Here is a 136,380-nt window from a genome sequence, read left to right as displayed (position 1 = left end):
AAATAAATGGTCTTAAAACATCTTGAAGATCAAAAACTTAGACGGTTCCCTAACGCCAACTGAATAAAATGAAAGTTCTGCTTGTTTAAAATAAAGTCCAAGAATGAACGTTTTCTCAACCCCCAAATCTCCTGAAAACTGTCATGAACTTCAGTCCCGAGTAAATCTTAAGAGGTCCATTCTTAGGCCCAAATCATCAAGTGCGTGACTTTTCTCTTAGAGCGTGAGATAAAGGACAGAGCTTTGTAAACAGCAAGTCTGCTTGGTTGTTTTCGTATGTTTTGTTCATGAGAGAAAAACAAGGAAGGGTCTTCATTTCCTAAGCAGGGCTCTGCTCAATCCCAGGCAGGCCAGACAAGTCGAAACCTAGGCCATTCCTGCTGAACGTCTTTCGATCACCTTTGTCAATCCAGAGTGCCAAAAGGGCACAGCTTCCGGATTGAACTTTTCTTTTCATTTCATCTTTCAGTGTTTTTATTGTTGGTGTTTCAAAAGTCACTGCCAAGGTCCCCGGATTGTTGGCACCTGGGCTCAGGGTCCAGGCGGCCCCGGCCCTGGGTTGTTTCAGTAGCTTCTGTTTGTTTGCAGGCTTCTCTCTTCCAGTGGGTGGCGCTCTTTCCCTTTTGAATCCTCCTTTCTCTGAGGGAATGAACTCGCAGGAGGACAGCACAGTTGTGCTTTTCAAAAGAGTCAGCAGAATTCCCTTCAGCAGGTTCACACGGGACCCGCTTAAAGCACACACAAAGCCTCTGACAGATGAGGACCGAACAGGATGGACTTCACCACGGAAGGAGGGAAAATCACTGATGAGGTGGTAAGTGAACACGATTTGAATAATAAGTATTATGAGATACTTTGGGAGAAAACTGTTAAAGCTCGTTGTTAAGTCCTGTAGGGCGGCCGTAGCAAAGTACCACAGACTGGGTGTCCTAAACAACAATTATTTTCTTACAGTTCTGGCGTCTGGAAGCCCATGGTGGAGGCGGCAGCAAATCTGGTTTCCTGTGAGAGCTCTCCTCCTGGTTTGTCACGGCCACCTTCTCACTGTGTCATCAGAATGGCCTTTCCTTTCATGGAGAGGGAGTGAGAAAAAAAAAAAAAAAGGAGGGAAAGTGAAAGAGAAAGAGAGAGGAGGGCAGAAAGGGAGAAACATCCCTAATTTTTCTTTCTCTTTTCATAAGGCCATCAGTCCTATTGAATTATGGTCCCTTATGACCTCATTTAACATTAATTACCTCCCTAAAGGTCTTATGTTAAAATACGCATTATTTTACACACATTAGGAGTCACAACATATGAATTTTGAGTGGGTGCAATTCAGTCCATTACACTGTTTTTTTTTACTTTTTTTTTTTTTTTTTTTTGGCGAGTGGAAGTAATTAGGTTTATTTATTTACTTTTAAGGGAGGTACTGGGGATCGAACCCAGGACCTTGTGCATGCTGAGCATGTGCTCTAACCACTGAGCTAGACCCTCCCCGCCAACTCTGTTTTTTCTCATGGTCTTTTTAAAAAAATTTTTTTATTGAAGTATAGCTGATTTACAATGTGTTAATTTCTGGTGTACAGCATAGTGATTTATACATAGATATGCATTTATCCCTTTATATACATATATGTGTGTAATGAAAAAGAACACATACATACATATACTTCTTTTCATATTCTTTTTCATTGTAGGCCATTACGAGATATTGAATATAGTCCCATTACACGCTTTAACAAATATTTCTGCAAAATTGAAAATGTGCCCACAATACCACAGCTCAGAGATGATCGCTACATATTAAAGGGGATGAGGCTGAAGTCTCCACATCTTCTGCTCTTGGCAGTAGATCCTGGGATGGCCTCTGATGCCCAGTCCAGCTTCAGATTCTTGGCACGGACAGTGCTGCTCCGAGGCCAGCACTGCAGATCCTCCGTTAATCATCTGGACGCACGGAACGTTAGAAGATGAGCAACAGCAACAACATGGAAGACAGATGCTCTGAGAGCTGAGCCTAAGGCAGCGTACGCATGCAGTCTTAATAATGGCCTCTTCTTTACTTGCATCTTTACTCAAAGCCAGAGCAGATGAGAAGGGCATCTAGGTCCAGCCTCCCGGCACTCGAAGGCATCAAACAACCCCCAGCGATTGTGTTCTTGTCCTGTTCAATTTCTCAGGGGTTCTTAATTAAATGGTAGTTTGTTCACTTGATAATGTAGCATCCATAATCTACTTGTTTATATGAAGAAGGCTTAAAAAAGAAAAAATGAGGTCATTGTGGATATGTAAATCAGAATGTTCTGAAACCCAAAATTACATCTATTCTCTTGTGTGAATTAACAACATCAATCAAACAACCAATCAGTCAGGTTGCCAATCAATCATTTAGTTTCTCTTGAGCATTTTGTATCATGAATTTATTTACAAAACAAAAGCAGACTCACAGACATAAAAAACAAATTCATGGTTACCAAAGGGAAAAAGGCAGGGGCAGGGATAAATTAGGAGTTTGGGATTAGCAGATACAAACTACTATATATAAACTAGATAAACAAGGTCCCACTGTATAGCACAGGGAACTATATTCAATAGCTTGTAATAACCTATAATGAAGAAGACATGAAAAAAGTATATATATATATAAAAAATGCATAACTGAATCACTATGCTGTATACTGGAAACTAACACATTGTAAATCAACTGTACTTCCAGATTGGTGCACATGTGGGGGTCTGGGGAGAGTGGTGCGCTTGGAGTGGGTTTGGAAGTTTTGCCCTTCCCTTTACCTTGCCTTATGCATCTCTTCCATCTGGATGTTCATCAGTATCTTTTATAACATCCTTTTATAGTAAACAGATAAAACAGTGAGCAAACTGTTTTTCTGAGTCCTACGAGCAACTGTAGCAAATTAATGAAACCTGTGGACCTAAAACAAATAGACTGTCGGTTATTCCTCCAGCAAAAATGGCTTTATTTGGAATCAACAAAGAATTGCAATTTGGGGTGGCAACCATGGTGAGTCACATGTGTGCCCCCATACAAGGAGAGGAGGACTCTTATACAGAGGGGAAAAGGAAGTTGGGAGGGCTGTAGTAAACTGGGAGTCCACTGGGGGAATTAAGAGTTCAAGGTATAGTGATTTTTTCATTGTCTGAGTTGTGACATTCTCTCATTGCCTGAAGTCTTGCCAGGCAAGAGGAAGTCTTTTTTTTTTCCCATTGGGCTTTGCTATTGTTAAAGGATATGAGAGCTCCCCTGACTGACCCCACAAATTTATTTTAATTGAGGGTTTCTGTTTATTGGTTTTTACAAACCCAAGGAGGGGGTCATGGGAACTTCTGATTTATAGCCAGTTGGTCAGATGCACAGGTGACAGCCTGGACTTGCAGTTGGTGTCTCAAGAAGTGGGGCAGTGAGGTGTAGCGGTCCTGTGGACTGAGCCCTTCACCCGTGGGATCTGGTGCTCTCTCCAGGCTGATAATAGCAGAATTGAGCTGAACCGAAGGACACCCAACTGTTGTCAGAGAATTGCTTGGTGGTGTAGAAAACGCACACACATTGGAACTGGTGTCACAATTGTGGCCATCCACACAGTTCATCTAGACTATTCAACTCCGCCATTGAGAACAAGACGCACTTGTTTTTGCCAGAACAAAATGAATCTGTTTTGCCTGATCAACTGTCAGATGATTGAAAAATGCATGTTAAGTTAAAGGGAGAAGTTATGAGATGTCAACATCCAAAAATATGGGAGGTAAACTCATAAAAATGTAATTTGCATGAAATAAGAGGATAGATGATTCCAGTGGGCACATCATATGTGTTAGAAACACGCACTATGTGAGGAAACTGAAGTTGGTGAATAGACCATGGTGCAGGGCAATTGTAATTCTCACCCGAGTGAGGGTGGAGCTGGAGGGGTTTCTTGCTCTTTTGTCTTGTGAGGCTCTTGCAAAATACTCTGCAGTTGGGAGTGGTATTGGCTCAGGGCCAAAGCAAATTTATTGCTCTTGATTGTCCTTAGGGAATGATTTATTTAAGAGCTTAAACTTTTAAATCAATAGAACTTTGGAAAGTACTTCGTCTCCTCACTAGATAGTCCTTTGGTGAGAAGAAGTTGTATCAGCATTGATAAGCCCGCAAGTCTCGATGTGGTTGGGGAAAATATTAGAGAGCTGAATTCTACTGGCAAGTTTAACTACTGATTGAATTAAATTAAAGGAAATTTAAGTCAGTAGATAGAGTTTGAACATTTACAAAGTGTAAGATATGGTATCTTTACAGTGTGGGGACAAAAAGATAAACAAACATCAGTCCTTGCCCTCAGATGGCTTATAATCTGGTTAAGCCTTTTAAGTCCTATAGGTAGAGGCATCAAATAACATGTTTAAAGGAGGACAGAGGAGGAAGAGATCAATTCCAATTCTGAGAACCAACATTAACTTTACAAAGGAGGGATTATTTGAGAGATAACTGTGATTTCAGTAGAAGTGTAGGGGCAAGTACCTTTCTGGTGGTGACAACATAAAGCCAAGTTTGCAAACTCAGATGTCTAAGGGAGCAAGCACATCACAATCATGAGCGAAGTCAGCTGAATGTAAGACGCATTCAGGGAATAGTGGAGATTGTGGCCAAATGGAGATGGAGTGCCCCATTTTTAAAGGGATCAGCCATTTCTCAGGCTCAGTGGACTGTTACCTTGATCTGTTACTTTTTAAAATAAAAGCTGGAAATCTTTTATATATGTATATATATATATGTGTATGTATGTATTTTAATTGAAGTATAATCAGTTTACAATGTGTCAATTTCTGGTGTGCAGCATAATGCTTCAGTCATGCATGGAAATACATTTTCATATTCTTTTTCACCATAAGTTACTACAAGATATTGAATATAGTTCTCTGTGCTATACAGTATGAACTTGTTTATCTGTTATATATATATATTAGTACCTGCAAACTGTTGGACTCCCAATTTATCCCTTCCCATCCCCTTCCCCAGCCTGGTAACCATAAGTTTGTTTTCTATTTCTGTGAGTCTGTTTCTGTTTTGTAAATAAGTTCAATTGTCTATTTATTTTATATATAGATTGATGCAGGGAATCTTAAATGTTGCCAGTGAATTAGATAAAACCACAATCACCGTCATGTGACCCCAATCCATCTGTATCTAGTCCGCAGTGATTTACGTAAAGATGTAGAGGGAGAGAGACCATGCTTGGGGAACAAGCACAGCTGGAAGGTATGTGGATGTGAGTGGCTGCAAGGGGGGGGGCAATAAGACAAAGAGCTGGGTGGAGCTGCGTCTCCCAAGACCTGAATGTACTTTGCAGGAGTTGGAATCTTTTTCTGTGGGCAGTGAGGAGCCTGTGATTATGGAGATGATTTGTTGAAAACTGTTTTATAAAGACTTATCTGGCTGCTTATAGAGAAAAGAATGAAAAAGGCAGTTGAGACGGGAGGGTAATTGGGATGGTTACGGTAATGATGATGATGGTGGTGATACCCGAGTCCATGAGACGATTTATGTAAAATGCCTCATAAATTAAACTAATCAATATTGTTTGTTATTATTAAGGAGTTAAAGGGTCAGACATTAAAGTGTCTAAGGTGAAAAAGTTAAAAAGTAATAGGAAATATACATGGGAAGAGGAAATTGACTGGTTTAAGACAAATCATTAGTGAAAAGATCTATTCCTATTGACAATTACTCAGTAAATGTTTTGGGGCCTTAACTTTTTAAAAGAAAAGTGATGCTATTAGTAATGATGATGACAATGATGATGATGCTAATAATAGTCACAGCATCCACCCTCTTCAGTGGCCCCGGCACAGTGAGGTACTTGATATTCACTCTGTCAAATTTTCCACCAGTCATGCTTATTCTCCCCATTTTAACACATGAGAAAACCAAGGCCCAGAGAGATTAAGAAGCTTGATCGAAGTCCAACAGCTAGGAATTCAAACCCTGGTCGTCCTGGCTCTGCATTCTGGGCTTATCTTCCTGTTGGCCTCATTAGCTTATCCCAGGATGCGGAAACAGGGGGACTGCAATGATCCCTGGAGATTGCCTACTCTAGGCCCTTCTTTTGAGAGAAAAGGAATCTGAGACCCAGAGCAGTGAAGTGGACTGCACACAGCTAGTTAATGATGAGATCAAATTCTCAAACTCAAGACTTTTACTCTCAAAGCAGTAGCCTGCCATCTACACCAGGCTGCATCTCTGGTGTGCAGCTCTTTTGAATTTCCATGCACTCCTACAAACACGCTGTTGGTTTTGTGTCAGAGAATTACAGGGCAAATTTACCACTCCCGAGGATCCAGCTGGCATGCGTGCTGTGGTGTGTGTAACTGCTGCACACCCTGGGTTTATGGGTGTGCTTGCCTCTGGCTTCTCTTGGTGGTGGGAAGCTGTGACATAGAGTAAACAAATAAAGGAGTTCCCTGAAAATCAACCCCTGTGTTGATTCGCCGTCATAGTTGATTCTTGTGTGTTCACCACTTCCAGCATGAACGTCACGTGGTGCCTCTCCTGGGTGGGAGCAGGGATGACACATTAATATGCTCACAACAGGCAGCTTTTATGGAGAGCTAATCATGTATCAAGGTCCTTTAATTCTCACAATGAAGCTACAAGTAAATGAATTAAACCCATTTAACAGATGAGGACATTGAGACCCAGGAACATCAAGAAACTTGTCAATGTTTAAAAAAAAAAAGCATGATGAGGACTCACCCCCTGGTATGTTTGATGCCAAGGCTGACATTTGTAACCACCACACACACCTGCCCTGCACCTGGAGAGCTTTGCCACACTTCAAATGCCCGACAGTCTCGTGAGTTAGTGGCTACCATATTGGTCAGAGCAGAAAATAGAACATTTCACCATGGCAGAATCAGCCCTTTCCGAGGAGAACTGAATGATCTTAATAGTGTGTTTTCCTTGAGATGAGATGGACTTATCACATAATTCTCAGACGAATATGACTTTGAGGCTTGAAAACATTTAGCCTTTGGTTCTGTCATTGAAGTGAGTAAAGACACATGCCAGTGGGTGGGAGTGGTTAAGAAGCCTGACGGATGGGTCCATTCTTTGTGGGATGGTTTGCTTTTGCACCTTTGAGTGCACTGGGTCACGTGACTCTCAAGAACAGCCATGCACACCAGTGAGTGTTGATTCAGCCACACCCCCAAGTAGCCTCACCCACCAGATTATTCTGAAACCCAGAAGCCTGTGCCCAGGACGTGGATAAAGCCAGATACCAGGATTTTGTTGGTTCCTAGCCCAGAGGAGCCACCAAGAAGAGGAAGAATGGAGAAGCCACCTAAATCCAAGTAACATATTTCCTTTTCCTAATAGGAAGGCTTCTGGGTGTGGCCAGAACCAACAGGCTGGGAGCTGGGGGCGAGGGTCTGCCTTCAAAAAATCCTGAAGGGTTAACTAAGACGTTAGGCTTAGTAGGCAAAGTCATGGGCCAGGAGGGACAGTTGGGCCTGATTGTGCACTTAGAAGACTGACTTTTCCCATTCTGATGGGAAAATATATACTATTCATTGTAGAAAATTTGGAAAATATAGAAGCTAGGAGGACTTTAAAAATCACTCACAATATCACTGGAGATAACCACTGTTAACATATTGAACATTTAAAAAAATTTCCTTTAATTCCTTGGGCTGGACGACAAAGGGTTAATATTAAATGCTTTTATTTTCTGAAACCAGGGCCTTTCCTTATTTAATCACACTGTAACGCCATCTTAAGCCTGTGGTTTCTTTTCTTTCTCTGGCCATCTCCTCCTGTCTCAAAGTCTCTTCTCTCAGTTTGTAAATAAGAGGTGAGGTCTTTTTAGTCCTAAGTCCTCACTCGCAGACTTGCTGAGGGAGCTCTGCTGGGGCTCAGACTTCACCTTTGTGGCCACAGTGGCCTTGGAGGAGTTAGTTGTGTGTTGTTCAGGTTGGTCTTGACTTTTCCTTTGTGTGGTGTTGGTTAAAAGGGGTCTGAGCACACTGGTATCTTTTCATCTGTCAAGCGACTTGGTAGAGTTACATGGGTACACCATCAGCTCAGCTTGGGGGCAGGACGGGGACAATGGTACAGGATTGGGCTGCATTAAAAAATTAATCACTTATTAAATATTCCTATTATGGATACAGGTTTTTAACGAGGCCCTGGGTCCACAAAAATGAATCACCCCAGATTCTGCCCTCAGAGCACTTACAGATAGGTGGTACTGATGAATAACAAAATGGGAGGCTGATTTGGGTGATGTGAATATTGTGATAAGGGTAGGAGCCCAGATGGGGAGAGACACTTCATCCATTTTGGAGTATCAAGAAAGGCTTCCTAGAGAAAGTGCATCTAAGCTGAGAAGTGGAGAATGAATGGGAAATAACATTCTTGAATGTGGAAGAGGAGGTGAAGGTGAGAGAATGTTTCAGGCAGAAGGCATAGCATGAGTCAAGGCTGGGGGCTGAGAAAGCATGATGTCTTTGAGAGTGACAAGTTCAGCTGAGTATAGACGATATCCATTCTGCATATTTCGCTGGTCAATGCCCTCACTAATAATGTTTGCTGCCAGACTGGCCTGTGCTGATCTCTGATGGCTTGTTTCCCTTCCTCCTTAAGTGTAAATGCCATTGTTTCTAAAGAAGACCCGGTCAAGGCCACCTTCCTCAGGCAGCCTTCCTAGATTTCCTCTGGTGGAAATATACTCTCTCTTCTCTGAATTTCCAAAGTGCTCTTGTCCTCTCTCAACTTTCCTTTTATACAACAGCTACTTCCAATGCCTCTCTGCTTTCCCGGACTATGAGCAGATGGAGGTCAGGGTTAGTCTGTCTTCCAGAATCTTACCAGGTGCCTAGAACAAAGCTGCATTTACACAGCTTGTGTGTGTCCAGGGAATGCTGGGTTCGTGATAACTGGTCTTCTGTGCTGCTGTCTCATATTTTTTTAGATTTTAGCACATTTTCTCCCTCGTTGCAATTATTCTTTCCCTCCATGTGCCTGTCCTGATCCTCTGCCACAGTCAGTCTCAGGATAATCTTCAGAAGAGGATAATGGCATTTGATTTCTTTTATGCATGCAGATTGGATTCGGTAGGATGAAGGTTTTAAGTGGCATTATAAATAGTGCCTGGAGTGAGGACTGTGCTGTGAGTGGAGAGAGAGCTGAACTCATGCAGGGAACACGTGTTTTAGTGTTGTGGAGGATTTCTAGCAGAGCTTATAGCCAACCATTATGCACTCATATGGCTGCATTTGTTGTTAAAATGATGAGTGGGCTCCTGGCTTGAGCCCACTAAGTGTCCTTCTGACACCTGAGACCCACTTACATCCAGCAATTAATGAGTTAATGCCTGGCATGGCAAGAGGTCTCCAGGATTCTGCACCAGTGCCATTTTGAAAGGTCAATACCCATGCCATTGATATTTTGGCTATCACCCCTGATTATCCAGTATGTGTCTGTCAGTGATACTGAAGTTTTCCCCTGCAGAAAAAAAAAGTTTTGGGGTGGGTTTTGTTAAAAGAGAGCTGATTAGGAAACCATATATAGAATGATTCCAACCACTGAGTTTATCATTTATTAGCTGTATCACCTTAGGCATGTGGCTTCACCTCTGCTTTTCTGTTTTCTTCACTGTAAAAAAGGGAAAATAATTCATTCCTTTATCCATCCATCCATCCATCTATCCATTCACCTATCCATTCATTCTTCATCCATTCTTCATCCATCCATCCATCCATCCACCCACCCACCCATTTGTCCATCCAACAAACAACTGTGCCAGCGCCAACCTGGACATGTTGCCTAATGATGACCAGAAGGACATTTATGGAATTTAGTTTGGGGGACTAGTTTTGAAGGTCAGATGAGACACTGAAAGACTTTCAAAACTATAAAGGACTTTGCCAATATTGGGGGTCCTCACCAAATCAGTAGCAGCAGCAGTTCCTTGGTGTTTACTCAGGGAACAGACTAGGGCATTTTGGTGCATTTTAACATTCAGGAAGGCCCTACAGCTCTTCATTTATTCGGGCCATTTGTACAAATCCTGCAAGTGCCAAAAGGACTATGAGTCAGTTTCCATTTAACTAGTATTTGATAAGAGCCTCCTTGTTCCAGATACTGTTTTTTTCCCAAAACAAAAAGAGCTTTACAGTTTTTTTTTCTTGATTGTAAATGTAATACACAGACTTTATAAAAATGTAAAACAATATAGAATAAGGTATAAAGATGAAAGTAAAATTAATCCAAAAATCCTACCTCCCAGAGATTAATACTCATCTTTTTGATGAAAATCCCTTCAGGAATCTTTCTATGCATACATATATATATATATTTTTTTTTTTTAAACATAGACAGTATTGCATTATACATGCTATTCTGTAACCTCCTTTTCCTCTGAACATTATCAACATGCACTGAAAATTCTATTATCGGGTGGGTGGTTGAGAAGACGTGTTTAATATTAAAAAGGACTGTGATTTCTGTTTTGTTCATCACATCATTCCAGGATTCTGTGTGTTGAATCATTTTCTTGCATTTTCTTCTTGAACTAATCAAGTTTGTGCTTAGGTTTTATATGGTGGCTCTTTTTCAATTCAATAGATAACATAGTGCACTGCCCTTTAATGACTACATGGTACTCCACTGTATATATAAAATACATTTATTTAATTAGTCCCCAGTTGATAGGCATTTGAGTTAGTTCTCATTTTTGGCTAATGTAACCATTCCATAATAAACATCCTGTGTTCAACTTTGACCATTTGCAAAGTGGAACAATCACATCTCAGGATAAATTTCTAGAAATAAGAATCTGGCTGAGGTCAAGGGTTTTTAAAATTTAATTTGTATTTGTATGAGGGGTTATTTAGGGACAAGAGAAACTGTGGAGGTTTGAGGCTTAGGTGGGGTGATGGGACTTAAAACTCATGGCACGATCATAAAACAGGGCAGACAGTGTTTAGTAGAAAACTGGAAGAGTCAGTGTTTTTAGGTGAAAGGGTCACTGGGTGTTGGAAGCAGTTTCAGAGAAAGTGGGTGAAGTGACCTGGGTTGGAGTCCTTAAAAACAGCTCGACCCTCATCACTGAGGGTCTCTCTTAGGGAGCCCTGCTTAAAGGCAGAAGGTAGAATAGTTTCTTTCCAGTTTAACGAATAATTTGTAGCAGGAAATGTACTCCTAACATTTAAAAAAATTTTTTAAACATTTTTTATTGATTTATAATCATTTTACAATGTTGTGTCAAATTCCAGTGTAGAGCACAATTTTTCAGTTACACATGAACATATATATATATTCATTGTCACATTTTTTTCTCTGTGAGCTACCGTAAGATCTTGTATATATTTCCCTGTGCTCTACAGTATAATCTTGTTTATCTATTCTACAATTTTGAAATCCCAGTCTATCTCTTCCCACCCTAAAAAAAATTTTAATTGCAGTAGAAAACACATAATATAAAATTTATTTTCTTAACCATTTTTTAAGAGTATTCAGTAATGTTAAGTATTTACGCATTGTTTTGCAACAGATCACCAGAACATTTTTATCTTATGAAATGGAAACTCCTTACTCATTAAACACCAGCTCCCCATTTCCTCCTCCCCTCCAAGACCCTGATAACCACTGTCCTGCTTTCTGTTTCTCTGAGTTTGACTACTTTAGATCCCTCAGAGGAGGGAAATCAGGTAGAACTTGTCTTTTCGTGACTGGTTTATTTCACTTAGCATCAGATCCTCAAGGTTCATCCACGCTGTAGCATGTAACAAGATTTCCTTCTTCTTAAAGGCTGAGTAATACTCCATTTGGGGAGCACATGCCACATTTTGTCTATCCATTCTTCCATTGATGGACATCTGGGATGTTTCCATCTCTTAGCTATTGTGAATAGTGCTGCTATGGACACGGGTGTGCCAGTACCTCTTTGAGACCCTGCTTTCAATGCTTTTGGACACGTGCTGAGAAGTGGACGTACTGGATCATATGCTAACTCTAGCTTTAATTTTCAGAAGAAGCTGTGTGACTGTTTCCTTGCAGCAGTTGCACTATTGTATAGTCCCACCAACAACACACAAGTGTTCCAATCTCTTTATACCCTCGGCAACCCTTGCTGTTTTCTGTGTTTTTGTTATTGATAGTAGCCCTTCTAAGGGTATGAGGATTATACTCTTGTGGAGTATAATCAGGCATGTCAACAAACAGAACAGTGAGCTGGATCTGGAGCTGGGAGAGGGCAGGGGTCAGAGCTAACTGGTGGTGATGCTATCAGCATAGGCTTCAGTGAGGAGGTGACCCTTGGGCTGAGACTTGACAGATAAGTGCAAGTCACACCACTTAATATGCCACTGATTTGCTGAGAGACCTTGGGCAAGTCAATTCCTCTGTTTGAGGCTCCATTTTCCATTCCTGATAAGATGGACTGGGCCGGGTAGCAGAACAAGGAAGGCATAGAATCGTGCAAAGCAGCCTGGCCAGTCTATTTGCCTCCCGGGGACTCAGATACTTTGACTCCTGGGTAAGGTCAGGGGTGCTTCTGGCCTAAATCGCTCAGAACTATTACCCCTAGGGTCCCTTGCAGAGAGGATTTTTCATGGCCGACCTGAACGCAGCCGGCTCCAGTGCACCGCTGGCCTCCAGTGCACTCGTTGGCCTTTGCTCCTGGTGGTTGCCACCTGTGTACAGTGGCTGGTGGCTCATGTTACCTCATCTGCAGGCGTGGGAAGCTATGAGACCTTGGCTCTTGGCGCTGGCTGCCAGCTGGGGGTAGGGGACATTTGTTCTGCACGACAGAAAGAAACTTCTGTGGCTGGAGAGTTAAGCGGGGTTTCTGTCTGAGTCACTCGAGGGCAAGTGGGCTTGAAGGAAACAGGAAAAAAAAAAAAAGGGAAAACCGCTGGCTGAGGAGAGAATCTCCAGGTGGCAGGCAGCAGGTGCAGCTGGGGCTCTGCGCTCCCGGCCTGCGCCTGGCGGAAACCCACTTGGGTTCTCTGAACCCCGACTGGACCCAGCTTTTGTGCTGGGGCTCCGGGCGCCCACGGGACCCAGAGGGGACAACTAGTCGGGGAAGGTAGTGCCCTCTACTGGCACGAGATGAACTCCAGCAGAGCCAAGGGCTCATATAAGCACAACCGGTCTGGACTCCTTCCCCTCACGCCCTTCTCCCCTCCTGCTCCCCATGGCCAGGAGAAACTGCCACGCTTCTAGATTCCAAGGTTTTGATCCACACGGTGAACTTGGGTTGTGTCTTACAATTGATGTGTGTAATTCATGTGCTAGTGTCCCCCTAAGTTCCCCACCCAAAAATCTGTTTATAAATTGATGGTGACCTTACTATTTTCTACTTGACCCCATTGGCTCTCATGGCAGCCCAGGGAGGTAGATATTAAAGAACGTTGGTAAAGATTCTGTAGCTAATGAGTGGTGGAACCTAGATCTGAACCCAGACCGACTCAACCAAAGCTCATCCTTTCCTCTAAATCATCTTGCCTGGTTCCGGTTTTTAGAAACCCAGTAGCTGAGATTCCTTGCCCCCTCATTCTGTCCTGCCCTCTCTGTTCCCAGTCTGGCCGCATCTTTTCCTGTCCCGCAGAGGGGACACTGCTTAGTGCGTTTCTGCCCTATGAGCCGATGATGTGCAGAATGGTGATGGAGGAAAAGTTACCTGAATCAGAGGCTTGAGCAGGTGCCTTTGGCCTCCAAAGTGTGGTCCAAAGCTGGAGAGAAAATGTCTAGTAAGAGCCGGAGCCCAGATAAATTTTACCATTTGCTTAGGGTCATAGGTAATCAGTAAACAGCAGGCAGAGAGAAAGGCAAGCATCTTGAGAGCCTAGTTTTATATCATGGAAGTGAGCTGGATAACAAGAGACATCAACAACCTGTCTTATTTGGAGGCAAAAAAAAAAAAAAAAAGATTCAAACTCATGGCTTAGCTGAAATGATTGGGCAATTCAGTCATTATAGTAAATCTGGTTGTTGGGTGAGATAGGAGGATTGACAGAAACACTTTTCCAGGTCTCAGTGGAACTGTTCAGCAACATGGCGTCTGTACTGATCCTTTGGGATAACCAGGTGTACTTTGAGTGGTCAGGATTCGTGGATAGAAGTCACACTTCTTTATGCAAATATCCAAAAGGCAACCTGATTTTTATTTGTTACATTAAAACTTTTGGCTTTGAAAATCTTCACACTGGCTTTTGTGGAAGCACCATTTGTCTTAGTAGAAGATCTTATTGCAATGCTTGAGTGAAAGTAGTACTTGTGGTTAATAACTGGGTGGGCTGGCTGACATCATCTTGCTTTATTGATGCCTGCATTATTCAAGGCAGAATCCCAATTCCTGGCAAAATAAAAAGAGATCACACTTAAGGCTTCTTCTCCATGTTCTGCTCTTGTCTTGGTTGGAGAGCTGAATTTGATTAGTTTGACAGAATTTGTTCTTTGTGAAGCTTTACTGATTGCGATCTAACATCTCTCTCTCTATATATATATATACATATATAGATATAGATATAGCTTATATATATATATATATATCAGCTTTTCTAGAGCTGTAGTCTGATGATTTCTTTGCCCTTTTTTTTTTCCTTTCTGGAAATGCATGCAATGTGCATGTTATGAATAATGAAGGGCTTTATTTAGGTAAAAACAAATGATGATAAGGGTTAGACAGGAGTACTGATTTTTCTATTAATACTGGACTATGAATCAAGGAATCATTGATTTGTAAGTTACCTTTTAACAGAATTTGGAAAAAAAAGTTTCTCATCATATTTTTTCTATGGATTCATATTAAATGCTTACCTTTGCATACAAAGGATATAAAATAACACATATGAATATTCCAGTAGGTTCAATTTTTTGGAACAAAAATGATATTTTAGATTAACTAACATCACAGCAGCCTGGTGGTGATTTATTGAAGTAGTTTATTATTGGTGGAATGGAACTTTGTTTTCTTTTTGACTGCTCTAAGCCTTTAAGCTTCTTTTCCCATTCGTAAATTCTTCCAAAAGTGAAAGGCATAAACTTGCTTCCCTCGTAGCTAGGATGCAGGCAGTTGACCTGGGCTGCACCAATCAGATGCTTGCATTTGAGATTTTGAATTGAGAGCCAGCAACATAAATAAGCAGATGCAGCATAGACCATTCTGGTGAGGGGAAGAGCAAATGGCCTTTTTTCTCAGAGAACAGAGCCATATGCCCTCTGGTTTCCAGTGTGGTGGATAAGCTGAAGTATCTGTACCCAGAGGTGGGGTCGACCCAGGGGCCATCTATGGTGTGAGATGGGCATTGCTCCTGGATTTGGAGTCTTCAAGCTTGGTTTTCCAGATCTCCTTAAAAATCTGAATCTCTCTCCTATCCTTCACACATTCCTTTTCTCTTCAATCCAGCCAGGGAGAGTTTCTGTCTGAAGTATGCAACTAAGAAATATGATTGAAACAACTGGAATATGAGGATAATGACAAGGAAATAGGATTCTTTCCTCTGTATCTCCTTTTCAGCTTTTGGAAGGTACAGTAGAACAAGACTCATTGCCAGGTCGTTCTTACAGCAGTGATCATTTACTTATACTGACTCACTTTTCAGAACAGCGATCTAGAGAGAGTGATGCACACCCAGGCAGGGCATTTCTAAGGGAAATGGGGGTGGCTCAGTACAATGAATGGCCTCTTTTCATGACTGTACTTCTCAAGGACGGAGAAGAAGGAAAACCTGTGGAATCCAAGAAGACTAAATCCCAGGTAGATTCATGTTAGGTCTCCTGTCCCTTCGGTGACCCTCGTTTGCCCTTTCAGGTGACTCTCAACTGTTTACGTAGGAAACACCTCCTTGGTACACAGAAATGCCTTTCCCCACTAAGCTTCAAACATGCTGAGCTTCTTCATTTCCAGGAAATTTACAGAAAAGCTGTAGCACAATTTGTATCACTAGATTTATTTCCTTCTCATTCAAGTGTTGAATCTCAAAGAGGAGTTGAGTTCCCATCACTGACTTTCGGCATTGAATGGAAACATTTGAACGTCAGTTCACTGAGTAATGGGGCAGACAATTGTAATACTTGTGCTAAACACTGGAATACAAATGCATGAGTCATATCTATACAGACGGCATATGCAAATATACTGTTCTTGGTTTTATAGTTCCATTTAAATATTTCTACTGTAAAAAAAAGACAGTGGTTTTGAAATTGTTAAAATAAATGCATTTTTGTACATCAAAGCTGAAAAACAAAACAAAAAATACAGTCAGTATTAAAACCTGTAGACAGTTTAGAATCCATCGCTTATGTTTAGTATCCTATTCAGTTTACCTGTCTCTTAAAGATGACTCCTATTTTAAATAATCAAAATCAAACAACTTCCTAAAAATAGGGACACAGCTTTCCATTAATTTCTTATTCTTCCAGGAAAGATGACATTATTTGAAGGCTGCCTGTGTCCATTGCTTTTTTCAGCCTGCTTTTTGGTAATATTATTGCACCTCCATTCGGGCGTCGCAAGAGAAGGGAAAATCAAAACACCATTTTGAGGCTTTTTAGCAATGCCAAGGAAAGGACAGGAGTCTGGTTAGCTGGATTTCTCAGATTGTGGTCTGTGTAAAACTCATGTTCCAATGTTCCAGTCTCCAGTTCAGGGAAACTGAATTACAAGTTTTGCTGTCAAATCAGGTTGGGAACCACTAGATTCTGTGGTACTTTTGTGCTTTTGATGAGTCCTATTTCACATAAGTATATGGTGGAATCTAAGAAGCCCTGTGAAACTAGGTTTACTCCAGCATTTTCCAAATGTATTTCAAAATGGAATCTCTGTATTTGTGCAGGTCCATTTGTGAATGGTTAAGATCTGGATAAGCGTTCCGTTCGGGTGCGTCCTCCAAAAAGCAGATTCCAAGATGGGACTGGCTTGCTCAGGATTTCTTTGGGGAAACACACGGGAAGGATAAAGAGGAAGGAGTAGGGGAAGGTAAAGAGAATCTTCAGACCACGAGGCAGCTCTGACACCTGTGATGGAGCCCAGTAGCCCCAGGGGGCCCAAAGTGTTCTCTCACTAGAGCTCAAATCCCGTCTCCTAGAGTTTAAGTTTATTTCTCCTTGTTTGCAGAAGGACACCCTTACCATGTGGCTAAGTCTAATTCAGATACAAGTAGTACACATCATAGCAACAGAAATCATTGTGCTGCACTTTCGATCATAAATGTTTGTTGATTGCACATCATAGGGAAAAACCAAATGGACAAGCCCGTAGCCTCATCTCTGCTTCATCATGCTGCTTACTCTCTCACGGTCTCAAGTTCAGCAACTTGACTGGAATGCTTTGGGCCCCCTGGGGCTACTGGGCTCAGATAACTTTTGCCGCAGGCTCTTCTTTTGTGAAGAACGGATCAGACAGGGGAGGTTTGGTTCCCTTGAAAGGATCAGGGATCAGGAGACGAGGCTCCAGCTCTGACGATCCCATGATTGGCTGTGGGACCTCAGACTACTTCACCTTTTTAGTCATCACTTTCCCCATCTGTAACATGTGAGGCTGGGATTCAGTGATCTCTGATGATCTTTGCTTCTGTTTGGGGTTAAATCTACAATGATCAAAAACGGGAGGAGGGGTGCATCAGGAAGCCTGTGTTCCACCTGTGAACCCCTGAGCCCAAGCCCATCTCTTTGGGGAAAATGACGGCTCAGTTGGGGATCTTGAATGAGGAGGGCTTGTGAACTACTATGTACCAAGTCTTCACTTACAAAGCCTCCTCCCAACCACCCCCGTCCCACCCCAGGAGATGGCCTTCCTCCCTCGGTGTCCTGCACCTTGGGGGCTCTTACACAGCTGCCTGGCCCATCAGTGTCAGCCTCCCAGCCTCCCCATGAGGTGCTCAGCGGAGTGAACCCAACATTCTTTCCTTTCCTGTGGTGCCACAAGACGTGCAAGATGGAGTAACAGAGGGCTGTGGATTAGTGTCTTGGGGCTGCCATACAAATGCCCACGAACAACAGCAGTGTATCTTCTCCCAGTTCTGGGGGCCGGAAGTCTGAAATTAAGGTGCTGACAGGACCACGCTCCCTCCGAAGGCTCTAGGGGAGAATCCTTCCCCGCCTCCTCCAGTTTCTGATGGCTGCAGGAGCTCCTTGGCTTGTGGCTGCATCACTCCCATCTCTGCCTCTGTCTTCACATGGCCTTCTCTGTGTCTTCTCCTTTTCTGTTTTTTGTGAGGACACTTGTCTTTGGGTTTAGCACCCACTCAGGTAATCCAGATCGATCTCATTTTGAGATCTTTAACTTAATTACTTCTGTAAAGGCTCTTTAAAATTTTTTTTTCTTTTTTTGCAAAAAAGGACACATTCACAGTTTCCAGAATGTGGATATAACTTTTTTTGGGGGGTGGCACCATTCAACCCACTACAGGCAGTGATTTCTGAGGCACTGGGTCCACCAAAATGCCTAATTTTTATTTATTTTTCTCCTTTATAAACTTGACATTTTGGGGGTGTGGGTATAACTCGGTGGTAGAGCGCATGCTTAGCATGCACAAGGTCCTGGGTTCAATCCCAGGACCTCCATTAAAAAATAAAAATAAAAACATAAACATTTGACATTTTTGAAATAACATCAGAACACAAGTCCCAATGAAATACCCCAGAGAGGAGGCAGTAGGCTGGAGGACCTTAGAGCATAGACTCCAAGGTCAGGTGACGTTGGTTCAAATCCCAGCACTTACCAGCTCCTCCGTCGCTCAGTTTTGCCATCCATACATTGGGCACAATAGTACTACCCACCTCTGAGGGCTGTTGTGGGGCTTAAATAGGATAGTACTTGTAAAAGCATCTAGAACCAGCCCCCAGTAAAGTGACAACGTATCACAAACAAGGAGAGGATGGTGAAAATGATTAAAATTGCAAGTCAGATGGCTGGATGGTGACTAGAAACTATCCAAGGCTGTGGCAATGCTTGGACCTGGGGTTTCTTTTAGTTTTGATCTCCCTGGGTCTCCTTGGCTGGGAATGAAACACGCTGGCAGCCTCTCCTCTCGGAATCTGCTCTGAGTGGCTGTGTTTGCAGATCAGAGTCTTGGGCTCTGGTGGCCAAGCTGAGCAGTGGGCATTGAATTTCAAACAGCGATAGGGAGCTGCCAGGTGGACCCAGCCGAAAGGGCATTTCCTGGGAGATGCCTGCCCCTCTGGCTGAGGCAGCCTAGTGCCCGATACCCACTCCATGCTACAGGGGAGCCTTTGTCCTCCCAAAACTAGTGCTGGATGCCGCACCTCCTGCCCTGCTGACCTGCCTCGGGTCCAAGAAGTTAGCGAGTGTGAGTACTTCCAGGCACGGTCAGGAGCTTTCACTGGCCAAGGTGAGACCCGTTGCTCTGTTTCTTATTATTGACCTGGACTCTGTTGCCGCATGGGCTGCTGGGAGCCATCAGGGATGCTGTTCTTCCGTTTGTTCTTAGAGCCCTGGGTCATGATGATTGAGGTCCCAAACCAAGTGCAAAGAGGCTGGGTTTTAGCAACGGATGCTGTGTGGCTGTGGGCAAGTTTCCAAACCTCTCTGAGCTGTGGTGTTCAGCATCTGGGAAGTGAGGATTGCCTAGGACCCGGCTCTTGTAAGGTGATTGAAAAAAGTTGGCTCTGATTGAAATTTGGAGGTAGTATAGAGCGGAGGTTGGCTGGGCCAGTTTGATTGCGGTTTACAGCTGTGGGTCTTAGGCAATAACATCTTAGACTCTAATTTTCCATCTGTAGAAGAGATCAAATACTTCCATCAGATGATTATTGGGATATTAAATGAAAAAAAATGTATGTGGAACCTTAATCCAATGCCTGGCTTATTCTACTGCTTAATGAACAGTAGCCATTATGACTATCCCAGAACACTCTGAATAATGATACTAAACGATAAATGGATGAATATATTGAATTACACATTGTACAATGGATAACTCTTCAGTCTCAGTGTGGTCTAGATGGAAAAGTATTCAGCTGGAGGAGACCCGGTTCCATCCCCAGCTTGGCAAATTTATAGCTTGCTGGCTTTGAGCAAGTTTCCTAACCCACTCCATTTTCTCGTCTTGAAATAAAAATAATAGTAGCTGATTTCTTTCATTTGCCAGGAGCTGTCCTAAGGGGTTTGCATATATAAACTCACTCAATCCTTGACACTCTGTGAGGTAGATAGTATTTGATACCCATTTTACAGACTGCATCATTGGCTCCGGGTCACACAGATTATAAAGTAGGGGCCCAAGTCAGCCGTGAGCCTGGTTTTTACCCAGATAATGTGGAAATACTGCCAGTCTTTGTTCCCTCACAGAGCTTCTTTAGGGTCCCACGTGTGACGAAGTGCTTGGGGAAGGGTGGAGCATCATCCAGGTAGGACCCGTGGCCCCCATTTGCCTCTTTTGGTCTTGGCCCCATCTCTCTCTCTCTCTCTGCCCCCCGCCCTTTGTTTTATATGTGTGACATTCATCACTGTGTAAATGGAGATTTTAAGCAGGTCTAGGTAGAGATATATTGTGATTATATGTAAATTCAGTATAATCTCCCCCACTTCTGATTTTACTCCTACAGTAGATTGGAGATCAGTGAGTTTTCCCTCATAGTTTAAATGAAATAATCTTTACTGAGAATCTCCTGAGTTTGAGGTCTGGGACTAGGCATAACTTTAGACCTCTTTTATTCGGTATTTCCAAGTTCACTCCGGGAGGGACAGGACTGGGACATCGCTGCATGTTTGGGACTTAACACATTTGGACCCTGAGCTGAGGCTGAAACTCCAAGAGTTGTCGGCAGTACCAAGAGAAGTCGGCAGTGCCAAGAGAACCTCTTCCTCCCATCCAACAGGCTCAAACTCCAGCTTTTGCAAAAGTAATTTCAAAGGAAACTGAGCAGAGCCTTCGAGAACATCTTGGCTGAGTGAGGGAGAAACAGTTTGATGGGATTCTGTTGTTTCTGAGACCCTGTAAATCTCACACAAATGACTCCCTTGAGACAAGCTGTTCTACAAGCCCCTCCAAAATTGCCTTCAGAGTTATGTTTGATTGCATGAGCTGGTAGATGAGCCTTCGGGTTTCTTTCTTTCTACGCAGGACATCAGTGAAAACAGAAGCAATGAATTTCTGGTGGGGATTTTTTTTTTTCCTCTGTGAGATTTGTTTGGGGTCTGGATGACTGCAAAGGCCTCATCCTTCTCTCTTAAACTGAAGGACTCAGTTGCATGACATTGGGCCGCCCCCACGCATAATTAGAGAAGGCGACCAGCTGCTGGGCTAATTGCTGGGATGAGGGTTGAGTGAAAGAGGACTTGGGGTTGGACAATAAAATTCATCCAGCCAACCCAAAAATATCCACTAAGCATTCTGTACTTCCTAAATTTTATTGTTCCTTCTGGTTAAAAAATTATCTCTGAACTTCCTTTAAAAAAATATAAATGTCTTTGAGAGGACAGCTCCTTGGCACTGATTACTTAGCCACAGGGGTTTGCAATCCTACTGTAATTTAGAATCACCTGGGAAACTTTATAAATGACTGCGCCTTGGCCCTACTGCTGACCAGTGAAATCAGACTGCCTGGGGAGGGATGTGGCCGTGGTGTGGGAGACAGTTTCAGAACCTTCCCCCTGTGAATCCGATGTACAGCCAAAGTTGAGCATCATTGCCCCAAACAAATAGGATTTTGAACAGGTGGGTAGTAATAAGATTATGGGAGGAGAGGAAGAAAATTTCCGAGTCTTGACAAGGCAGGATGTCATGTGGATTTATATTGTAACAATCTTCTGTCAAAACTCACATTATAGCTATTTCCATATTTGGTGGTTTGCCTTTAATATAAGTATTCCAGTCTTAGAAGTAAGATGAGTACACAGCATATACCCAGGGATGTATTTCCTAGCATACAACTTAGAAATTTACCCAAGGCTCTCTGGATAACCTCAAAATGGGGGTAAATCCTGGTTTGGTTTTGTTTTTAAGATAGACCCTGATCTCATGCAAATCCATTCTTTTGATAAAGGAGTTTTATTAACTATAATGTATTTGTTAATTCTTTTTTTTTTTACTCTTTTTAATTGAAGTATAGTCAGTTTACAGTGTTGTCAGTATTTTTTTAAAGTTTATAAGAATTATTGTTAGTGAACACAAATTTATGTGCCCAACACCCAGTAAGGCCAAACATACTGGAATGTCAGACTTTGGAGCAGAGAAAGGTTCATTGCAGGGCTGACAAGGAGAACCAGGGTACCTTGTGCCCAACAAAACTCTTCGATGGGTTTCAGCAAAGCATTGTTAAAGGCCAGGTGAAGGAGGGGCGTCTCAGGGTATGTGATCAGCTGTGCACAATTCTCTGCTTGATGTTGAGGTAACAAGGTGGCTAACGTCATCAATTCTTAGGTGCCAGAAGGTCTGGGAGCTAGTGCTCATCAAGTAGTTAATTTCTCCCATTTGGTGGTGGCTTTTAGCATCTGAAAATCTCAGAAGGTATGCATGAAACACTATTATCTGGGTACTTTGGGGAGGAGCTACAGCAGAGGAGAGGGGTGTGGGGTCTCTCCCAGTTACATTATCATATAAAGAAATTGACAAATCGAAGTGTTTTTTTTTTCCCCACACTGGATGTTACAGACTGGGTTTGGAGGGTGCAGTGCCAAGGCCACCTGTGTCCTGTGTTTTCTCAGATGGGAAGGAGAGCAGCGGGGGTCGGTACTGGTCACACCCACTGATACAATTAACTTAGCGTTTGACCTCTTGGCCTGAGCTGCTTTTATTCTGCGCTGAAGGAAGAAAAGTTTATTTCAGAAGGGGAATCTGGTGACGCGAGTGGAAAACCACATGGAGACCCCAGTTGTGAGCCATTTCCTAATCCCAGCTTCCCGAGCTGTGGCCATGACGTTAAATTAGCTGTCTGTAGGGCTTTTAGCAGTTCAGCGTGAGGGTTCCATGAGGTCATATATTACATACCATCCCAGTGAGAAAAGCAGAGTTAACTACATCGCTGCTTCCTGCAGAAGAGGAGCCCGGAGCTCAGAGAAGTCCCGTGGCCAGCCCCCGTGGCATAGTTAGAACGTGGCATAGATGAGACCCACACTCCCGCTGTGGGGCTCCTCTTTCTGTGTCCCCGGCCGGCTGCCTCCCTGGCAGTGCCAGCCCGGGGGTCAACGTGGAGCGACGCCGCCTTGAACAGACGCGCTGAAGCCAGTTAAACACGTGCACTCTTTAATGCTCTTGCTGTTTGGATGCAGATATCGGAGTCATGGTAGCTTTCACCCTGAGGAGGCCAGGTTCGTATGGGGGTTTCTGTGTGTCTCGTGACTTGGGGTGGCCCTGGGAGGAGGTTCAGTAGATTCTAAACCAGAGAGTCCCATCCCTTCTATGAAGTGGGAGGGTTCCCGTGCTGGGATCCTCGGCAAACTGGAGAAGGGGTATCATGGCAACTGCCCTGGGGGCTTACCAGGTAAGTCTTCCTGATTTACTGGCTGATTCCAATCTATTGACTGGAAACCCCTGACAGCCTGTCATTTGTAAAGATGGGTGGTAGTAGCATCTGCCTCGTGGTGTGGAGTAGGGAAGCTAGGAGATAGTACGGGTAAAATGGTGTTCCCAGTACGTGGTGAGTGTCAAAGTGTCGTCGCAAAGCCCGCCTCTGCACCCTGAAAGACAGATGGAGACTTGGAGGCAGAGTTTGGCGAGAAAAAGGAACAGCTTTATTGCTTTGCCAGGCAAAGGGGAGTCACAGCAGATTAGTGCCTTAGAGACTGTGAATCCATCTTGGAGGTGGGGTCTTCAAGTTTTATAGGAAAAAAGTGGATGGGACAGAAAAGGTGATAACAATCAGGGCGCTTTACAGGGTGCTGCTACGTTCCCCTTAACCTCCATGGATCTTTCTGGCATCATGGGGGAACTGCAGAGGGAGGGTCTGCCCATTCTTCCGAGATTATCAGCCCATTATCTTCTTCCTGGAGTGTAGCCTCTTGGTTAAAACTGTTGTAAAGGATGTAAGGGAGAAGTTTGGGGGATACTTAGCACAAAAGCAGTAAGGGAGAGAAAGCAAATTGCAGGATTTCTTAGAAAGAATCAACAGTTTTAGCATCAGGGAAGTTAGTTTCCTACTCTTTCAAATGATGTTTAAAAAATTTTAAACTCACTTGGGAATATTGTAGCACGTTTTCTTATCACAGCTGTAATAATTTATAGCATGTTTTACATTGTATGAGCATTGTTTCCTTTTTTTGACTGTCACCCTGGAAACTGGATAAGAAATAGCATGTGTTAAGTGTGACTGAAACATGCTCATCTGAGTTAAGCATCCAGCCCCCAATTCTGGAGCTAATGGGTGGATTCAATCAAGCACGGTCGTGAGCTGAGTCTTGTGTCTCTAACTTACCCTCTGCAGCCCGATCTGCCGATGGCATGATCTTTCTGGGCTGGCAAGCCGTGCCTTCTCTCTACTGTGGATGCCACGGGGCTGAGGAAGAGAAATCAATTTTCATCAAGAATACTTTTCCTGCTGGGAGTCATGCTGGGAGTGCCCTTGATGACTGACTCAGGGTTTCCGGCAAACAACCTTGTGTGTTTGTGAAACAAACAGCAGTCCACCCAAGAGAGTGGAGCTGGTTGTAAACCCTTTGGGCGTTACTGGAAGGTTTCTGGTTTCCTCTGTAAGGGGTCTGAGCTGTGTCTAGAGCCTGCCTTCTCAGTGCTGGTTCTTCCCCAAATCAATTAAAGGTCTCTGAAGGTGGTTCTGGACATTAGTAGCTTTTAAGCCTCCTCAGGTGTGGCCAATGGATGACAGAGTCAAGAGTTCTTAGTTTTGCATGGATGCTTGTCTCTAACGGGTGGGACATCTCTCCCTCCTCCCATGCCCATGACAGCACTCCAGGGCATGCCCTAATGTCTCAGTCACTGGCTGTCCCACGAGAGAGTTCAGAATGCTGAAGCCATCCAGGATGAAGATGCCAGCTTCCTAAAGGAATGTCAAGTCTTCCTCGGGTAAAGACTGTCAGTTATTGGTAGCAACTTCCTGTTTTCGGATGGAAGTAACTCAGCCTTCTCAAGTAGTCTGCAGACCCCACTGGCCAAGTTCCCGGGAACACCAGATTCTGCCTCCGTGCAGCAGTGAGCCCTTGGGGACCACAATGGCAGTTCAGGCTTTGGAAGATACTGGCCTTGGGGCCACTGCTTAGTTGCTCTCCTTTGAAAAACAGGAAAGCAAACAATAATATTGAAAAATTCCTCCCTGACCTTCCACTCTTCCCTGCAGCTCCAGAAAAGGGATTCTCTCAGGAGGCTGGCAGAGGTCAGGGATGCTCCTGGTGTCAGTTAGAGACAGTGGACTGGGGCCTTTTCCTGGGATGAGAAGTAGGCCCTCCAATAGCCTCCTGCTCATGGCTAATATTATAGTAGTATTAGTGGCTGATGCTCTGGGCATATACCTTGTGTTAGCTGAGCTGTGCACTTGTAGTGTGACCTCAGTAATCCCAGGGCCTCTTGACCATGGCAGTGGTCTGGGAGCCCAGCTGTGGAGAGAGTGTTTATTTTGCTCAGGGGAACGGGCAGGTGGCCCAGTGGTTAGAGGCTGGGCTCTAAAATCAGACAGATCTGGTTCTAGTTGTAGCTCTGACACTTAGGAGCTGTGTGACCTTGGAAACATTACCTACCCTCTCTGGGCCTTGGCTCCTCATCTGTGAGGTAGGAGAGGGCTGCTGTGATGATTAAATGATGTCTTTCCTTTTCAGTATTTGGTACAGGTGAGTAAAGAGAAATTGAGAAAAAGCCACTAGTGCTGTTATTATTTGTATTAGGCCTCCTTTGAGTGTGGTTCTGGGTGGACCTCATGAAGTCTGTTCAGGTGGGGTTTTTGTGGTTTCTGCAGAAGTAGCGCTGTCTGGAGAGCACATTGGGTCCTCCTCAGCTTTTGATGCCCGTCCAAGGTGGATGAGGAGGACGGTCAGCTTCCAGGAGAACTGTGTGTGTGTGAGTGTGTGTGTATTTTCTCTTAACTTGTCTGAATGAGTCAAAGTTACTATTACTGTATTTTTTAGTTTTTCTTCCTTTTTTTTTTAGGAAAGGGATGTTTGGGCTGAAGCTGAAGAAGAAGAAGAAGAAAGCAGAAAAGGGGTTAATCCTGGCCAACAGTGGTGCCCAAGGTGAGGCTTTTGAGGGGTGGGGAGGGACCACAAGCGTGGGGCCTGCAGGTCGCACAGAATTGACCCCTCCTTGGCTGAGAATGGGGTCCACTCTCCTTGGTGGTGAGATGGGACATGTGCTGCTTACTGGGTCTTCAGATCCTGCCGATCCCAGGTGCTGGCCCAAGGCTTTCTCCCCGGCGCTGCTGGTCATCTGGTTGTTGGGTCAAACAGGGGTGAGTGTACATCTCCTGGGCCACGGAAGGGGACCCCACAAGGAAGCAATGACAGGGTTCAAGCTCATGTTTCTGTTCTGATTTGCTCTGTGGCCCAGGATGAGTCACGCAGTGGCCCTGAGTCCCAGTTTCTGCCTTTGTTGCTGCAGCTGCTGGGCTGACCACACGCGGTCAGATTTTGAACATCAGAGAGAGAGGGGAGCAGCTGCTGGCGGGAGGCTTTACATATATTGTCTCATTTAACCCTTCCATCATCCGACCAGAAGGTGTTGTCCCCGTTTCACAAATGAGGTTACAGGGATGCAGAGACTGTTAAGTGCGGGAAAGACTAGCCGCAGAATTGCAGGAAGAAATGAAATGCAAAGCCATTGTTAAGAACGTATTAAGACTATCTGGGTGGCAACTGCAGAGCATTAAGCCAAAGGCAATGAGGTCTTTCTGATCACAGGACCCTGTGGAGCCACGCAGGGCCACACAGACCCATGAGGCCAGCCCTAAGCGTGGGAGGCACAGAGCCAGGAAGCCCTGGCGCTGGGGTGTGAAGCAGGCTCTCTGACTTTCTGTGTTTCCGATGCACCACTTCCTTCTCCAACAGAGCAAAGCTCCTAGTTAGTGTGCCCCATGCCCCGCCTCAGGTAGACGCTCATGTTTATTGAATCAGATAGGATCAACAGCTTCCGATGGACAGGTCTGGAGACGTCTGCTGAGTGGTCCTGACGACAAGCAGGTCAACGCTAGCTTTCTGGACCAGTTCTAAACCAAAATGGTGCAGGGGGTCTATTTTATCTTCACCCCTCTTGTCTCCTGGTGGGGGGCAGTGGGGTGTGCTTCATCCTTCACTGCTGTCCCCTACAGGTGCAGTGGCCCCCAACTCCACTCCTCACCCTCAGGTAAAACCTAATCTTACAATAGAAACATGTGGAAATTCATTCACGTTGAAGTGTCGGTAATGATGATTAATCATCCATGGATGAGAACTTACATTTTAAGTGGAGACAAGGCTTAAAGCTGAACAGACGTACTTATCTATTCAGTCAAACTGAAGGAATCAGGGAGTGGGTGGAAAAGACTTTGGGGTCTTTCCTGGTGTCCTTGAAATTATGATCCTGCTGTAGGTCCTACAGACACAAGGTTGAATAAGAAACAGTCCCTTCCTTCCAGGACCTTATGAAAATATTTATGACACACTTAATAAGACCCTGCTGCTTTTTACTTGACATACATCATTCATGACTCTGAAATGTAGATTCCTTTGCCCCTGTTTTACAAGAGGTTCAGAGACGGTAAGTACTTGCTCAAAGTCACACAGCACATAAACGGAGATGCTGGCTCCTGAGCCAAGGTCAGTCTTACACCAGAGCCTGGGCTTTCTTAGCCCACAAGCCAGCCTCCAGTTAGGAGCCTGTACTGACTGCACCGGGAGGGAAAGGTCAAGCTGGCGGAGATTCAGGGCAGTCAGCCACAGATGTCTCAGAGGAGCTGGCTCCTGTGTTCATTCTAATTCGGGTCTTCAGCCCACAAAGCAAACAGGGCGGAGAGGAATCAGGCCCCTCCTAGAAAGTAAACGGCATCCAACCTGCTGGTCAGGGGCTGACCTGTAGGAGACTGACGAAACAAAGGCTATGGAGCAGAGTGCAGACTGGCCTTTCCCTCCTGAACTGACTGGGGAAGTTAGGACTCTTCTGGGTGAAATGTCGAGAGTATATAAACTAGCACATCGGAGGATAGCCCTGTGGAGGGCTCTTTTTTTTTTTTTTTTGCCCCTTCAGATTTATTCTCCAGGCTTGTGCACCTGTTCTGTGTCCCAGGAGGCTGACCTCTGTGGATGCCTGGCCCAGCTCCCTTCCCCCACGGGCGCCCCAGCAGGAGGTCTGAGGGGGAGGAGAGTGAGGTCAGCACCCAGTGGCTGGATGTGTCCTTCAGCTGAAGGGTGGTTGCCCCTTTACATGGGGAAGCCGACTGGATCTGACTTCCTCTCCTTCCAGGTTCTGGTTAACTGTTCTCTCTCCTCACTTTGGGGGGCCCTCCAAGTGGTAACAGCGTGGCTGCCCTGAGCCGCAGGTAGCTCTACGACCCTTTGCGGTTTTCCTACACCCATGCCTTTGTAAAGAGCCCTCAGATCATCCGGTTCTGGATGGGCCATCTGTTATCCACTGGGGCCCTGATGAGGTAGCCGCGTTACAAGTGGAGAAATTGCTATAGAGAAAGCAGACGACGTGCAGAAATGGAGCCTGTTGGGGAATCTCTTTCAGTGTGGGCCGGGAGGGGTTCTCAGGGGAGGTGACGTTCAAGCTGGAACGTCGAGGATGAGTGGGTGGGCAGCTCGGGCGGAGGGCTGCCTGTGAAGGAAAACTCCCAGCAGGAGAGAGCTTGTTAGAGGAACTGAAGGAGGCCCGTGGGACCAGAAAGCAGTCAGGCCGGGGCCAGAGGGACAGGTGGGCCAGGAGGAGGAGATGGGAGCCAGGAAGGACAGGGAATCAGAGTCCTGTGTGGACTTTAGATTTATTCTAAGTGCCATGGAAAGCCATTGAGGGGTTTTGAAAAGAAAAACATGATCTCTTCTTTTAAAGAAAGTCACCATGGGTGCTCCTTGAAGAGTGTGTTGGAGAAAACGTAGTATCTCAATGAATGAATGAATGAGTGAATGTCAGGTGTGGAAGAAGCCTTAGCTGCCTTTCTACCTCCAGGTCTGTCTCACCCTTTAGAATGTAAACCCCTAGAGGGAGGGGTCCGTGTTTTATTTACTCCTCCATCCTGCACAGCTGACCTAGCCCAGTTTCTGGCATTTATAAGGTACCCGAGGGCATTCACTGGAAACCTGACTCCATAAACAGTTGTTCTTTCTTGAGGCCCTTGTGGTCAAGTAGGGGAGAAGGCTTAATTTCATCATCCTGCTTCAAGGAGTCCAGTCAGGCGCTGGCATTCCTTCTGGGTCCTCTGCAGGCTGGTGTGGTCTTTTGTCTCCCGAGTGAGAGGGGTCAGAGCAGACGGTACTCGTTGAGTCATCCTTTCTGTAACTCCTGCACACCTATGAGGCCCTTGTCCATCAGCTCCCGAAGGCATCATTGGCTGTGTTATTCCATCTGTCTTCCAACTCGGTACTGTTTTGCTTGGTTTGCTGATTAAAATCAGAGGACCAAAATACGTCAAAGCTGGAAGGCATTTAAGAGCTTATTAAGTTGCCAAGTTTCCCAGCTGAATCCCATGAGCCCGAGGTTCTAAGAAATGGCTTCAGGGATTCCCGAAGAGGGTGGTGAGGCTGGCAGGAGGGTCCCCGCCCTGCATTCCACCCATGGCACATGGAACACTTGTTTCCTATATTGAGGTTTACTATAAAGTTACATTTATGGAAAGGGACCAGGATCTGATCTCTTTGGGGAATATTATTCAACCTGTGACACCTTGCTACTCAAAATGAGCCCTCAGACAGCAGGAATGGCCTCACCTGGGACATTGCTTATGGAAGTGCAGGATCTTGGGCCCAACCCCCCACCTACTGTATCAGAATCTGTGTTTTAACAGCTTTCCAGGATATTCTTAAGCAGATAAAACTTTGCTAATGAGGTTCTGAGGGAATAAATTAGTGCTCAAAGTCCAGTGTGGCAAGGTCATGACTTGAAAGCACATCTGTAAATTCATAATCCATAATCCCACAATCCCAGGCATGTCAACCTACTCTTTTTTTAGGAAACAGATAGAAGATGCATATTTTTTAGTGTGTGTCTGGACTTCCTGTCAATGAGATGTTAAGGTTCACGTGCTCAACGACTGTCTTCTGGTCTCCTTGTCCTCCTGTGGTGACTGGCATAGTGCTGGACACAGAGTCCAGGCTCAGATGGCCACCATGTGTCATAGTTAATAGACTTTTCCCTTTGTTTGCTTCTCTAGATGGTCAAGGTGAACCACAAGCACTACAGGAGGGGCCTTCTCACCAGGAAGGTTTGGGAGGGGATTTGATTCATGACAATGCTTCCAGCACCCCTGTCCCCTCAGCTCGTCCGGAAAGAAGGTACAGTGTCGCCCCAGGTGTCTGGCTTACTCACACTTGTTTTTCCTCTGAGATGAGCACAGAGCTTTCACGTAATAAGTGATCAGTACAGATTTGCCATTTTATTAATGAACAGGTACCTTTGAAATCTACCCTTTCCTACCTGCAGTATTTCTTTTAATCCTCAGAGCAGCCCTATATGGTAGAAATTATTATTTCTATTTTTAGATGAGGGAATTAAGGCTAAAGTCACAAAATTGGGGAAAACAAATATTCTGATTCAGGTTGGCCTGACGGCAAAGCCTTGGGCTTTTTACTAGTTTACCCTGTTCTCTACTGGACTCAGAATCAGCAGAAATGGAACAAAGTCAAATGCATATTGTTAGAAGGCAAGAAAACAAACTCCAGTAGGAACTCAAGCTCAGTTTATTCCCCACCCATTGCTGCTTCCGAGACAACAGGGGTTCTTCATCTCTTTCTATCATTACCCACCTGCAAATGCCCAGGTGTGGCACATCTGTTTTCAATTACTTATGATAGCCCAGATAAATGGAATCTCCTGGAATGTGAAATCTCACTGAGATGGCATTTTGGTTGTTTCTCTCAATTTTCTTTTTTTCAGAAGTAATCGTGAAACTCAGAGTTGCTATAGATACCCGAATTGGCAAAGTGGTCCTCTGGATAGGATCAGACAGCAAATAAGGGAGATCTTTACTTAGACCCGACTCTGCCACTGACTGAGGCATCTCAGTTCTCATTCTGTAACATGAGAAGTAAATGATACTCATAATTATACAATAAGAGTTGACATTTATTCTTGCCAGCACTGGGCTAAAAACCTTTCCCTGCGTTACATCTTTTAATTGTAGCAATCACTTCATGTGGTAAGTACTCTTACTAGCTCCATTTTTAGGATGAGAAAACTGTGTCATGGAGAGGTTGTCCCTTGTCAGTTTATACTCATCTCCTTCAGAGATGGGGAGAGAATATGTGATATACTGTAAATCAAAGCACTTAGGAACACCTGGCAAAATAAAAGCATGGCTTATGGATCTAAGGTAGATTTTTACCTAATGAAGCACATGTGTTAAACTTTCTTTTAATAGATCAAAACTGTTGACTAAGATCCACGATGGGGAGGTCAGATCCCAAAATTATCAAGTAAGTGATGACCTCTTCCTATCCAGCCTCCCGCAGCTCTTTGGGTGTGAATGAACGGCCAGGTCCGGAGTGCACAGACGCTGCTTTTGTGTTGCAGATTGCCATCACCATCACGGAGGCCCGCCAGCTGGTGGGTGAGAACATCGACCCGGTGGTGATCATCGAGATCGGGGACGAGAAGAAGCAAAGCACAGTGAAAGAAGGAACCAACAGCCCCTTTTACAATGAGGTAAGTCATGGAGCTCACCATTTCCCACAAGGCAGTGCATCTTGGAGATGAATCTATACAAGACATACAATTCAATCTCCTTTCCCTCCCATTGCTGTAGAGTTTTCCAATGCATTGATAGATTGTAATTTACTAAACCAATCAATCTTTCATTGATGGATATTAAATTTTTTTTCAGCCTTTTGATATGACTTAACAATATTTATATGACATAACTGGGGCAAGGGGTATAGGCATTTAAAATGTGATATAATCAAAATGCTCTCTAAAGAGGTAACAATATATACTGTAAGTAACAGTGTGAAAGAGTTCTTGTTCCCCTTGAAGGCACTTCCAACACTATGAATTGTCAAAAAAAAATGCAGTAAACTCTTAACTAATTTTTTTTATGAGAGTGGTAATTGACAAGGAAGGCAAGGAGAAGATGTATAATAAAATCAACAGAAAATTCCCAAATCCCTTTTGAGCTGTTAAGTCCTTTCCTCTTTATCACTCTTGCCTCTGAGCCTTTTAGCGTGAGTTAAAGTGGCAGGTTTCTCCTTCCTGTTCAGCTCCCTACCTCCGTAACATCTTTTGGCGCAGTTGTGATATGAAATAATGTGCATGAAAATGCTTTAAAACTGCAAAATTCTACAGATTTGTTAATGATTATAATTAGTATTCACCTTATGCTTTACAAGTCCTGGATCTAAATGATATTCAATTGGGCCAAGAGTAATCACTGGGAAATCAAGTAAAAATGTAGAAGTTGAATTATAAATCTTTGTTACAGATTTGGACTCTCATTTTTAAGTCCAAAGGCCATCAGAGGTTGAAGGAATAAATTAGTAGAGGCTGGGGAGTATTTCCTAGCTAGAAAAACGTATGTGGGCTCAGAGGTCTAGGGAACCTATGTGAGGCATTTGAGTCTGAAACACGCAAAACTCAGCAGAAGGCAATACACATCAAAACTAATTTATTGGTCCAGAGGAACCCATAGCATCTCATATACTAGAGAATAAAGAACTTCAGGTAAGTGAGTTTTGCACATAAAAGAAATTCCGAACACCAAAACTCTTAAAAAGTTTTAACATATGTATAAAAACTTCCTGAAATGTTTTACATAGATTCCTGTTCTCTTAAACAGGAGACACTGAACATATCGTAACTTTTCATTGATGTTAAACAGCTGCCATTTTGAAGGTCTCCTTGGAATATAGTCTATGATGACCTCTTCCAGTTTCCACATTTTGGTTTTTCCATGTTGCCCTTTAAAAGCAGGCTGTCAGTGGCCACTTCTCCCTCTCTTCTTGCTGTCATGTTCATTTCTAACATCCTGATGTCATTCCTCCATCCTGCGGCTCAAAACCAAAACAATCCATGAAACAGCTTCCTGGTCTAGCCTCTCCCACCCCCATCAGACTTCAAAACACACAGCAGAGCACTACTCCAGTCTTCTACGTCTTGGGATCATTACTACCTTTGGGAGGGACTCAATAAAGTTCCAATGGTGGAACATCTACCACTTGAACTCCTTTCGTGATACCTTCAGGAGAACTCAACTTTGGTCCCAGACCCAGCAATAACTCGTTAAATGACTCTAAGCATGTTTAAGACATTTTTTCATCTTCAGTTTTCTTTATCTATAGAACATGGAGACTGGTCTAAATATTTTCTTCTGCTCTGAAATTCAATCACTTTCTTCAGATGAGAAATCTCCCTTGTTTATAATTTTTTTCCCATTCATTCCATTCTTTCCCTAGCCAATCTTGGACACTTCACAGGTTAAGCTAAAAAATTCTGAGAAAGTCAAATTTTAATCAAGTTCACTCCAAAGTAAAACTGCACTGAGATACATTTTCCCTCATCATTATTTATAGGCAAATAAATAAATAAATAAATAAATTTTAAATGGACAGTTCAAGGGTTGGCAAGGGTAGGGAGAAATGGCTATCTTCATATGCTGTCAGGGGGAATGTAAAATGATTTATTTCCTTTGGAAAAAAATTTCGTGCTATCAAGAATTTACATGCCCATAAACCATGACCCAGCAATTCCAATTCTCATGTCCATTGTAGAGGAAAACTTTCATATATGTTATGCAAAGATATGATTGGTGACATTCTATTTTTTCTATTTGGAAAAAAGTTGAAAACAAATTAAATGACTTTCAATAGGGGGTGGGCCAGTCAATTGATGATACATTTATTTCTATTGAGGACGTTGTAGCGATTGGTTAGAACAATGCAGATCTAAGTCTATTCTAAGAACAGAGTACATGTCAGCCTGGAATTGATGGTTAGAATGAACTTTATGTTTTCTAGTACTTTGTCTTCGACTTCATTGGGCCCCAAGTGCATATTTTTGACAAGATCATCAAAATCTCAGTAAGTATATCATTGGTGGTGGGAGTGAGGGGAGGTGGAAGAGATTCTAGGCTTTGGGAACTTTCTAGGGCAGCTTTGTCTGCTCAGGGATGAATAGATTCAGGAGTGTGAGAGTGGATTGATGAGTCTGAAACCAGCAGGAGAGAACTTGAAATAAGTGCGGAGTAGTTTGGGAAAGAAAACCTTCCCGAGAAAAACAATGCTTGTTGGGAGGAAGTTGTAAGCTACCAGCAAGCCGTCATGAATTGAATTCTGTAGCTCACTAATGTGGGAATGTGAAATACACATGGGAAATGTAAATGGCATCTTAATGGATTGCCATTTTGAGTTGATTTCTTTCTTTATATAAAAAAAATGCTAGTGTTTCTCTCTTGGGGTGGCATCCACACTAATAATAATAATCAGTCAGACCCTCTTTCCCCTCCTGGTTGATCACTAGTAGAGAAATAGGAACAAGAATCAGGAACAGATTATCAGTCATGCTGGATCAGAAAATGTGTCTTGGAGCAAGTGGTTGCCATTTGGCCTCTGAGTGTAACATCAGGACCTGCCCATGGTGAGCTGGGTCTGCTGTAGACCCATCCTCAGCCCTGCTGGGCAATTTCCTGCCTCCATAGATCAAGTCTGGAGAGCTGGGACAAAGAGAGCTTCTTGGTCTAGCCAGGTGCCTTATCCACTTTGGCCCGCCATGCAGAGGACAGGAATGAGAAGGAAAAGTGCCCATGCTGATGTCCAAGTGAGGGTGGGACAGGCCAACTGGGACCCTTACCAATGTCACACCACTCAGTAAAGGAGCAGAGAGCGGCAGATGGCTGACTGCATCTGCCTCAGCAGTCTGAGAAATCGCTGCTTCTCCCGTGAAGAGGGCAGCGAGGGTGTGTGTGCCCGAAAGTGGCGGGGATGGGTGGGGGGTGAAGGGTAAGTGCTCTCTTCTCAATAAATTCTGAGAGGACAGAATTCCTACTTTATGTGCCAACATAAGACGTGTGGAGAATGAGGAAGTATTTTCAACAGGGACACCAACCCTAATCAGAATTACAACAATGGTAAAACTTGTCTTGAGACTTCCTTGCCTGTCTTTACCACCCACTCAATCTCTACTCTATATATTCCGTGTACACGTATTATCTATAAGTGCTGCAGTAAGGCTTTGGTAATAGTGGAACCGTGATGTTAGCTTTCCTGGGGTACTTGCAGCGTGTGACTCTTGAAGAATGAAAAGTCATCAAGAGCCAAACATTCTTCACATGTGAATTTCAGGCATGGCGACAGGTGGTGCAGGAGGTATTTCAGGACCTGGGACACAGCCCTGGGCGTTGTCCCATTGCATTGCTCAGGCCACCACCTGTTTGTGGGATCGGCTTTGTAACAGGCTCCTAGGAGACTGAATTGCAGATGAACAGTTACTAGTTAGAGTTTATATGGTATCAGAGACAAGGAGACAAGGGTCATGACTCTGTGGGGCAAATGGATTTTTAGACAGAGGGTCAAAGCTGGTATTGCCTATCTCTGTTCTTCTAACTTGGAAGAAGAGAATACTTTGGTCTCCCTAAATGACCCTTAGAGATAGAGACCAAAGATTTCAAAGCAAAAGCTCCCTTTGAGCGGGGAGGGTTTAATACCAGGTTTCTGCTAGTCCATGAACCAAAAGTCAGCATGTCCAGAAAACATTCAGCTGGGAGAAGGGGAAAGTGCTGTAAGCGGCTGCGATTGGGACAGCCAGGCTGTAGCAAACCCTGGTGGCACCATAGACCATCTTCCCTTGCAGCAGGGCCCTCAGCATTCTGTGTGTGAGATGCCCCAGTGTCCCCATAATCCCATGCTTGACCAGACCAGGGTTGCCTGGCACTCACACTAGGCAGATGATTTGAAGATGCCTCTCATGTTATTCAAAGATTTGTTTGGGGCTCTTGCATCCCATTGTGCCCACGGGGACCGAGACGTCTTTGACCTGAGACAAGAGCTTGAATCAGGCTCGTGTTCTTGCTCAGGGCTTTGGGAAGCGGCATTCGCAATGCAAACATGCAGGGTTTGGGGTGAGTTCTGTGTGCATGGACTTAAATAACTCAAGCCAAGCTGTCCTGACTTCCCCTCAGTTCTCTCACACCCTTGCAAAGTTGGGGCAAGGGAGAGAGAGTGGAAAGGGAGCTGGAAAGGGTTGTCATTTCTTCATTTTTTTTTGAAATCAACTGAATTGATTGAATTTATTGTTTCTTATTGCCTCTGCCAAAAGGAGCAGTTTAGAAGCTACAAAAGTCTTCTATCCATCCATCACACAGTCAGTCAGTCAGTCATTCATTGAAAGTTTATTGAATGCTCATTCTGAACAAGACCATGTGGGTAGGAGGATGTAGGAAACTATCCTTGAATCAAGGACCTCATAGAGTTTTATGATTAGAAGGAAGCTCGGAGGCCAGCTAGGCCAACTTGCAGCGGTGTGCAAATCCTTCTCCACCACGTCCACATGGGGTTCTCGGGCACTACTTGATTACATCTAGTGATAGGGAGGTCACTACTTCTAGAAAGCCCATTCTATTGCTGAGAAGTTCTGTTATAAAGTTTCCCCTTAGAGTGAGCTGAAATCTCTCTTCCTGTAACTTGGGGGCCATGCCTGGCTCCCACCCCCTCTTCTAGACAGCAGTATTTCTAAGAGTTCCAGACGCCTGAGTTACCATTGCCCTTCTTCCACACCCCCAGCTTTCTCTTTTCTGGATTAAAGGTCAAACTACTCCTGGTTCTTCAGCAATTTCTCACATAATGTGGTTTTTGGACTCAGGCCTAGCGCTGCCACTTTCCTTTAGAGCTTCCTCATCTTAATAACATTAGCATTAAAATGTGCTGCTGAAACCAACCAGGCACTCTGCTGACTTCTAATCAGACAAAGTATTGGGGATGACAGCCGCCTCTGTCCTGACTACCGTACATGGCCAGAACCTTTCAAGGCAGTAGATGATGAGTTCTCTGAGAAAGCTGTGAGCCAAGTTGTGGGAGAAAGGGAGCACTTTCAGCTATGGACGATCAGGGAGGGCTGCTTGGAGGAGGAGGTATTTGCTCTAGGCATTGAAGGATGGGGAATTTCAACAGGCAGAGATGTGTGTTGAAGGATGGTCTGCACTAGAGTTCATTTTGGCTAAAAACAAAACAAAACAAAAGCCAACATTTTAAACAGTGAGATTTGTTGGGCATCATTCAATAGAGAGTTAGCTGACATCCTGCTAGGAGGGTGAGAAGCAGGTGAGATACATTTGGACACCCGTTACAGCCAGCCCTGAGGTTTGATGTGCAAATGTCATTGTGCAAACATCATAGATAAGAGTGAAGGCCAGGCAAGGCTCAAAGCCTAGTATCCTCTTTGATGGGTCATGAACCCATTTCACAGATTCATCCTCAAAGAGAAATCTAGTGCCTTCAGACTCATACTCCATCTCTCCTCAGGTCTTTCACCACAAGCTGATAGGAAGCATACTGATCGGCTCCTTCAAAGTAGACCTGGGGACCGTGTACAACCAACCTGGTGAGAAAGCCTTGCCTCCCAATCTCTCTCTCTCTCTCACTCTTCTCAGGTTTACCACCCCTGGAGTTCAACTCATTTATTCATTCACCCATTTAACCATTCACTCGGTAACACTGAGCACCAGTATTACAGAGTTGAGCATGACATGGCTCTTTTCTTCGAAGCCTACAATCTAATGATAAAACTATCTCATGTGCCCATACTTCTGAGCAGTTGTTAAAAGTTTTTACAAATTCTGACTAACTGGCTGCTGGGAGATACAAAGAGGAAAGGGGGAAGGGTGTAGAAGTGAAGGATATGGACTCTGGAGCCAGAGTTCCTGGTTTCACATTCTACTCCACTCTTTCCTAGCTGTGCAACCTGGGGTTAATGACATGAGTTCTCTGTGCTTCAGCTTCTTCGTCTGTAAACATGGAGACGGAAGAGTATTTCCATTTTACAGTTGTTGGACGATTGAGTGAATAAATGTACATAAAGAGCCTGGTATAGAACCTAGCACAGAATGATGACTATGGCATGCCATATATGGGTTTTCTATAATAATTATTATTATTCTAGATTTATCAGAGAAGCTGGATAGTTGGTCCAAAGTCAAGAGCTAATAAGTAATGGAGCCCACAATAAACATAGCTCTTCTCGTGAAAGGCCATTCCAACATGACCCCAGGGGGGCCAGGCAGCGGACATAACTGTGTGCAGTGGGCTGGGTTCATTACTGTCAGGGCTGCTGGGGGCTGTGGGAAATGGGGCGTCACAACCCACATGGAAGGACTAGTGTCTACTTAGCTCCTTTACCACCTGCTGTCATCTGAAAATGTGCGTTCTGTATTGCCAGATCTCACATGTTTGTTTTAAAGATAAGCCTGAAGTCTAGATTTTGTAAGAGATTCTGATGTTTGGACTCATCATGCAGGACAAACAAAAAGATCCTTGAGTGGTATTTATGGGCTTGTGACGTCACACATGACTTCTACACTCCGACGATGTCCTCCTGTCCAGTCAGAGCTGGACTCTTGTCTAGGCAATTTCCACTGGGATGAAGGCAACCCAAATCCCTGTGGCAGGTTGGAGAAAAAGATGAAGTGGGATGGAAGCCGAGGAGCGGAAGGAAGAGAGGGAGGCAGCCTGAGACTTGGAAATAACCGCCATGACTAGTCCCTCAGGAAGGATAAAGTGAGGGAAGCTTTGGACTGGGAGAGAAGTGGGTGGAGCGTCTGGGTCCATGTGCAGGACATCTGAGCTGTCAGGATGTCTTACAGGTCACCAGTTCTGTGACAAGTGGGCCTTGCTCACGGACCCTGGCGACATCAGGACTGGCACGAAGGGGTACCTGAAGTGCGACATCAGTATGACTGGGAAAGGCGACGTCTTAAAGACCAGCTCCAAGACCTTCGATGCCGAGGAGCAAGTAGAAAAGTGAGACAGGTCCATCTAGGACCATGGGAGAGAGATGGCGGGTCCCGATTTCCACGTCTGTTTCCTCCTCTTTTCCTTACGGGTCCGTGAGAACTGCCAAGTTCAAGTTCTGTCCACCTGGGACTCCGCTCTATCAGAGGCGCCATGATATGTCTTATCGAAGGTGTCACTATGCTTGGGGCCATCAGCTCCTAGGACAAGAACAGCCTGTCTTCCTATAGTAACTCATAATGGATAAGCTTTTCCTGAGCTTATTCTATTGATCTGAATTTAGCTGATTTTCCTTGGAAGGAAGAATAATTTCAACCACTGGCTTGTGACCTGGGAAGACTTAATGCACCTCTTTTAAGTGTTTATTGTATAATTCCGGGACCTGAATGAGTTTGCCTTCCCTCTGTTCATACCCTGAGCTGTCATTTACACCAGGAAGAAAACTCATTTTCGAGATGAATCTTAATCTTTTTAGATTTTTCTCCTGTATCAGGATCCTTCCTTCTGCCTCCAAATGGCTTCTACCTTTTCTCTCTATTCTTTCAAGTGGGAGAGCTTTTTAAACTTTTTAATTTTGTCTCCCTAAAGGAACCTTTTGATTCCCCAAGGGTTTCCGTCAGAGAGACCCTGGGCCAGATTCTATGTGAGACTGTTCAAAGCAGAAGGGTTGCCCAAAATGAACTCCAGCATCATGGCGAACGTCACCAAAGCATTTGTGGGTGACAGTAAGGACCTCGTGGATCCCTTTGTGGAGGTCTCTTTTGCTGGGCAGACGGTGAGAAACCATTTTCTCTAATCCTAGAAGGCTTGGACCAGAACCCTGCTCCTGGACCAGGACACGGCTGGTCAAGTGACATGAAGTTAAAAATCAAAATTAGGAAGCACCTTGAGAGAGAAAGCATGTCACTAAAAAGGCCTTGCATCGTGTGGCAGGAAAGTAGGGGAAGGTCACCTACTCCCTCGCCATTGGAGCTCACAGAGAGAAGCTGGGGGAGGTCATGGTTCAGGACCCAGGCAGACAGGCCTCCTTCCTCACCTCTGGCTACTTCTCTGAACTGTTGCCCAGTTCTCAGTCCCCAAAGAATTGCCACCTCCCTTCTAATCTGCTCCACAATCTACCCAGGTAGTCCTTGTCCTACATAAGCCTGGGCATTCCTGTCCCCAGCTGTTCCCTGCTCAAGAGCCATTGGAAGTGCCAGCGCCTGGGCATGTGGTCAGAGCTTAATCCTGGTTGGCCTGACTTGGAAGCTTCAGCTGACACACATCGTTTCTGCCCTTAAAATACATTTTTACTCTGACCCCTTCCCGTGGCACGGTGAACATTGGACTATTTCAGACTTGGACCCCTCTGGCCGTCATATAGGACATCACCTCCATTTTACAATGTGGAAATTGAGGTCCGGATTGGGGAAGGGATTTGCACCAGGTCCTACTTTTATAAAGCGTGGACTCAGGGTCCAGCTGTATCTGTTCCATTCCTGGAGATGCAAGGAGCAAGCCCTTCATAATACGGGTGTGAATTTCACCCCGACCCCAGTATGATGATAACTTCCTGAGAGCAGGACCTGTGACTATTCACCTTTCCCCTGATGCCCCACACAGTGTCTGGAGCAGAGTAGGACAGTTCATGGGGTGTAACTGAGTTTCATGGGTGTCAGGTGGAAGCAGGCTCATTATTTTTGGCCACTCACTGCATATTTCCATGAAGAGTCTTCCTGAGTCACTCGAGGGCCTCTTCTGTTTCTTTCGATGGCTCACATCTCCTGGCTTTGTTTGTAGGGGCGAACCACCGTGCAGAAGAGTTGTGCCAATCCCGTGTGGCATGAACAGGTGGTCTTCAAGGAAATGTTCCCTCCCTTGTGTCGGAGGGTAAAAATCCAAGTGTGGGATGAAGGCAGCATGAATGACATTGTGCTGGCAACTCATTTCATTGAGCTTAAGAAAATCTCCAATGAACAGGATGGAGATAGAGGTAAGGCCTTACATGTCTGATTTGGAGATAGGGTCTCAAAATGATTGACTCAGGGTCCTCATCTTTAAAACAAGAGAATTGGAGCAGGCAGTGTGTTAGGCACCTTCCACCTTCTGTGTGCTCTGTGGCTTGGGTTGGTTCAGGGCAGCAGACAGAGCTGAGCTCTGGGAACCAGGAGGCTTGGTCCCCATCCCAGGTCTTCCAGGAATATTGCTGTGTGTCCTCAAGGAAGTCACTCTTGGGCCTTAGATTTCTTAACTGAAAAATGAAGAATTTAGATTAGATAAGAGGTTGGCAAAATGGTCCATGGGTCACATCTGGACTACCACGTATTTTTGTATGAGCCATAAGCTAAGAACAGTTTTTACATGTTTAACTGGTCCAAAAAATTTTGTGCCCCCAACTCCCTGATGCAGGGAGATGCTGCTGACAGTGTTCTCAGAGAGCCAGGGAGGAACAAAAGGGTCCCAGCTAATCTTCTGAGTCGATCAAAAGAGCTTCAACCCAGGATAAAACTCTTTATTTGCAAAATCTAAATGAATAAGTGATAATTCTCTAAATATCCCAACATACTTTCCTTCCTATAAATCCCAAGGCAATCTTTCTCTGCACTAAAAATTGGCATTAAAGAGTTTTGCAAATATACATTCATTAGTGTATATATTTGGAATTTTTGTGTGTGAGTTTGTGTGTGTGTGTGTATACACACATACACATTATACTGCAGGCTTGGCTTAAGCAGAGAACAAAATTTACACATTTTTTTTTGTGCCCTGCACAGAGTTACACCATAGAAAGACCTCAATAATTATCTACTGTTAAACTCTTCATGTTTGTAGAAAGGTTTGTCATAGGATTGCTTTATGCAGAAAGCACACTCTGCCCACCTACTGGATTTCTCAGCTAGACACAGACAGGTTTTATTCTCAATTTTTCAGAAACATCTTGATGGTGTTCAGGGAGGTGAAAGGAAGAAACGTTTTGGCATAAAACTATTGATAACAGTAAGACATATGGAAGCTTTTCCTTGTCCCCAGTGGGGGAATTGTTAAGCAAATTATGATACATATACTTCTCAAGAGTAATGGCTGATATTCTTGAGCACTTCCTAAAGGCTTGTGTGAAGCACTTAATAGATATTATGTCTTTTAATCCTGATAGGTGAGATAGGTACTCATAGTGTCTCCATTTTACAGATGAGGAGACTGAGGCAGAGGGAAGTTTAAAAACCTGCCCAAGGTTACACGGCTCAAAAATGGCAGAGCTGAGAGTTGAGATTTGAACCCAGACAGTTAAGCTTTGGGACTGCCAGGCCGTACTGCCTGTCAAAATGGAACATTCTGTTGCCAAAGAGATGTTTGCATGGACACTGTATGTTTTCCCAGATGTTGTATATTAAGAAAGGAAAACACTTAAGCTAATAGTAAGTTAAGATCACCAGGTCTTTTTAGTTCTAGGTTTAGAACATATCTCAGAATGTTTACTTCTCAATCTCTGCTGCCATCACCCTGGTCCAAGCCACCCATGTCTTCAGTTTTGAAGGTGAAGTGGTCCTTGACCCAGTTTGCTCACAGGCATTCTTAAAACCCATCACATAGCAGCCAGAATGATCTTAAAAACAAGCATCTGATTAGGTCACATCTTTGCTTAAACCTAGGATAAAGACCAAACTCCTTATCAAGGCTCCCAAGACCCACTCACCTTCCCAAACTCTTCTCACCCAGCTTACTCTGTGGACTCCAGCCTCACTGCCTTTCTCTTCCAATTCCTTCTGTCCCTAAGCTCCTTTCCGACTGCCACATGCTGTTCCCTCTGCCAAGAACTCCGTCTCCTCTCTCTCTGCCTAACTCTGTCCACACCCCCATCAGCCTGTTTTCAGTCCTTGCAGGACAAGATATAGCTCCTTCCTAGCATGTGTAATGTAAATACTTATTTGTCTAATGTTTGTACCTGCTTTATTCTCCACTGGGCTCTATTTAGGGTCCAGCATGACACCTGGCATTGGTGAGGATTCAATAAACATTTGATGAATGAATGAAGAGACAAGGATACATGTCAGCATTCATAGTATTAAAACAATTGTGGACAAGTGTAAACATACACGTGGAAGAAGGACTAGAAAGGAATATAGCAAAATGGCAGTTAGGGTTATCTTTTGGTGATGGGATATCCTGTAAATATTTTCTCTTGTCTTTTCTATATATTTCATTCTTCTAAATGAGTGTGCACAGCTTTTTCACAAAGCAGAAAATAACCAACTTGAAAGCATAACCAGATAACTAAAATTTGGGCTCTTTCCAGGCTTTCTACCCACATTTGGACCTGCCTGGATTAACCTGTATGGGTCTCCCAGAAACCAAAGTCTGATGGATGACTACCAGGAATTGAACGAAGGCTTCGGAGAAGGCGTGTCATTCAGGGGCAGAATCTTGGTAGAAATTGCTGTGGAAATCCTCTCTGGAGGGGCGCAAGAGTCTAAATTCTCCAAGACATTCAAGGAGCTCAAGTTGTCTTCAAAGGACAAGGACTCCAAACCTTCCAAAGGCGCAAGTAAAGACAAGGGTGACAAAACTGATGATGGGAAACACCAGCAGGCTTCGGACAAAACCAACTCAACAGAGGTCGAGGTGGAGTCTTTCGATGCGCCCCCAGAGGTAGGTCTGAGCACTGCTCCACCGCACCTGTGAGCTGAGCCCGGAGCCCAGACAGCACCTGCCACGGGCCCCCAAAGACCCGCACTGGTCTCACTCGCCCTGCAAAATGTGTGTTGCTTCAGCCCTGATTTCCGGGGCTGGTCCTCTGTCTCTCCCTGTGCACATCATAGCCATCTGCTCATGATAAATTCCTTCCACGTCCCCTCAGACACGGATTCCCATGGAAACCAAAGTTAAAGAGAAATAAAACTGTTCCAGGGGAGCTGGTGGGAGTGGGTGGTGGGGTGATGGACTGAACTATATCTGTGGCCTAATTGTGTTTAGCTTTGTCAGCTTAGCTTATGCTCTGAATGCGAGCTAATGTGGGATGAGGGATGAAGAGGAGGAAGAGAGGGTGACAAGCTGGGATCCAAGAAATGGACACACCTACTCCCCTCCCCACGCCTGCGGGGAAACCAGCTGGAGGGAGCGCTTATCTTTGTTTGTGACTCAATGTAAATCCCAGCAGCATTTTTGCAGCCCGGGTCTGTGTTATGGGAGGGAGGTCTGGGGCTCCGAGAAGGATACAAATCATGAATATCCTCTCCTGCTTTGTTCAGCGATAGTACTTTGTAGCTGCAAATGAAGGAACTTTATGTCTTGTTGGTAGCACAGGTGGGTGGATTTTAGCCTGGATGAATCTGCCTCTGGGAGTGTGTTTCTCAGGTCAACCAGATAATCATTTCAGACGGTTAAGGGAGGTAATGACCCATCTCCCAGAGCTGTCCGTTCCTAGTACAGACTAGACAGACCGAAGGATTTTGTGTGCAGGTCACCTTGGAGAGCCACTTATTTTTACTGCTGAGATCTAATAAATCCTAAGAAACAGTGTCAGGGAGAGCTTATGGCACAAGTTTGGAAATCTTGGGGATTGGTCCTATTCATGGCGCTGGTACTGACACCTCTGGTGTTTCAGTTTACTTGTCCACAAAGTGGGGTGGAAATAGTCCCTTTGTCATCGGCACCTCCTGGGGGTGAATGTGGGAGTGGCGGTCACACGGTCAGTGGAATTCTGAGCACGTCCGTGGGAAGCAGGCAATGTATTTGTTGTTGCCATTGTTACTGGCATTTCTGTGGTTTGCTCCTCCCACCACCAGTGGGCAGCTGCTCAGAGCTCTCCACCCTACTTGACTTCTTTTGGACTCTGCTGGAAATTGTGGGTAGCTTAGTAGCCACCTAGCCTGATAGCGCCCCCTATCTGTCCCTGCGGAGACCAGCCATCCTTTTCTAAACAGAGATTGCCCGGTGGAATGGGGCTAGAAGATTGCCTTAACCCAAGTCAATATCCTCAAGATATTTTGCTGAGGCCATCTGCAAAAGTGAACTCTAGCAGAAAGCAAGGGTGACTGGGAACTTACGTGGGGCAGAGTATATGTTTTCTATAAGGCCTGGGGACCATCTTGGCTATTGTGTAGGAGGTGGTGGAAGGGGGGAAAATTCAGGTATCAGTCAAACCCTTATTTTTTCTCCATCTTCTCTTAATCTTGGCTTTTCGCTTACGGTAGTTTCTTGCTGGATTATTAGTTATCTATTGCTGTATAACAGACTACCTCAAAATTTAGCAGCTTTAAACAATAAACATTTGTTTTCTCTGTGGCTGAGGAATTTAGGACTATCTCAGCTTGGTGGTTCTGGCTCAGAATCTCTCATGAGGTTCTAATTAACATGTTGGTAACGGCTGGAGTCATCTGAAGGCTTGACTGGAGCTGTAGGATCGACTTCCAAGATGGTGCACTCACATGGTTGTTGGCAGGAGGCCTCAGTTCTTCACTCCATGGGCCCTTCCATGGGCTGCTTGAGTGTCCTCATGGAAGCTGGCTGGCTTCCCCCAGAGTGGGTGATCCAGGAGAGAGCAGGGTAGAAACTGCAATGTCTTTTATGACCAAATCCATGGAAGTCACACACTGACTTTTATGCCATATTCGAATTACTGGAAATGAGCCACAAGTCCAGCCCACAATGAAAAGGAGGGGAATTAGGCATCACCTTTTGATGGGGGGCTTTTCCAAGAATTTGTGGATGTATTTTGAAACTACCTCACTGGGTTTCTACCTTCCCCAGAGCCTCAACAGCTCAGAGCTCACCCTTACCAACTTGGAGATATCCTTTCTTGCAGCATTTTCTTCTCCCTCTCCCCCTCCCCTCCTCCCCCTCCTCCCCCCACCTCCTTCTTTTTTAAAGCTCTCCAGGGTCCTCCAGCTCTAACCTCCCTTACTGCAGCCAGGCTCTCATTACATATCTGAACACAGGAGATCCCGTGATGTCAGCTTTTAAAACTCAGCCTCGTCGCCACCATCAAAGCTTATCTGCCTAATGTCAAACTCTGTGTTCATTTTTAAATCCTCAACATTGGTGAGAATAAAAATAGAATCTTAACTCCATGAAGTTTATGGAATAGAAGGGGAGATAAGACATACAAAGTTAAGTGTACAGCAAGTTGAAAGTGATAAATACAAAAAGTAGGTACAGATAAAGTGCTGTGATTTCCTGGAGCGAGTGCAGTGGAATGATTAAGATGTTGGCCTCCCAAGTAAGACAGCTGGGTTGAAGATGTGACAGTGTGGTGCAGTGGTTACTGCCCAGCCTCTGGACAAATATTCCCTCTCTTTGAATCTTTGGGCAAGTGACTTAAGCTCCGCATGTCTATTTCCAAACATAACCTTTACTTCCCAGGCTCATAGTAAGGATTTAATGAATTAACACAGCAAAGTGCTTATTAGAACAGAGTCCAGCACATAGTAAGCACTCAATAAATATTAGTCGTGTCCAGTAACTTTGGACAGGTACCAATCTTTCATGGAACTGCAGTGTCTTTGTCTTTAAATGGGTGTAGTAAAAAGATCTTTCTCCAAGGGTAGCTAGGAGAATTGCATGAGATAACGTAGGTTAAATTCTTAATGCCACATCCAACACATAATAAGAGTTCTGTAAACATTACTGTCATCATTTTCCTAGCTCAGGGAGTCAAGGGATGCTTCCAGAAGAAGAGCCATTTGGGCTGGACCTTGAAGGATGGGTGGGAATAAGACACGAATTATAATCTGTTGAAATACTTACCATGACTACCACTTGTGGCATTGATATGAGTAGGCTTGACACTAGGTGTTCCGCATGGATGACCTCATTTCCACCCCCCTCCATGTAGGTGCTATTACAGACAAGGAGAATGACGCCCAGCTAGTGGACGTGGCTTGTCCAAAGCCAGCAGCTAGGAGTTAGCAGTGTTGGGATTTGAAGAACGTGGTGTCCTCCTTCCAGGCTGAGTGGCCTCCATTGCCTCCAGGTCTCTGAGTAGTTTTTCACCTCCTCCCAGAGGGTAAACTTGGCCCCAGGAAGGCGTGATAAGAGGCTGGCTTGGAGCCAGGGGACATACTGGCAGCAAGTGGGAGCAGTGTGTGCTCTGTGACTAAGCCAGCACTGTGCCCCCACCCTGTCCCACGTTGTCTGGTCAATAGAAACTTCCTGCTGATGCCGACAGCACAGGAGGCTCCTGAGTGAAGGACGGGTCACTTTTTGGAGACCCGCTGGCTTCCGAGGGACAGAGTTCAGGGCTCTTGATTGAAGGGGGGACTATTAACTTCAGAAGCCACAATGGCTCCGTTTCCTTAGATGAACCTAACTGCTTTTTCTGCTCAGTTGAATAAATCCAAGGGTAAGACTAGAAAGCAGACACTGTGTGACTCTGGCTCATTTCGCCTCTTTGCTCACAAATGTGGTGCCATGTCACATCATGTCCTGGCTGTACAGGCTCCTTGAACCATCAGCCTCTTAGAAAGATACATGCACCAGGCTTACCTTTAAAATAAAAGGAGATTTGATTGTAAGGTAGAAGCTCAGAAGGTTGAGACCACATCATTTTAGATCAATGGCTGAATTCCCATTTGCAATTTGTAGGTTCTAGTTCCTGCCGGTCTGTTTAGAGGAGAAACGATGTGTCATTTCAGGCTGACATTGAGACTCAGGTTTCCATAAATTACCCTGGACCAGGTTGGCATCACTAGTTCAGCTTCCTACTGATAAAAAATGGAAGCTAGGCAGATCAAATATATATTTTTCTTTCTATAGATTGTACCAGAAAAATATGAGGAATTTTTACTTTTTGGAGCATTTTTTGAAGCTACCATGATTGACCGGAGAATTGGAGATAAACCCATTAGCTTTGAAGTTTCTATTGGTAAGTACAGACAAGCGCAGTGCCTGGCTCATGGCATGGACTTTGTATCTATTTCTTAAATAAATGAATTAGTCTTACATGCAGATGGTAACACTCTGCTGGAGGGTTGCATCTCCAGAAGAAATGATATTCATTCATTCCTTGTCCACTCTAGTGTCAGTATGTAAGGGATAGATTTATTTTCATACTTAACAAAAGAATTAAGAAGTATAGTTAGGATTCACACAGACTTGGATTACTAATCCTGGTTCCATTATCCTAGGCTGACTTAATTGCTCTGGGTCTCAGTTTCTTCATATGTAAAATGGAAATAATGATAACCCCTCACAGAGCTGTTGCAAGTGTTTGACGAGTTAATGCACGCAACGTGCCGTGCATATGGTAGGTGCTGTTATGATAACTCCTAGCAATTTTCCTAGACTGGTATACATCTGGGAAAACCATTCCAAAAAGCAGTGTTCCTCCAGAGAAGGTCTTGACTTACATGTGGAAAGCTCTCCATCAGTGGAGCAGAAGGAAATGGAGATGGAATCCGGTTAATTTGTAACTTAAGTAGTTTTTACAAAAAGAACCTAAGATGGATGTAGATGATGGCTTAGTATCATTGTTAATCTTATTTCTTTGGTCTGACCATCACTCTACCTTTGTACTCAGAGCTTATTTCCCTGCCCTGGGAAGATGTGCTCTTGGGTCCCTCCTCAAGCAGCACGATTCTGCCTGTTGACTCCTGGCCCTTTTCATCTTGCTCCTGCCTCTACAGGTAATTTTGGGAACTTGATTGATGGAGGGTCGCATCATGGGAGTAGGAAGAAGTCAGCTGACCTAGCTGAAGAAGATGTCCTTCCGCTGCTGCATGAAGAAGGGGGTGCAGCCCACGAGGTGGCCATACCCATGGTCTCCACCACCCACCCAGAGAAGCCACTCGTGACGGAAGGGAACAGGTAGGCGACACAGCCGGCCAGAGTAGCCAAGGTTTCTGCAGTGGAAGCTTGACCAGTTTCTGGGACTGTTTGATTCAGTTCTACCCAAAAACTAGAAACATTTTTTAACCTAGCTGTGGGAGCAAGGTGCACACAGGGGCAATCTGGTAAGCACCACTCTCCTGAATTCTCAGTAACATGTTGACAGCTTCCAAATGACACCTCCAGGTAATTCATTAAGTGCAGAGCAGTGGTGATGGTTATTATGATCATGCAGCTCCCTTTATTCAGTAACTTTGGAGCATAACAAGGTAAGAAGGTCAGAATTTAAAATTTCAATCCAAACTCTATTAACAGTTATTGTATTCACCTGAATAGAATGTAAATTCAACTTGGTGGAATGATTAAACACATCATTTCTAATCTTATTTTTGCCACCGTCAAACTCAAGAATTCAAAAAACAATTATCAGCCACCAGAAAAGATGATTTCAGAAAACAACTGGGGCACCTCCCTGCACCCTCACTGATCTTTAATCCATGTAAAATTTTCAACATGCAAAGAGAAGTAAAATTCTGGAACTCTGTCTTAAGAAAGTAATGTCAAGCACCAACCATGTGGTTTATGAGAAGGGAAAGCCACACGGAGTGAGAGTCTTCTGTGTCCTGAGCTTTATGCTATGAGTCAAAAGTACGATCTCACTGGATTCTCATAAGAGAACATTGCTGTCCCCAGTTACACGTGAGGGGATTGGATCCACATCACTAGTTCTCTTCAGTCTTTGCTTTTCTTGATCTGGCCACTTTCTCTGGGCACAAACCCATGGCTTACTAATCACTGTTAGGATAATAAGGACTTTCACAACTATTTCCCCAGGCAGCTCTTTCCTGAGCAGCAGCTCCATACATCTCCACTTGGGTGTCCCCAAATTATTCACCAGACTCATTTTCTTCACAGACAATTTTGTTCCTCTCCCATCTCATAGACTGGTCCTCCCATTCTGTGTCCTTCACGTCATAAATCAGAAAGTTGTCAACTGTTCTCTTTTCCTTTCCATCACATTCAATCACTGATGAAGTCTGGTACGTTGTGTTCACTATTGCTATTTCTTTCATCTGGCCGATTGACATCTTTGGCCCAAGTTATTTTAAACACCTCTTGCCTGGCTTGGATCTGCTTCAAGAAATTCACACTGTATCTGAACTGGTTACTCTCCTGATTGACATTATCCATTGGCTGCCTGTGGCTTTCAGGATTAATTTCAGAGGCCACAGCTTGTTGATTCAACCTCCGTCTACTTTTCTACCGTAATCTCTGGTCGTTTTCCAAATGGACCCTGTTGCTTGCTGCTTCTGGCCTTTGCTCTTCCTTCTCCCTCCGCAGAACTGCTAGCTCCCATTACCTTTCAAGACTGAGTTCAAGTTACCTTCTCTGAACCCCAAGTCTGATTTCTGAACTCACCTGCATCGAACACTAATCACACTGCATTAAGTTGTTTTTGCACTTTTCCGTCTCCTTACTAGACTGTGAGCACTGTGAGGGCAAAGGACCCTACCTTATTCACCTTTATATCTGCTCATCTCTGTGCTGGCACATAGTAGATGCTCATAACAGTTTCTGAATGAGGTGAGGCATTGCTGTAACTGGGTTGGGCACAGGGTACCATGGAGAAGGCATGGGAGGAGGTGAAGAGTTAAGAAAGGTCACAGAAAAGATGACATTCTAAAGGACGAGAATGAGCATAAGGGATGGAAAGCGACTGTTTGGGACAAAGTAGGAAAGAGTAAGTGAAAATAATCACTGCCTGTCCTCTCATTTTTGAGTATGCCCTACATTTTCTGTCTTCTCTCTCCCATGGACCACCTTCTTTGGGGACTTCTTTCTGGCTCCCTGGCACCCATGCTTGGTCAGTGGTCTTCCTTCCACACAAACTGAAAAGGACCCCAAACTTCCCAGTCCTTTAATGGCTTCTCTGTCCATTCTCAAAACTGAGGACATCAATGGGTGGATCCTCTAACAGGATCTGCAGCTCCGGGAGGTTTTTCTGAGACTACTCAGTGGCACTCTGTGTCCTTTCCCTGGGACCAGACTGTATGAACATCCCCCACCTTGTTGGGCCAGCCCATTTTTGACTCTTGGTGGGGCTGTCAGGGGATGGTGTATGGGAAGGGTTTGGTAGGAGATGAGAGATCTTAAGGAATCCTTGGATAGACCTCATGTCAGTACCAACAGGCTGGCTCAAAGAGACCAAAATAATTCATACTGGTGTTTTGAGAACTTTCTATGTATTTCTGCCGCTATACTGAGGCTCTGCCCACATAGTGGCAAGCCAGGGTGGCAGCAGCTGTATTGGAAGGTTTTATAATAGAGCCCTGTACACATGTGTGCACACACACACACAGATGCACACAGTGTCCACACACATGTGTATGTGCGCACACACACGTACACACACACACACTCAATTTGTCTGTTTCCTCCACTGAAATATCACCCTGTAAGGGGTGGTTTAACATGACCCTTAAAGCATCACCTTGTGTTTGTTCTGGGTTTTCCCCTTTTACAAGGCACGTGCATTCACATATGATTTACGTATTGGGCTGGAACTCAAGGATGAGGCTGGAGCACAACACACCCAAAGTTGGGTTATCATTTGATTCTCAGGGTTCCAGGCTGACCTTTGCCCAAAGTCACAAGGTTGGTCGTGCATCAGGGCAGCCATTCAAACTGGCAGGCTTCTCTTTCCACTGGCAACATGGTGCCCTCCCATCTGCTGTCTTCCACCTGCACTGTCATTTGCCTGAGAAACCACAGCATCCCGGACCAAGCAGACGCAGTAAGACCTGGGGACCTTGGGAACCAAAGAGACAGAGGCCTTGAACATCATTAGCACAAATAATCCAAACCAAAGAAACCTTGGAGCAAAGTAAAACATGGAGTGGGAATTTATTTAGTTGCAGGATTATCATTTTAAAAAAGATAAAGGAAAGAGCAGTTTCTAACTTTCTTTATATTTTATTTTCATTGTGTTCTCCTGCTGTAATAATAACCTCAGTTTCTGCTAAGAATTTATTTGGCTTCTCTTCTGAAAATGGACGCCTGCTGGTTTATTTTCTGCAGAACAAACCATGGGGCACCTTTGCTAATTTTATGGCCTCTAGAAGAAATTTGGGTTGGAATGCTAAAAAAGAACAGCTGTGTACTCTTTCAGGCTGAAGTTCTCAGTAGCTTTTTGAAGCGGAAATAAAGCCCTCTCTCTCCCCTCACCCCCCCAACCTCTGTAAGCGTGTGACTCCAAACACTGTCCACGTTTATCAGGGCCGCCGGTCCCACCACGCCCACGCCAAGAAAGGTGCTCTGGCCTGCCTTCCATGTGTCTCTTCACACAGACCCAGGTGTTTGTGGGAAAATTGTAAGGGGCTGGGGGCAAACCTAGTTAAGAATATAGGTGTCACTAGGCAGGGACCGCCAACTTTTTCCTGCACCTCTCCCACCTTACTCCTGCCACACCCATCCCTTTCCTCCTTGGAAACCAAATTCTACCAAGTAGGTCCTTCTTTTCTGTCTTCAGTCTCATCCTATTAACTGTCTTTTTTGCATCATCATTTAAGCATACCCAGCTGTTACTCTCAAACGTTCTCTTTGGCTCCACGTCTCTCCTTCCAGCTACTTTGCCATCCCTTAGTCCCTACCTTAGTAGCACCAAAGCTGGGCAACAATAAATATTGGATGGATGGATGGATGGATGGATGGGTGGATGTCAAGTGTGGCATGCTGAAGTTTAATCTGAAGTACATGCCTTCATCATCATTAATATTATCACCCTCTCACATTTCTCAAAAATTTTAGTTTACAAAATACATTCACATCTGTTACCTCAGTTGACCCTTCCATAGAGCCCAATATATAGACATTAAAGGGAAAAAAATGTTAGGCTTTCTCCTTTCTTTCAATTGGAAAGAGAATTCTCCTTGAAGAAGGCTTCCCTGAAAAATCCTGCCCTCTGGTGATCATTTCTAAGCTCTGCCCTGGGTCAGACGGTGGTAGATGTTACTGCCTCTGCGTTGCAGCCATGTCACTGTTCACTGCTTGCTGCTCATGGGTCCCCAAGTAAAGGTTAAGGGCAGAATTAACAGTTGGATCATTTTATCACCACCCTTCCCCCGACACACTCAGAACACAGGAAACGTGAACGTGTGACGTGAGTTGCCTGAAAAACACTGATTGCCAACTAACTTCCGGACCCAATGTGTTTTCACAGGAATTATAACTATTTGCCATTTGAGGCCAAGAAGCCCTGTGTCTACTTCATCAGTTCTTGGGGAGACCAGACATTTAGGCTGTACTGGTCCAACATGCTGGAAAAAATGGCGGACCTCCTGGTAGGTGACTCTGACGGGTGATGGATTCGAGTATTGGGAATCTGGAGGCAAAAGGGATTTTTTTTTATCCACCCAGTAGAGGGTCTTGACCTCAGTTTAAATACAAATGAATTGAGGCTGCTGCATATGGAGGACACAAGGCTCCCACCATGTGGACCCAGGGAAATGAGAATACATTTTGCAAAATCCCTAGACTTTAAATCAAACTATCCAAATTCAAATCCCCACTCTGCTTCTAACTGCCATGGGACCTAGGGCCAGGCCATTTTCCTAGTCTCCCAAGGGTAGGGGATTGACAGCATTATCACAAAATTGACAGATCTTGGCTTCAGCTAATATAAAATCCTAAGTCCTTAACATGGTGGACAATCCCCTCTAAGTTCAAGCCCTGCCATCTCTCCAGTCCTATCTCTCACGAGCTCTTCCTCCCTTCTTTATTCCAAGCACACTGGTCTCCTTCCCAGTTTCTCAGAGAAACTGAGTTCCTTTCTGCCTTGTAGCCACTTCCACACTGTTCCCTCTGTCTGGGCTGCTCTTCCCTTCAAGCTTTTCCGGTGTAACCCACTCAGCCTCCATGGCTCAGTTTCAGGCACTTCCTCAGAGACGCCTTCTGACTCCCTCCCTCTTACCCTCTCCCATCATACCCTGTCCCTTTCCTTCAGAATTATTTGAAGAATTGAACGTCTGAAAGTATTTCAAATAGCGCCAGGATGCAAGAAATGCTAGGTTGTCCCAGCCAACCCCCAGGGAGGAAGGAAAACCTGAGAACTCTGCTTCTTTGGTGTCTGGCTCCTTCCCTTTGTGATTCCTTTCTTTTGCTCTCACATTTCTCCTTCCACCGCACACATCTCATGGGCAGTGTCCCCTGCCTGCTCTGTCCCACTGTGCCTCACCGGGGACCCTTGTCTGAGCCCTCTCATTCCATGAAAACCCACATTAAGGAAAGCGCGGATTTCTCTGTCCCACCTGCTTTCTAGTCCTGTCTCTAATTGTGCAAAACAAGGTATGGCCTCTGGCCGGGAGGATTCCAGGCATCATGATGGTAGAGTCTGGAAGTGGTCATGAGGCCTGGTTTGGTGTCAGGCTATGTGGAGGCCATAGACTTGCTTTGTATGGCCAGTCCTCCTTCTCCTTCTGACAAAATAGTTTATTTCAAAAAGGCTTTGAAAGCAAATCAGAATTTTTTCCCCTAGAGGCCATGGTAGCCTTGAGCACTTGTTTCTAATTCCTTTCTCAGTGCCAAGGTCCCTGTCGTGCTTGGCATATCCTGGCTAGCTGATTGAAGGTTTACTGCATGCCATGCACTGTTTGAAGAAGCTCACACCTCCCCGTGGGGCTGTGGATGGGTACCATGGTTATCCAGTTTTATAGACGAGGAAACTGGGCAGAGGGACTTAGGCCACCGGATACAGCCTGGATTTGAACACAGGCAGTCTGCCTCCCAAGTCTAAATCGTTAACCACTGCACGGTGCTGCCTATACTTACAGTGACGAGGGAAACCTATACCCACCACTCATCCCTCCATCTCTGTGGTTTGCTTTCAGGAAGAAGGTATAGAAGAAGTGAAAGAACTGATTAAGATTTCAGAGGAAACACCAGAAGAGAAGATGAAGGTGGTGCTCAGTGACTTTATCAGCCGAAGCAGGTACTGGAGAGGCAGCTGGCGTCCGGGGAGCTGAGCTTATATGGAATCAGCTCTTAATCACTGTAGAAAAGAGTTGATTTTACATGTGTTCAGATGGGCATTTTATAGTGTTCTATCCATCTGTATTTTGTTCAGTAATTTAGCTGGCATTGTGGGCTCACTACTGCTTCCTGAGACTTAAACAACTAAAACATAAAGCAAAGGGGGGAAAAAGGAAAAGAGAAGAGAAGAAAGACTTACTGAAGAGGCTCTTTATGAAACAAGAATGTTAGTAGTGTTAATGCAAAGCATGGTTCTTTGCATTTGGTAGATGCTCAACAACTATTTGGCAATTAGATGGATAAGTTAACTCCAATGCTATGTAATAGAATTTTTATATAACATATTAATAAGCACCAATTAATGACTCTTGTTCTAGGAGGTAGACAACACAGTAAAAGATTTTTATAAAATAGAGTGTATTAGTTACCTATTACCGCGTAACAAATAACCCTCAAATTTAGTGGCTTACACAATATTTATTACTTCACAGTTTCTTGGGTCATGAGTCCAGGTGTGGCTTAGCTGGGTCCTTTGCTCAGAGCCTCTCTCAGACTGCAATCAAGGCATCGACCAAGGCTACAGTTATCTCAGGGCTCGACTGGGAAGGATTCGCTTCCAAGATCACTCGTGGTCATTTGCAGAATTCAGTTCTTCATGAGATGTTGGTTTCAGGACTTCAGGTCCCTGCTAGTTGTTGTTTGGAGATCATCCCCAGTTCCTTGCCATGCGGGCCTCTCCGAGCTGCCTCTCACAGCATGGCAGCTGACTTCAGCAGAGGGAGGAGGAGAGGAAAGTCAGAGAGGACATGCCAGGAAGATGTCTGGAAGTCACGGTCTCTTAGAACCTAATCTTGGAAGTGACAGCCCATCTGTCTTGATGCGTTCTGTTAGAAGCGAGTCACTAGGACCTGTACACATTAAAAGGGAGGGAATTACACAGTTGTAGGAAGAGCAGGAGGCAGGGATCTTTGGGGCCGTCTTAGAGGCTGCCTCCCCTATAAGGAAGCAATTTGGACTGTCTTGAAATTAATTAGGTCAAGACTTGAGTGAAAATGAGGATTTGTCAATAGAATTAATGGAAAAGGAGTGACGATTCATTTGATGGAAAGGAAAAAACGAATAGACAAAGGGTAGCTAAATTCTGATATTCTTCTTTATACATTAAAAAAAGAAAGCAAAGCAGTAAATATGTAGTTTTTTTCTTTCTATCTTTATTTCTTTCCTGTTTTTTATTATAGAAGCAATAAATATCAGTGCTACTTTTGCTGTGAGCTCAGTGCCACCTGCAATTTCCTTGAAGCATCTTTAAAAAGCTCTATGATCTCGTATTTTTAGAAATTGTGGGCAAATTAATAACTCAATATTTTTTCTATATTAGGAGGTGACTTGGGGTGATAATCATTCCCCTTTTTCTTCAAGATTAAAACCAACTGAAAAAATATTTGTGAGGGTCAGACAGAGATCAGGTGTTCATTTTATATTTGGTAAACCGGGATTTGCGAGAGCAGTTTGAACCTGAGGTCAAGGAGACTTTGTGGTCCCCACACTTGTTTGAGGCTGAGCAGCTGGACTTTGGGGCTTCCCCCGCGAAGGGACAGACCACTGCCACATGCAGGTGGGAGTCTGCATGCTGTCAGCAGCAGGCTGGGTCTGAGAGACGAAGAATGAACAGAACCATGTGCCATGGTTATTTACCTCGATTCTGAGGAGGAAATAAGTTATCTCTCCCCCTGTAAGGAAGGGAGGGGGGTTAGAAGTCAGAAGGATCCACCGTGTTTCCTAGGGCTGGTCCATCCTGGGTGTGGAATGGATTCCTTCTGCCTCTGGGAAAGGCAGATGTGTGGCCACAAGACTCCCTCCTCAAGGATTAAAATTATCCTCATATAATCCTTTTAATTCTTTTAAAAATTAAAGGAACATGCAATGACTAGTATGCCCAAAGACAATTTCTGGCAAAGCTTCCAATTGCCAGTAGGCAGAGCTCTGGTGGGGGGCCCCTTGCTGGGACATGCGACATCTTAGACTCTCTTTTTGTTCCTTTGTCATTGACTCTTTTCATCACAGAAGTAGTCCCTGCTCATCTTACAACAACCACAGGAACACAAATGCAAAGTATTTTCCGCTCTCTCCTATCCCACTCTCCAGAGAGAAGAGTTGGGTCTGCCCTCCTGGACTTTTCCCCTGTGTGTTCGTAGACACACACATTCATACAAACACTCTTATTTCTTCACATTGGTTGCACAAGTGCTCAGCAGTTTCACTGTCACTCAACAATACATCGCCGGCATCTTTCTCCAGTAGCACTTAATAGTCACCCCTAATGTTCAGTCACACGGTGTGTATCACATAGGATTTAACTAGTCCCTGACATTTAAGTTGTCCCTATTTATTTTGCTGCTGTGAGCAGTGCTACAATAAACATTCCTGTGTAAACGTCTTTTTGCAAAAATTTTCAGTTACTTTTGATGGATAGAATTGTAGTGTCATTTTTGAGTCAAATTACATAGACATTTAAATGTTGGCAGGTGCTGTCAAATAACCTCAAACATTATACAAACGAATGCTCCCCTATAATAATAAAGGAGAGTGACTATTTCCCCCTTGAATATTATCCAGTTTTTAGTAAATGAAAATGATATTGATTTTAATTTGCATGAAAGTTATTGCTGATGAGGGCAATCTCTTCTCTCCCCAAGTTTTAGGGCCATTTCTGTTTCTTCTTCAGTTGCATTCATAACTTTGACCATTTTCCTGTTGAACCCATTATAAAATGTTACTACTCAGTGCTTTGTACGATTTTAAAAATATAAAGACATAGCCCAGTTCTAAGTCTAAAATATTTGCTTTATATACAACTTTTCAGGAAGCTTTTGGTGTGTATTGAGTTGATAAGCTAAAGGAAACTGCATTAGCTTGTGTTTGCTGTTATGAACTTGGACAGTAAGCGCAGTAGGTAAGCACTGAAAGAAAGTGGAGAAACAAACGTCCCCAAAACCAGTGTGGGGTCTGGGCATCGCTTCCCATTCCCTTTCGTCTCCTAGAAAAACCTCGTGCATCGTCACTTAGTCCTCAGTGACAAACCTTGCTTCTGCGGCTTCATCAACTTTCCCTTTGCGTTGCAGAAAGTGCAGTTGCAAATCGCTGGATTGATAGAAACGAATTTTCAATGAGTCTGTTTCAAACTTTTTATTCTTCTCTTCTAGTGCCTTTATCTCTGAAGCAGAAAAGAAGCCCAAGATGTTGAACCAAACCAATTTAGATAAGAAACGATTTACGCTCTGTTGGCAGGAGCTGGTATGTGAAAAATCTATTTCTAGTTTGAACAGAACTGAGACATGTGCTTTAGAAATAAACCTCATGAAGGAAGCATAGGTCACAGACCACATGAGGATAAGGTTCTAAAGGTTATACACCCGCGTGATGTGGCTGAATGAGTGGGAAGGGAATAAACAGGTGGGTGGGTTGGAATGGAACCAGCATTCGTTGACTGTTTACAAGAATGAGCTAGGAGCCTACCAGTCCTGCATCTTATTCTGCTGGATTTCCCCCTGGTTCATTTCCTTGACATTTGTATTTCGTCAAAGGCCATGGAATGGTCACAGGTGAGGCACTTGACCTTCTGCCTCCCAGGCTGAGAGACAAAAAGAAATAACTAAACTTCCTCTCCTTGGTTTCCTCCCATTATGAGTGTGTGAGAAGTTGTGAGGGCTCCCTGAGGACAGAGCCAGGGCTGACGCCTCTCTGTGCCCTGGACGCCCTGCCCAGTGCTGGGCGCTTCAGAGATGCTCGGTCCCTATTGAATGAGTGACGACTGGGAGATGCCAGACCAGGTCAGACCCTGATTGCCTCTCCTGAAGCTTCCGTGCCAGCATGGCCCCAAGGGACATCTTGTACCAGGCCATGATGAAATTACTCACTGTTTGACTGGCCAGGGACATTTTTAAAGATGTGACTGGGGCACAGAGAGATTAAATGATTTTTTGAAAAGTCGCAGCTAGTTCATCATAGTCTGGAGGCTAAACCCTGAGTCTCTAAACACCTGGCTCATCCTTCTTTGCAGAACAATAAATGAAGGTCTGTGTCTTCCTCTCCTGCAAGGGAGGCAGACTCCCATCAGGTGTAAGATCTTTCTGCTTTGTTTCTTCCTTAGCACCTCTGACTGCCCTCCCCTGTCTCTGCAATATCCACCCTCTACATGTTGCTCCCGTTCTGTGTCCGACAGCCCTTGGCCTGAACAAGCCCAAGATTTCAGTATCTTTGTAGCGGCCCAGCTGTCACTTCCTGTCCAGGCCTGGATTTCCAGCCTCCGAGTGGATGCGTCAGCTGCCTGTCTCGTAGCACGTCCGACTCAGCATATCCCACTCAACCCATCATCTTCCGACCTAGAGCTTGTTCTCCATCCTGTATCGGTACCACCAACCTCACTTGTTGCTCTAGTCAGAAGCCTAAAAATCAATTTGCAATCCTTACCTGTCACCCTAAACAGTCAGTTTGACCCCAGGCCAGGTTGATTCCCAGGACCCCAAAGACTCTGGCGTTTTGTCCATTTCTTCATCCCCAGAATCACTGCCTCAGCTGAGTTCCTTAGTCTTGCTGGCCAAAGCCATTGCACCTTCAGCCCACCTTCATGGCACAGCCAGAATGGTCTCTAGAACACAGACCTGCTTTGTTCTCTCTTGATTAAAAAAGTCACGGGAGTCTCTCAATCATTCATCAGATAAAGTCCGAACTCCTTCTGCACTATATCCAGGGCTGTTCACCATCTGGCTCCAGCCTAGCCTCCCCGCCTTCTCTCCCCTTCCCCCTTCCCACGTAACTAGGCACCAACGATTTTGAACCCTCACTGATTATGTGCCTTCATATGTAATTGTTCCCTCTGTCTGGACTGTCCTTTTTCTTCTTATCACCTGCTGAATTGAATTCTTTTTTTTTTAAGACTCAGCTCAAATGTCGTATCATCCATAAAGCCTGGCTTTGACCTCTCTGGTTCCAGGATGTTTGAAAAACTTTAGTAATTTGCATATATTGCTTTCACCTCACCAGCTGTCACAATCTCGGGGGAAGGAAGCACGTGTCCTCCCCTGTCCTAGGCCTGGGCTCCTGGGACAGTGCCACATGTTCTGTTCCTCCAATCACCATGCACAGAGGGCTTCCTGTCGGCCAGGCCCTGAGCCCCGTGCTGGGAACACAGGGCTGTGAGTACTTGGTGCTTGTCCTTGAGGAATTTATTGATTGACTGGTTTATTCATTCCCCAAAGATTTCTTTAGCACCTGCTACGTGCCAGGAGCTCTACCAGGCACTGAGAAGTCAGGGTAAGAACAAGACCGAGGAGGCCCCTGACCTTGCAGAGTTAACATTTGAGTGGAAAAGGCAGAAGACAGACAGATAACAAAAGACGAATAAAAATGATTTCAGTTTATGATTGTGAAGGGCATTTTAAGAGGCCATGGTGATTTGGAGAATGTGGGAGAATGTATTATAGTGGTGACATTGAAGTGAAAAGAGGAGGAGAGACCAGCCATGCAGAGTCTAGGAAGAATGTCTGAGCAAGAGGAAAGCTTAAGTGTTCCAGCCTTGAGGAGGGACCAAGCTGGGCACATTCAGAACCTCCTGAGGACCAGGGTGCCTGGGGCTTAGTGAGCAGAGTCCTCTGCGATGAAGCAGGGAGTAGGCAGGACCCACTCACGCAGAGCCTAAGAAATCGCTGTAAAGTGTTTGGGGTTTTTCCCTAAACACATAAATGGGAGCTGAAGGAATGAATCAAGATAAACATTTTTGGATGGTCCGACCACTCCCTGGGGCATTTCTCCAGCGATGCCAGCTTGTCCTGGAAGCATCCACTGTGCCTCCAGAAAGAGGTGGTGAGAGCAGGGATGAAGGACATGGCCTCTGGACTCAGCTCTGACCCTCAGTAGGTGCGTGACTCTATTTCCTCAGCTGTAAAATGGGAATGACAGTCCCTACCCACTAAGGTCGCTTTGGAGTACTGGGGATTCATGCAGCAGTTAGAACGTTGCCCTGCGCAGAGTAAGAGCTCAGTATATTTTAGCTGCTCTTATTATTATTGTTGTTGTTGTTGTTGTTGTTGTGTTAGTATCAGAAAGCCTAGATGCAGGTCTTGACTAACAGAGCTGCAGGACCCTGACAAAGCTCTGGCTTCTCCAGGCCTCAGCTTCTCATCTGTCAAATGAATGTGAGGTAATGTCACCGTCTCCATAGTCCTACAAGATTTCTATTAAATGGGCAGTGTGCACAGTAGCCAAGCCAGAAACAGCCCTCGTGAGAGGCTCCACGTGGAGCTTACGGGCGCCTTCAGGACTCTCCAGCAACCAGACTGCGCTGGTTGTCCAGATTTCTAGAAAGATCTACACTGACTTCTGTTTTGTTTTAGGAGGCGATAGCCAAGAAGGCCAAGGGGCTCCTCCAGCAGCAGAATAAAAAGTTCTCTCTTGATGAAATGATCCAGGAAGCCCAAAACTTTGTGGAAAAAATCCGCTTTCTAGTGGATGAGGTAATCAACTCTAAAGGCAAACTTCATTTGGAAGATTAGACCAAATGTGTTCCCAGTGGGGTTTGAATGTCTGAAAAGGATGAGTGATGGAACATTTTCTCTTAAGCCTGGCTGAGCTGAGCAGGCACTGTTCGTTTGAGGGATGAGAGAGGAGGTTTTAAAATTAAGCTAAATATGTACAACTTTATCTTTTTTTTTTTTTTTTAATGAAGCCTGAGTTTCTGATTCAGCAGGAATCAAAAGCATGCTCCTTAATAGGCTCAAGGAAAGTCAAAATAAGCATGGGAAGTTTGATAGGTTTTTAACCATAAGAAAATTGAAATGCATGTCATGAGAAATTAAAACAGCTTCTGTTTTTTAAGTTAGTTGTAAACAGTATCTTCTGGTGGCTACTAGGATGATCTAAACAAACAAACAAAAAAAGCCCTCATATTTGCTTCTGTCAAATAGCAGGGTTTTATGGAGGAAGGTTTTAGGGAGAGGTGCAGATTTATTGTTCTGTTGCTCTGGAAAGTTGTTTTTCTTGTTGCAAATCAATCATTCCCTGGACACATAACAAGTCATGAGGTAGGTGTCACTTTGGAATGCAGGAATTTTAATAAGCATCCGGAAGGTTCAAACCAGGTCTGTGACTGACTGACCCTCCATAGGGATGTCTCTGTTTCCACATCAAGAGAGGGAAGCCTTCTTAGGGTGCCATTGCACTGGAGGGTTAGGGGGTTCAAAAGAGCATCTGCTTCCAGTCTGAGGATGTCAAAGCTGAGCTGATGACAATGTACCTCCCTTTCGTTTTGCTGGCTCTGTTGGCTCGGAAACGTGCATCTCAGACACTCTTCAGCGTAATGAGCCTCTTGGCAGGCAATTCTGCGATTCCTATCTTGATTAGTTCAACTTTAAAGTCTAATTTTCTGTGCAGTTTAGTACAGTTTCTCCTGAATGACCACCTCAAGTGGAGCTACAATACCTAGCAATCATATTTTAGATATGAAGTCTCTTGTAAAATTGTTTTTCCTTCTTTAAGAGCAAATGGAAAGACATTCAAAGACATTCATGGATTTTTGTCTTTGTTTTTTTTCATATTCTGGAAATGTTACCTGGCTCTTAGGAGGTCCACTGCTTGAAGCCAAATCATTTTTACAAGATTGCAAAGAAAAAAAAATGGAAAAAGAAAAAGAAAAAATTCATGGGAAGGTATAGAAATGTTTTTTCAGCAGAGGGAGAAAATTAGGCCACCAAGATGCCAAATCATAGGTCTGACTTGCATGTTGTCAAAGCATGGTGAGCAGTTTGGCTTCTGGGGTTTACATGATCTAAGACTTTCTCAAAGACGCCACACTTAAGTTGCTCGATTGCATAGGTGTTTAAGTACCTAAGTGGTTCATGTCACAGAACTTGTGTTTTGCAGAAGGGGGGCTGTTTTGGATAGGAGAACCCTGGAAGTGCATGTGTTAACACCACCTATCAAATCCATTCCCCTCTGCTCCCACAGCCCCAGCACACCATCCCCGACGTCTTCATCTGGATGATCAGCAACAACAAGAAGGTGGCCTATGCCCGCATCGCCTCCAGGGACCTGCTCTTCTCTCCCATCAGGGAGCAGATGGGTAAACACTGCGGGAAGATCAAAACTCATTTCCTCAAAGTAAGTCTGCACTATTTTTGACTCAAAGATGGGAAATCTCTGTGTTTTCCTGGGTGGCTCAGCATTCCTAGTGTGTGTCCAGATCCCTGAGTCGACCCCAAGACTTTCAAAGGTCTGAGGACAACGGGGACATCTTGCCTCTTCTTGATTCAAGATGTGTTTAGTAGACCATCCTGGGGCTGAATATTTTCCAGTTTTCCAATTACTATGTCAACAGACACATACAAGATTTTTTTTAAAATCTAGTGAATATATCCCAAGGTTACTTCAATTTTTACTTTGGTTGCTAGGATGAATGAACTTTTTTCTATTCATTTCCTCTCTTCCTTTCTCTTGTGTAATTTATCCATCGCATCACTTCATAAGAGTTCATCTATATTTAAAAAATAGATTTCAAAGAAAATTACAAGGAGAGAGGCTTGTATTTCATAGAATTGCTAGCTCAGGATTCCTGATGGCTCTACACTGTAAAAAAAAAAAAAATACGAAAGTTTTTCCATCTTGGTTCCCTACACCCTTCATGGAGACAAGATTATAATATAGGCACAATCACAATCTCTGGAGGAATTCAGTCTCTAAATCAAGATCTGAGCCTTTCTTGGAGACCTGGGTATTTTACCTTTACTACAAAGAAAGTTCTGTCCCAGAAGTAGACATGAGCAAATATGGAGAAAGAGTGGTCCAAAGCCTTGACACTCACCAGTGGCTGACATCAAGAGTGTGTGATTGGACCAATTAACTTTCCCCAGCTCACAGTAGACTGTCCTGCTGATTTGAGTTCTGATTTCTTGCTATAACATAATTATTCTTCTACTGATTTGGAAGGAGGGTGAGAAGGCTCAAAATCATGCCACGTAAAGAATAGCTGAAGAGATAACAATGTTTAACTGAGAAGAGAGATTTGACCACGTGATAGAGATTTTAAGTGTTTGTAGGGCTTCCACATGGATGGGTTGCGTGTGTGTCTGCATGTGTTTCTAGAAGATAGAACCAAGCCCATGATAACCGTTACAGGGACATAGTTCTCTAAATGCAGGTCCACAATGTGTTTTTTGTCCCCTTGATAGAAGTATTGCAGTGGCAGCTAGGTTAGATAGGCTTTAAGTGCATCCAGTGGCTGGAGTTTACTGTAGATGTGATTGTTAAGTGTTGTAGACAGAAGAGGCAGTACAGGGTAATGGTTTCATGCTTGGGTTTGGAAATAAGGTGATTCTGGGCTGGAATTTGTCTTCGTTTACTAGGGTGGTTGTAACAGTGTGCCACTGAGTGGCTTAAACAGCAGAAATGTGTTATCTCCCAGTTCTGCCTGTGTGTGTCTCTTTCCCCTGAGGTCCTTTTCATAAGAATCCTACTCCAGACAGACCTATCCGTTAACTCTATCTGTTAATGATCTGTTTTCAAATAAGGTCATATTCTAAGGTGCTGGGAGTTGGGACTTTGACATATGAATTTGAGGGGAATAACATTTTATCTCTTACTGAATTTCAGGGCTAATATTTATGAGCTTAATGATTTGGGGCAAGTTACTTTACATCTCTGTGTCTCCTATTTTTCATCCTTTAAACGATGATGTTGAAGATGAGGTGATTACCTGTGGGTGAGAGAACACAGGGTGTACATCCCCCAGAGGAGTCACTCAATAAATGTCATTCAAACTAATGGGAGTCCAGCGTCTAGAGGGCATTTCCGGAACTGTGTGTCCCCTTTACATCCAGAGAAGTGTTTGTGGCTCTCTGTTATTTTCTGTCAGGTGTATACAATGATTTCTAAACCCACCCTGTAAAACTGGAACTGAAAAGAGAAAATGTCACCCTAGTTATTTACCACAATTATTTCTTCAACTTTCTCCATCCATGGATGGACCTCCATTCAATTCTGGGGTCGCAAGAAACACTTGTGTTAAAAAAAAAAAAAAAAAAAAAACCAGCAAATCCTTTCCAAAGGCCCTGTACTAAAAATACTAGAAAACCAGACTAAAATTACTCCCTCCTAAATATTTTGATGTATTCTGGCATTATTTAAAATTAGAACACAGAATAACTGTCAAAAAAGGAGTGGACATACTGAGAATTCAAACCTTTGCACTGTGGCCTTGGCTTACTTCTTTATTTGGATTTTCCTTTTGCCGTTGGGATTGCTTTGGGTGATAGCTCTGTAAATGTGGAATTCCATAGCCCTGACGTGATGAAGTATCTTGATAAGATGATTCAGCAGAATTATTTTTATTCCTATTTTGATCATCACCCCTGCTTTTAACTCCCCCTCCCTCCCTCTCCTTCAATGCCCCTTTCTCTTTACTGAATTGGAAAATCTGAAAAAATCTGCACCAGGGAGACAAAGTGTTCACACACCTGCCACTCACCCTGGTTTCTTAACTGGGAATTAGGATGTGCAGTGAGACAAAGCATAGAATGTAAATCTCTAAGATTTCTAGGCCAGAGCTGCATCAGAGTTTAATCTATGGAACAGTGGTCCTTTGAGTGGCTCCCAAGTTGAATAAACACCCCAAGTTCAAGCTCATTTAAATGTTGCCACTGTAGCCCCCTCTTGGAGTTTCACAATGCCTGCTCACCAGTAGAAAACTCAAGGAAGTCCCACAGTCAGGAATTATCTTTTACTTTTACAATTGTCAACTGAAATACAATCACAAAACCTGATAGTGTGGGTTGAGTCTTACTTGGGGCAAAATGAGGACTATAGGCCAGGAGACAGCATCTCAGATAGTGTTCAGGAACTGCTCCGAAATGCAGGGGGAAAGCTCAGTATTATATCTGACTTCAGTGAAGTGGGGGTACATGCAGTCAAGTACTTGCTTCTAGTCACGAGGAGCAGATGTCACCATTAATGATTTCAGTGCTTTTCTAGGTATAGGAGACACAAGAATCTGGGCTCATAAAATCTGAAAATATCTAACTATCTGTTATTTTCCTGTTCATCTCCATCCTGAACTCCTTTCAGGGAGTGGTGGAGGTCAGCAGCTGCAGCAGCTCATGATTTAATCCAAGCAGAGTTAGATGGCAAGTGCCAACATGATCCATTCCTTGCCGAAGCAGATGGCAAGTGCCAAATTTTCATTGGCACAATACATACTGGTCAACCTCATTCATCTGGAATAGCTATCTACAAATTCTAGAAGATACTGTCCCTATGGGGGCCCAGTTGGGGGAATAGTAATCTCAGGGAAACAAAACTGCCCCATCCGAAGTCACATGACTAAATAGCAGTAAGTCTGGAACAGCAACCCGGATTTCATGGTCCCTGTTCAGTGCTCTTTCTTTCTCTCTCTCTAATTTAAATATATTCATAATGCTACTAAAAATACTGGAACAGAATTTGCTGAGCTCAGCCCAGTCCACCATCCAGAAACACAGATTTCTCCCCTCCATCAGTCTCAGAAAAGAACATTCGTTACTGAAAGGAAACTCTTCCTCTGGGAGGAGTTGGATGCACTTGGAGCCCAGCCAGAGGGTGGCACCCAGTCTTCTCTCTCTTTTCTCCTGGCATCACCTCTCAGGGCTGAGTCCACCCCTTCTCAGCCTCATCTCCACCTCTGTCTCGTCTTCTGCTCCGTACCCTTGAGTCCAGTCCCTTCTTCTCCAGCCTCTGGCTTTCCATCCCATGTTCCCTTGGGGGCAGCGGAAAGTGGTCACTGAAGGCACCCTTCTGGGTCCTGCCACCGGGTGGAAGCCTTACAAGGCAAACACATCTTTCAGTCACTAACACTGACTGACCAATTTCAACACCGTTTCCATGAATTATCGTCTTTCTCTCCTTTTCCCGACTGGCTAAGATTTCCCTTCCTTTGAGGCCAGCTGGCATTTCGCCAGGACCCCGGAGGGAGATGTGTGGGGCGTGCAGGAGTTTCAGACTTCAGCATTCCGTCTCATGCGGTTTTTACACATTGGTGATCATAGTTTTTCGATGTAGTTTGCATTCTTCAATTATTTTTCTCTGTTTTTCCCCCCTCCCTGCCTTACCATGCTACTCTCAAAAGGGAAGAAGTTTAAGTGGTGGGTTAGGCTTCAGGAGCACATGAGGGAGAATGGAGAGTGGAAAAGAGGGGTCAGCAGGGGAAGACACAGCCCAGGCTGGAAACGCATGTGAAGTTAAACGTGGGATGTTGATTCTGTGAGCATCCAGGAAGGTGCTCAGTGATGCTGCTTGAGTCCCAGCTTGGATTCCAAAACTTGTCTTGCAAGCAATTTCAAGGGGTGTATTTTTTAAAAGATACATAAACTGCAAACTTTCGGAATGCAGCAGTGGTCTTTGAATAACATTTTCACAAGCTGTTAGCTGAGCTTTGGGTTCTAACCATGAATTCACACATACAGCTCGTTTCCATAGCAGTAGAAATGAAGGATGTTTTGTGTTTTTGTTTTCCTGTAAGAAGCAAAGGCTATCAGCCTGGGGCCACGCAGTATAGTAAGTTAAGAGTCTTGCTATTCAAACACTTAAAACTGCGGTTTGTACACCAACAGGGAAAAATGCAGAATTTCAAACCTGACCTCAGACCTACATTTTTTACCAGATGCCCAGGCAATTCACAGGCACTGATCCATGTCAGTGTGTGAGGAGTGCTGGCTTGGAGGCTGGGCTCTGCAGCCAGCTGGAGTAGGGGTGAGACCTGGCTCTACTCCTGCCTCGCTCTGTGATGTTGGACCATTGTCTCAACCTCTCTGAACCTCCTTTTCTTCCTCTTTAAAATACACATAACAAAAGGACTTTCTTTTATAGTCATCATGAAGATGGATGATAACCTATGGCTCGTTAAGAGTTTGCAAGTAACAGGAACTTCTCTGCGTTGGGAGGAACATTAGATCAGGGCCTGGGACAGTGTAAGTGCTCAGCACGTGTAAAATATGATTATTATTAGAAAAACAAATAAATAATTCAACAAATATTTACCGAGTGTTTACTGCCAAGCACTCTTTTAGGCATTGAGGATGTCACTGTGACCGACAGACAAAAATCCTGCCTTTGTGGACTGATGGCCTAGTGCCATATACAGATGGCAGAGAGATTGCTTTAATTAGAATGAAGTAACCTCAGGCTTTCAATAACTATTTATTTGATTGAACAAGTGCTCAATGCATTTTAGCTATTATTATTGTAGAAGCGATGCGTTGAGGATTATTTGTCTTATGATTTTTAAAAGTACCAGTTGCAGGCTGGTTGTCTTTACTAACATCAAAATGACCTTTCTTGTTTTTTATAAGCTGGATCAATAATGGCATCCCACCCTCTAAAGAGTAAAATCTAAACTCTTTCCCATACTGAGCAGGATTCTGCAGCCTCGCCTGTGTCACTCTCTGTTCCAGCTCTTTCTTGGCTGAAAGCGCTGGTAAACACTCACCAAACATCAGCCCATGTCGCCACAGCTCATTCCTGCTCCTTTATCTTTGTTCACCCACTTCCCTCTTCCGGGGATGTCTTCTCTCCTGGTCCAACTCCAGAGCGCCAATTAGAGCCCACTGGAATATGTGAGTCTTACAGAGGGGATGGAAGTGCCTGCTGCTCCTTCTCTTCCCCCTTAGCATTTTCTCTCTTACACTTGACTTTGCATTTGGGAAAGTGAATGCAAGTTGGCCTCCTTGTCTGGATGTGAGCTCTTGGAGGAGAGGCCGGGGACTGTGTCTGTGTCATTGCGATGCCCTCCTGGCCCCACTCCCGCAGCAGGCCTTAGTGGCACTTGGTGGTAGTTGCTGAACTGAGTTGCTCAGAATCCTCTTAGGGAACTCACAGAGCAAGATAGGAAGGCAGGCAAAGAACCAAGCAGTTTGGGATTCTGGGGCTTTCCACGGGTGTCAGGGAAATTGTCAGAGCAAGCCACAGCCTCTCTTAGTAGGATTTTGTGATTCTTGACAGAAAAGAAGTGGGTCAGAAGAAAGGGGGAAGTGTTGATGGGAGATCCTAAGAAACACTTGGGGCACTTAGAAGAGTCAACAAAAGGAGAGGTGGCCACTCCCAGAATGGAGGCCTTGTCAGAAATCCTGAATGAAGCCAAGCCGGGGGCCTGGGACCCCTTAGATGGCGGCAAGGAGCCCCTCTTCCTAGTGATGGAGCTGCTCTGTGTTGAGCTGTGTTCTTCACATGCTGAGAACATGTGGATGCCCCCCCCACATTTGTGTACACACAGCATGCACACTAATGCACACATAAACACACAGATTCAATCTAACATAAATATAACTACAAGTCCAAGTCTATTCAAAGGAGAGAAAGCAGGGCAATGAGGGAATTTGAAACCACACTGGGTAAGGAAGGGATGAAGGAACGAGAGGTGTTTAGCCAGGAAGAAAGAACACGATAGGGCAGGGAGGTTCCTTCAAGCCCGTGGAGGCCTGGCCTGTGGGAGAAGCATTTGAGTTCTTCTGAGTGAAGCCAAGAGGTAGAGGCTGTGGTGGGAACTCCAGGCAGCTGGGAGCTCTAGGAAGGGAGATTGGAACTCAGTGTGGGAAGAGGCAGACTGTGGGGGTCCAGAGTCCAGAATCCAGATCTGGTCTAATCTCTCCTGGGTTTGAGTCCAGGCTCTAACACTTGAAAGCTGAGTGATCTTAGGGAATTTACCTAACCTCTCTGAGCCTGAGTTTCCTCCTCTATAAAATGGGGGCAATAACCCTACCTACCTGCTAGGTTTAAATGATCTAGGGACGGGAAATGTTTAACACAGGGCCTATTTAAGCTTCAGGTCCCATTAAACCTGGAGGCTTCTCTAAAATTGTACATCAACTGGTCTCATTTTAGTATAAGATGAACCCCACAGAGCTGCTCTCTGAACATACCCCCAGGTGTGTCCTCAGAAGGACCTCTTTTCTTAAAGAGTGAGGCCCATATTTGCTGCTACTAACGAGGTGGTCTTCCTTGTAACCTTTCCCCAGCTTCCTGGAAAACGGCCAGCTGGGTGGCCAGTGCAAGCGAAAATTGACCTGTACCTGTGGCTGGGCTCCACCAGACACTCCGGTGCCATTTTGGACAACTTGCCAGCAGGCTACGAAGCCGAAGTGTCCTCCAAAGGGGCTGGCGCCCATCAAACCCCAGCCAACCTGCTCTACCGAGGTATGATGCCCCTGGGCCAAGAGGGGCATAAGATGTCTCTGGTGGGCTTCTGAGCAAACAATAAGGAGGCACGTTATCTTAGGATCAACTTATTTGCCTCTTTTAATACAGTTTCTAACTGTTCCTCCTAACCTTTCAATGTCCCATCTAAAAAGAGCCAAGTAAGTCATTAAACACATCTGGAATAAACATTTCTCTTTTTCTGCTAATGGAGAGAATGCTTTATGAGTTTCTTGGTAGGCAGATTATATAGATCGAGTTTGCATTTTAAGTGAAAGATGTCTTTTAAAGAAACATCAGTAAGTTCTTGTGCCAATAGGACCTGTGGAATTAAAGCAGATTTTCCCTTTTCATGGCTTTGGGGTTTTGACTATAAAAACCAGGTATTTATATTTCCCAGTAATGACTTAATGGAAACTGGTATCACTGGGGTCATTCATGTTTCTCTAGCTTGGTTTGTGACTTGGCCACTTTTAAAAATTCGTCTTGCAAAAAAAAAAATTCAGCATGCTTTATGTAATCCTTTCTTCTGTGTAGATATTTCCTATGTGCCATCATGTTTACATTTTCATATAATTTTTTTAACATTTTTTATTGAATTATAGTCATTTTACAATGTTGTATCAAATTCCAGTGTAGAGCACAATTTTTCAGTTATACATGAACATATGTATATTCATTGTCACATTTTTTTCGCTGTGAGCTACCACAAGCTCTTGTATGTATTTCCCTGTGCTACACAGTATAATCTAGTTTATCTATTCTACATTTTGAAATCCCAGTCTGTCCCTTCCCACCCCCCGCCCCCTTGGCAACCACAAGTTTGTATTCTATGTCTGTGAGTCTGTTTCTGTTTTGTATTTATGTTTTGTTTTGTTTTTTTTTAGATTCCACATATGAGCGACTCATATGGTATTTTTCTTTCTCTTTCTGGCTTACTTCACTTAGAATGACATTCTCCAGGAACATCCAAGTTCATATAATTTTTAATTTTATTATAGATATTAATGCCTTATAGTTGCATTTTGCTTTCTGTTTCTGAGTTGCTTCAATTTGTAGGATCTTTGCTGCTGAATTCACGTAGAGTAGAACCCAGTTTTACCTTCCCTGCAACTGAAGTTGAGTTTTAAATTGAGCCAGTGTTTGAAACAGTGAAGAACTGTCTCTAAATCCACGTCTCCTGTGTTGCCCAAGGCTCCTCTGACTTGGCTGAACTTGACTGCCAGGGCATCTCAGTGGCTCAGGAGTTAGAGAAGACATGGTTCTAGAGATGTTTATCCAGTTGTTCAGCTCCTGGTTTCCATGCTCAATATCGAGAGACAAGAGCAAGGAAAGCTGAGCCCCGTCTTTCTGAAAAATGCACGGTCCCTACTATGTGCCAAGCATTGTGCTCAATGCTTTATACTTAAGACTTAATGTATTTCTCACATCAGCCTGGGGTGGTTTCTTCATTTTATAGGTGGAGAAAGGATTTATCAGAAATGCTTAGAAATTGCCCAGCATCACACAGCTAGTAAATGGTGGAGCAGACTCTCTCTAAACCCTGCTTTATTTTCCCTGTTTCCCCTCCTGTCTTCAGAGAGTTTTCATCTTTGGGTGAAAAACACCCACATCAAAGTGATCTTCTTATTTCTATAGACACTCTCTCTAGAGACCGGAGTCACCTGGACATACTTGCTGTTACAGCTACTCACAATTCACAGAGGAAAGCCTTTTCCCAAAGCTTTCTGGTCCCCTGTGGCCTGTTCCTTTCATAGGGTGACCTCTGAGAAACTTTCTCTGCTGTGCTCTGACACTGATGGTTTTGGCTGCCTTCCACACCTATTGGAGAATTTTGTTTCTTCATTCATTTTATGCTTCAGAAAATATCCATTCAATGAATAATTAGTTTCCACCAGCATATGGATGGCATGGTGGGAAAACTAGCGGTGGATGGAGAGCCATGGGAGAGGTGATCCTGGTCCCCTAGTGGGGACAATCAGACACGTCTCTAATAACCACACATAGCACAGAGCTGGGCCCAAGTATGAAAGCCAAGAGGAAGCCAGCCTTATTAGTTTAAGGAACAGAGCTGGTAAGACTCAAGGTTTTCAGAAAAACCTAGACTAAATGGCACCCCCTGGAGTTGTACCTATGTGGCTGCAGTTGGGAGCTTTGCTAAAATTCTGGGGTTGTCACTTCAGGGCAGCTGGTGGACATTCTCAGGGGATGAGCCATCTGCAAGTTCACTTCCAGGTGAGAAATTTGCCCAACTATGTAATGTGTGAAGGAACATGTGGGCTCTCTCTAGGCATGCCCCAGTCAGGAAGTTCTAAACCATCTGCTGAACATTCCTTTGTTGGTTGTCACCATTTTAAGGATCTGTCTTGGGTAAGGTGGTAAAAGGGAACAGGCCAAGGACCATCAAGTCCGTGAACCAAGGAACGTGATGAACCCAACTCTGACTTGGGTTCCTCCACTGAACCCTGGTCTGCCCTCTCCTGCAGCCCGCTCTCTGCCTCCTATCCCGTCAAGCAGGTGTGCTCACTCCTGCCTTTGACAGCCCGTGTCCTCTCCCTGGATCTCTCACAGGACACTCAGCCCTGGTTCCCATCACTGTGACTGAAGTGGCTTGTTCTATCTGCAGCCTCCTCCCTCGAGCTCCCCAAGGGCAGGGGCTGTCTTAGCTGCTTCAGAACCCTCAGAGGCCAGAACTGTACCTGGTACACAGTGGCACTCAAAGTGACATTGGCTGGCTGAGTGGCAGAATGAATGAATGGATGACTCAAGACTTTATTGAGTTTATTAAAGCAAAAATGATTTGTGGAATAGTCCTTTTCTAACACACACACACACACACACACACACACACACACACACACACACCAGTGGAAACAGGAGACTTACTAGGAGGTAAAATGTGGTATTTAATTTAATTTTTTTATATTGAAATATAGTTGATTATATCATTTCAGGTGTACAGCATAGTGATTCAGTCTTTTTGCAGATTATACTCCAGTATAAGTTATTACAAAATCCTGGTTATGTTCCCTGTGCTGTACAATATATCTGTTTTATACACAGCAGTCTGTATCTGTTAATCCCATGCCCCGCATTTGTCCCTCCCCCGCCTTCCCTCTCCCCTTTGGTAACCACAAGCTTGTTTTCCATATTTGTGAGTCTGTTTCTTCTTTGCATATAGATTCCAAAAAATTGGCATTTTAGAAAGAGACTTGGATTTTAGAATCTGACCGAAATGAAACGCAGGCTCTGGCACCAGTTAGCTCTGCAAACTTGGAGACGCATTTGAGCCGTTCTGTGAGCCATTTCCCTTAGCTCTAAAATGGAGATAATGACATATATTTCGCAGGGTTGTTACAAAGATTAAAACCCACAAGGTGGTGAAAACACCAAGGGAAATGACTGACTCTAAAGTACCCATGAACGTGACCTCTTCCCCCATCTTCCCTGCATCCGTTTCGGTCTCAAAGGTGGGCGGTGCCTGGGGTCTCCTTTGTCTGTCTCTGGATACACCCACAGATGCACATGCACACACTCACTCACACACACTGTTCCCGAGAAGCCCACTAATGCTCGCCTCTTTCCATTATTTGTCCACAGACCGGCACATCTTTCAGATGAGAGCTCACATGTACCAAGCCCGGGGCCTCATCGCAGCCGACAGCAACGGACTTTCAGACCCTTTTGCCAAGGTCACGTTCCTTTCCCACTGCCAGACCACAAAGGTAACCAGGGAAGCCCTCCTGCTTTCTCCCTGCAGCCCGCAGCTGATCCACCACAGACCCCAGGAAAGGAGAAGGAGGGGTCCGTTGCAAATACCTGTGTCTCTGAGTATGAAGGTGTTTCAGACTCAAAAGCAGGTGTGCAAGGAAGGACAGACACGGGGAAGGTCTACTGTTCTGATGTGACCCGTTGTCCTGAAGCCAAGAGAGCAAGTACCCGAGGAGAAGGAAGGGTGGGAGGAAGAGAGGGATGAGCAGGAAAGGCACCTGGCCCCCAGGTTGCCTGCTGCAGTGACGGGCACAACGCCAAGTTCAGTGGACATGAACGAAGGAGAACAGCACAGATGACCTGCGTGGGGCTTCTGACCCAGTCTTCATGGAGGGGTCTTGGTGGCGAGGAAAGCTTTCCCGCTTTGTGGTCAGGAAGCCCTGGACTTGGCACTGTCACTTTGCACTTCCAGCTGGGGGACTTTGCACACTTTGAACACCTCTGCCATTCAGTGCGTCCCTCTGGAAAGTACTGCTTCCTGATGGATGCTGTGAGGATCAAAGGAGATGGATCTGTACCTGTTTCCTCTGTGCTTTCTCCCTTTCCTGTACACTGAGTGCCGACGTGTGAAAAGGGGTCCTAATCAGTGAATACCCAGTAGGCGCTTTTCTCATTAGGGCATCGTCTCTAAGGATTTCCTCTGTTCTCGGAGCATCACTGTTCTGAGAGAGGGAAGCTGAGTGAAGGATTTGCCCACCTCTGGGAGTTTAGAGGTCTTCCCCTCTCACCCTGGGTTGAGAGAGGAAAGGAGTGAAAGAGGAAGGGGTTTCTCTTGCAAGAAAAGAAGTGGCTTGTTTCTGCAGAGAGGAAGGGGTTCCTTTAAGGCGTTCAGACAGAGTTAGGACACAGAGACCTGAGGTTTCGTTCCAGCTCATCTACTCTGTAGCTGCGTTTACTCACCCAGCCTCAGTTTGTCTTCTTACTATAGGGCTGTTGTGAAGAAGCAAGAGTTAGGTGATGGCTGAACGGTGGCCAGCGCATTGGCTGATGTTAAGGGGGCTGACGTTTCTTTCCAAAGTGAGGCCGTGACCTGGGAGACCGCGTTCTGACTTCTGACACTCAGATTGAGATCCCAGCGCGAACCAGGGCCTCATCCCTTTCACCAGCACCGGTGGAGGGCTTGCTCTGTGCCGGGTCCCCGGCTGGGCTGGCGGGACACGGGGACCAGGCTCTGCTCTCGCACAGTGTACGACCCGGGTGTGGAGGCTGGCAGTCCTTGGGCAGACGAGTCGGCCACGCTGTGATAAACCCCACAGTGCTGGACCGCCAGGAGCCCCTGGAGAGAGAGGGGTTGGCTCTGCCTGGAAGGGAAGGTGACTCCATCCTCATTCAGTGAATGAGCATGAATGCGAGAAGGCTTCAGACCACTTCCTGTCCCCTGTGTTTTGAGAGGTAGATAGTGTGGGGATTCGGACTGTAGCCGTAATGCCCGGGTCCACGTCTGGGCCCTTCCACTTGTCGGCTGTAGGACATTAAGCAAAATCCTTTTTGTCCTCAACTTCTTCATCCATAAAATCGGGATGATGATATTGTATATAGCTCTCCGAGGGGGAAGCCCCTGGGACAGTGTTCTGTTTGTCACAGCTTCTATGTGACTCCGTGTTATTACTGTCATTGGGGCTTCCCACCAGAAGCTTCGGGGATTCTTAAAGTGGGGACCCCTGGAGGCCTCCTCTGCCTGCACCACTGAAATCCCAGGCCCTCAGAGGTGACCTCAGGGCTCTGGGTGGGGCAGGCGGTTGGAGTCAGCTCCTGGGGCTGCTGTATAATTCTCCTTCCACTTTGCATTTCCAGATAGTAGCTGCACGTGAGTTAGACTCCTGTCTCAAAGGAACAGATGACATTTGCTTATCAAATAATCATTTGAAAGGAAAAACAGGTTTTGGTAAACCCTGGACTTTGCCTTTATTCTTTTGAACCCAGTACCTAATTTTTGTTAATAATAATAGCTGTCATTTAGTAAAAACTCCCTCTGTGCCAGGCATGATGCTAAGCACTTTGTGTGCATCTTTTGCTACATCTAACTGCAGCCCAGAGGGAGGTATTACTGGTGTCCCCATTCTGCAGATGAGGAAGGAAAGGCTTAGAGACCCTTGCAGTAGAAGATGGTGGAGCCACAAGGGAGACCCAGGTTAGTCCAATTCCAAAGTTCACCTAACCACTCTGGTTCTGTTTTGGTAAGAAAGGGTTCTAGTTTCCCTCTCCTGTTTCAGTGCTGGGCTGCCTCAGAGGGACAGATGTGTGTGTGATCTGCTCCACTCTTGCACTCTTCAACATGGGGAGAGCTGAGCCTGGGGGCCCTGCAATCATGGCTGAGCTGTTCCACTGTCCACCAGGTGGCACACGTCTGAACAGACCACGTGTTGCTCAAGGAGAACTGTCTCTGAAGGGCTGGTCCTGCAGGTGACCCTTTATCTGGGACCTAACAGTACCAAACACTTCAGAAGGGGAATCCAGTTATTCTGGGCATCACTGAGGACGTGGGACTTGGAGAGCTTGCAGTGGTAGGATGAAGGGAAAGGAAGACAGCTCCTAAAGAGAAAGGCTTTGGGATAGAAAGGGAGAGAGACTCAGTGGCTAAGAGGGAACCTTAGATGAGAAGGAGGGGGAGCTTTAGGGGGTGGGGAGCGTGCTACCTAAGGTTTCAAATAATCATGCTGATGTTGAGTCCTGAGGACACGGGTGGTCTCTTGTTAGACGCAAGTACCCCAGTGCTCCAAGATTGGCACGTGGTAGGAGGTATTTGGTCAACGTTCACTCATTTATAAACAAACTGGGATGGGCAATAAGCACTTACTGAGCACCTACTGTGCGCCAGGCACTTAATATGTTTTAACTCAGATAATGGTCGTGACAACTCCACAAGTTAGGAGAGGTTGAAACCCCTCTGAAATGAGTGAGACTAAGGTTCAGAGAGGTTAAATCACCTGCCCGAGTTGGACATAGGCAGGTGGCAAAACTAGGGTTCCATTCCTGGGGGTCTGATTCTAAAGCCACTCTCTATCCATGGTATCTCACTCCTTCAAAGTGTTAACTGTCTCCACAATCTCCCACACAAAGTCATTTAACACGGTTATAACCCGTAACTCCTTAAGGAAGCCCTGAGGAGATGGGGCTGGCTGCGGGCACCTTGGCAGAGAAGTGGGAGAATGTATTTTCATTTGGGTGAGCCTTTCCCCCAACCCTTGGGGTCCTTTTACGCATGAGAGCAGCTCTGAGGACATTCATGCGAGCAGTTACTGGGGACCTGCTGCGCACAGGATGCTGTGTTATGTCTGACACTGTGCCTGTTACTTTGAAGGAATAAATATATGGTGAAAGGATGAATACTAGCCTCTGGGATCTTACCAAGTGGTAATTATAGCCCAAAGTGCCAGGCAAGCCATCCAAATATTTCTGTAGGAAAGATGCTGTGAGGATCATAGATGACTTTGCTATCACACTGTTGGGTACATGCTGCAAAAAAGATCACATTTCTATCTTCAAAAGAAACATAAAAACACATAGTTCTTGTGATGTCAGTCACTGACACTGTGTAACTTGGCATTGCAACACCATGACTCCTGTTCACAGGCTGGTGGAAGCCATTCTTTTCCTGTCCAAAAAGTTAAGATTTTCTCTGAAATGTCATGTTAAAAACCTCACTGTGTCTGAGGCATAAAGTACTCTAAAAGCAAAAAGCAAGGAAGGAAGGAAATTGTGGAACGCATGATATTTTTATGACTCATAAAAAAGAGCAATAAAAATATTCTTTGGCGACCACAATGCAAATGATTTAATGCCGTGACTAGAAATGACTCTTAATGTAAAACTCTGAGATGACAGTTTTTCTTTGGACTTTAGAGCCTGAGCAGTTAGTTGGTCCAAGTCAGATCTCTCTCCCATCCCTCTGGGAGTGAATGACAAGGGGTAAGGGTGCAGTTCCGAGGTGGTGTGGAAGTGTCCTCGGGACCCAGCAGCCACGGTGCGATCTGTGTTACCCTGTGAAGTCACCCACTTGCCTGCACAGCCTGGGACACTGTGACAGTGGCCTTTTTCTGGGACTGAACTCGTATATTTATGTAGCAGTTTCTGCCCAGGGGCAGAGTTCACGCATCCTGCAAACCCTGGCCTTTAGCTCTGTGGAACTGGCATGTTTCCAAACATCCAATGAAACAGAGGATGCAGTCTCATCCATCACACCCTACCTTCGGAAGTTACCACTTGAATGGCCTGGCGGGGGCGGGGGAGCTGTGAGCCACTTCTAAGTGAGATACTCATGGTTCTGGACCAATTATGAGGTTGTTGTCCTCCTTTGCCCTTTGGTTTCTCCATCTGCATAATGACTGTAGCCAACTTCCAATGTCACAATTTGCTGTGGAGGAAAGAACGATGTCATGCAAGATGGTGATAGTTATTTTGAAGACCTAGGTCAATTCAAGGCAGTCAAATAAATACGCACAAAACAGTGGAACTCCATATAAGGGATCTTAAACTGAAATCCCACTTTCAAGTATTTGATGACAAAATTTTACTTGCTTGTAAGCAGAGGTCAACCCCACCCTCAGTTTGCCTTTCCAATAAAATGGAAATAATTTTAGCGTCTACTTGGAGAGGGTGGATGAAGTTAGCAGCCTGGGCTTTGGTGACAGATGATCCAGGTTGAATCCCGGTTCTGCCACGTACTGGCTCTGGACAAGTAAGCCTTGGTTTCCTGGTCTGCAAAACATGAATAGATGACCATATCCATCTCCCAGAATTGTTGGGAAGTTTGGATGAGACAGTGCATGTGAGGTGTGGCAGCCAGAAACTTACGCAAGCTCCTCCAGGGCAGGGCGTCTGCATCCCTAGGTTCTGGTACTTAGCAGAACATCAGTTTCCATTGTCTGAGTGTTGAATGACTGAGCAGTGATGACCAGGATGTGTCCTCTTTGCCCTCCGTTAGTATCTGCTGAATGCACCTCGGAGCCCTCTCCAACCCAGTCGAATGATCTTTTGCTTTTCTTCTGGCGTCACCTTCCAGGTTATTTCCCAGACCCTCTCCCCCACCTGGAACCAGTTGCTGCTGTTTAATGAGCTGGTGCTGCACGGAGACCAGAAGGAGCTGGCGGAGTCCCCGCCTTCAGTGGTGGTGGAGCTGTATGACAGTGACGCGGTGGTGAGTGTCCCAGGGCCCTGCTGACTCTTCCTCGAGAAAAATGCCCTGTTCCCTAACGTGCTTTATTTCACCAGGCTGTGACTGTGCCCAGGGGCAGTCCCCTCCTCATAAAAATCAGGAAAAAACACTATTTTACAGAACCAGGAAAATTAGTGGTGATCATTTGCTTTTAGTAAAGGATTTTTCACTTAGATTTCCCTTCAGCTTGCAATTACAATAGGAAATGGTTCACAAAAGTCCAGTCGACTCGAACTTTTTCAGAAATATAATTATATAAATCAATCTGCTGTTGCATCCAGCCCCCCGCTAGTTCTATTGCCTTTTGCTGCTTAATAAAAATGTCCATGCCTTCTGGAAACAGAAAATCTTGACTGAGCTAGCCTGGCTGGAAGAAAATGAATGTGTTGTGACTGATTCAGCCTTTGTTACTGGGTCTTTTTTGTTGTTGTTGCCTCTAAGCCCTGAAACAATGCATCCATCTCTATCTCATTTCTGATGCTATGTTAGCCAAGCCTTTTCCTCTCCAAAGATGTCTGCGTTCTAAAATGCTGGGCAGATTCAAAAGCTTTTTTTCCTGGGGGATATTTTTTTCATAACTAAAACAAATCTTTTTCTTTATTAAATTAAGAAGTCTAAAGGGAGAGGCAAAGGCTTGTTTTCTTTAATGCCTTTACTTCCTCTGGAGATTGCATAAGCTCAAATGTACTAAGTTGTTCCAAGAAGCCTTCCTAAAGCCTCTTCACCTCCTCAGAGCATCCTGACAGCTCTGACCTTGATTCAAGGTCAGGAGGAAATTAGAATGGAAGAATTGTAGAAGGTGAACAGGGACCTTGGGGAGCACGATGCCCCCTCTTGCTTTGGAGAAGAGGAAACAGAGACCCAGAAGGGTCAAATGCCTTCCCTGTTCAAGGTCACAGGTAGCTGGAAGCAGAGCCAGAACTTGAACTTAGCCTCCTGTGTCCACTCTTTCCTGTACTTGTGGGAGTGGCTGGTGTGGCTGCATCCCTTTATCTACTTTTCCATGTCACTCTCTCTGGGCCCCATTCCCCCATCTGTAAATTGGAGCTAGGTGGATATGTATTCCACAGTTGTGCTTCGAGTATAGATCTTCTGTAGAGAAGGCCACAAAATAAGTACCTTTTAAATTGTGTCCCTAACAACATGATTCCAATTCTAAGTATTTTTACTTGACAACCAATAGCAACAATCAAGCATCTTCGAAAGCTCCTCCTAAACCCACTCCCCAGACCACATGGATTTCCCTTTGCCCCTTTGCTTTTCAGACCCCCTTCTAGATCTCCATTCAGCAGCTGCCTTCCTGAGCCCCACCCTCAAGCCAAACTCTGCACAGAAAAATAAGCTTACATCCTCACATCTAGAGGAAAAGGGGCGGGGGACAGTTTAGCTCAGTGGTAGAGTTTCTGCTTAGCGTGCACGAGGTCCTGGGTTCAATCTCCAGTACCTCCATTAAGAAAGAGATAAATAAACCTAATTACCTCCCCCAAAAAAACTTTTTTAAAAAAAAGAGGAAAAGGAAATGTGGGAGAGAAAGAAAGTATGAATGCATTTGTACTTTCCTCCTTGAGAGATACCTGCAGACATGCAGAAGGTTCTGTTCACACCTGTGGGCTGCAGCCATCACAGTCCTGTGGTGACGATCAAACTTTGGATTCTGACTCTGCAGGACCCGGCTTCCAGTCTAGAGCTTTCTGCTATGCCCAGTGGCTTGTGCCCTCATTCAGGTCTGCTGGCTCTGTAAGAAATGAGTTTATATTTGGCAAATGGGTTGCTGGCGTTTATGTTTACTCTTTTGTTTCCAGAGCTATTTGTACTTAATTTTTTTCCGAGGTAGGATTATGGAGAAAATAATTATGTGGCCAATCACTCATTTCATATTCAATTGCCCTGACTCCAGCCATATCTGAAACAGATCTGATGCTACCAGTGGATACCAGTAGGCAGCTCTGTTTGTTTTTAAGTGTGACCGAGCTAAATCCATTTCCATCCCAGCCAAGCTTCCTTCTACAGCTGGGAATGCAAGTGCTGGTTTGTGAGTCCAAAAGCAATGAAGCAGTGCAGGTACTAAAACCCAGCCTTAGCCAAAGAGAATATGGGCACTGTTCTTGGATGTGAAGGTCATTTATCTAACTCAGTAAATATGTAATGAGTGCCTGTCCTGTGCCAGGAGACACAGCAGTGACTAAAACAGACAATCCTTCCTGTATGGAGCTTACATCACAGCAGTTCCCAGGATAAATAGCGAAGTAGCCCTATGGTCCAGCCCCACGCTGCTTATGGGGGAACATGGACTTAGCCTCCTGGGAGCAGACATGAGGAGGAGGCCAGAGATGGCACCATCCAATAGTTCTTAAAGAAACTTACCACCCAACATACGTGCAAAGCTATTTCAATATTCTTTTACTACCAAGAAAAATAGGGCAGAATCACTCTATTAAACATGCTAACCTTCATCATCATCATCATCATCATCATCATCATCATCATTATTATTATTATTATTATTATTATTAATATTATTATGTATGGAGTACTTACTATATTCCAGTCATTGTTCAAAGTACACACATCATTATATTAATCCTCATGACTCCATGTACAGGTATTATTTTTAACCTCTTTTTAGGGATCAGGCTCAAAATGTTGAGTAACTGACCCAAGACCATAGATCTAAAAAGTAGAAGATTTGGGAACTCCAACTCACATTTGCCTGGACTCCAAACTTGTTTCCAACCACAATGGTACCCTGCCCTGGAGAGTTTTTGGAATATTTGGTGCCACCTTATTTCTCCTTTTCCTCTTCATCTACCCTGAGTGATTATTTTAACTTTATTCCACTGAGCTAAAAACACTGAAAAAACAGATAACCCCTAAGAAAGCCTTGAGCCATGAAGCTGCTAAAATGACCCTCTTAAGAGTTTTCTCAGGGAGCCCAGATGAATTCCACTGCTCCCCAAGCCTGTGGAAAGGGATAAGAGGGGCTTAGCAGAAGAAGAGAAGGAGACAGACAGTAGCAGGAGGGAGACACTGAGGCTGACAGTTTTGTGAAGATTAACTACAAAATTACATTGATGTAGATCAGAACCAGGGAGGTGAATGTCAGGACAAAAATTCATTCTTTTTTCTGCCTTAGGGAAAGCCAGAATATTTGGGAGCCACAGTGGCTGCTCCTGTTGTGAAGCTAGCCGACCAGGAATATGAGCCCCCGAGGCTGTGCTATCACCCTGTCTTTTGCGGGAACCTCTCTGGAGGGGACCTCCTTGCTGTATTTGAACTCCTGCAGGTAAGTGAACCAGCAATGACGGCTGCACTAGAGGTCTATCTGGTCTACCTGGCCAGAGACGCCACCTCACTGGAAGTGCATTTCAATGAGGTTTAAGCATGGTCCTTCCCTATCATCCTGTGTCTGGAGATGTCTCCTTCTGGGGATCTGGGAGATGCCATTTAAGAACTCAGATGACAGGCTGGGAGCGGGGGAGGGGAGGACTAGAGAAATTGTCGTCTTACAAATCTTAGGTTCTAGGATTCCAGGATGATAAATCAAGTGAGAGTCTACTAGAACCAGCTCTCACCGGATTCTGTGTGTTGCACAGAAACATGGACTGTTAGAACTGGAAGTGGCCTTCAAAACCAGCTGGTCCAGTCTTCCCTCAGTAGAGAGTCCAGGCGATTTTAGGCTGTCAAAGAGTAATTTTAGGTTGAAACCAGGTAGTGTCAAGTAACATTGAATCGATATTAAGGGAGTTTTGCTTTTTTTCCCCTCCAGATTTTTTGAGATATAATTGACAGATAATGTTGTATAAGTTTACAGTGGGTAACTTGATAATTTGATATATGTCTATATTGCAGAATGATGATCACAATAAGGTTAATTAACACATTCATCACCTCACGGAGTTGGCCTTTTGCATGAGTGTGTGTGTGTGTGTGTGTGGTGAGAATTTTAAAGATCTACTCTCTTAGCAGCTTTCAAGTGTACGATACAGTATTGTTAACTATAGTCACCACACTGTACTGTACAGTCCCAAGAATTTATTCATCTTCTAAATAGAAGTTTGGACCCTTGACCACCCTTGCCCACTTTTTCTGCCTCCCTACCCCTGGCAGCCACCAATCTACTCTCTGTTTCTATGTTTGTTTTTTATTTTAGATTCCACACATAACTGATATCATATACTATTTGTCTTTCTCTTTGACTTATCTCACTTAGCATAGTGCCTTCAAGGTCCATCCATATTGTTACAGATGGAATTTTGCCTTTTTTGATCCTTCTAACTACGTTTAGAGGAAAGTTTGATGCCCATCTAGCTATAATACCTCTCTTAACTTGCACCTTTCCTTTTCAAGAAAGATCACAGGCTTCAGGCTCAATGCCTCTGAAAAAAAGATCAATGTTACCTACAGGAACATTTCCCAAAGTCATCTTCTTGGAACACCAGCTCCTTCAAACATAGTGAAAAGAAGGTTTAAGAAATGCTACCCATGACATATTCCAGTAACATTGTTTTGTTTTCATTGGTTTTCTTTTTAAAGTTACTTACCATTTGTGGTAAGTACTCCTTGTTTTACTTAGCCACTTGAAGCTTCCTTTCTGAAAACAAAACTGTATCTAATGAAAATGTTTACTGGCTAATAGCACAGGGGTTGAAAGCGGCAGAGAAATGGCTGACGTGGGAAACCAGATCCAGTACAGTGCTCCCATTTTACATGTCAGGAAGCTGAGGCTCAAGGTTAACTGGATGGGATTCAATCACTGCCCTTTTCACTCCACAAGGCTTCCTGATCCATCAATCCTCTAATCCATCAATGAGGGGCAGGCCAGCTGATCCCCACAGGGCCCTGCAGGGCTGGGCTTTTTCCCAGTTCCGTGGTCCCACCTCTGATCCCCTGTCCCTCCAGGGGAGCTGAGGGGACTAGCCCAAGGTCCTGCTGCTTCCTGACAGCGGGGTGGTTAGAGGCGGCATTGTCAGAGGCAAGCAGCCTAAGAGACACAATTCATTAGGGCCTCATTAGGACTTCCTCTCGGCTGATTACTTGTCCAGAAAGTAATTTGGTCATCAATGCAATTGTCTCAGCCCGTGGATCTCACACATGCTGAGAAGACGGGAATGGGAAAATGTCTTCATTTGTCACCAGCGGCTCTTGGTTTCCACCTGTGAGTGGTTTACCTTCAGCCGCTCCATCTCCATTACTGCAAGGCTTCCTGTCTCAGGGAAGAAGGGTTTAGCTCCTGGGTTCTTTGATGCCCTAGACTGAACTCATTATCTCCACTTTCCTCCCTCTGGAGCCCCGTGGAAGGGTGTGAGGATGAAATGAAGTAACCAAAGGCTTCCTCTTGGCCAAGTCAGAGAAACACCCCAGAGAGGAAAACCTCCTGCTCCAAAGCAACGTTTAATAGAACATCTGGCTTCCAAGGGTGGCTTGAAGGGTCAGCTGGCCTAACATCTAAGACTCAGAAAGGGAAAGGGACTCATGCAGGGTCACACAGCAGAGCCTGGTTTCTGGGCTCAGTCCACTAATTTTTGCCCTAAGCCTCCAGAGAGGACACTCTCCAAGGGCTGAAGGGTAGAATGACCACAGTGGCCGGGATCAAATCAGGGGAGGCTTTTGGAAAGATGTATGTGTTGAGCCAGGGCGTGAAGGTAATGCGGGGTGGCTCACATAGTGAGAAAGACACTTTCCGCAGTAGATTTTCTAAGTATCTTGATGAGATTTCAATAAAGCACAGTGATTGTCCTTCAGTTTTGTTAACTCCAAATGCACAGGAGACAACACTCTTTCATCTCGGAGGTCTGCCTTCAAAAGACTTCATTTTCTGTTTCACTGATTAAAACGTAGTCTGCATGTGATTAAATGAATCTCTTGTAGTGGATAGTGGGGGCAGAGTTAAATCTCAGAGGTTCCGATCAGAGCCCCCTCTCCATTCCCGGCTGTAGTTCCGTGTCATTGGATCGGGTTGTGAGGACCCACTGCTTGTCCTTTCCCCTCTCCCTCTCTACTGTGAGTGTACTGAAAGCTTATTAACCTGTTAATTTGTGGCACATTGCAAGCGCTCACTAAATGTTGATTACCCTTGTGAATGAATGCATTTGTCAATTAAGAAATAATTAAGTGTGAGAAAATGCACTGTCTTGGTTTATATTTTAAGCTAGACACATTCCTCTGGTTAAAACAGTGACAGTCTTTCCCACGAGGTGACTGTGTGGCTGTGTGAGTTTTCCCTACCTCCCCGGACCTTCTAACGTGCTTGTTCTGTGTGGTAGGTCCCTGCGTCTGGGCTGCAAGGGCTCCCTCCCCTCGACCCACCCGATGTCGCTCAGATCTACCCGGTTCCTGCCTGCATTCGGCCAGTGCTGAGTAAATACCGCGTGGAGGTACGGTGCGGGGAAGGATGGGGTTGTTCTTTGAGACTTCAGGGCACGGGTGCTTTGCAATCATGCCTGCCTTATGTAAGCGGACTCATTGGGGTGGAAAGGAGACAGCTGATCAGACCGAGCCCTCTAGGAGAACACGGTTCCTTCCTGGAAGGATGTACCCTTGTTCTCAGGCTGGCACGTCTGACTTTGCCACACCTGCTCCCGCTGGCTCCGCCCTGGGTCTTTGATTGACAGCCCTGCCGGTCCTCTCCTCAGGTTCTCTTCTGGGGAGTCCGAGAAATGAAGAAGGTGCAGCTCCTGTCTGTGGATCGTCCTCAGGTCCTCATCGAGTGTGGGGGACGAGGAGTAAAGTCCTGTGTGATCCAGAGCTACAAGAACAACCCAAACTTCAGCATCCAGGCGGATGCTTTTGAAGTGGTGCGGCCTCCCCCTCCCCCCAACCTGCTAGTTCCCTTCCTTTTTGCAGATGGGACCCACTCCTTCCTGAACCTGGCTGAGGGAGAGATTTTAGAGTTTCAGGCGTCTACTGCTTACAAAGAACAACTATAATTCATTGAGAAGCCAGAATTTCAGAGTGTGATAAAATGGACTTTTGTTCTTACTGTTCTGTTTTTTAAGATTCCAGGTTAGAGCATAGAGGAAATCAAAGTGGGTTGACAGCGGTCCCCAAAGTGTGGCCCCCAATTCATTAGCATCGCCCGGGAAACCTATTCCAAATGCAGATTCTCAGGCCCCGCCCCGGTATTACTAAATCAGACACTGTTGGGGGGTGAGGCCCAGACACCTCTGGCTTAACAAGCCCTGCAGGTGATTCTGATACACACTGAAGTTACTGTCATGAAACTTAATGGTTAGTTTTTTTTTTTTAATTATTGGCACATAGCATGTCAGCAATTTACACGTGAACTTAGGCTTCTAAAGTGATGTTTGGCACCTATGCTTTTGTTTCTTTCAATACTTTTCTGTGCTTTGACTTGGAGCCAACTGTGAAGTCAAAGTTTGCTTTGACACCCATGGACACATGTTCTAAAGCAGCAAAGACTAGAATTAAAGGATGGGTACTGTGTTTGCAAACCTTTCACACCAGACAGGTGTGAAGTGGGCGGAGTGCTGGCCCCTCACCCTCAGCTCCACCTTCAATGGGTCAGCTTTCATCTGTTTTATATCTTGGGTCCGGATAAATGTTCATCTGAGATGAGACTTCGGATAAATAATGACAAAATAAGAGAACTGAAGACTACTGCCATAGAGAAGTTGAAAGTGTGTGTGTGTGTGTGTGTTTGTTTTTTTTTTTTTTTTTGCAATTTACACGTGGGGTGAATTGTTAGCGCCATCCCTCATGCTTTGAGGAGGCAATGTTCCAGATTCTGGCAAGCTGCAGGGGTGGCCTGGAGGGTTAAGACCAGGCAGGAACAGGAAGGATAGGTGACTGGCTGACTTTGATCGTGCCCCCAGATAGATCAGCAGGGCACAAGCCAAGCAGCCAGGCCCAGCCCAGGCAGAGCCCCACTTCACCCCGGCCTCTCCCCACCGCAGGAACTGCCTGAGAATGAGCTTCTGCATCCGCCCCTGAGCATCTGCGTGGTGGACTGGAGAGCGTTCGGGAGGAGCACACTGGTGGGAACTTACACCGTCAACTGCTTGAAACAGTTTTTGTGTAAATCGAGGGAGTCCATTGCCCTCACCTCACAGGTGGATGGAGCCCAAGTTGCACAAGGTAGGAAGCTCTTTCTAGATTCTGGAGCTGTAGGCTACAGAGCCGTGGGTGCCTGCAGGTGCCTGCTCTGGGCCCCAGCACAAAGAAGATGGTCATACCCCATGGTCAAGTGGATGTTTCTGAAGAATTTGCTCCTGCATCCCTCTAATTCTTCAGCTGCCAAATTCTGACTTTAAGCCTGGGTCAGCTCCTCTAAAAAGGCTTATCTGAATGTGACTCAAGCTCCCTTCTGCTCCTACTCCCTGACATTTTTCTTTGCTTGATGTTGCTGTAATTTGTTCTGTTTGGGATTTCAGGTTCAGAGTCGAGTGAATTGCACTTCTCAGTTCATGCTGTACAGTCATCACTGGTCTGTGCAAAGCTTCTCTTTTATTCTGTCCACCGCCCCCCTATGCCTTATTCCCCATCCCCACTCCCAGTCTCCTCCCCGCTGGAGGCCCCATGCTGCCGATCCTTGTAAAATTTAAATCCATTTTATTGATGTATATAACATGACACTATAACGTTCATTTGGTTTCCCACTTTTTTTTTCCACTCAAAGCAATGTTTTAAGATCTATCCATATTGCTGTGGGTTCTTTCAATTGTTATATGACCTCCTGTATCCCCCATTGGGCTGCCTCCAGCTCCCCACTTCCACAGACTATGTTGTTGTGATGTGTGTTGTGATGAACATCCTGCACATGTTCCCGAGGGAGAATCCTCTGTGGGATTTTCCTTGGAATTTACACCCAGGAATGAGATGACTGTCTCACAGGGAATGTGCCCATGTAATTCCACTAAGCACCCCCGGGGGTGCTCCAGGGAGCTATACTGGTTTGCACCCATCTACACCAGTTCACACCAGTCTATATTCCCTCCATTACTGGATCTGGACTCCCATTTCCCTCCTCCTCAACAGCACCTTCTGTTGTCCAGCTTTCTGAGTTTTTGTTTTGTGATGTTTGGTGTTTGGTATTTGCCACTTGGGTGGATATAAAGTCGTATCTAACTTTAATGTTAGCTTGAATTTCTCTGATTACTTCTGAATGTGCACATCTCTTCATGTGCTTGTTGCCATCTTCATTTTCCCTTCTGTGATTTTCCTGCCTGTATGCTTTGCCCATGTTTTATGTGTTTCCTTTAAGTGTCTTTTTTGTATATTCTAGACGTTAATATCCTGTAGCTTATAGGCATTGCTCACATCTTCTCCTGATCGGATAACTGCTAATCTTGTCTATAGTCTTCATCTTTGAGCAAAAATCTTTAATTCCGATATAATAATATCTTTCCAAATTTTAAACTTTATGATTTAGTCTTTTAGAATCTTGTTTAAGAAAGCCTTACTCACCCCTTGGTCACAAAGATCTTATTTTTTTCATGTATCAGTATTATGTTTTTATCTTTTGCACTTAGATCTTTAATTAATGGACAGATCTTTAAATGGCTTAAGGTAGGGATTCAGGTACATTTCTCTCCATGTAGTACATCATTTTTCCCCTCGGTGTCTACTAACTTTCCCCATTGCTTTGTCTTGCTGTCTTTTTCATAAATCAAATTGACATACAACCCAAGTCTATTTCTAAGCTTTCTATTCTGTCCCACTGATGTCTCCATCTCTGTGCCCAGCATTTACTGGGTTGAATTTGCTATTGAAAAGTCAGCAATGGCATGGAGGCCCTGGCAGTAATGGAGGCTCCCAATTGGGAAATGTTCTTATGTACTGAATTCTACAGCTCAAAATAGAGAGGAAGAGGACCCTTGACAGCAAATGACAGTGTTATGACCTTTTTATTCGATCAGCTGTTCAGTTAAAAATATCATAAATTCCAGGGACATGGCCTTACTCCCTGTCAAGCACAGGTACTCATGTGCCCAGAGTTCTGTCAACGTTTGGAGCATTCACGGAACTCTGGAGCCTCCAAGGGTTCCCTGAGTTAACACACTGGGGGAGTACAGTCAACACAGAGGACTTGTGCCCTAAATCTTGATAAGCATGATCCGTAGACCACAATTATTTAAAATTACTCTGAGAGATTAATAATAAGTACAATCATTTATTGATTAACTATTATGCCCTAGACACCTTACATCATGATCTCACTTATCTTCCAATGATATGGATATGTTCATACAAATAGGGGGAGGGAGCTTCAGCGATATTAGGATTTTGTCATATTTGAATCCAGATCTGTCTGATTCCCAGTATGAGGTCCCTGAAATGATTGCCCTGCATCGTAGTCCAGTTGCCTGACACAGTGTACTTTCATTTCAGCTATTTCAGATTCGCTAATTGCCACTGAGCCCTCTGGGACCCTCAGCTCTGCTCAGGAGCTCCCAGCAGATCATATCTTTGTGGATGTTGAGCCTCCTCCCACAATGGTACCCGACTTGGTGCAGGTCCAGCCAGCCACCCTTGTTGACATCCCTGACTCTTCCCCTGTACTGGAGCCTGAAAACAAACCTGCAGCCCAGGAGCCGCCAAAAGATGGAAAAGCTAAGGTCAGAATGTCATCCCTCTTTGTATTGACAAGGCACATTCGAGTTTGCTTAGGAGGTCCTTTGACCTGCTTGCTGTGTGACCATGCAAGCAGCTTCACATTTCTAAGCATTAATTTCTTCACCTGTAAAATAGGGAGACTGATACCCACGTCACAGTATTGTCATGGAATCAGATAAGTCAGGGTATGTGAAGTTCAAGTGCTAGTCAAATGTGACAGCGGTATTTAATTGAACAGAAACTCCTCAATTCATTAGCTCGGAAAGACAGTGGTTTCCTCATCTAGGCTTATTCTACAAATATTTTGAACCTACTTTGTGCAACATAACATGGGAGCAAAAAGATGCATCTTTGGGATTCTAAACAGAAGTGAGACTTATCCTCAGCTGAGCCTCTGGAAGGAATGATGGATAAGTACACAAAACCATAAAATGGGGAAGTGAGTCATCTTTTAAGTTATAATTTTGAGTGCAAAATCCTGATGTATCTATTGATTGACTTAAAGAAGAAAGTAGTTTTAAGAAAGAGCTAAGAGACTGCCTGCCCAGCAAATGGTAAAAGCTGAAATAAAAGGCAGAGTAAGATAGATTAATGGATATTTGCTCAGACTCTTCCCACCTCATCCAGGCTCATCGTGACTCCGACACCCCACAGGGTTCTCGCCACCTCACCGGCATTGTACCTGCATCTTTCTGTTGCAAATCTCAGTTTATGTGTTTGTTGACCTCATAAAACTGTGGGCTCCACCAGGTCAAAAATGATTTTTAAAAATATCTCTGTATCCCCTGCATGGGATAGAGTGCTTGGCACATTGTAGGAACTCAAGAGAGTTACCTCCATCTGAGAGCAGACGGATGATGAGTACACAATGAGTCTGCCGTGGGACGACTGTCTTCTCCCCAAATGTCTCTTTTCTGCTGTATATGTCTCACCCTGCCTCTTCTGTCCCGCCATCACTTGTGTTGTAGGTGCCGTTCATTTGCACCTGTTCAGATCGGAAATGATGCTGAACGGGGAATGTCTACATTGTCCCTTAAGCCTCACAACACTGAACTAAGCAGGTATTATTGTTCCTAATTGAGGAAACTGATAATCACAAACTTTGTATTAATTGCTTGGCAGCTAATTAATTCCCTTCTACTATATCACATTGTATCATGCAGTCTGACAGCTTCTTCCACTGAATTTGAAATTTCCCAAATGTGGGGATTGTGTCTAACCCTTACATCCCCAGTGTCAACCACAAAATTTCACATCTGCTCCATAAATGTTTGCTGAATAAATGCACGAATGGATGGCAGATTATGAAACTTATTTATTGAAGGGGCAGAGAGAGCCGCAACCACAGAACCTGTTGACGCCTCCGCCACTTCCCACGGGCTCCCCACGTGCTCTCTGCCTTAGTAAGCCGGTCAGGCACCGGCATGCGGATCCTTGAGACCTAACTAATAGTCCATCCCTCATCCCTCTCCAGGATGCCAGGACGCCTTCGCGGAGGTCTACTAAAAGGAAAAAGAGGACCATCGCAGATGAGTCTGCCGAGAACGTCATTGACTGGTGGTCTAAATACTACGCCTCCCTGAAGAAAGCACAGAAGGTAGAGGCTGCCCCGGCCGTGACAGTCAAGGGACTCAATAGGAACCCAACATCCTTTACCACCCCCCACCCCACTTTATCCTCTTTTTAAAATTCCACCATAGGTAGACCCTACACAGGTGTGGTTCTGTTAACTGCAGAAGGGTACAAAGCCTGGAAGGACCAGGAATCCACAACTATAGGATCCTTCCTGTCTGGCTGGGGCTGGCCCTAGGACACAGGCTCTGTTGTAAATGCTGAAAGGATGTGCTCTCTGTCATTGGCATCTAGAGAATCTGCCCAGCAATCAGTATGAGAGTGGTCCAGCCAGGTGAAATAGGTCTCTGGACAGGTGGGCATCAGCGATGGGGACCTCAGGTTCACCCAGAGATACCGAGGTCAAAGGGCTCCAGGTCTCCAGCAGAATTCTAAGTTCATATGGGAAACTATCAAAGTAAAGGCAGAGGTCCTGGCCTTAGTAAATGGGAATCATCAGCAGGTTGCCAGAGCAGGCCCTCGGGTACATGGAACAAGGAAGCTGGAGAACCAGGGGGAGTGGGTCTGGAGATTCAGGCAAAAACTCAGTGTCTGCATTTGGGGTTTTTTTTTGGAGGGGGTGTAATTAAGTTTATTGTTTACTTTTTTAATGGGCGTACTAGGGATTGAACCCACAACCTCGTGCATGGTAGACATGCATTCTGCCACTGAGCTGTACCCTCCCCCCTGAATCTGGTAAGACTCCTCCTCCATGAGTGAAAACGGAAAGGAAAATTATTCAGATGTTATCATCATATTGAATTGACTAGAAAGTCTCCTGATACTTTATTTGGAAAGACTGCATTTCCTTCATCTAGGACTATCCATGAATATTGACATATAGTTAAATAAACAAACCAACTGTTAGTCTCTGCCTCCAAACTCCCTCCTTTTGTTATCATGGACACTAGCCCTTTCCCCTTTCATGGCTAGCTTCCCCAATCCCGGAATAAACCCAACAATCCAACATGCCAGCAGGGAAAACTCACAGTTGCTGATTGGGGTGATGCTCCAGGAACGTGGGAGAATAGAGGGTGAGTGGTTGCTCCCCCCATGACTGAGAGGAGGCCGCACATTGAGGACAAGGACAGCTTGGTGGCAGTTGGATGTGTGGGTGCCTCTTCTCTAGGGCAGGGCATCTCGCTGCATGCATGTCCTGAGTCTATGGTGAGGCTTCCTTTGGGGGCTCCTGAGACCTGTTTGCATATTTTTTTTAATGGCATCTCTGAGAATGCAGTGGGCAGAGAGCACTGTGTTAGAACTGTTAGTCAGGATTAGTGAATGAGGCATGACAGTGTCAGTCATCTTGTCTCCCTCTTTTCTCAAAGGAAAAAGAGAACAACTCCAAGGAGAAAAAAGGAAACACAGGTAAGTGGCTATTCTGGGGACATGCGAACACAACATAAGGCCATTTGAGTCAGAAAATGATAAAATGGAAGCCACGAGAGCAACACTGAGCCCAGCACCCTTATTTCCCAGGTGAGGAAACAGTCTCAGAAAGGTGGCAACACTTTAAAAAGGTCATGTAGCTGATTTGAGCTGGACGGGGACCAGGTCCCAGGTCTCCTGAGTCCAGTTCAGGGCTGAAATCCACCCTTTGGCTCAAGTCCCCACATTGATGGTCCTAAAGCAGCAACAGCAGAGTGAAAATAGAAGTGAGCTGGGATCGCAGGCCAAAACCAACATGATGAACTTTAATAGAGGTGACCTGGATTTAGGTTCCAAAACTCAGTTGACAAGGATTGAGTAGATCTGGTTTGGCAGAAGCTCCAATGAAAGAGGCCTGGGGTTTGAAATGACCACAAGCTCCATGTGAGCCAATGGTAGGTCTTGGCCTAAAACCAGCAGTAACACCAAGTGCTACTGCAGGTGACAATGAGACAGGTGGGACGCCCCCAGCCATGCTCAGCTCCACAGGCCACTCCTCATTAGCACATTTAATTCTCAGACCAACCCCATGACGGTAGCAATAGAATCTTGATTTGCAGGTAATAAAACAGAGGTACAAAAGAGGTTGAGTAACTTGCCCAAGTATATACAGTTAGAAAAGAGCAGAGCTAGAAGTCTGTCTCAGGTGGCTTTTTCCCCCCAAGCCTGCTCATAAAAAATTAACTATTAAGCTCTCTAAACTACCTTTGTGACTTTGTGTAAGACCCTCGACCGTGTTTGAGCCTGAGGTTGCTGAACTGGAGGATTCTCAAGTTCCTAAGCAGATCTGAGAGAGACTAAAGCTTTGGATTCAATCCATTCTGGGTCTGTTCTTTGCCAGCTGAGTGACTAGGCACATTCCTTACCCTCTCTGTGTCTAGCTGAGTGAATTCCCACAGGTGGCAGGGAAGGCGGCACTTTGCCGGCCCCGGGGCATCCGCTGACATTACATTGCTGTGTGAGTGGCAACTTCTCCTGCAGTGCACGGTCTGCAAGTCTCTGTGTAGAAATCTTATAGTTAAATGTTACTATTTGGTTTTAAAGAGCTGGATTATGACACACGCCAGAGTAAAGGGAAGGAGGGAGCTTAACTTTGTCTTGTCTCATCTCAACAGCCATGAGAAATCTAACAATTTCCACTGAATATCCACAGAGGCAAAACCAGATGAGGTAGTGGTAAATATAGATGGCCCGAAGAAGAAGAAAGACAAAATACTCAAGAAGAAACCCAAAGAAGATGAAATCCCCAACCTGGCGGTCTTGCAGGTGTGTGGACACAGCCATCTTGGCCAAAGATGGGGGCTGAAATTCAGAAGGGGGAATTCTTTGAGTGCTTCAGTCAACACCAGTAATGCCTTTGAGCTTACTTGGTCTTTGTTATAATCACTGATGCAGAGAAACAAATTTAACAAGCATGTCAGCCAAGATAATGGAGCTTGCTAATTTTCCATTTTGTACATTCTCATATTGAGAAGGGGCTTAACTTACATTGGTTAACCCAGTTCCAGCAAGGTAATTTACAGTGTGTGAGTTCCCCTGGGCTCACCTCTTGGAGCTTGACCTCGTCATGCAGATGTGTACGCACTTGAAATTGCAGCAACTCTTACTAAAGTCCGCTCCGTCAGACCAATCCTTACATTAGCCAGAGGCTATTAGCTAGAGGCATGTAATGGATATGAAAATTGGGAATGTGAAAATTATGTACCTAGATAATGACTTCAGGTAAGTAAATTTTGATGGGAAATTTGAATAAGTGATTTCACTATATTACCAAACCAAAAACTCAATTCAGTTTTGCATTTCTAATGTGTATATGGAATTTCCTGCTTGGAAAATTCACGCCTACATGCATCATAATAAAAACAAGTATTCTATCGCTTTATACATGTTAAGAATTAAATATTTAATGGACATTTATTAATTTGAATGTCCTCAAAACATTGTAGTCTATATCCAACAGTGAATGACATCTTAACTAGCTATAAAAAGTTTGTCACATTTATACTTCTATACTATATTTAAATTTTTTTTTGGTTTAGCTACACTTCTTGGAATTTCAAAGTTTGTCAGAAACATCTGAAATTTCAGATTGGTAGTTCTAGCAATCATATTACTTACTTTGCTAAAGATAAATTAATAGATTTTTAGTGTTTTTTTTTTTAATTTAAGATTTTTCTAAGGGGTGTATATGAAGGCTGGTTTGGAGAATCTTGGCATTTCTCATTAAATCGATCCCAGGCCTTCCTTCCTCTGAGCATACTCTTCTCTCTTCTTCTTGAAGATATATGATGGGGATCTTGAGAGTGAATTCAACAATTTTGAAGACTGGGTGAAAACTTTTGAGCTGCTCAGAGGCAAATCTATGGAAGATGATCATGGCCTTGATGGAGACCGAGTCATAGGAAAGTTTAAGGCAAGTCCCAAACCCTTTCATTTGGCTCTCCTGTCCATAAATGTTAGATATGACTCAGTTCTGTTGGATTGTGGTGTGGGATGCATGCAAGGAGAATCCTTAATCTTTATGTGAGACTTTCTCTAGAACCCCATCAGACCTAGCCCCAGTCTTTTGAGATATTTGATTTGTGGTCAGTGAGGTGGGTTGGAGCTCAGTCTGTGGAATATAAGGAGCCGGAGTCATTCCCTAAAAGAATCACTGAATTTTGCTTTGCTTTCCCCACCCCTCACCTACCAAATGTATGATTTATGCAAACCTACCAGTTGAATTATTCAGCTAGTCGAACAACGCAAACGCTTCGCCTGGTACGCTTACAGCGTCAGCGTCACAACGCCGTGGCTGACGCCTACTATGAGCCTGCTGCATGCCCAGGCCCTTTATATGCAAGTGATGGTGTCGGAAGTAGCGTGGGCATTGCAGTCGGCCAATCTGGATTTAAGTTCTTGTCCTGATACGAATTAGCTTTGTGATCTTGAACAGTACTTGACCTCCCTGAGCCTTGGTTGCAGCATCTGAAAATAGAAATCCTGCAGTCGGGGTTGAATGAGATGACGGGAGAGAGCACTAGCTCAGTGCCCCACATGCACAAGGCACTCGGGGCCCCACCTGATGCCCGTATTCACTTTCCTCACATAACAGCCCTGTGAGGAGGGTGCTGCTGTACAACACTGATTCACGGGTGGACCACAAAGAGGCTCAGATGCAGGCGGGTTACCTGACCTGCCTGAGGACACCAGGGGCAAGGCCGGCGCCACCCCGGGTCCTGTTGGGCCCTGGGCTGTGCTTATTTTCCCAGCGCTACGCCCTCTCTGGTTTTTGGTGGGGCATCAGACTGTCTTGTTTCAAAGGGCAGTGCCTTGTGGTTCCAGGGCTCCTTCTGCATCTACAGAAGCCCTGAGGATCCCAGCCTTGAGGACAGCAGGCAGCTGAGGATCCAGCAAGGGATTCCACCCAACCACCCCATCACAGTCCTGATCAGGGTGTACATCGTGGCGGTGAGTCATCCTGGTTTACTCTGAGGGGCTGTCTTAGTCTCCTCTGGCTGCTGTGACAAAATACTCCAGGCTGGGTGTTGGAAACAACAGTCATCTCCAGTTCTGGAGGCTGGAAGTCCATGATCAGGGTACCGTCTGAATCGGTTTCTGGTGAGACTTTTCGCCGTGGCTTGTAGATGGTCACCTTCTTGCTGTGTCATGTGGCCTTTCCTCTGTGTGTACACACACACGCAGAGAGAGAAAGAGAGGTAAAGAAGAACACACAGACACACACACACACACACAGAGGGAGGAGGTTTGGTGTCTCTTTCTCTTCTTATAAGACCACCAGTTCTACCAAATTAGGACACCACCATTATGACCTCATTTAACCTTAATCAGCTCCCTAAAGGCCCCATCCCCAAATACATTTGCATTGGGAGTTAGGGCTTGGACATAGGAATTTTGAGAAGACACAATTCAGTCCATATTACAGGGGATTTGAAGTTTGATTGGTAACATGGACATTTGCTGGCTTTTCACTCAGGGAAAATATTTCCCAGGCTGATAGGATTGCTCTGTGTAGCTTTATTTACTCTCTATGGTTGCCTATGGTTGCCTGATAGCTGGGCAGGAAACCAAAAAGGACTGAAGCAGGAAGCTCACAGGCAGGACAGTTAGAGGGAAGAGCCAGGGCAGAACAGGGCAGCGCTCCCCATGGCTGCGCCTCTGCTCTGTTGCAGTCAGAAATTTCATTTCCAAACTATTTCCAAGAAGAATATTATTTGCCCCAGGCTTCCTCCTTTCTGATAACGAGAGTGCTAAACTTTAATTGTGAAACTTTTGGGCGTGATTGCCAGGAAGCCAGGGGCCAAATCAGATGCTCAGTCAAAGCAACTGTGTGCTAGACCTTAATGGTTCCTGTATTTGTCTTGACCTCTGGACCTTGGAGCTGATTTTCATAATCTTACTCGATTGCAGTCCTATTTCATATTAACTCTTTGCTTACATTTTTAGCAACATAAGTGAAACATAAAACAAAGATGAATTGTTCCCTAACGCTAAGGGAGAACTAAACATTCCCTCTCCATCACGCAGTTCTGTTTTCTTCGTTTTGAGCAGCAGTGTCATCACTGCCAGGACCACCAGGTGCCAGGCATATTCTAAACACTAGGGATATTGTGATGGGGAAAAAAAATACAGTCCCTGCCCTCAAGGTAGTCACAATCTAGTTGGAAAGATGAGAAGTACTTGTAAGCATCATGGACAATACCGGGCAAAACCCCCTACGGGATAATTTAGAATAACCTAGCATAACTTTCTCAAAGTTTTGTTCAGGAGGTAACCATGTCTTGGGGGAGATAATTAATACGCATTCCTATGGAAGTGGACCATATGTTCAAAGCAGTCTGAGAAACTGTGCACATAATAATTTATTTCCCTTCTCTACCCCCTGAGATTTATGAAGCTCATTAGCACATACAAGGCTCTGAGAATTCCAGAAGCAAAGAAACCCTATTTAACTGTTAAATCCTTAGCAGCATTTTCAAAACTTACTGCCCACACCTATTTTTCCTCCCTACAGAAAACCTGCGGAACTCAGGTTCTATGGGACATAGATTGAGGGACCAAGAAATAGAGTATGAATAGTAGGAAGGAGAGGGAGACATTTGTTGGACTACAGAGATTGGAGAAGAATTATGATTTATTTATTCATTTAGCAAATACCTACAGCACATCTCTCTTATGTCTGGTACCCTTTAGACAAACTCGAGGAGCACAGATCAGTTTCCTGCTCAGGAAAGAATGTGAAGGAGGGTGGGCTTGGGCTGGAACTTGAGGACAGGCAGGTCTTGAACAAATGAAGAGTCAGAAGCTGGCCACCCTGGGATGCAGGGAGTAGGATAAACTGTGGACACTGTTTTCCACTGATATTTCTAGCAATGGCGATTATGTGTGGTTTGCTCTCTCACACTAAGATTTAATTAACTAAATGATAAGTTAATCTGAATATCTTTTAATTTAATAAAACACCAAAGAAGTAAAAAAAAAAACTACTACTTAAAAGTTACATAGAGGAAGAAATCAGATCCCCCTACCTCTGCAACCCCCTCCCCAGAAATAACTTACTCCCCTTATTCGTATACATGCTTCTTACACAAACACATCTCTGTCTCTTGTCTACAGCTACATCCAGCTATTTATTTAATGGGGCCCTGCTTCAGGCATTATGTATTGACCTTCTATGTTCTTTTTTTTTACTTAGTAATGTACTTGGACATTTTTCTAAATCAGTACATATAAGTCTTTCTCATTCTTTTTCATAGCCACCTAGTGTTCTCTTGAATTACCATAGTATCCATGTATTCATTCATTCAACAAATATTGGGAAGACTCTAGCGTAAGTCCTGGAGATAATATAATAAACAAGACAGACAGTACCCTTGCTTTTATGGAGAGTATAACTTAGTTGGGGGTGGTGTGGAGATTAGGAGGGTATAAACATAAACAGCAGACAGACAAATAAACAAGACATGTTCACAATAACTGCTTTGTAAAGAATTAAAATTGGGTGATGTGACAAGAGCAAATGCAGGAAGGGGCTATGTTGGATTGACTTTCTTCTTAAGTAATTGACATACAGGTTGTTGACCATTTTTAGCTGTTAAACAATGCTCTAATGAACATCCTGGAAGACAGAGCTTTGTGTGCTTATGCCGTTCTGTCTGTAGGATAGAGTCCTAAAATGGGATTATTTCCTACTCGGCTCTCATCTCTGCAGTTTCTCCATCTTTCCTGTATCATTCCCCACATGCTCCCTACCCTGGTCCTCCCGGTGGGTTTAAGGCCCCACTTATCTAGGACCAGGCTTCACTCTGAGAAACAGATCATCACTCAGCTGACCAAGGCTAAATGCAAGACTGACAGGGTCATGGATTCAGAGCCCATTAGTTCTGGGAGAAGCTTTTAGATCCATCCTGTAATTTTACAGATAAATCTCAGGAAGATGACATGTTTTTCCCAGGATCACACGACTATTTAGAAGTAGAACCTTAATTCAAATTCACGCCTCTGCCTCTTGGTCCAGCAGATTCCTCATTACTCTGTGCCAAGCATGACTTTCCACTGGGGAGATGACTTCAGAGGAAGTAGAACTTGGGCAAAGCTGATCACTTTTCACAGCAGAATGAAGAGGTTAAAACAGTGGCTCATCTAGGGAGCATCTAAAGATCCCCTAGTCCAGGGCCAATTAAATCAGAGTAGCTGGGGATAGAACTCAGGCATCAGTAGCTTTTAAAACTCCCAGGTAACCCCAGTGTGCAGCCAGTGTTGAGAACCACTGGACTGAAGGAATTTTTTTCTCTCCTCTCCAGGCATTTAACCTTAGTCCAGCTGATCCAGATGGCAAATCGGATCCCTACATCGTGGTCAAGCTTGGCAAAACCGAAATAAAAGACCGGGACAAATACATCCCTAAACAATTGAACCCAGTATTTGGAAGGTCAGTGCCCATCTGGGTCTCATTGTATTATCCTGTCTCCATTTGTTCCTATGGTTTTTTTTGTGGGTGGGAGGTTGATGTGGATACGTGTGTGGATCTCAGAAAATGGTGCAGGAGATCGAATGCTGACTTTTGCCCGTGATAACAGCCAGTCAACCATATAATCATGGAGAAGGGCTGAATTCTTTCCCTGGTCCCTTCGGCAACTTGGTGGTGTATGGTGATCTCCATGCCTATGGTTTTCCAGTAATGATTTCCCTAGATCGGAAATTTAAGAAGCACCTTGAATAGTCATCAGTTTCAGCCTCCTGCCTTGGCAAGAGTTCCTTTATACAAACACGGTAACTAAAGCCCAGAGAGGTTTAGAAACTTGTTCAAGTTCACACAGCTCATAAGTAGAAGGGAGGGGGCCAGATGTTTGGCCTTTGTCTCCTACCAAAGGGATTTTTCCATCACATGATTTTGCAGCTCACTTGAGGCGACCCCCGAAGTCACAAAGGGAACTGCATCCCCTACCTGTGTTTTGTTTTCCTGCAAAGTATTTTACAATGCATTGCACTCATGTATATTTAGGTGAACCAGGCATTCTCCAATTCACAGTAACCCTACCACCTCCATTTTTCTTCTAAAAGAGTGTATCACACATTAGTGTTCCCTGCGTGGGTTTGTGCGCCTGACAGCTGTTAACCCTGGAATAAAGCAGACCTGGGTTTCACTCTGCCACATACAGGCTGAGTAACTTTATGCGGATGGCTTAACCTCTCTGATCCTAGTTTTCCTCATCTGCAAAGCAATAATAGTGACAGTTGACTTTCAAAGGCCTTTAGAAGATTAAATATGACAAGTACCTGGCCCATTGTCTATGATACCACGTCTTAGATACTCAAAACACATTACCTTCCTTCCTCTCCCCCTTGACAATCATTTTAGCAACATATACATCTTATGTGTGTTTAATTTCTTTTTTTCTGGAGTAACAGGGAGCATGGGATGAAATCTCTATCCAGCTCATTTAAATTCATTTACACACTTGTGATTGCTTTGGACCCTCTGACATTTAATCGGCACCATTCTCTTTTGCCGTATTGCTTCAGAGGAAATAAGGCAATAAATGTCTTGCCTGTACGGATTAAAGAGAATGATTAAAACGACGTGCTGAGGAAACTTACCCTTGCTTCCCTGATCCGGAGATGACCTTTATCATTACCTGCCATTTATGTAACTAGCACTTCATTTTGCCAAGTGCTTTGTAGTCACTTTTTATGAGCTGCTCTCACCACAATGCTGTGAGTTAGGCTGGTTTTATAACCTCCGTTTATGGCTGTGGTAAACAAAAGAAGAGGGTGATGGAATATTCCCTCTGGTCGCTAGCATCGCAGAGTCTCTTCCAGAAGCCCTCCATGCTGGCAGCTTTGCTGGATGTGTATTTAATTGTTGCTGGCTCAATCTCGCAGTGTTCCAGCAGGGACAGCGGAAGGCTCTTGTGCCTGGCTGGGGTCTGGGGAATCTCTCTTTGCGACCTCAGCATAGGAGGATGTCACAGGCTCCCCCTTCCAGGTGCCCTGGCACCTGGTCTGCTTTACTTTTCTTCATAGCCTCTGACATGAATTGATGTGTTTCTGTTTATTGGCTGTCTCCCATCTCCCCACTAGAATGTAAGCTCCATTCAAGCAGGGACTTTGTCTAGTCTGTTCAGTGCTGCACCTTCAGCACCTAGGACAGAGTATGGCACAGAGAAGATGCTCATTAAGCATTTGTAGAATTGCAGATGGACAAACAACCCTTCAGTCAGGTTTCAGTGGGACTTCGCGGGACCCTGTCACTCTGCATCATCCTAAGGGGATACATGTCTGAAGACTTTGGTGGTTCCTCATTTTCTCATTAATCACAGTGCCTGGCACATGGTGGATGTGTCATAAATTGTCAGATGAACAAATGGTTCAACAAAAGAATGAATGAATGAACAAAGAAATAATGGGACATCTTTGCTCTGAAGCTTAGAGGTACTGAATGTTTGTACAAAGCTCAGTTTTTACCTGTTTCATGATGCCTTCTCTTTTCTCAAACCAACGTTGTATCTAGAGATCCTATCTCATTGACAACCACATTGGTATAAGCTTAGCTTTTCTCTGAGTGACCAGAAGTTTTTGGTAGTTTTTCTAAGGACAGCTCTAATGAAAATTCAGGACAGCACACAACTCAGGGAGATGGATCAGAGCAGTGGAGCCCTCTGCCCTCTATCATGGTTGCCAGGGGCAGTTAAGCACTTAATAAGTCCTTCCCTGGTGCAGCAGCGTGTTGATGGCCAAGCTCAGTGATAAGCAGCTGGGGGCTTGCTGGTGAGATGCCTCTAGAATATCAATTAGCTTCAAATCTAAATCTTGGAGCTCCAGGGAGTGAATACTATGTTTTCAGATGGAAGAAATGAATTTCTCCTCTGCAGAGCCATTTCCCTAGCCTGCTAGAGCTGCCTCAGTTAGGATCACTGGAGCTGGCCAGCACCCCTGCTGGTTATATGTGTTGTTGGATTCTGTTTGTTAATATTTTGTTGAGGATTTTTCCATCTATGTTCATCAGTGATATTGGATTATAGTTTTCTTTTTTGGTAATGTCTTTGTCTGGCTTTGGTATCAGGGTGATGGTGGCATCATAGAATGAGTTTGGGAGTGTTCTCTCCCCTTCAATCTTTTGGAAGAATTTGAGAAGGATCAGTATGAGCTCTTCTTTGTATGTTTGATAGAATTCCCCAGTGAAAGCCATCTGGTCCTGGACTTTTGTTTGCAGGGAGATTTTTTTTTAATTGCTGATTCTATTTCACTTCTAGTGATTAGTCTGTTCAGATTATCTATTTCTTCTTGATTTAGTTTTGGTGGACTGTATGTTACTAGAAACTTGTCCATTTCTTCTAGGTTGTCCAATTTATTGCCATTTAATTGTTCATAGTGTTCTCTTATTTTCTTTTTTTTTTGTATTTCTGTGGTGTTGGTTGTGAATTCCAGTCTTATAATTCTGCACTCTTATGTTTTCCATCTTCAATAGGATTTTCATTTCAAATAAACCCAGCTGGTATTCCCTGATGAAGCAACAATGGAGGGGAAAGGGAATGGCAATTTATTGGGCACCAGTTAAATGCCTGGAAGTAAACTGTGTGCATTAAATAAACAATATCACATTTAACCACCGTGTTATTAATATAAAGAATATAGATTTATCCTCATTTACACATAAAGAAGCTGAGAGGGATTAAATAAGTTCCCCAAAGTTTTACAACCAGAGAGATGCTGATTCAAAAATGGAGATTGGAAACCAGTCCTGTCTGAGACCAAGTTCCAATGATTTTCTTCTTCATCTTGCTATGACCCTAGTTGAAGGTTGCAAGATGTGGCCCACGAAAGAGATGATTGGCTACGGGAAGTTGACATAAGAATTGGAAATTATTTGTATCTCAATGAAAAATTAAACCAGATAAATATCCATTAAGTATTAACTAGGTTGCTGATTGTTTACTGAGTTCGTATGAACTATAGGCAGGCAAAAAGTGAAACAGGGAGAAGTTTCCTGTATCTCCAAACGTTGATGCTCCTAAAGCCTCTGCTTGGATGGCAGGTCATTTGAGATCCAGGCCACGTTCCCAAAGGAGTCCCTGCTCTCTGTGCTGATCTACGACCATGACATGATCGGGACAGATGACCTCATTGGCGAGACCAGGATTGACCTGGAGAACCGCTTCTACAGCAAACACCGAGCCATCTGTGGCTTGCAGAATCAGTACGAGATGTAAGTCTTCCTCTGGTAGAGATGCTGTCGGTGTTCTGAGGATGCAGCCCATGCACTGGGAAGGCCAGTCAAGGCTCAGCTTTAATATCTCAGATGGGCTCCATGGCAGCAGGGCAGGTTTGGGGAAACTGCTCACTGCACTTGAGGGTATTTGGGATCGGGGAGGTGGTGTTGATTTGGATACCAGGGCAGGTTCTTCAAGAGTTAAAAGCTGGATTGTATTTGTTCACTCCATCAGCTGGGCCTGGTAGGCAGAGTTCCCAGTGGAGAATGATGCTACAAGAATAATTAATGTCACATAAATGCCAATATCCTAGTTAATTACAACTAACACTCATACAAAGCACTTTACATGGAGTATTTCATTTAATTCTCTCAAAACCCATTGAAGTGTTATCCCCATCTTACATGTGAGGGAGGAGCAGGTCCAACTGTCTCTCTGTTTATAAAGATTTTGAATTCTGCTTAATTTAAAAATGCAGATTACCAGCTTTATTTTTTTAAGTGCGATATATTTGATGCCTGAAAAAGAAAACCTCTTACAAATATCAACTAGGAAAATATAAAAACATCCATTAGATTTCCGTGGTGTAATTTTAGAAATATCTTTTCGGAATATTAAGTAATATAGATTCATTGTAGAAAATTTAGGAAATACAGAAAATACAAAATAATTCTCAAATTATTTTCCATAGAGATAACTGATGTAAAAAAATTCTGATATATTTCCTGTTAGTATTTTTTTGATGCTATTTTCTGCCAAAGTTGGACTCACAATATCCATGCAAGTTTGTAAGCTTCTTGTTGCATTTTTACCCCTGTATTATAAGTATTCTATCACACCATCAATTATTATTTTAATAGCTCTGTGGTGTTCCATTGTATGAAATTATTATAAAACGATATAACCAATTTGCCTTCCAGAGCTTTAGGACATTTATATTTGTCTTCTTTATTCTGTTAGAAATATTGCTGCTGTGAGCATTACCATACAAAAGCCATCACAAACCCCTCTGATAATTCATTCAGTATTCATCCAGAGACATGGATTTATTCCATTAAAAGGAATAAATTCCATTAAAAGGAATGCACACTTTAAAGACTTTTAATACATATGTCCAAATGGTTCTCCAGAAGGATTGGACCAAATTAAACTTTCATTAACATAGTCTGAGCATTTATTTCCTCCATGGCATGATTTTCAATGAGTCTCTCCTGCTGGCCTGTTCTTCTTTGAGCCCAGAAAGCCAGATCAGTTTTGGGACCCTAGTGAACGTATAAGCCTCCTGAGGGTCTTTACATCATTCTCAGGTACCTGAGAGGGTACCATTCAGAGAACGATTAGCTGTGCTCACTCTGAAGTCAGGAAAGGAAGTCACCGGCAAATATGGGGCATCTTTTGTTCAGAAGAATTTCCTGACAGTGGAAATAACAGGGACCAGAATAGGTTAGTCAGGGAAGTTGTAACCTTTGTTCACTGAAGTTTTAAAAATAGACAAGAGCACCTGTTTCTGGGGAAGCCTATGTATATGGCTCTGAGCATGGCTTGGATGATCTTTTCAGAATCCTCATATCACTGGCCCAATGTAGCAAAACTGCTTTATGTTCTGGTTTGTTTAAATACTTAAATTAGATTCTGATGAATCCAGTGTCCCAGGGAGCATTTCATTGCAAGTTAATAATTTTTAACCAAACAGCCAGTTTTTAAGGGAAGAAGGGTTTGGAAAGATTTAGAAACTCACCACCAATTAGAGAAATGGCACCTCAAGGCTTCCTGCCTGTGAGTAAAATCACATGAGTCTACCTATGATTTTTGGCAGAGGAGGAGAAAGGAAGAAAGAAGCAGAGAAACTGAAGGGATGAGTTAGGCTTTCCTGTTAGAATAAGTAGCTGTTCTGTTAGGGACAGAACAGAACAAAACAAAAACGACCTGCAGAGAAGTCCGTAGAGACAGAAAGCAGACTGGTGATTTCCAAAGGTTGTGTAGGGCGGGGGAATGAGGAGTTAGTGCTTAATGGGTGTTGGGTTTTCTTTTGGGGTGATGAAAATGGGAACTAGATAGACGTGGTGGTTGCACGATAATGTGAATGTACCAAATGCCAGCAAAGTGGTCAGCTTTAAAATGGTCAATTTTGTTATGTGAATTTCACTTCAGTTTTGGTTTTTTTTTTAGGGTGCATTTCTTTAAAAAAACAAAAAAACAAAAAAACTAAACCTACCTGCAAAGCAGGTCCTGCCTTTCTTACAAGCATACATATACAGAGGTTTTGACCAGAAAAGAGAAACCAAAAACAAAACAAAAATGAAAACACTAGCCCCAAGCATACAGAACGTCAAGTTAAACCTGAAGGAAAGCACACTCGCTCGTACTTAAGCAGCGCATTTATAGGGACCTCGGCTGTGGCTCCCGGGAGGTCAGGCCTCACCCTCTGCTCTTCCTCCACTTTTCAGAGAAGGATACAACGCCTGGAGGGACACGTCCAAGCCCACTGAAATCCTCACCAAGCTCTGCAAAGACAACAAGCTGGATGGGCCCTACTTTCGCCCTGGGAAAATACAGATAGGAAGCCAGGTCTTCTCTGGAAAAACGGTCTTCACTGAGGAGGACACTGGTAAGTCCCCATGACATATCCTGCTGATGTGGCTTTCTTCTGTAAAGCCTGCTTCTAGTGGTGGTGATGACTGGAGACAATGGTCATCTATGGTAAAAGTAATGCATGCTCATGGCAGAAAAAATGGAAGAGTAAGGAGGTGGATGAAATTACTCGTAGTCCCCCAGTGCAGAGATAAGCATGGTGCACGCTGCTATATTTCTTTACAGTGTGTGGTGTGTGTGCACACAGAATGTCACGTTTTTACATGGTTTAACATCTAGCATATAGTCTCATACTCTGCCTTTTCTCTTTCCAATAGATCATGACAATTCTCCTTTGTTCTTTGAAATGATCCTTGATAATATTCTATTTTATGGCTGTGACATTTATTCACATTGTGTCCAGATTTTGTAGTGACACTTACCACCACTGTGAACCTGCTTACACATATTTTTGCATATTTCTGATGCCTCTACACTACACGTCATGCAAGAAGAATTGTGTCAGAAGGTAGACAATATCTTAAAATGAATATTACATAAAATAACCAATTGGACACAGCCCAAATTACCCCCATAAGTGTTATACCAACAACTCTCCTATTTCAACACCAAGAAATAGATTTTTCATATAAGCAACATAGGAAGATCCCAGATAGGCTTTCCTAAATTTAGGATGAGGAAAAAAAGTCACCTTTACTTTAATGATACAGAACAATTCTTATACTGCCACCCCTGTCCATTTGATGCTCAAAAATTGCCTATACGTGGGGCAGTGCTTCTGATGCAATAAACCCCAGTTAAGTAAATGCTACAGGACGTTTTTAGACTATGTTGATCTCCCCACTTTGACACCAGGGTTTCTTTTTACCTTGTCCTTTTGACCCCAAGAACCTCTTAGAGGTTCGTGCATGCAGGGTTGTTGACATTTAGATAGTGTATTAATGATATTGATGAATTTCTGTTGAGAAAAATACTTTATCACAATATACTCTGAAGCCAATTTAGTCCCTTGGTCAGTAGTCTACATTTCATGATTAAACAATCTATTTGCCCACCAAAAATCTAAAATTATGTTCGTCAAGATCAGTTCTTGACTGATGAAACTTTATGACAGAGATTTAGTTCACTGATTTCTTGTTGATCCATATCAACTAGTACTGACCGTAATTATTGCTATTGGGAGATTTCTTTTGTGGACTTTTTTGAAAAACCAGGTTCAACTTTTCCTGTGTCAAATTAGGCCATTCTCAACTGTGTCAAGTAGGTTTTATTCTTTCAACAGCTTTTGTCTTGTTGGCGAGTACTATTTCTACTGATAGTTTTTTTTGTCATGAATTACTGCCTTTTGGGGGGAAGTGACAGATCAGAGAATCATTTCTGTGAGTGGGTGTTGGTAGGAGAGAAATCCCAAGCAATGATGAGAAGAGACAGAAGACACCCATGGGCACATATTGTGCCTGTTTTACCACGTTGCTTAGGGCCACCCTGGTCCCCCACGCCCTCTCTCACTGTGGTGCAAACAGTTTTATGTCTCCAGGACACATACTCTCTCTAGTCCCTTGAAGCCAAACTTGTGATTCATAGACTCTGAAGGGAGTCGCATACGTACACCAAGACCCTGACTGCTCTCCAGGTCTTCTTGTCGACCTATCTCATTTCCCACTCTCTCAACTTTCCACCTGTCTCCCCTTCCCACCATTCTACTCCCCACCTCCTTCCAGTCTCTCTTTGTCTTGTTTCTCTCTTACTGTCTATTCTCTCTCCCTGGTCCTTGCTATATTGAAATGAACCTTTAAGGGAGTGTTTAAAAACACACCTCACAGCCCATCACTGTCCCCTTACAGGAGCGCACATCTGACAAGTCTCTGTTTTTCTCTCTTCCATGCAGATGAGACGGTGGAGTCTTATGAGCACTTGGCCCTCAGGGTTTTACACTCATGGGAAGATATCCCGGAGGTTGGGTGTAGGCTGGTTCCTGAGCACATAGAAACTCGGCCACTCTACCACAAGGATAAGCCAGGAATGGAGCAGGTAGAGGCCAAAACAGTTCTGGTCCCAGTGGGAGTGTGCATCCTTGAGGAATGTGACTTCTCCTCTGAAAGTGGATCTTGTGCACCCCATAGCAATGGTTTTCAACCAGGGACAACCTTGCCCCTGCTACCCCGGACATTCAGCAGTGTCTGAAATATCTTTGGGTGGGTAGGGCAGCTAATGGTGGCTACTGGGTAGAGGCCAGAGATGCTGCTGAACATCCTATTCTGTAAAAGACAACATCCCACATCAAAGAGTTATTCAGCCCAAAACAACACTGAGGTTGAGAAACTTCCCTAAAGTCAGAGTTGGATTTACTGCTTTTTCCTTTTTATGATTTGAGTTAGCCAACTCTTTCAGAAGAATCCTGACATTTGAGAAACTTCAAAACCCATCTGATATGGCCAAGACCTTGTCCAAAATCTATCAGTAACCACACAGCCCACTAGTTTTCCCAGAGAAGCAGTAGATGGAGGCTTGCCTTGAAGAACTGGCAAGAAAAAGCTGCATGGGAAAAATAGAGATCTGGGTTACAAATTAGAAGGGAAGAGAAGACAAACTTTAGCTAAAAGCCTTTGATGTCCTAGGCCCTTTACATAATCATCTCGCCTCATTAGGATGGCCATTGATTTATTTATCCAAATTGTGGCCATTCTGAGAGTGAAAAAGGACACTATTAATAATTAAGCTGATACAAGAGACACACACCAGGATTTTCCTAGACAAACAGGAGTGTGTGGGTCACCTTACCCTCATTTCTTAACACAGCTGCATGATGGAATTATTATGATCCTGACTTTTAAGCTGAAGAATTGAGGTTCAGAGTGTTTAAGTAACTGGCTCCAAGTTACTCTGCTGGTAAGTGGTAGAGCTGGGATTTAACCCAGACAGTCTAAGTCCCTTCCCAGCTCTGGACCCATTCACTGTGTAACTTGGACAAAGCACAGGAGCTTGGCTGTAATAGGCCAGGAACACCCACACTGCTATCCCCCCAGTGCTGGGGCATGAACTTCATGATAGCATGTGTCAGGGAACGTCTTGGAAGGATAAACTTTCATCAGCTGTAGGAGCTTATGATTATTTCCTAAGATTTACCACCAGATGTTTGAAATCTTTTGTGCACTGTTATCCTTCACTTTATCTTCAGATGTGACTTCTTGATTAAAGGTGCATGTAAATGACTCTTTGCAGAAACCTTGGAATATAATCCTCCATTGAATTGGCTCTTCTTTTCCAAAACACTGACTCTGCTTACATTGTCCCTTCTCATGGAAATTCTCTTTTTTTTTTTTTTAAATAACCAAAGCCCCATGGGCAAGATATTTTCTCATTTGCCAAGTAGGAGTGGCAACATCTACCTAATGGGGATATTGGGAGAATGAATGAGCGCATGCTTTTCAAGTGCATAACACTGTGTCTACACATAGTAGGTTCTCAAGGTTCTCAAGTAGTAAAGTGTTGTTAATCCTTCCCTTCCTCTTGATATATGCTCTAATTTTTAATAAAATATAAGTTCTGTCTTTGTCAACAAATATTCTAAATATAACATGGATAATATCCATATATTGTATTATATGTACCTAATATCCATTTTCTAGGAAAGGGATCTGTTAAAACCATGAACAGTCAGTTGTCAATGTGGTAACCACCAACCCCCTGCCAAAAAAAAGAAGCTAACGAATGTCTTCTTTTCTTAACAAGGGCCGCCTGCAGATGTGGGTGGACATGTTTCCCAAAGACATGCCTCAGCCTGGCCCTCCTGTTGACATTTCGCCAAGGAAACCCAAAGGGTGAGTAAGCTGAAGCCCCACGTTCAAGGAAAGAGAGCATGGTTGCAGACTAAAAGATCGTGACCTTTGATCAGGTGTCTGGTACATGACATTGGCCAATTGACACCTGCTAATCATGCCTCACTTTCCACCTGGCCGCCAATTACAGGAGGGGCTGAGTGGTGGTGATAAGTCATTGAGGTGGTGATTGAAATGGCGGCCCCTGTCTTGTGGTAGGAGCCACTGAGTTTCAACATTCTTCAGCATTCTGAAAAATGTTGGTTAATGGAAGGAGGATCTGCTCCGAGAAGTTCATGTCCCTGGTGATTTCAGCTGGGACACTTGGTTTTGATAGAACGATGACTTTAAGTACTGATATTTTTGAACGTGGTAAATTGAGGAAGTTTATGGATTCAAAGCAATACCAGAATCACACAGACACCAAGAGACTCAGCTTTCAAGGTCTTCAACCTAAGTCTGCTTTCCCTTTTGCCAGATATGAACTGAGAGTAACCATCTGGAACACAGAAGATGTCATTTTAGAGGATGAGAATATCTTCACAGGACAAAAATCAAGTGATATTTATGTTAAAGGGTAAGATCATCAACAGCCTCCCTTTCCTTCCCGTCCTCACCTCTTTAATCCCCCAAGTAAACCTATGCTTTGGGGAAGATCCTCCACCCACATACCACAGAAGGAGTCCATCTTACTTAGCCTTCTTAGATAAGGTCACTTTCTTTGTCAGATATTTGTCTTAGTCATTATGCTAAGAACGATTATCTCATGAAAACATTTTTGTGAGGGAATCTTATTATATAAACATCTCTTTCAGTTAAATGGTAGATGCGTAAACTTTTTAAGTGACATTCCAAATACCCTTACACCAGAAGGAACTATCGAGGTATAGTTCTATTGATGAAAGGTTAGGTGTTAAGAAAAATTATAAGCCCAAAACAAAAGCTAAAATTTACACCTTCCTGTTTGCTAGTTTTACTGATTGAAAACAGAAACCAACCTAGGACTCAGGAAACTAAGCATTTTGTCTCTCTCTCTTGTATCTTGGCTATAATACAAATGCCTTTGTAGGCTTTCTTTCAGCCCCTAGTCAGGGAGGGAGATGAGGTGGCAGGTAATCAGAAACAAAAGTGATGTAAACATGTACCCTCAGATAAAACTCATCTCAGAAGCAGGAAACTCATCTCAGTCTTGTCTTGGTATCTCTTTGATACCTTCTTCCTCACTGACACTCCCATTTCTAATCTGCCAATACGTCTTGTTCACCCACCCAAATAGCTGTCAGCTCCATCCATTCTCTCCCTCTTCACCACACCACCATCACTGTCTTCTCCTCCGCCATCTCTTGCTGGGGCCATTGAAATCCCACCATCCTCTTCCCTCCATGACTGTAGCTCCATGAAGGCAAGAACCATCTCTGTTTGCTCCCCGCCACTCCCCTAGCATTGAGCTCACTCCTTGCCTCATACCAGACACCACACATCTATTGGTTGACCAAGCACCATCTTTAGCTGAATAATTGTGTCCATACCCCAGGTGGTACCACTCCTCTGGGGAGAGAAGGATCCTTACTCCCACTGCCCCAGGGTGGGTTGGGATGGGGGGAGGGCGATCGGCTTTCAGAAAACAAGTGGTTTGGCATTATCAGTTAGCTTGAATTAGAAGTCCCTATTTTCTCAATAATTAATTCACTATGAGTAAAGTACTAGGAGGAGATGTATTCGCTGTAGCTTACTTTATAGCGGGCATGGATGAGAAAGACCAGATAATGAACACAATAGATCACTTGGAGTATGCAAAGCATTCTACATCTATTATCTCATATAATTCCTTAGAATTCCTATGAACTAGATACTGTCATTGCTTCCATTTTCCAGATGAAACAGAGGCACAGAGAGGTTACATAACTTATCTGTGGCTGCACAGTTAGTAAGGGGTAGAGCCAGGTGGGTGCAGTCACTCTCCTACCCCACACGCCACACTGATACAGGCCTACTGGGTCTTTGAGGCCCAGAACCAGAGGGGAGGAGGTCAATTACAGGCTTGATGTCACGGGTCTAAACCAGGCCAGCTTTAGAGGCCTCAATGTAGTGGGTGCAGAAATGGCACCCCTTGCACAGAAGGCTCCCAGGGTCAGAGGAAATAGACTATACTTTCATTTCACATTTCCTGCATTTTTCCCTCCTTACTGCATGGGGCTTCAGATCTGCCCAAGGACAACTGAAGGCAGTTCCCCAACCTGACTTAGAATGAGAGTCTTGTTTCTGGTTCAGACCCTTCGATCCTGATTTACCTCTTTCAGATTCAATGGACACTTCCATCCGAATCGAACTTATATCATCATTTTAAAACCATGATCCATGACCACAAGGAAACTAGTTAAAAATCACTGTTGATTATACTGATGCCTGAATAATGGGCCCTGAGTGTTTCATTCTTTTTCTGTCTTTGCTCAGGTGGTTAAAGGGTTTGGAAGACGACAAGCAGGAGACAGACGTGCACTACAACTCCCTGACTGGCGAGGGGAACTTCAACTGGCGCTTTCTGTTTCCATTTCAGTATCTCCCAGCCGAGAAGCAAATGGTCATCACCAAGAGGGAGCATATCTTTTCCTTAGAGAAGACGGAGTGTAAGACGCCTGCTGTGCTGGTGCTCCAGGTTTGGGACTTTGAAAGGCTGTCCTCAGATGACTTTCTGGGTAAGCCATTGGCTTCCTCAAGCTCACATTAATGTTAAGGGTTTTGTCCCAGCTCCTGGAGAGCTTGGTCTGAGTTAACCACAGGGATAATAATCTTGATACTACTTATGATAGCAAAATATTGAAACACTCCAAATAGCCATTACTAGGGAATTGGCTCGGTAAGTTATGGGGCATCCCTACGGTGGAAGATACATCTTCAAACAGACTTATGTTGAGCTTTGCTCTACCGCTAAGAGGCTGTGAATTTTGAACTGATTGCTGGTCTCTTCTGTACCTCAGTTGTAAAATGGGGATAATAGTATCACATGCCTCAGAAGGGAGCTCTAAATGTGATACTGCAATTTTTTTTAAATGGGAGGAGGGTATAGCTCAGTGGTAGAGCAGGTGCTTAGCATGCACGAGGTCCTGGGCTCAATCCCCATTACCTCCATTAAAATAATTATATATATATACACACACACACACACATACACAAATAAAAATAAACCTAATTACCTCCCCCAAAACAATTTTTTAAAAACTTAAAAAAATATATTGGTGCTGACCAAAGAAAAGCCTCAGATCCCCACTGAAAATGAAAGTTTCACTTCTCAGAAAAACGCACATGCATGAATTTATGCATACTGCTTCAGAGGCTCCAGACACCTTCTAAGGTCCAGTCACCAAGGTCAGGTTCAGACGCCTGGCTCTCAACACTCCCAGGAAGATCTGAAGACTGAGAGACCCTCCCTTTCCTGCAGTCTCTATTTCTCCTGTTGAGTCAGGGAGGGGAGCCAGTGCTTCATACACAGTAAGCATTCAGTAAGTGATAACCCTGCCGCCATTAAAAATATTAGAATATTTAATGATTTGGATAGTTATGCAGGGTGCACTCAGTGGAAAAAAGAGCACAGAAAAAAATCCCCCTTCGGTTAAAAATACATTTATATAAGAAAAAGAGATAGAGATAGAGATCGCCCAAGAGACAGAGAGATAGACTAACGTAAGGGTATGAACTAGTAAGTAGAGCAATGGTCAACTTTTGGGGGATGAGATTAGAGAAAATGTTTCTATTAATTTTTTGCTCATGTGCATGCTCTAAATGTTCAAGTTAACAAATACTACTTTTGTAATAGGGAAAGGCTATTGAAGAGAGAACATTCACATGGCACTATCTTACTCTGCCTTAGATTCACTCGCTGAAGATACATTGTTGAAAGCTAGTGACTACAACAAAAAAGCAGCAGACTCACAGATACAGAGAACAAACTAGTGGTTCCCAGTGGGAGGGCAGGGGCAGCATAGGGGTGGGGGAGTGGGAGGTACAAACTATTGGGTGTAAGATGGGTTCAAGGGGAATATAGCCAATATTTTGTAATAACTGTAAATGGAAAGTAACCTTTAAAAATTATATAAAAATTTTGTTAAAAATTAAAGAAAGAGAAAATACATTGTTTAGAGCCCACTAAAGTCCTGGAGAGGAGCTACCAAGACAGTAAGACTTAGTCCCAGGCCTGGAGGATTTTAGTGGACTCAAAGTGGTGTTGGGGGGGGAAAGGTTCTTATCGGCTGATCTGTGCCAAGCCAGGGAAAGGCTCAAAGGATAGGCAAGTAATCCAGGCGGTCCTCAGGGAGCAGAGAAGAGGGGCAGCAGATGACACCTGAAACAAGGGCTTGAAAGTTCCATATTGGTAGCTCTGCCCTTGTCTTCTGCCTGCTGCCACATTATTAATGCTTTAAATGCACCAGACATGCCTTGGTCATATTTGTGCCCCCAACACCTAGCACATGCTGTTGAACCCATGTGGTCCTGACTGAATGACTGGTGAGGGGATGGATGAACAGGTGGGTGAATGAGGATGATGATGGCTTTTAACGCCCTCCTATAACCGTTAAGGGCATCTCTTCACAGGCTCCCTGGAAATGAACCTCAATAGCTTCCCCCGAGCAGCTAAGTCTGCCAAAGCCTGCGATCTCACCAAGTTTGAAAATGCAAGTGAGGAGAGCAAGATTTCCATATTCCAGCAAAAGCGTGTGCGGGGCTGGTGGCCTTTCGCTAAAAGCAAAGAACTCACAGTAAGTGACAACTGTAGGAGATAAGGGGGGGTGGGCGGCAAACAGGGGACCTCATGCTCTTTAAATGAGTCATTTTGTAAACTTCGAGTCAAATGCCTTGAAATGTCATAGAGCCCTTCAGGGCAAAGTTTCTGCTGAGAAGCAAGAATTTTGAAAAATTTATAAATGCATTAAGACTTCCATATTTCACCATCCTTGATTTAATAGTGATCTATGTCAGGGTAGTTTTCTATCTTCTTGGCTTGAACTTATGCCCCTGGCATTATTTTTTTCCCCAACATTTCTTGAAATTATGCATAAAGTCCTGGCTAATGTACCATTTTAATGCAACTGCTTCATCCCTTCACCCTCAAACGCAAGACTCAATTTAAAAAGTGATCTATCCTTTTAAAACTTCCTTGAGGGGATGACAGCAGAAAGCAGAGCCATTTACTCCATTCTCTGCCTTGCCAGCCTGGTCCATATTATGTGTCACGTGCTATAGGAATTCAGACCTTTCACAAATAGTGGGAAGAAAGTTTCTCCTGCTCTTTTTTTCAGCACCCCCTCCTCTCTGCCACCGTCACTCCTCTGTAAGGGAGGGTGGATGGTCCCTCCTTTACAGACGTGGTAGAAAGTTGGATGATCCCAGGATAAAATAGTGTAATGGAAAACCTCAGCCTCGGGTCTGTCACTTCCTAAGGTACTTCCCCTCCTCAAGTCTCAGGGTTGGTTTTATTTTTATTTTCCTCACTTAAATCCAATAGACTACCAGTTACTTCTCCAGCAAAAATGAGCTATTTGAGATCAGTGAAGAATTGCCATTTGAGGTCTGCAACCATGGCTAGCCACGGGCAAACCTCCAGCAACAATGGACAGGAGAACTCTTTTATAGAGGGGAAGAGGAAGTTGGGAGCCCTAGAGTAAACAGAGTCCATGGCTTTTCATTGGCTGCATCATGACTGTCTCTCATTGGCTGGAGAAAAGAGAAACTCTTCTTCCCATTGGGCTCTGCTATCAGCACCTCCTTCTGGCCTCTCAACTCTATTTTAATTGAGGTTTCTGTTCATTCATTTTTAGTTTCTGTGTCTATAGAATGAGTAGCTTCAACTGGGTACCTCCAAGATGTGCTTCCAGTAAAGACATTTTCTAATTCCAACTCTGTATGAACTCCCCTCCCGTCCCTTGAAGCCAGCAGTCAGAACATTGTTATCCTCTTATTCCAATTACCAGCAGCCAGGAGGGATTTGCTTATGGGCACTACCACCTGCCAGGCTTATTTTTAAAGCTGCTTATCTGTATAGCCAAGCAGTGTAATTTAGATATTTGGATCACACAGCTCCTAGTGTGGAATATGGCTATCTCCTAAGTGAAAAACAGCTCCAAGTGCAATTGCAAAAGAATGAGTACCCTTGGGAGAAGGAAAGGGAATATGCATTGAGCATATTCTTCATGAAACATATTCTTCATGAAATCTACAGATTTTATGTGCATTATCCTACTAAAAGCAACCTTTAAAGAAATAACTCGGTTAGGAGATAGAGATCAGGTTTCTTTTACAGGTTAATCTCACAAGTCTACAGTTAGGTTGCCCAGGTATGTCCCAAAAGCATAACAACTAAAATTAAAAGGGAGGTTTCTTTGCCTCCAGTTCAGTGTGAAAAACAACCATCAGCATTTACTATGGCTAGACACTCACAGGCGAGGGGCTGAAGGTCAACCATCAATAAGACACATTCTTGCCATCCATAAGTTCACAGCTTAGCTGAAGAGGCTGGTAGACAGACAAATTATCTAAATAGTATGTGGCAAATTCAGATTCTCCAGGAGCAGAGAGGGGAGGTATTTTTTTTAAGACAAAGTGTATAATATGCATTTATAGGAAATTTGAAAGACACAAAAATGTCGAAAGGAAGAAATAGCATCCATATGCACATAACCCAAAGAAAGCTGTTGCTAACGTTTTCACTAGTCCCAACATGCGTAGATTTTGGTTAATTTCGTAGTATAGCTACATTAAAAATAGTGCCTTATTCATTTTGCTTTACAAGGTGTTACAATGAGCATTCCCCTAAATTTTATTATGAATATTATTATTAACTCTGTATTCTCAAAATAGAAATACCAGTTTAATTATGTATTTTTCCTCAACATATATTCATTTTAAAAATTTAAGCATGCAGAGAAGTGGAAAGAATAGGACAGTGATCAGCTATATATTTACCATCTAGATTCAACATTTGTCAATATTTTGCTATATTTTGTCTATATATGTGAATATATGGATGTGACATATATATAGTACACACACACACACACACACACACACACACACAGGCAGAACCACTTAAGAGTAAAATGTAGACATTCTGACACCGTACACCTAAATAGTTCCATATGTATCTCCTGAGAGTTAGGATACCCTCATACAGAACCACAGTGCCACCATCACATGTAGTTTAATAATTATTGCCTAATATAATTTGATTATCTGTATCATACTCATTTCTTCATCTATAACAAGGATGTCCCATTGTCCTCAAAATGTATTTTATAGCTGTTTTTAAAAAAGAACAAGGTTCAGTCATGGTTGATAAGTTGCTTTTGCTTATTATAGCTCTTTGATCTATCTTATTTTAGAACAGTCCTCCACCCCATTTTTTCCCACAGGACATTATTTGATGAGGCTACACCTGATTTATCTGGTTGCTTTCTCGTGATGTAATTCATCTTGTTCTCTATACCCTGTTTTTCCCGTGAACTGGAAGTTAGGTACAACAGCTTTACCAGGTTCAGGTCGAGCATTTTTGGCAAGCATACTCACTACGTGATGTTGCTTACTTCATACTGAATCACATGCCCTCGGATGGCCGCATGGGCAGTGAGGCTGTGTTTGCTCACTTCACCGCTTTGGTGACCATGAGATCGCTTCATTGAGAGAAGGTATATTTTCTCCTTTGCTATTAGCAAGTGACCAGTGGGGTGACAGTTTGGCACCGTGGAAAATTCCTGCTCTGCCGCCACTTCTCACCCAGTGATGATCTGGATTAATTATTTCATTGGTGCTGCAAAATGATTTTTCTAACCCTTTCTTCCTTCTTTCCATCCATATTTATCTATCTATCCATCCATTCGTCCATCTATATACCTACCTACCTACCTAATCTATCCACCTTTCTATCCATCCATGATCTATTTCTTATCTATTGTCTCTGATTATATAGTTCTTTTTTTCATTTATCAGTTAGCATTCATGTGTTAAAAAGAGCTTTCTCTCATCAAATGGGAATATATCATAGTCACCACCTCCCCTAAGAAAAAAAATGCAGGATAAACTTAATTCTCTCCATTATCTACCAAGTTCTGAATCAGGAATTGGTGTTAAGAATCACCTCTAGTGATGATAAATGAGATTTTTTTCCCCTCTTGCTTTATTTTTCTTTGTATCATCATGGACTTATGAATTTAAAAATCCATGTTCACTGAAAGGAAAAAGTATAATCACTCAGTAGCAAAAAAGACCTCTTGCACCCAGATCCTGGTTTCTAAATACCAGTTCCTACTAAAAGAAACCAGGCATCTCTGGAGAAATGGTGAACTCCAGGTCTGGGGCAGATAAATGCAAGATAAGTCTGGGACACCTCATTGTGACAGACAGGACAATTTGAACATGCAAAAAAATAATAACTATGCTTTGTGTGTTAAAGCTTTTTCTGAGTTTTGAATTATTTCCTTAATTTAGCTACCCAGAATTGGAATTCCCAAGTCTAGAGGTATGACTATATATGGTAATACGCACACACTCACACACACATATGTATGTGGGCATGTACATATGTGTGTATATATGTATACGTATGTGTGTATGTATGTGTGTATTCCTCTTCCTACAGGAGTTTGCCAGCGTACATCCCCACCATTAATGCATGAGAATGCCTCATCTCATGCAAGTGCAAGGTGTCTTTTAGGAAGCAATAGTTATCGCTGAAGAAGGCAAGTCCTTCCTGAACACAGTCACTTCTCAGCCTCCCCCAGCATCCACTCTCCAGGCTCAGTGAGGTTTGAAGCCCATAAACAATGGATGCAATACAACAAAGCCAGTCTTTTCAGGACCTTCCCTTATCATTTTCTTCCATCCATAGATGTCATTAGGTTAACAGATAGTTTCTCAAACTGTCCGCTTTTTCTAGCTCTGATTTCAAGTTACATTTGGAGCATATTATTAGCTTAAGACCTCTCCTTGGTGCTTGGTTGAATACTGATGATTGAAATGGGACATGGAACCCTCTGTGTGGAGAGATATGGAATGAGGAGCAAAGCCTATCAAAATATGTCAGTAAACACCTTCCCCCTGCCGCCTTTGTGATACCAGAGAACTGCTTTGCGACCACTCAGGCAGAGCTGTGACAATGGGGACAAGGTTCTTCATGATATTAACTCATGACTCCTGTGCCTCAGGCAGAATTCATTTCATATTCTCTGCCTCTTTTTCCCCTTTGCATTTTTTTTTCCTGTGGGAATATGGTCTGTGGGACTTATCTGGCTATTTTCTGAATGGGCAGAATATATTTCTCGTTAAATTATGTGTTTCTGTCCATGAAACAGTGTTGAGGTTAACAACTATAATTGTGCAAGTGTTTACTATTCACCAGGCACTGGGTTGAGCACTGTGTATGTATTCTAGCGTTTATTTTTCAAAGCAACCTTCTGGGGTACATGCTCTTAACATCCCCAGTTGGGAGGCAGCCTACTATAATGGAAAGAGCATGAGCTTTGGAATCATACAGACCTTGGTTCAAATTCCAGTTGGTTGGCTTATTACCTATGTGACCTTGAGGAAGTTATTTGATTTTTATGACTTCGTTTCTCCATCAATAGAAAGGAGACCTACTTCGCTTGCTACTGTGATAGATAGACAGATGATAGATAAAAAGAACAAACCTGGGACCAAATGGGCATTCAATAAATCATTGCAATCACAGTTAGGGTTATATTACTATTACTGTACTGTAGCTAGATGTGTAGCGGAGTGACAAGAATGGATAGACGCTTTGGATTCTTTCCTGGTTTTCAAATACTTCCTGAGTGCCTTTATGTGCAAGTCATTGCCTGCGGAGCCAAGATTTCTCAATAGGATTGAAGAGTACATATATGCATATTTTTAAGGAACATTTCTGGGCCATAGGAATTTAATGCCTTCTGAATTGGGTCATGGCACTAGTCTAATGAATGGATGAGACCACTTAGATTTGAACTCATGACTTCACTTGTAGTAAAAGCCCACTGCACTTCTCTCCTAATTCAGACAATCCTGCCACTGCCTCTCCTCTCCAGCTTCAACCTCACCCCCACATACTCCACTTCTTTCTCATTTTCTCCCATGATTACATTTTCATGACAGCAAGTAATCAAACCTGTCTGTTAAGAAGTCCTGGCTTTTTCAGGGTGAACAGATAAGTTAACATAAGACCATTGGTTCATCAGAATCTTAGATCTTCTTACTGGGGTAGAAAATCAGCTCTGCCTCAGAAGTCAGGTAATGCCCCTGCACATATGATTCAGAAAAGACAAGCTTTAACGGCGATCATAGGTGCTAAAGTACTTTGTTGCTGCAGTGAGTCTCCTCCCAGTTCTGTGTCCCTCCTATCACCTTGAATCTTGAGCCACAAAACCAAAGGAGGCAGGAGAGAGACAGGGCGTTTTCTACCAAGAATGGCAGCTCCAGGAGATCAAGGACCCTATTTTTCTTAACTGTTAAGTCCCCGGGGCCTAGAATAGTGCCTGGCATATAGGGGGCCCCCCAAAATTAATGAATGAACAAGAAAGGATGACTCTCACCTTTTGCAGAGGTCCTGTCTCATCCTTTGATAACCCAAGACTTACATCCCTGCCACTAACTTTGGCACAATAATCTGAAGAAGCTTATGACTCAGTTTTCAAACTAGAGATGCTGTTTCTTATTGAGGGAGGAGAAGGAGAGAGAATGCTAATAAAAGGATAATTCCAAAAGACTTAGAGGGGACAACAGAAACAAGGAAGGATGACAGAAAAGTCACTTGGCAAATGTAGGGCCATACCCACCCATCTCCTCTTGAGAGTCATTGACAGAGAAGACGGTGTCAGATTCAAAAGGGTTCTGCCACTCAAATAATTAGTCCACTTTCTGATGACTGTGTTCTATAATTCATATTACTCCTGCAGATATTAATAGTACATGTGGCTGAGTATGTGTGTGTCTCTGTGTACCTGTGGGACCCTCTCTTGTCACAAAACTTCAAGAGTAACATCATTTCAGGGCCTTTGTTATCTGTCCTAAAAATGGCTTATCTCAAGACTAAAAAGCTATTTCCTCAAAATAAAACAGCAGGATAGTCAATCCTTCCTGATTTCCTCCCATGTGATAACACTTCTTCTAGAAGGTTGGCATTGCCCCCAGTAGTTCTTTGTGACTAGAAACTGAGAATTTTGTCTTTGTGTAGGGCAAGGTTGAAGCTGAGTTCCACCTTGTTACGGCAGAAGAAGCTGAGAAAAATCCTGTTGGAAAAGCCCGAAAGGAACCAGAGCCCCTGGCTAAGCCCAAGTAAGTGAAGCCATAGGGGAAGCATCAGAAACAGGAAAGGCCCTTTGTGGTCCTCATATCAGAGGATGAAGGCTTTCTCCAGAGGAGCCCTCTGGGAGAAGTGAGAGATGAGGAGGCAGTCAATAGGTACCATCCAATCCATGTAGCTTTTTGTTTCTGTAATTGAAAAATATTCTAAAAGCATTACAGAGTCTGTGGCAAATGGAGAGAGCACATTTCTATAATACTAGCACATAAGCATTTGAAGAATAATTTCATAATTTTTTCTACTAATTTTTTCATGTGCATGTGAATTTCACGTGAATTTTTTTTCTATTCTCTCTCTACTCATGCATACAAACTGTCTTCATGTTTCATTTATCCTTTGCTGGAAAATTTTGCTTCATTGCCATAGTTGTCAGAATTAGGATTTTTTAAATGGCTGTGGAATAGTCCAGACTTGATGCCCGTAATTGAGTCGGTTGCCACCCCATAACTGGATATTTAATTTACTTCAAACTTTTTCCCATTATTATAAGATAGTGAAAATGTTTCCTCTTTATAAATTACTTTAAAATAAAATAAATTTCTAGAAGTAGAATTACTAGCAGAAACGGTCACCCTATTCAAGTTAATCCATGGTTATATATCAGTTGAAAAGTAGACATATATAGATATGAAATATGTACACAAACCCTTTCAAATTATGTTAATCTTATGCCTCCCTGGATCCCAAGTGTCTCATATGAGTGAGTGGCCCTTCTCTGTACTTCCCTTTCATCTGTCATAATTTTAGGAACATAATGGGTGCTTCATTAATTCAAAATTTATTAAGCTGCTGCAATGTGTACCTCAAAAAAAAAAAAAAAAAACACCCAAGAAATATAAGACATAAATTCTGCCTGCCAGAAGCTTTCAGTTTAGGGAGAACACACAGACTCATAAAATAATTATCAGAGTGTGGAAGACAAATATGGTAGGTTCAGAAAGGAGTTAAGTCAAGCGATCGGTGAGATAGGAATTAAGAAGAGGGGTATCGTTACAAACTGGGGTGATCAGCACCGGCTTCATGGAAGCGACGGGGCTTGAGCCAGACAGGGTTCGACAGACAGAGGGCCCTCAGACCTCTGGCTGGGTTCTAACTAGACTCTCGCCCTCCTCCAGACCAACCTTTAAAATGATGAGAAATCATCATCACCCACAGTGTTAGCCTGCTTCTGCTTCAAGGCACCTCCCATTCCCAGGCCTCTCTTTGTGGCCTCCCAGAAAGCGGGCGTCGGAAGTACTTCTTGAGGTCTTGAGATTCCTATGTATTGACAACACAGCCCCTCCCATGTTCTTCTCTCGCTTCCTCCTCAGCCGCCCGGACACCTCCTTCTCCTGGTTCTTGAGCCCCTTCAAGTGCATATACCACCTTATCTGGAGGAATTACAAGAAGTACATCATCATCGGTTTCATTCTGATCATCCTCATCATCTTCCTGGTCCTCTTCATCTATACCTTGCCTGGAGCCATCAGCCGCAGGATCGTCGTGGGCTCATAGAGAGATGGGAAAGGAGCAGTCCCTTTCTACTCCAACCTCTGCCACCATCTTTCCAATTTAAAAGCCTTAAGTCATGTTTTTCCCCACAGGCAGCATAAAATCATGGTTCATTCATCCCAGAGTAATCAATGGTGACCTCAAATTAACCCAGATGAATGTTTTCTTTATGTAATTGGTTTTATTCTGAGAAGTTTAATTCTGGGTCTGAGATTTTATTAGAATTACTCTCCTTTAAATAAAATTTTTACTGCAAATAGACTGAAAATATTTTAGCAAGTTACTAGATATTTAACCTGTGCCATATATGTAAACCTTGTTTGTTTGATCCTTACACTTTACAGAACACATTCACTTATTCAGGCTGAGAAACTGGCTTGGAGAAAATTTTATATAAATTACCTAAAATACTTGATTGTTTAAATTTCCATCTAGAGATGAGAGGTTGCTGGCTTTCCATTAAAATAAATGCTTGTAGAATGTGCTCAGTTCTGGAGAAATCCCTTGGAATTTATGCTCTATGGCAATTTCCAAGTGGGGATTTTAGGAATATGAAATATGATTTTGTGTATGGGATAGGGAGCCCCATGGTACTAGTAATAATTCTCTTTAGCCAGATATAGTCTCCACCAAATATGGTGCTCCCCAGACCGTGACAGGAATAACCATCCTTGGCTTAGTCTCACCATCATATGTGGTAGGTTCAGTCATGACTCTCAAGCATAAATTAATTTCAAAAGCAGTCTTAGAAACAGTCTCCTGGATTTCCAGTCGAAATGGCGGAGTAGTAGGACCATGAGTTCACCTCTCCTCATGACTACAATAAAACCACAACTGGCTGCTAAACAACCATTGGAGAAAAAGACGAACCTAGCAAAAAAAGATCTTCTTCAACTGGAAATATAAAGAGGCAACCACAGCAGGACAGTAGAAGGGGCGTGCTCATGATATAATTGGGCCCCATGCCCCCCCCCCCCCCCCCGGTTGGCAACCCACAAGCTGAAGAATAATTAAGGTGCAGAGGCCCTCCCACAGGAGTGAGAGTTCCAAGTTCCACGTCAGGCTCCCCAACTCAGGGTTCTGAAATTGAGAGGAGGAGACCTGAGAACATCTGGTGTTGAAGGCTAGCTAGCCTTAATTCCAGGAGCCCCATGGAACTGGGGGAAATAGAGACTGCACTCTCTTGGGAAGCACACACAGAATCTCGCACACACTGGGTCCGAGGGCAGAGGCAGTGATTTCATAGGAACCTAGGCCAGACCTGCCTGCTGGTTTTGGAAGGTCTCCTAGGGTGGTGGGGGGGTGGCTGTGGCTCACCCTGTGGACACAAAAGCTGGTGGCAGACATTTGGGGAGAGTTCATGTACACAAACTTTCCTGGAGGCTGACAAGTTGCTTGGGTTATTAGCCCCACCCAACAGCCTGGAGGCTTACATGCTGGGAAGCCTCAGGCTAAACAACATACTGAGTGGGAATGCAGCCCCACCCATCAGCAGACTTCCTGAGCCACCTCTAGACACAGCCCTAGGCATGGCCTATAAAGCATTCCATCCAAAAGCAACAGAACACACATTCTTCTCTAGTGCACACAAAACATTGTCCAGAATCAAACACATGCTGGCTCACGGAGCAAGCCTCAGTAAATTTTAAAAAATTGAAATCACACCAAGCATCTTTTCCGACCACAACACTATGAGGTTAGAAATCAACTACAAGAAAAAAACTGCAAAAACTGCAAATACATGGAGGCTAAACAATATGCCACTAAACAACCAATGGATCACTGAGAAATCAAAGAGAAAGTTAAAAAATACTTTGAGACAAATGAAAATGAAAACACAAAACCTCTGGGACACAGTAAAAGCAGTTCCAAGAGGGAAGTTTACAGTGATACAAGCCTACCTCAGGAAACAAGAAAAATCTCAAATAAGCAACCTAACCTTACACCTAAAGCAGCTAAAGAAAGAACAAACCAACCCAAAAGCTGGTAGAAGAAAAAAAATAAAGATTAGAGCAGAAACAAATGAAATAGAGACTAAAAAAAAAAAAAAAAATCAATGAAACTAAAAGCTAGTTCTTTGAAAAGATAAACAAAATTGATAAACTTTTGGTCAGACTCATCAAGAAAAAAAGGGAGAGGGCCCAAATTAATATAATCAGAAATAAAAAAGAAGTTACAACCGACACCACAGAAATACAAGGGGTCATAGAGGCTACTATGAGCAACTATACGCCAAAAGGACAACCTAGGAGAAATGGACAATTTCTTAGAAAGGTACAGCTTGCCAAGACTGAATCAGGAAGAAAGAGAAAATAAGAATAGACCAATTACCAGTACTGAAACTAAATCAGTAATTTTAAAACTCCCAATAATGAATATATGCATGTATATGCAAGACTGGGGCATTGTGCTGTACACCAGAAACTGATACATTGCAACTGACTGTACTTCAATTAAAAAAAAATAATAATAAATAAAAATAAAAACTCCCAGCAATCTAAAATCCAGGACCAGATGGCTTCACAGGGGAATTCTACTAAACATTTAGAAAAGAGTTAGCATCTATTCTTCTGAAATTATTCAAAAAAAATTGCAGAGACAGAAACACTTCCTAACCCATTTTATGAGGCCACCATCACCCTCATACCAAAAACAAAGATAGCACAAAAAAGGAAAATTACAGACCAATATCACTTATGAATATAGATGCAAAAATCCTCAACAAAATACTAGCAAATCAACTCCAACAATGCATTAAAAGGATCGTACACCATGATCAAGTGGGATTTATCCCAGGGATACAAGGATTTTTCAATATCTGCAAATCAAAACAACGTGATACATGTTAACAAACTGAATAATAAAAACCATATGATTATCTCAATAGATGCAGAAAAAGCTTTTGATAATATTCAACAGCCTTTTATGATAAAAACTCTCCAGAAAGTAGGCATAGAGTGAACATACCTCAACAAAATAAAGGTCGTGTATGAAAAGCCCACAGAATACATCACACTCAATGGGAAAACCTGAAAGCATTTCCTGTAAGATCAGGAACAAGGCAAGGATGCCCGCTCTCACCACTTTAATTCAGCATAGTTTTGGAAGTCCTAGGCATAGCAATCAGAGAAGAAATAAAGGGAATCCAAATCAGAAAAGAAGTAAAACTGTCACTGTTCACAGATGACATGATATTATACATAGAAAACCCTAAAGAAGCAATCAGAAAACTACTAGAGCTCATCAATGAGTTTGGTAAAGTTGCAGGATACAAAATTAATATACAGAAATCAGTTGCATATCTATACACTAACAATGAAATAGCAGAAAAAAGAAATTAGTGAAATAATACCATTTACCATCTCACCAAAAAGAATAAAATACCTACGAATAAACCTACCCAAGGAGGCAAAGAACCTGTACTTTGAAAACTGTAAGATACTGATGAAAGAAACTGAAGACAACATAAACAGGTGGAAAGATACACTGTGTTCTTGGATCGGAAGAATAAATATTGTTAAAATGGTCATACTACCCAAGGCAATAACAGGTTCAATGCAATCCATATCAAATTACCAATGACATTTTTCACAGAGCTGGAACAAACAAACCAAAAAAAACCCTTAAAATTTGTATGGAAACACAAAAAACCCCAAATAGCCAAAATAGTCTTGAAGAAGGAGAACAGAGCTAGGGGAATCACACTCCCTGACTTCAGACTATACTACAAAGCTACAGTATGGTACTGGCACAAAAACCAGACACATAGATCAATGGAACAGGATAGAAAGTCCAGAAATAGGCCCACACACTTATGGTCAATTAATCTATGACGAAGGAGGCAAGAATATACAATGGAGAAAAGACAGTCTCTTCAATAAGTGGTGCTGGGAAAACTGGACAGCTACCTGTAAAAGAATGAAATTAGAACATTCTCTAACACTATATACAAAAATAAACTCAAAATGGATTAAAGACCTAAATGTAAGGCCAAATACTATAAAACTAGAGAAAAACATAGGCAGAATACTCTTTGACATGAATCACAGCAATCTTTTTTTTTTCAAACCAGCTCCTAGAGTAATGAAAATAAAAGCAAAAGTAAACAAATGGGACCTAATAAACTTAAAAGCTTTTGCACAGCTAAGGATACCATCAGCAAAACAAAAAGACAACATATGGAGTGGGATAAAATAATTGCAAATAATGCAATTGACAAGGGACGGATTTCCAAAATATACAAACAACTCATATAACTTAATATCAAAGAAACAAGCAACGCAATTAAAAAATGGGCAGAAGACCTAAACAGACATCTCTCCAAAGAAGACATCCAGATAACCAACAAGCACATGAAAAGATGCTCAACATCACTAATTGCTAGAGAAATGCAAATCAAAACTACAATGAGGTATCACCTACAGCATCCATCATTCAAAAGTCCACAAATGATAAATGACAGAGAGGATGTGGAGCAAAAGGAACCCACCTACACTATTAATGTGAATGTAAATTGGTGCAGTTACTATGGAGGACAGTATGGAGGTTCCTTAAAAAAACAAAAATAAATTTACCATATGAAACAGCACCCCCACTCCTGGGCATATATCTGGAGAAAAATATAATTCAAAAAGACACATGCACCCCAATGTTCACAGTAACACTACTTACAATAGCCAAGACATGGAAACAACCTAAATGTCCATCGACAGATGACTGGATAAAGAAGTTGTGGTATACGTATATATATATACATACATACAGTAGAATACTACTTAGCCATAAAAAATAAAATAATGCCATTGGTAGCAACATGGATGGACCTGGAGATCATCATTCTAAGTGATGTAAGCCAGAAAGAGAAAGAAAAATACCATATGATATCGCTTATACGTGGAATCTTCTGGCCATAGATGTTCACACCCTAGTAACCATATCCTCTGTTTTCTTGAAGTGCTGAAAAGAGTACTGACAGCATTGACAATGTTTCCCAGTGTGATTAGTTACATAAACTGTGGTCCATTTTCACCGTAGAATAACACAGCCACCAATAATGATGTAGTTAAAATTACTTGATGGCATGGGATATATACATTGAGTACATTGCAAGTAAAATAAAGAAAACTGTATATAGCATGATTTAAAAAGAAAAGAATGTATATATATATATGATACACACACACATAAATAAAATGTCTGGAGGAAATGTCAAAATGTTAACAGTGATTATCTTTAAGTAACAGTATCTTTTCTTTCCCTTGTTTTTCTAGCTCTTCTAAAACTTGTAAAATATGTATTATTTTGAATGTTAAAAGTTTAATAAGCAAATATAAATGTGTTTATTTTAAAATATTTGAGTGTCTCTTACGAGCTGGGCAGTGGGGATGCAACAGAGTAAGACAAACAGCCCTTGTCACCATGGATTCTGCATTTCAGTAGCTCCTCAAGATACCATTCTATCTTCAAATTATGGCTCATCCAAGAAGAGCACTGAGTAAGGAATTTGTTTCATGGATGAGGTTTAAGAAAAAGCATGACATATATTTGTGGTGATGTTGAAAAGGAAAAGAACAGCAAGCATTATTTTAGGACAGATTTGGAAGTAAGGTATTATATTTTCTGCTGGATTCAGGACAATAAAATGACACGTCGGCTCTTGACAAAACAACACACACTGTTCAAATCCACAATAAAAACCAAGCTAAAAATGGAAAATCCCTCTAAGTCAAACAGAGCTCATCAAGTTTTCCTTGATGTCAAAAGACCCTGGCATGTTGAAGAGCCTTTAGCAGAAGTATTTGAAACACTTTCAGATCAGCTGGCATCATAAGAAGTGGTAAGCAAGGATAATTTTGGAATCAGCTATGTCTGTTGTTCTATACATAGGTTATTGCTTATGGCCCATCTTGTGTTTAAAAAAAAAAGTAAAATAATGTGCTAGACCTAGTTGTGCAGCCCTGGCCTTAAAGATATTACAGCTTAAGAATTAAAAAAAAAAAAAAAACTTAGAGCAGAAAACGTGTTTCCCAAGTAGTTGTCATGATTCCCTATTTGTGTTCTTAAATGGGATTAATTTAAATCTATTCACTTGAAACAAATTTCTACTGTATAGCACAGGGAACTATATTCAATATCTTGTACTAACCTATAATGAAAAAGAATATAAAAAGGAATAATGTATGTATATGTATGACTGAAACATGCTGTACACTGGAAATTGATATATTGTAAACTGAATATACTTCAATAAAAAATAAAAATCTATTCCTTTGACAGATTAAAGTTGTTCTTACTGCTTAAATATTGTTCAGACTGGTTTTGCTTATTTATTTTAATAACATTTGAATCCTTTCCCTCAAACTAACCAAGCAAAACATAGTTAATATCAACACCACCACCAAACAACCTACGGGATACAATATCCAATTCTGTGTCTAGTAGTTGAAACATTTGATAACTTTCTAATGGTCTTTTCCCTCAAAAGACACATAAATGGAAATTGGGATTGACTTCACAGCTGGGGCTAGTCAGTGTTTATTCTTTCAACAGATAATTATTGAGTTTCTTCCTTGCTCCAACTGCTGAGATCAACTCCAGGAACTCAAAAGTACACAATCAGATAAAGTAAATCGCTGCTCAAATGGAGCATAGAGTTTGAAAGACAGAAGATATTAATCAAATCATCATGCACAGATAATTACAGACTGGTTGACTGAACAGGGGCAAAGTACTGGGAGCAGAAAGAGCACCTCCAGGAGGACCCATTCCCAGTCTGGCGATCAGGAAGGCTTCCTGGGGAAGTAATGACAGAAGGAAGATGAACGATAAGGAAGAAAGTTGGAGAAGAAGAAGACCACTCTAGGCAGAGAAGGTAGCAGGTGCAAAGGCCCTGAGGTGGGAGGGAGCAAGGCACATGGAGGGGTCTGAAGGACGGTGGGTATCAAGTGAGAGGCAGAGGATTCTCAGATGGGGCTGGAAAGCCATGTAATGGCCACATCCTGAAAGGTTCAGTCTTTATTTTAAAGGCAGTGGATAGCAAAGGATTTTTAAGAGGTAGAGAGGAATGATTAGATTTTTATTCCATGCGGAGAACAGATTGGAGGTACTGTAGTCCTCCCCACAAGAGAGGATAGTTGCTTTCACTCAGTAATGGTGGCAGAGGAGGAAAGTGAGGGATCGGAGATGATCTCTTTAAGATTCCAGGGTGGTCTAATGGGGAATTGGGGGTCTGGTATTGACTCTGCTTCATACAAGCTGTGTGACCTAAGGCAACTAACTTTACATGTCTGATCTATACTTCCCTTGTCTATTCTATAAGGTGGTTCATACACATGGTGATGAGAAGTCCATGGCATTTTCTGGTGCAAAGCTAGTGTTGATGGGTCTGTAGCGTAGAGAGGGACAAATTGAACTCAGATTATGAATGGCTTTGAATGTCAAACTAAGAAGGTTGGACTTTATGCAGCAGGAAGTGGGGATCCCCAGAAGGGTTTAAGCAGAGAAGTGACAAGAACCTGTCTGTGTACTAGAGAAGTTCTTCTTCCTCTAGTGCAAGATGGATGGGCAAAGATGAGATCCAGAGGCAGAGGGACATCTTAGGAAGCAGTAGCCGAAACCCAGGTGGGAGATGAGAACCTGTGTCATGGGAGCACGGGCATGTAGAGGAAGAGCCAGATTCCGGAACATTGGTGAGGTTCCCCAGCCACCCCAGCCTCCATCCCTGGTACCCCAGATGCCTACCAGAGGACAGGGAGTGGGAATCCTGGCTGCATCTTTTCTATCTGGGCGGGTCACTTAATCTCTCAGAGTCTCAGCTCTCTCATCTGATAAAAAGGTATTATTCCCTACTTGGCACGAGTTGTAAAGATTGGAAAAAAGTGAAAGTGTCTAGCATGCGCCTGGCATGAAGCCAGTCCTCGAAGGACAGTAGCTAGGGTCACAAGGATCATTCCTACAGGTGGAGTCGACAGGAGTCTAGTCGATCTGGAAGTGAGGAAAGAGGATCAGACCTATGTTTCAGAACCGCTCTGGCACATGGACTAAGGAACTTTCAAACAGTAATACTCCCAAGTGTATATATTTTACATTGATTCTATAACAGATTACAACAAACCCTGTGGATTAAAACAATTCAATTTCATCATATAGTTCTGTAGGTCAGAAGTCCAACACGGACCTCACTGAGCTAAAATCAAGATGTCAGAGACATCCTGGAGGCCCTGGGGGAGAATCTGGTTTCATGCCTTTTCCAGCTTCTAGAGGCTACCTGCATCCCTTAGCTTGTGCCCCATTCCTCCATCTTCAAAGTCCCTTTGTGCCTTTCTTCTGTAGTCACTTCTCCCTCTGACTATAGCCAGAAACGTTCTGGCTTCTAAGGACCCAGGTGATTACATTGGACCCACCCAGATAATCCTTAACTTAATCACAGCTGCAAAGATCCTATTGCCATATGAAGTAATATATTCACAGGTTCCGGGGAATTGGACATGGACTTTTTTTTTTTTTTTTAGCAGAGAGCAGCATTTTTCTGTCTACCACAGAGTTTCACCCTGGTACTTTCATTCAGCCCTATTTGAAAACAACTTCAGTAGAGCTTTGAAATTTGGTGGGATGATTATGGTGTATGAAAGAAGGAGGTGCCACAGACACTATTCTCTCTGGAACAAGATGTTTCCTTTTGTTGTTCAGCCTCTCAAGTGACAACTGGCTCAGGAAAAAAATGAAGGATCCATTCCATCATTCCCTGACTCATTGAAATCCCCTCAAGCACAGCAAATGAGGCATGTTTGGAGCTGGTTATGCAAGGACCCTGCCATTTCCTCTAACATCTCTGCCTCAGGAGTTTCCAAATAAGCCTCTTAAGTGCAGCTTTCTTTTAACACAGCAGAAGTTCCTTCCAAATCATGAGAAAAACCTGTGTCTCTGCTCGCTCTAGTTTATAAAGGGCAATTTGAGAAAAAAGGACTCTACTTTTCACTGAATTGTGCTAGTGGAAAGGACAATGGGCTTTGGAGACTGAGACAATAACGCTGAAACTGGGGCACAGACATTAGCTGTGTGACCTTGAGCAAGTTACTCAACAGCTCTGAATCTTACCTTTCTGATGTGTAAAATGAAGATAATACCCATCTTATAGGATTGTCTGTGTTTGGGTATTTGTGATGGTGGGTCCTCCACTAGGGGTAGAGGTGGAGGATTATAAAGTGTCTAATATACTATCTTCTATACCATAGTATCCAAATTAATGATCACTTATTATTTAAGTAACAAATAACTAATATATGCTGAATGCTGTTATAGATTATGAATACATACATCTTCTCACTGATTCTCCCAACAGCCCTATATTGTACATAAGGAAACAGCCTCAGGGACTTCCAAGATAGCCCAGCTCACTTGTAACAGATCTAGGATCCAAGCCCAGACCCCTGTCTCCTGCACCACACCTGCCCTCCTTTATAAGAAGCTGCCTAATGAGTGATTGAAGTGGGCAGGGCGGCCTCCAGTCAGAAAATTCCTCAGTGATTTTTTTTAAGGTCTTTCCATGTCCTAGAGGTTCATCCAGAACCCCTGAAACCTTTCACACATGTTTCACACAACGACATGGATGCATGTTTGAGCCTCTCGTTTTACTTGGACCACTACATTTGGTTAGAGGATGCAGTTGGCGTCTCTCATCCATGCTCCCCTCAGATCTTTTCAATATACTTTTCTTATTTGGCTGCTCCTTACAGTAAAAATCCCTCCCTACTCAACGCAGAAAACAACTTCTTGAGTGCAGACATTTAACTGAACTCTTTATAAGTCAGGCATAGAACTTAGATTTGGAAAGTATGCAAAGTAACAGGCAGGGTAGAAGGCACTCAGTCATCCCAGAAACTGCTAGCTACTTACCAAATATCCGTTTTCTCCTTCCTGCTGGGTAACGGAAGCCCGGGGGTACTGGGGGCGGCCGCAATGTGCTGAGGTCAAAGAGCGTGTCTTTCGGTCTCTTGCTATTGGTTGGTTTTATTGTGAGCGTAGCTCAGTGGGTAGGGCTTACAGGAAGTCTCACTAAAGGGGATTCACTCAGCTGACAGAACTTCCGTGCCTTTTCCTCTTCCACCTTTATCCCACCTGGACTGTGGGTGTGATGGCTGGGGCCCATCAGTTACCTTGGATCATGAGGTGCTCCTGGCTATGGAAGCCACCACAAAGAATGGTGGGGCAGACAGATAGAAGGGGCATGAACCCTTCCTGATTGTGGAGGCAAACCATTTCTAGATGGACTGTCTCTGGACTTTTCTTCATGAAAGCAAAATGAACCTCTCTCTTTCCAAAGCTACAGTTATTTGGGGGTAGTGGCTGTTTCCGTTGTTACATGCAGCTGAACCAAATCCTAACTAATACACAGAAGTTTCCTTGACCTTACCAAAGTGGAGCCAGTTTCTACCAGTCCCTTATCTGAGTCATTTCACACCTCACATCAACAAATGTCCTGGTGTCTAGTCCCTTTGTGAAGACAACTTACCATCCTTCAAGTTGGAGCTAAAACTCATGGGGACTTTCACATTTGAGGCACTCTGCACTTGAGGACCACATCAAGCAGTTACTCTCCAGCTGAAGGTTCTCTTTCCTTCCTGAGCATCTCTTACACCTTACCCTTTTTTCCCAAAAAAATTATTTATTTTTAATTTTAGTAAAATATTTATAACCAAAAAAATACCTTTTTAACCATTTTAGTGTACAAGCTTTTCTTCTACATTTTCTTCTCAGAGTTTTGTAGTTTTGTTCTTACATTTAGGACTCTGATACGTTTTGAGTTAATTTTTGTATATGGTGTAGGGTGAAGCTCTAATTTCATTCTTTGGCATGTGGATATCCAGGTTTCCTAGCACCATTTATTGAAAACTTCCCCTTTTAAATGGTTTTCTGTGCTTCATTAACACATAATGCTCTTTATTGTAGCCAGAATGCTAACTATCTTCATAGATAATCTGCTTTAATTCAAATGATGCCCTATGAAGAGTCTGTGACTGGGATAGGCTAAGATATATTATAGTAGCAAACAACCCCCTGATCTCTGAGGTTGATCCTAAGAATACAGGTTTGGTGTTGGGTCTGAGCAACTCTCCACATGTTGCCCCAGGATCCTAGGCTGCGTTGGTTTTGTGGATCCTCCATGTCAACCATAACTCCTTCACTTGGGGAGTTAGGAAAATAGAGCCGTGAGACTCCAACCCTGCCTTCCACTTGCAAGTATCACAGGACATTTCCACTCACACTTTATTGGTCAAAGTAAGTCACGTGGACATGCCAACTTCAGAGGAGAAGGGAACTATAATCCCCTCCCTGTGCTCAGACGTAGAGGAGAATCAGATGTGGGTGAATAAGAGTAATGCTTTCTGCATGTGGGTATGATTATTTGCAATTTACAGATCAAAAAATTAGGGCTTGGTAGCTAATTACAAGGAAGTTCTGTTTGGTTTTAAACCATCTTCTCTCCTTATTTGCAATACAATAGCTAGTACATTATAGTATTCTGGATACAGGCTGTTCTCCCTAAAGAATGATCTCATACTGTACCAGGCTTGGTGATGTTTATGATGATTGAATGAAACTGCTTGCTAACTGTTAAGCTGAGTGACTTCTAATAAAACAACATAATTCAGATTGTAGTGAATCATCTTTGTGGCTTTCCTGAGCTCCTTCACCAGAACCAGCTCCTAAAAGTCCACCTGGAGCTTTTAAGAAATACCCAAGTGGCCCTTTACTTCTGCTGGCATTCAGGCAGCTCAGCGGGAGTCTTAGCAGTTAAGATCCAGGCATGTAGAGGCAGCAATCATGGCCACTAAGTGGAAGCCAGTTTGCACTGATGTCAATTTTTAAAATAAGCAGCGTCAGGAGTACATGATGTTCTGCTCATTTTGGTCCTCTCCACCTTTCCTTCTGCCAAGCCCCAGGGCACTTTGTTTGTACCCCTCCTATGATCCGGACACAATTTATCTGTCTCCAGAATCAATATGTACTTGTCACCATGCCTTATTCACCTCTGCATACTGAGTTTCCTCAAGTCCTATCAACTGATGGGTAGAAATGTGATTACAGTAATAATAAACCCCAAACTGGGACTCTCTTGACCCAATTTGATCTATAGGAACTCAGCCTCCTAAAAAGTCTTATTCCCTCATTCAGCCCCAGAAGCTTTTAAATAAAACTTTAAACCAGGCCTAGGACAGTTCAGCCACCATCATTTCACCTCCAGCTACAGGGGCAGGAACAGATAATTGGAGAGAGGCAGAGCCTAGGGTGGCCATGGGACAAGTGTTGTCCAGTGACAGATATTAAGAAGTCTGCTGAAACAAAATGACAACCTATAGAATGGGAGAAAATATTTGCAAGTGATGCAACTAACAGACATTTAATTTCCAGAATACATAAATAGCTCATACAACTTAATAACAAAAAAACCAAACAATCCAATCCAAAAATGAGCAAAGACCTAAACAAGCAATTCTCCAGTAAAGCCACACAAATGGCCAATAGGCACATGAAAAAATCAATATCGCTAATTATCAGAGAAATGCAAATCAAAACTACAATGAGGTATCACCTCACACCAGTCAGAATAGCCATCATTAAAAAGTCAAGAAACAATAAATGTTGGAGAGGGTGTAAAGAAAAGGGAACCCTTCTACACTGTTGGTGAGAATGCAATTTGGTGCAGCCATTATGGGAAACAGTATGGAGATTCCTCAAAAAACTAAAAATAGACTTACTGTCTGATCCAGCAATCCCACTCCTGGGCATATATCCAGAGGGAACTCAAACTCGAAAAGATACATGCACCCCAATGTTCATAGCAGAACTACATACAATAGCTAAGACATGGAAACAACTTAAATATCCAGTGACAGATGACTGGGTAAAGAAGTTGTGGTATATTTACACAATGGAATACTACTCAGCCATAAAAAAATAAAATAATGCCATTTGCAGCAACAAGGATGGATCTGGAGATGGTAATTCTAAGAGAAGTAAGCCAGAAAGGAGAAAGAAAAACACCATATGATATCACTTATATGCAGAATCTAAGAAAAAAGAAAAAAGAAGACACTAATGAACTTATCTACCAAGCAGAAACAGACTCGCAGACATAGTAAACAAACTTATGGTTACCAGGGGAGGGGGGAGAAAGGGGTGGGAAGGAATAAATTGGGAGTTTGAGATTTGCAAATACTACTATATATAAAATAGATTAAAAAACAAATTTCATCTGTTTAGCACAAGAAACTATATTCAATCTTGTAGTAGCCTATAATGAAAATGAGTATATGTATGTATATGTATGACTAAAACATTATGCTGTACACCAGAAATTGACACATGTAAACTCACTATACTTCAATTAAAAAAAAAAATCTGTTAGCTGAGGCTTTTGAACTGCTCTGGTTTACCTGACAAAAGGGATGGGGAGCACAGCTCTTTTATCCAATCCCCTGATCCCTTTTTGGAATGTAGATGTGATGCTTGGAGGGGCAGCAGCCGTCTCTCCACATGAGGACTGAAGCCAACACCAATGATAGTGCATCAAGAAGCGTGAAGGAGCTTTTAGCTCAGCAATAGTGCCCTTCAGACTTCCTGTTACAGAGCGGAAAACAACCCCTAACCTATTAGTCTGTGGCTTGCAGTCAATAGCAATCCTAAATGACCCACAGTGGCAAGGCACGTGCCCTCAAAATTACAGATGATATTCAATTGCTTTTAAGGAAAAACGTGCCCATTAGAGTGAAAATGGTAGAGGAAAGGCAGAGCAAGAGGCAGGGACTGGCCAGGTTTGGGAGCAGAGGCAAAAGTTCACAAAAAATTTAGACGATGG

At 43.6% G+C, this 136,380-nt stretch overlaps 1 protein-coding gene and 1 long non-coding RNA gene across 2 annotated transcripts; both read left to right on the top strand.

The window, feature by feature from the left end:
• The first annotated feature begins 751 nt into the window (after nucleotides 1-751).
• On the top strand, nucleotides 752-1,958 carry LOC116149026 (uncharacterized). The gene is made up of 3 exons (XR_004132665.2): nucleotides 752-814; nucleotides 955-1,022; nucleotides 1,680-1,958. It is a non-coding gene; the product is annotated as an uncharacterized LOC116149026 (long non-coding RNA).
• A 23,865-nt stretch (nucleotides 1,959-25,823) lies between these two features.
• On the top strand, nucleotides 25,824-122,666 carry FER1L6 (fer-1 like family member 6). Its single transcript, XM_010988770.3, has 40 exons — nucleotides 25,824-26,114; nucleotides 30,218-30,338; nucleotides 31,424-31,478; nucleotides 31,576-31,707; nucleotides 34,011-34,073; nucleotides 37,509-37,587; nucleotides 38,846-39,002; nucleotides 39,582-39,768; nucleotides 40,773-40,965; nucleotides 43,267-43,619; nucleotides 47,724-47,832; nucleotides 48,593-48,773; nucleotides 53,014-53,134; nucleotides 54,680-54,780; nucleotides 58,025-58,115; nucleotides 61,214-61,333; nucleotides 62,823-62,975; nucleotides 69,854-70,031; nucleotides 73,632-73,756; nucleotides 78,805-78,939; nucleotides 82,091-82,240; nucleotides 85,221-85,331; nucleotides 85,590-85,751; nucleotides 86,871-87,051; nucleotides 89,305-89,531; nucleotides 91,004-91,126; nucleotides 92,469-92,508; nucleotides 93,722-93,834; nucleotides 94,850-94,981; nucleotides 95,893-96,018; nucleotides 99,372-99,499; nucleotides 103,106-103,276; nucleotides 105,728-105,888; nucleotides 107,761-107,903; nucleotides 109,605-109,693; nucleotides 110,169-110,267; nucleotides 112,145-112,386; nucleotides 114,281-114,444; nucleotides 120,903-121,003; nucleotides 122,342-122,666. Exons 1-40 carry the CDS (start codon nucleotides 26,039-26,041, stop codon nucleotides 122,523-122,525), a joined length of 5,577 nt encoding a protein of 1,858 aa, XP_010987072.3. The 5' UTR covers nucleotides 25,824-26,038; the 3' UTR covers nucleotides 122,526-122,666.
• Nucleotides 122,667-136,380: the final 13,714 nt, after the last annotated feature.

Source organism: Camelus dromedarius, chromosome 20 (genome assembly GCF_036321535.1).
Source record: "Camelus dromedarius isolate mCamDro1 chromosome 20, mCamDro1.pat, whole genome shotgun sequence".
NCBI lineage: Eukaryota > Metazoa > Chordata > Mammalia > Artiodactyla > Camelidae > Camelus > Camelus dromedarius.
The sequence above is the reverse complement of the archived record's forward strand: the minus strand, read 5'-3'. Positions and strand labels throughout refer to the sequence as shown.

Excerpts from the sequence above, each read along its gene's own strand:
- FER1L6 (XM_010988770.3), top strand. The coding sequence starts at position 26,039 with ATGTTTGGGCTGAAGCTGAAGAAGAAGAAGAAGAAAGCAGAAAAGGGG. Across the intron at positions 48,774-53,013 it reads CTCGTGACGGAAGGGAACAG|GAATTATAACTATTTGCCAT; the intron begins GTAGGCGACACA and ends GTGTTTTCACAG. Across the intron at positions 114,445-120,902 it reads CTAAAAGCAAAGAACTCACA|GGCAAGGTTGAAGCTGAGTT; the intron begins GTAAGTGACAAC and ends GTCTTTGTGTAG.